The sequence below is a fragment of the Hylobates moloch genome, unplaced genomic scaffold (genome assembly GCF_009828535.3).
Source record: "Hylobates moloch isolate HMO894 unplaced genomic scaffold, HMol_V3 SCAFFOLD_17, whole genome shotgun sequence".
Taxonomy (NCBI): Eukaryota; Metazoa; Chordata; class Mammalia; order Primates; family Hylobatidae; genus Hylobates; species Hylobates moloch.
Window position 1 is genome coordinate 3,445,767 of NW_026652292.1, and position 144,179 is coordinate 3,589,945.

The following is a 144,179-nucleotide window of genomic DNA, read 5'->3' on the forward strand; positions in this document are numbered from 1 at the left end:
GATGATGTCATGGTAAGGAGACCTGGCTCCATGAAGAGTGGTGTCGTCCCACTGGCCCCTCTTCAGGAGACTCTCTGTGGCCTGGTGTTAGAGGTGACGCGCCTTGCAGCCCAAGTCTACAGAAGTCTCCATCCCTCCACCACGAAGGGCTATCATGGAAACACCTGCATCCTATTTGGAGCACTGTGATGCCTCCCACTCTTCAGGATAGAGTCTCTCTCCGTGTTTTAGCAATTGTCCTCTCGACACACATCCCAAGTCCATCCTCCCTGACTGTGTTCTGATCTGCCCACATCTAATTTCAATGGTGATGTCTTGAATGAATATGAATCCAAATCCACCTTACCTAAAGCCCCAAGAACAAAGGGAAAATGCTATGTGACATGTCTGTGTCCAAATGCGGCCATCAGAGGTGTCGCTGGGTTTTGCTGGTTTGTTTGTCTGTTTGCACAAACACCTCTTGGCTCTCTCACGCTGAGCACAGTCCCCGCCCCCACCTTTCTCCTTGCTCCCTCCAACTCAGTGTTCACATCCTAAAGTCTTTTATCTTTGCAGCATTGTCCACGGACTGCTTGGATTTCTTGTTGGCAATACATGAGTATTGTAATGAAACAATTTTTGTTCAACAGTTTAATGTCTCTATCCCACCTATGATCTGACCTGCAAGATTGCTGGGGCCTTGCGGTCTTGCTCACGATCCCATTTCCAGGGGCAAACACATGCTCTGCACATGACTGGTAAATGGCAAATATTCAGTGAAATAAAAATATAGGAACAGTGTAGCTCGCTCCACTTGTAAATTTTCATTTAGTGCTGTTCATTCGTCTCCACTGTGTTTCCAGATTGGCCTTTAGAGCCCAAATTACATTTGATCTGTAAATCCCCAAACTCCAGGCACAAGCTAGAGGAACAGAGTTTCCCATATTCCCCTAAGTCATTGATGCAAGTTTGCAAATCTCCCCAGGGTGACATCACTTGACACTTGACACCTTAGATAGAGTTATCCCTCCAGGGAAGGGTGGTGGCCAGCCTATTCTGGGACCCGCAGGCTGTTTTTAAATAAAGTCCTCAGGATGCTGTTGTTCTTGCGTGTTTTGACCAGAGATACAAGGTCATGGTGAGAGACGGAAAGATTATTAGAGAATACTAATGACCAACATAGTTGTATGAATTCACAAATCACGATGAAACCCCCGATGTCTCTAGAATTATGGTTAAGAACAGTAGAACTTACTGAATTTTGGAGATTTTAATCAACACGCAGAAATTGCATATTAGATGTAGACCCAAACACTCCCCTCTTTACACACTCATGGAAAACTTTTAATTCTTTTTTTTTCACTCTACGAACAAAATGGCCATTTGCTTCAAATGCTTTCCCACATCCCCTCTGGCCATGAACTTGCACTGCAGCACACACCTGAGAACCTGGATATTTTCCCCATCCTTGTCAATCTTGATGGACTAATGTATATCGGCCTATTGGAAATCCCAGGGTAGCTGGGTTCTGTGTTAGGGGTTTGTGATAATTAAATGTTTAAATTTTGTGTCAACCTGGTGGGGCTATAGTAAAGAGTTATTTAATCAAACACTAGCATATATGTAGTCAGAAGGTATTTTGAAGACTGGTTAACATCTACAATCAATGGACTTTAAGGAAAGGAGGTTACTCTTATTATGTGGGTGGGCCTTACCCAATCAGTTGAAGGCCTTAAAGGAGAATTGATTTTCCCTGGAGAGGAAGGAATTTTTCTTCAAGGCTGTAATATAGAAACCCTACCTGAGTTTCCACCTTGCTGACCTGCCCTACAGATTTTAGACTTGCCAGGTCCTACAAATTGTATGAGCCAATTTTTTTTAAGTCTCTCTCTCTGTCTCTCTGCCTTAAGAAAGAGAAAAAAGATCTATATTTATATCCATACCTATGTATACATATAAGCATTTCCTAGAGGTTTTATTTCTCTGGAGAACGCTGATTGGTACAAGGCCTATGACTTAGAACTGCTAAAGATCTATCTCAAATATTTCTCACCTTTTCCATAGAGATTATCATCAGAAACCTCTTACCTTCTTTGTCTCTGGACTTAGAGTGGATATCTCTGTCACGTTGCTCTGATTTCATTCACACTGCTTACCTCTACCAGGCACTATAGTACTTTAGATCAGATGAGCTATAATGATGTATTAATGTGACATTTTATATATACTATAGTACAGTATACCTCATCACATTAAGTTACACGCACACACACATGTATTTGTTTGAAGACCTTCTCTGCCCACAATGAGACCACAAGTTGCAAGAAGGTGGGAAATGTCATCTGTTCTCTCTTCTGCCATGTCTTCATCACCTAAATCTGTTCTTGGCACATTATGGTAGCTCGATAAATAACTGTCGAAAGAATACAGAATGACATTAATAAAATCATTCATACAATTCCTTCAATGTGCATATCACATTAAACTGAAAACACTTGAAGAAAAATTGCACAGGGCCTTTTGTCATCTTGTAGGCAGCTCTCTAGGCAGTAAAGCGCATCGGTGTGTTGGAGAACCGAAAGACAAACCTCAGAATGAGGCAAGGATGAAGGTGGCTGTGGCTGCATCAGAGTCTGCAGGGGACCAGTGAGGTGAGCAAGTGGCTTCCCTCCCCAGAGCCACCAGTCCTTTGCAGAGCAGGGCAGGAGGGCAGGCCCTGGTCCCAAGGCCTGGGGTGACCCCAGCTCTGCCAAGTACTGGCTGGCTGCAGGGATTTTTCTCTTCACCCCTCAGATTCCTCATCCTAAAAGAGAGTCATGGCTTGTTAACATCAGAGGAACACAAGAGGGCTTAAGGAGCTAGTGTCTGGCTGATGCTCAGAGCACTCCTGGGACTGGGGCCTCTCTGTGATGTTGGCTTTTTCTACAGAATGGGGACTGTAAAGGAAGATGCCTCAACTTTGCCCTCCTTGCAGTTCAGGCACCTCCCATCACTTTCACACACACTCCTCCCTCTCCATCTCCTGAACTCCACATACACCTTCCATGGGGTCTGAAGTCTGGCCTGGAAAAAAGGTGTGATTATCTAGTAGCTGTTAAACCTGATAATAATTCTTTGATTTTTGAGTAATTACTATTCATGTTAGTCAGATATCATAGTAGACTAAGGTATTAGTCAATGTTATTCAAATTTTCCCCCTCAGTGGGTAAATGAAATCTATGCTTGAATTTGATGACGTTCCTGACTTCAACCTTCTCATCTGCAATCCCAGGCTACATCATGGTCTTCAAAGAGAATTTGTTTTTTATGTTCAGCACGTAGCGAGGTGCAATAGGTGGTTTTGCATCACTCAGTTGAAAAATACATGATAAATAATGTAGATGATAGATAAATAGATGATAGGCAGAAATGATGGATAGATAGATAGTAGATAAGGGATGAATGGATATAGAGGTAGATAGGTAGATGACAGATAGATTGATAGACAGATAGATAATAGAGACAGAGATGGATGCATGGATATACAGGTAGGTCAATAGATGATACATAGGTAGGTAGGTAAGTAGAGAGAGAGAGAGAGAGATGGATGGATAAGAGAGACAGAGATGAATGCATGGATATATACAGGTAGGTAGATAGATGACAGATGATAGATAGATAGATAGATAGATAGATAGATAGATAGATGATAGATAGATAAGAGACAGAGAGATGGATGCATGGATATACAGGTAGGTAGAAGATGATGATGATAGATAGATAGATAGATAGATAGATAGATAGATAGATAGATAGAGATAATAGAGACAGAGAGATTGATGCATGGTATATAGGTAGGTAGATAGATGATACATAGGTAGACAGACAGATAGATAGATAGATAGATAGATAGATAGATAGATAGATAGAGACAGAGTTATACAAACAAGACTGCAGAGCCAGCATTACTGCTGACTGTACTTTTTGAATCGTATGTTTCTATGGAGCGCTTTACTCTAATATGTATGTATCCAATATGATTGTATCAACATAGAATTGTTTTGACTTTAATTTTTAACGACCACATAAATTTCTTTGGAAAAATAATTAGTTATTATACATTTAAGTCCATTGCGAAGTCATCACGGGCCCTTGTTTCAAAATCGTCTGAAGTCTGAACCACCCCATGCTATATTTTCCCTCCCCCAGCTCTAGGCAGTCTAAGAAGAATCAGTCTTAGCCTGTACATTTCTTAAAACTTTGAAAAAAGGATATATAAATGCATAATACTATAATATTCAAATACTCTCTCAGCACAAGTTTGCTAATCTGTCTTCAGTGTGATCTGATATCTGACTTCTTGAAGGAAATGTATAAATAACAAATTGACTAGGCATAGGTATTTATCTTTTGTCTTGACAATATGCAAAGCAATATGTGTTTTTTTTAAGTAATGAAAGGCCAGACTCAAAGTTGAGCCACAAAGAAAAGAAGTGACATTTGAGGAAAGATGCCAAAATACCAGGAGGCCAGAAAACAATGAGCTATGCTTCTCAAACTCTGGAGGGTTGGCTCGGGTGACTGCAGATGCTCCCTGTATGTGGCTGTGGGATGCCCCATGGTTGTCTTCGCTTGGTGAAGTTGGACCTTGTAACCACGGTCCCCTGTGTAGCTGATTGCAGTCCCTGTTGGTCCCTGAACGCTCTCACATTTCCCATCAACCTTGTGGCAAGCCATGGCTTTCCCTGTCTGCACAGAGGTATACGGCACCCTAGTGTCTCCCAGATTTGGAGGGCATCCTTCTGTTTTGTCCACAGGAAATCTGTGCCAGAAAAAAGAAAGGAATCTTCTCCAGATAACTCAGAACCAGAGTGTGAAGGTGAGATGTCAGTGCAGCACCTTGGGGGAGAGTAGCGTTCCCTTCACCCTGCGCTCTGCCTCCAGGCTGGCCTTGAACCCCACAGCACAGGGCTGTGAGAGGTCCCTAGAAGCAGGAACCCTAAACCATTCGAGGCTACACCCTGTGGCCGGGGAGAGCCAGGGCATCAGGTCTTGTGTCAGCCCTGCCCAGGTGACAGTGGGTCCCCTTGATCTCCATAATGCGATTTTTTTTTTTTTTTTTTTTTTGAGGCAGCGTCTCGCTCTGTCACCAGGCTGGAGTGCAGTGGGGTGATCTCGGCTCATTGCAACCTCTGCCTCCTTGGTTCAAGTGATTCTCCTGCCTCAGTCTCCTGGGTAGCTGAGATTACAGGTGCATGCCACCGTGCCTGGGAATTTTTTTTTTTTTGTATTTAGTAGAAACAGGGTTTTACCATGTTGGCCAGGCTGGTCTCAAACTCCTAACCTCAAGTGATCTGCCCGCCTTGGCCTCCCAAAGTGCTGGGATTACAGGCATGAGCCACTGCGCCCCGCCCATAATGGACTTTTGAGGGAAAGTGGAATTCAGCATGAACGGGGACGCAGGGAGGAGGTGAACTGAGGCTTCCGGACTCTTGGCGCAGCCACTCAGGCGCCCTCCCTGTTCCTCACCGGCAGAGGCTGGAGTTAACTCCTGGGCCCGAGGCCCATCTAAGGGAAGCCTGCCCTGGAATGCAGAGTGGGTGGCTTTCAGATCCAGCCCTGCGTTTGGGGGCAGGGAGCGGGGGGATCCAGGGGTTGTTTTGGCAAACCCGATTCATTTTAGTTTTATAAGGACTTGTATCGTCAAAGATCATTTACATCCCTTCCTATTAACTTGACTGGGTGTCAACACTGCTGTGGGTTTTACCATCTCAATTTCAGGAGCTTGGGAGCCGAAGTCAGCAGAGCAGGGCTGTTGCCCGCGGGCCGGCCTGGCATCGGAGGCCCCTCCATCGCCTCAGGAGCTGCCACCTGCACTGCTACATCCCGCAGCCCCTTAACATATGGAGCAGGGCCTTTCAGCCACCAGTCCACCTCTCCTTGACAGCTTGACAGAGCTTCACATTTATTTTAAATATTTTGGTAAAGATGAGATACAAAACAATTGTTTCAATCTTTTCAATAGCTCTGCTGGCAATCAGCCTCCCAGGATCCTTTTGGTTTTTTCCTACTTTTCCAGCAACCCTCATTTAATGTAGAGATTAAGTGCACGGCAGAAGTATCTGTAAAATATTTGTAAATATTTTAAGAATAGATAATATTTCTAATGTTTTATTGGAAAGAAAATTGCCACTTCAGTAGGCCCACTTACAAGATTTTGGAGGTTTTACTTCTCCCAAGGCTGCGCTTCCTGGGTGGAGTGAAATGAAGATTTGCTGTGGAGAAGCTGCACATGGCTCTGTCTCCTCACCATGGATACCTGGGTCAATCATGGAGGGAGCAGGTTCTTCTGTCCCCTCGGTGCCTTCTATGGAGACTGAAAGCCACATGGTTCTCCTTGGATCGCTCTTTGCTCTGTTCAGGAGGGTCAGAGGCTGCAGGGTGCTGAGACCTCCTGTCCCAGGCCCAGGTGTCACACGCCAGCTGGCCACCCCCCCAGGAGAACTGGGATGTGCCGGAGCATGGTTGACAGCTGGCTGAGCCTGGCTTCTAGCTGGTGGAGAGGTCAGTCCCTTGGAAAACAGAACAGGTGTGTTCAGACACCGTGGGTCAGGCCCAGGCGCACGTGAGAGCCAGGCGGTGAGCAGAGTCAGCTGGTTCAGGTATGGTGAGGAGGATCAGGACTCCAGGCGTCCTGGAGACAGAAGGCTCCCCTCTGCTGAGTCGAAGCACAATTGCCTTGACCTGCAGAGGGTTCTGGGGGAGGAATACTCTGTAAGCTTCTGGCTCAATTTTACGCAGCCCTAGAGAGTTTTGTTAAGGGGGTTTTCAGCAGTTAGCAAATAGATGGCAATTCCTTAGGAGGAGTAAGTCCACCTGGTTGGGCGTAAAGGTCCCCGTGGAACTCAGCGGAAACCTCCTCTGGATTGTTCCGTATTGCGGCGTCACCAAGGCAATTTCAAGATGATGCATCAAGGAAATCCAATGGGTGAGGTTAAATTAAATTCAACGTCCAAGCAGCCATTTCGTTACCATTTTATATCATCATGTGCCCACCAAATACCAGGCAATGGGCCACAGGGAGCAACCCACTGAGCCCCACTCTCCAGAAGTGATTCGCAGAAGAGAAATATGTCATAAAATTTAGGAAAATTTCCATGAAAACTCCTAGAACTTAAAAGAAAAAAAAGTTAATATACTACACAATATTGATAAACTTCCACTAATCTGAAATAATCTGTTTCCAAATTATGCCCAGGAAAGGGCATGTTTCTGTGTGACTCTCATAGAGATTTCCAGTTTCACATTTTCCTAGAAAGGTCTTCTTGCTTTTCTTCAGTTTCTTGCTTTTATTCTGGAACGGTAAAAAGGCAAGGAAGGAAGGATATTTTTTCAATGAATCCAAACATGTTTTCCCTACTGATTCATTTTCCAAATTGAATGCTACCAATTTAAACCAGAGCAGCAGAAGGAAAGGAAAAACAGCCTGATGCTCTGCAGTGAGCACACATGTTTGGTGGCATTTTCGGTGGCGGGCAGTGGACGCAGACAGAGCCCGGGATCCCGCTCATCTCCTCGTCCTCTCTCCCACCCGATGGTCACTACTGTGTGACAAAGACAAAGATAGCAGCCCCCTCCCTCCCTCGAGGTCCCCATCCTTGCTCAGCCAGGGCAGCGCTCCCACTCCCGCGGTCCCTGGGGCCTGTCCTATCACTTCCCTGCCACCAGCGGGGTCACCTCTCTGCCACGCTCTCTCCTGAGCCCTGATGTTCAGGGTGAAGAAGAAATTCAAAGCTGTTGAATGATGATAGGGGTAGTGAATAAAAAAAAAAATATTAAGTGCCGGCAACAACAACAAAATAAAAGATGGGGCGGGTGTGGGAGAGAAGGGTTCCTGAAGAATGTGAGAAAGATAAATCGGGCCGGCACTTTGTTTCATTGTCAGGAGCACTCTGGGGTTATTTGAAGCTCTTATTTATGCTCTGTAAGCAGAACAATACTGGAGAAGAAATGATTAAATACCAGCTCTGTGAGCAGCAGACATCTCATTGTGGCGGTGGGCTCACCACTGGGTGGTTTTGATAAAGGCAATATGAGTTGATAACTGATAGAGTTGGCAGGGAGTCATCTGGGGCTGCTGACAGCTCCAGCACTTTAATAAAATCATTAGAATGTAAATGTTTTTATTGCGGAATAAAGAGCCTCCAGCGAAGTTGACACTGCTCTCCCTCCACTGAATGGGAGTGCCGATTAGCATTCAAATGATATCATGATAGGCTGGTTATCTTTATTAAAATTTTTCAAATCGAGTCTTCATTTTGCATGATTGAGTTTTAAACAAATGCAATATCCAGTCGGCTGGCGAGCTGGCCTGAACACTCCTGAAATAATTAAAGTGTTCCTTTTATTTTTTTAAACATGTGTTTCATAAGAAATGAATTGGATTTGCTATTTTAATATGACAATATCTAGTTAGCTTTGCATAAAAACAGGGATGTTATAGCATAATTATTGAAAGTGTACAGCTTTTAAACATATGTTTCATAAAGCTGAATTCAATTTTCTGAAATATGACAATACCAGTCACTTGGTGAAGTGTAAAATCAAGAGATAGCTTGATTATTTAGATCAATTCTGCATAAGTCTTCATAATTGACGGCAGCCCATGGCGCTCATACGTGGTATTTCCAGAGGAAGGAAGTCTGTTTTCTGAATGTTTTACACTCCCCTGACTCTGATGGTACACAAGGACTCAAAACCTTCTTTCAACTCAGGCACTAAGCCATGGTGGCATTAATTAACCAGAACAAACTAAACCCGCATTAAATGTTAAGAGAGACTTGGGTAGATCTGGACAAAACTGCACTTTCTCGGAGTAGAATCAGTTTATCAATAGACGACTGATAGGGTCCATTTGACTTTAAATCTCTGTTCATGTTTCCTTGGTCTGGCATCGTTTCTGCATACTAACCATTCTTAAAAGTCCTATTGTGTTACAGACTCAGCAAACCATTGTTAGCAAGACTTCCACGGATGGTTCTTAGTTATGAGGAGTTGAGACAATCGATAAAATAAATGTGCCTTAAAAATATGTCCCTGGAATAACTGGGGTATTGATTCTAAAAGGGAGGCAGCTGCAGAGCTGGTTTTCTTTAAGGGGTAACATTTGAAGAACTGGCACAGCATTGTGAATTTGCTTCCCAAAGAGGGGAAGCACTCCCGGAGAGCTGCTTTCTCTGTCTGTTTATTTTGCAGAGGTAAGATTTCAAGAAAGATGACGTCTGTGTTGCCGACCTATATTACCATAGCAGCAGAATCTGGATTTTATATATCTTTCTAACCAGGATATAAACTAACAATCAGATGAGTTTAATTGATAAGTAAATTTATATTAATTTTTCTGATGAATAGAGGTAAGGCCAATCTGTGTATAACAAGTTAGGAGCTTAGAAAATGTGATACTAGATTCTGATTTGGCATATATATATATATATATATATATATATATATATATATATATATCTCAGAGATATATATACATAATACCTGATACATATAAAATACCTGATATATATATATACACACACATATATACATATATACACACACACACGCACACACACACACACACACACATATGTATATGTATGTATAACCTATGTTCCTAAGTCATAATTTTGGTTTCCATCTCTAGGATCACATTTTAATCACTTCTATACTTCAAGCAGAATGTTGAATACTCAGGATAAATCAAACCATGTATTTTTCTACAAATCGATATAATAGAGACGCAGGGTTGGTGGTCAACACAGAAATAGAATTCTTCCATAAGGTACTCGAAATGACGGTACGCATTTTGAAGTTGGAGTTGTTAGGGAAGTCTTTTGTATCATTGCCAGCAGCACCTCCCTGTGCTCACAAAAACAATCCCAGACCCTGCCTGAAGAACAACTGACCTGACCGGGTACGCTTGGCATTTCCAACGTGGACAGATCAAACTAGGGCCACAGGGAGACATACATTCATGGGGGAGCGCGAATTTAGAAGCGCTTTGTGGCAGTCGTCTCTGAGAGGGTACTCTGACCTATTAGCAACTCAAATTTATATTGAGAAACAAAAATCTGACGTGATGAAGTGAAAAATAGCCCTACTGCTGAAAGTTTGACTGTGAAGGGAGAGCTGGAAATCGAAGCAGAAACTGCAACCTTTCAAAATAGCACTGTTAGTTTCAGAATAGATCCATAAAACCAATTGCAGACAATCTGAGCTCAAGCTCCTTAACACCTGTATATCCTGACCCGGTGTTCTGTGACAAGACCACAGACAGGCTCACCTACAAATAACTCTGTATAGATTTAAGCTTTCTTTTTTTTTTTTTTTTTTTTTTGAGACGGAGTCTCGCTCTGTCCCCCAGGCTGGAGTGCAGTGGCGCAATCTCGGCTCACTGCAAGCTCCGCCTCCCGGGTTCACGCCATTCTCCTGCCTCAGCCTCTCCGAGTAGCTGGGACTACAGGCGCCCGCCACCACGCCTGGCTAATTTTTTGTATTTTTAGTAGAGACGGATTTTCACCGTGTTAGCCAGGATGGTCTCGATCTCCTGACCTCGTGATCCGCCCGTCTCGGCCTCCCAAAGTGCTGGGATTACAGGCGTGAGCCACCGCGCCCGGCCAACTTAAGCTTTCTTAAAACAAGACCAGTGATGGCTCCAGCAGCAGCCTGCTTCCAGATTCTGCCCATTTTTCTGCCAAGATGTCATTTGAGTAACTCTAGCTCTCAAGCCTTATGTGTAGTTTTCCCTAACTCCCTCCCTGGAACACTCCCCAAGTTTCCTGCCGTTTGTGGTTTCTGTTGCTGCAATAAGTGATGTACATAATGAGATTGATGGTAGGTGGTCTCTGATGACGATTGGTGCAAATCCTATTTTAAGAATCTTAATTCTGGCTGGGTGCAGTGGCTCCAATCCCAACACTTTGGGAGGCTGAGGCAGGCGGATCACTTGAAGTCAAGAGTTTGAGAGCAGCCTGACCAACATGGTGAAACCCCACTTCTACTAAAAATACAAAATTAGCTGGGTGTAGTGGCATAGGCCTGTAATCCCAGCTACTCAGGAGGCTGAGGCAGGAGAATTGCATGAACCCAGGAGGCAGAGGTAGCAGTGAGCAGAGATCACACCCTTGCACTACAACCTGGGCAACAAGAGTGAAACTCCATCTCAAAAGAAAAGAAAAATCTTAATTCCTCCCATTTCCTGGGTGTTTTGAGAGAAGAAAGATTAACAAATAAACTGGAATTTTAAAAGTCTCTATAGTCACATGAGCCAAGAGAATTACCCTTATCCCTTACCTTGCACCACCGTGGCCAAGTAGTCCCCTGGCTATGAGAGCCACTCAACCCTAGTGCCGGCCAGGTGGGCAGAGGCGTTGGCTGTCCCCCTAACTGTGGGTAAGAGTCATTTCTCCATAAGTGCCCTCAGCCCCAGCAGAACACTGTAGGTTCTTGACTGAGCCTGCCCTGGGAGTTGAATACTGATATGGTTTGACTGTGTCCCCACCCAAATCTCATCTTGAATTGTAGCTCCCATCATTCCCACACGTCATAGGAGGAACATGGGGGGAAGGAATTGAATTATGGGCATGGATTCTTTCCCATGCTGTTCTCTTGACAGTGAATAAGTCTCACGAGATCTTACGGCTTTATGAAGGGCAGTTCCCTTGCACATGCTCTCTTGCCTGCTGCCGTGTAAGATGTGGCTGCTCCTCCTTCACTTCCAACGTGATTGTGAGGCCTCCCCACCCCTGTGAAACTATGAGTCAATTAAACCCCTTTCCTTTATAAATTACCCAGTCTTGGGTATATCTTTATTAGCATCCTGAGAGCAGACTAATACAAATACTGAACCTGATGTGGTGGAAGATGCTGAAGATATGTGTGAAGAGGCCCCTGCCATCCAGGAACACCAGGGAAACAAATAGAGACCCTCCCTAAGTATGGCCACTGAGCATAGGTACAGCAGAGTGCAGAGAGGAGCAGAGCAAGGGAGCCTGCATTTTCACCTAGAGGCCATAAAATCAACCAAACCAGGCAATCAGTGAGTACAAAGGAAGAAATAAAGAATGGCTTATGGTGTGAAATGGAATGATTTAAAGATTGGTAATTTCCTAAATAGTCTATAGAACCAAGTATAGCATTTGAAGGGTTCTGCCTGATTGGTAAGATAGTAACCACACCACCTGATTTGCAAAATTATGCTTTCAAATATTTACTTTCAGTTCCTAGTTCTGCTAGTAGTTTCTTCTTTTCTTGATTTGTACTTGTTTTAATCAATTGACTTCTATCTAGCCGTATGGCAGGAGCTGGGTTTTATGACCCATTTGATTGACTTAATACCTCTTGCATTAATAATAGTTCATATTTAAATTAGGGGCGTTTAATTACAAATGTTATGGTTTGATTTACTTTAGAACCATGGTTATTTTATTCTTTTTCAATCTTTACATAAGAAAATTTATTTTTTAGATACAGCAAAGAAGTGAACAAAAGCATCAAGAAAGATGTTTCTTACCTGCATCAGTTCTGTGTTTTCTGCATTTGGAATTTCCCAAACTGTTATTGTTTGTTAATTGGACAGTCTTTACTTATTCAATTTTTATCAATTTTTTTAATTGTACTCCCTTAAATTGTTTGCTTTCAGATTAGAGCTAAACCTAGATGAAAATGTGTTGGCACCAAACAGTGAAATAAAATAAAACACAAAAAGCTCTTTATGGCCCACCGCTGGCCATGCTTAAAATCTGGGGTGTGTGATTGCATCAACTCCATTCATGCAAAATAAGCAGAAAAAAGGGGGAAGACAAAGAGGGAAAAAAACCTCCCAGACCCAAGAAACTCTCCTGTTACAGAAACAGTGGCTCCATTCCCTTCCAACGATTGCATTTATGTAGAGGCCCAGTTATCTTAAAAGTATTCTCTGTGTTTGACAGGATGACCTGAGTTGGATTACCCACTGGTTGTGACCGTTTCTCGTATATCAGCATGGTTACAGGACACCGTCACAAGAGAGGCAGCCCCTACTCTGGGGAGGAGCTCAGAGCATGACCTACCCACTCATCCAGGAGGTGCTGGAAAAATTGGTGGGCACATCAGTGGGTGGGCCAGAAAAAACACTAAGCTTCCCTCCATCACCTCTTAGAGTTCGTTATGATTTTAAACGCAAACTCCAAATGCCGTTCATTGCATGTTGTGTTTTAGCGAATGCTGGTGATCGTGTGCACCTATTTTAGCCTAAGAACAGAAGAGGTCAGAGGCCATATGGACGTGCACTTGGGCCCTGGCACGTGGAATTGGAAGGCAGGAGAACTTCATGTTCTTCCCTATTTTAAAGAAAGACTATTTGTAGCTCATTGTAATGTCTCATTGTACTTATTTGTTTTGCTAACACATCTCATTACCATACATTTGAATCTAAAGTCAGAGAGGATACCCATATGCCCATTGCCAGGTCTCCTCTGATTTCTAGGTCCTGCCAGTCACACCCTACTAGGAAAAGCCCATTTCTCCTATTTGAGTCCTGTGTCTACTCTAAACAAATATTCAATTTTCCATAATAGTATTAACAAACATTGGCCCTCTCAGTGGTGACGACACCAAACAAATTGTCAGGAGAAGGAGGAAGGTTTTTGTTTCTTCTCCAGCAGCTGGACTTAGAAAAGAAGACAGGCATGAAATTTGTGGGTAGATCTGTTTCAACAATGGCAAGAACTACCAGTTATGTAATCCAATTTCAGCAGGGGATTTCTCTTTATCTTAATAACTAGTGAAATGGGTGGACCTCAAATTTCATTTCAGTTTGGAAACAGGCCCAACATTTTGGAGATGTTTATTCCAAACTCAGCCAACTTTATAAACCTCTTTAGGCTCTAAAATCTTTCTGGGAATTGCACCAAAGCAGATTTTTTGGTGAGATCTAATCCTTCCGGCTTCTGGAACAGCCTCCCTCTGAATCCTTCAATAATTCAACCTTTAATCCAGACCAGAAGATAGATCATAGGCAATTCTGGAAAGAAAAAATTAAAAAATAACCTGTAAGACCTTAGGCCTAAATTTTAGATAAAGTTTCCAGGAAGTTCTGACTGTAGCCCAATTGCACATCCGTTTCTAACAACTTGAGTCAGTCCTTTCCGTGAGTTTGTGCGATTTGATCTGGAGGCGTAAGGAGAAGGACATGCCCCAACATGCCCTGATGCTTCCAAACAAGGAATGTTAGGAATCGGTACGCATTTTAACATTCAGGTTACTGTTTTTGCAAAGCATCTCCTCAACTTTCGCAGTCTTTACTAACTTTGGAGATAAGCAAAGTCTTTTTATGCCCCAAGGTTCACTTTGTCACGTGGAAAGGACATTAAGAATGTACCCTGCATGCCAGTCACCCCCACGACAGCTTCAGTTCAGGCTTGCTTGCCATATTTATGCTTAATTTTGGGGTGCCTTCAAGTTTTTCTTGACTTAATTATGCCCAAAGGTGTAGGAAAGTTGAAAGTGCAGAGCTGTACGGGTGCAAATAAAGATCTAGTTTAGTAACTGGAAGTAGAGAAACCAACACATTGCACAAAAGCAGTGATCAATCACTCGGTAATGAAACAAATCTGAAAGGCGAGACTGGATCTTGCCTGTAGCACTTGGACAACGTGAGGCTGTGTCATCCATTGGGATCAGCAGGAAAGGAAAAGCAATGAGTCCATGGAACAAAGGATGGGCAACCACTGAAGATGTCAGTAGCTGCATGTCAGTGCAGGGGTCCCTGGACTCCTGGGGGACTCAGGTTGTTCCAAACATGGTGCCTCTGGGGGATCAAGGCCCAGCCCTTTCTGCCCAGCAACAAAGTGGGCAGGATGGAGAGGAGATTAGGAGGCTCATTCTCGGAGGTGCCCCAGAAAACGAACAGGCTCTCCTGGTTTCTGAAGCAGCTCCACTCTGGAAAAGGGCATCCAAGAGCCTGCCCATGTACAGCAGGAGAAGACAAGGCTTTGCTTCAGTACGCCCTGAGCCCACTGGCTCTGTATTTGATCATAAATCCACCCAGGAAGTAGCTTGGAAACGTCCTTGTCACTTGGGACTTGCAAGAACAAAACAAAACAAAGTGAAAACAAAAGCACAGACTGGAAAAGCCTGTGATTCATCGGTTTCTAAGAAGGGGTTTTTGTCCATTGTGAGAGGCCAGAATTTGAGTTTAGATAATAGAATAGAATTATCCATTGACTGATTAACTAGTCAGTCTATGGGCTTTTCTGAGAGCCCTTTCTGTGTACAGGCAGCAAGCTAAGGACATAAAGGGACATCAGGATGAACAAAGCAACACTGCTGTTCTTGAGGGGCAAAGAGGAGACCCACAGACAGGTCATAGCCACGGGACGGAGTGAGAGGGAACTGGGTAGCCCTGAGAGCATTCTCAGTGGGACCCAGGCCAGGGAGGAGCTGGCATTTGGCTGAGATAACCACCGGCTTTGTAGGGAAGGATCTGAATCTTTTTCTGAGTTCTCATCACGTGTGAATTCTGTTTCTTCCCTTCCAATGTGGGATAAATTATGGAAACTAATATAACATTTGTGACCCCCCCATGTATCGTAGATGGTAATATTTGATTAGATCGTTCTATTTTTGATTGCGGTAAAATACATATAACATTTACCATCTTAGAGATATTTAAATGTAAACTTCTGTGGTGTCAAGTTCCATTCATCTTGTGTGCAGCCACCCCCACCATCTATCTCCAGAACGCTTTTCATTTTGCAAAACTGAAATTCTGCACCCATCTCCCCTCAGTGCCTGCAATCACTTTCTCTGAACTTGACTCTTCTAAGTACCTCATGAGTAACATCCTATGGTGTCTGCCCTTTTGTGACAGGCTTGTTTCACTCGAGGCAATGTCCTCAAGCTTCGGCCGTGATGTATCATGCATCAGAATTCCTTCCTTTTCTAAGGCCGAATAGTATCTCACCATAAGTGTCTTCCACATTTTCTATGTCCGTTCATCTATCCGTAAGTCACTGGATTGCTTCCACCTTTTGGTTATTGTGAATAATGCTGCTGTGGACATGGACGTATTTTTGTTTTTTAGACATCAAAGTTTAAACCCACGTTTTGCCTGGCAGGGTGTTGTCAGCCTATAGTCCAAGCTACTTGAGAGACTGAGGTGGGGCCGGGCGCGGTGGCTCACGCTTGTAATCCCAGCACTTTGGGAGGCCGAGGCGGGCGGATCACGAGGTCAGGAGATCGAGATCATCCTGGCTAACACGGTGAAACCCCGTCTCTACTAAAAATACAAAAAATTAGCTGGGCGTGGTGGCGGGCGCCTGTAGTCCCAGCTACTCGGAGAGGCTGAGGCAGGAGAATGGCGTGAACCCGGGAGGCGGAGCTTGCAGTGAGCCGAGATTGCGCCACTGCACTCCAGCCTGGGCCACAGAGCCAGACTCCGTCTCAAAAAAAACAAACAACAAAAAAAGAGAGACTGAGGTGAGAGGATCCCTTGAGTCCCGGAGTTCAAGGTCAGCCTTAGCAACAGAGTGAGTTCTTGTCTCTGAAAAGAAAAAGAAGTTTAAACCCCCAGTTCACGTTCGCACTTGGCTCCCCATGCAAGCCCCCTACCTTCCTCTAAGGACACACCATCCTGACGTTGGTGGTTCTCCTCAGATATGTTATTCAAATTGTCAGCTTCTCTGTATGCTTCTAAGCTATACACAATGTTTTGTGTCTTTTTAAATGGATACAAAGTTGATATTGTTTAGTTTTGCAATAGATGAAATAAGCATATTTTCTATTTTGAAAAATGGGAGACAGGGATAAAAGAAAATCAAACTTTTAGCAAAATTTAGTTGAGAGTAGAAGTATAAATTCTGCTAATTTGGCCAATAATTTTTATAGCTTTTATTTTCCTTTGGTTACCTTACTTAGTACCAGAGACACAATTAACTTAAAATGAAGTGTCAAAAGAAGTCTTCAAAATACCATTTTTTTTTCATAAATGAGAGCTCCCTGGGGACATATCTATGGGAAGGAAGCACACCAGGCTACCCTGTGTTCATTACTGTAACACTAGCTGCCATGACAGATCTGAGGCTCAGCTCTGTGAAGCTTCATTTCTCACACACATAAACCCCATCTGGGGCTAGGCGTGGAGGCAGTTGTCCCTGCGGTCTCCGGAGACCAAGTTAGCAGCCTCGTCACCTCCACCATGTGGCTTCCTGGGTGTCCTGGGTATGGACATCCAGCAGGTGGACAGGAGAGAAACGAGCTGAGAAGTTGGTGCAGGAAAAATTGGGGGCCAGGTTCAGAGGGACCTGTGCTGCCCTTGTCCGCCTGCAGACAGCCAAGACGCAGCCACCAGCACAGCTAATCCCAGGGCCTGGGCAGGGTGGGGTGGGTGACGTGGCCGTGCAGGAGTACAGCTGTGCACCCGGGGAAAAGGAAGGGGTTTTGTGGGCAGCAGGGGGCCGTTCTCCATATTAATTTCATTGCTAATCGTTGGTGCCGCACCTCACCCGTGGGGAAGCACCTCTCTCACATAGCAAGAAAGCCTCCACTCATCAGTCATTTAGGGGAGGTGTGACACTGGCAAGCCTCTGGTCCTTTGGGGTTCCTGGTTTTTTCCATAGCATCTGAGCAGCAAGCATCAATTTCTCTGAATAGGCACCACCCCCCACAGGGCAACCAACACCCTTCTGACTTCCTCCTCCCTGCTGGACTCCCTGATTTCCATCTTCCCTATTTTCTTTCTGCTCTTCTATTTGTTTTCCCTTCTTTAAGGCTCCCCCTGGTTTTGTAAGGTCTAGAAGTAACCTATGGACAAGGTAGGAAGGCTGGTGAGGGGCCGGGGTCATCGCTGAGGCCCCGTCTTTGCCACTGTCAGGCTGAATTCCACAAGAAATGTCCTCAGAGTCACTGTCACTGCTCCCAGGATTGCTCGCCCCACGGAAGACACTGGTGGCCAAGAGCCACGCTGGCTTCTGGTCCAGAGTTCGCCAGACAGAGCAAGCCCAGATGGTCCCAGTTACATAAGCGTGGTGCAGGCTCCCTGGGGCCCTGCAAGCTGGGATCACTCTTCCTGGCCCTCACGTGAAGGACCCTTGTGGGTCCAAGATATCCCCATTCCCAGAAGGCGGCTGGGCCACTCACCCCACCTGGCTGCCCACGTAAGCCACAGCAACACATGAGCGAGAAGAAAAAAGTCTTCTGTTTCATGTTAAAAAGTACAAATATGGTATTATTGATTCAGAAAGGAAATGTGCTGAGCGAGGACTCAAAGTACAGCTGAATCGAACCCCAGGGACAGCTTATGGGATGGAATATGAGTACAGCTTTAGAATGAAAACAGATGTTGCTCTTCACGAAACTAAAAAAAAAATTTAAAAGTTTACATTTTTGGTCAAAGCGGCAGCAAGCTAACACCTGGACAATGGATTTCACAAAGAAAATGTCCAGTTGTCTTGAGAATGGTGCAGAGAGAGGAAAAAGGTAGCTCAGATCTTGCAGAGAAACAGGATGCATGTGGAGGCTTCTGCTACTCCGAGAGGAAGAAAGGGCTCCGCGCCACTCTCACGTCATACGATGACTGGAAGACAAATGGAAGTGGAAGGCCCATCAGAGGGGCAGCTGGAACACGCATCTCATTTCTATGCATGGAGTTTCTGCAGGCTCGGAAGCACATCCTGGCCCTTTTTTCTTGCAAAGTTAAACTCTCCCATGCTTATGTCAAGTCAACCAGGCAATTTTTTTTTTTTTTTTTTTTTTTTTTTTTTAGGTCTGAAAGATTCTTTGCCTTCACTCATCTGTCATTGCTGTCATCAGTACTTACAGTATTTCACCTGCAACTTGCAATGTGCTTACTAAGGTCTTTTATCCTATCCACGTCAAAATAGTTTGATACTCAGTGTAATATCACAAAGAAAAGATTCTCAGGGGAAAGCTTTAGGAGCTGCCTCTGTTTTTAACCCTGTTTCCAGAAATAATTAGACACAAACATTTCCACTTAGTTATTTTGCCTTCCAAGTGAGAGAATGACTTCTGATACTTGGACATGATTTCGTGAAGCACTTTGGACACAAATTTGAGAATCAGCACTTGGCTATCAGAGACTTGGACTGTATTGACCACGTGGTGACCAGATTTTAGCAATCTTAGAGCCTCTTGGTCAATGGCTGTGTTTCCTGTGTGTATTTACTGCCCATTAACAAATAGAATTTATACTGGGCCAGTGACTGCCACTTGGGAGCCATCGGCGACTTTTCCCAGGGTCCCGTTGAGCCTGTGGAGGGAGATTTTGTCTCCAAAGTCAGGCCCTGGGGTTGCAGTTGCTGCTTTTGTCTTGCTGGTGTGGGCATGACTTGCTGTCTATAAAATATGTGAAGAGGAGCAAAATAGGGAGAAACCAGGCTTCTTTCTTGGTCTTCCCTGTCTTCCTGAAGAGAGGAAACCTGAAGAGATCATCCCTCAGATAATAATCCCCCAGATAATAATAAGAAAAAATATTATTCTTTTCCATCTCCTCTCTGACCCTTGTCTTTTTTCAGCCACTCCTGTGTTATGTACTGTCACTGTGCAAAGGAAGAACACGGTAACCTCCTATATCACTTAGGCCGTCCTCCCACAACACCAACAGCTCATGCGGGTCTGCCCACCCCAATCTCCCCCTGCAACCGGGACTTGCATCAGAGACCCAGGAAGGGAGTTCAGGAGCGAAACAAGGATCCCAGGAGCTTCCTAAAGGGCCATCAGCTTGACAACATCCTCCACTATAATTTATACAAAAAACAATCCTGGCAAATAGATAATTGTTTTAAAATATTGATGGGGATTGTGAGAGGAAATCGAACACTAAGTCAAGTTTGGACTCTTCCAAATTATTCTGGAATTATCAGTCATCATGCTTACAGGTGCTCGTGGGTAAATCATATGAAGTATCCCAATAATCTGAGTGATAGGAAAGTCCAGTGTGCAATGGGGTGAAAGAGACCCCAGAATAAAAGGATGACTCCACAGGAATAACAAGGACAACTGCACATGCAAGCTGAGCCCTTACTGTAGGGCAGGCCTGCATCCTGGGCTTCCCAGGCACCACCCCCTGAGCCACCGATGACCGGTGGCTGCGGATGCTGTCGTCCAAGATTCAAGCCCAGGCCCGTCAGGCCCCACAGGAGAGCCATCCTCCAGGCTTTCCTAGCATCTCCAGACATCTACCTCATTGGTGGACAAAAGTCCAGAATGAATTTAGTTACATTTGTTGCTGTAAACCATTGCATTTGGTCTAAATATCAGGTCTCAGAAGTGCACCAGGATCACCTGCAGGAAGGAAACCCGGGTGTGAACTGTTCCTGCAGTGCCGCGTGGCCTTGGCAGGAAACGTGCTAAGAGAAGCCCCAGGCCTGGAGAGCCTGGCCTGGCCTTCGGGGTCTCAGGGGCCAGTGCCGTGTCTGCAGGCTGCCGAGGTGCCCTTCAGCCCCCTTTTTTCCTTCTATGCCCCAGGAGGCTGAGACCCCCTGGTATCCCCAAAAGCCATAGGATCAAGCCCCAATATTACAGCTATCAGACCAAGAGTGGGAAAAATGCATTTTGGAACAAATACAATAAAATGATGTAAGATACTTAGACTCAAAGTTTTCATTTCTTTAGCTCTTGCAAATCCTAAGTTGTAATACAGTCATGGGTTTCTTAATGAAAGGGCTATATTCTTAGAACTTTGTTTATAGAGGACCTCATTTTCGTGTAAACATCACAGAGAGTATTTACACAAACCTAGATGGAGTAGCCTACTGCCCACCGTGGCTATGTGGTGTGACCTCTTGCTCCCAGGTTACAAACCCGTACAGCATGCGGCTCTACAGAATACTGTGAGCAATTGTAACTCAGTGGCGAGTATTTGTACATCTAAACATAGAAAAGGTACAGTAAAATATGGTATAAAAGATAAAAAAAAAAAAAAAAATGGCACACCTGAATAGGGTACTTACCAGGAATGAAGCTTTCAGGACTGGAAGAGGCTCTGGGTGAGTCAGTGAGTGGTGACTGAATGTGAAGGCCCAGGACACGATTACACTACAGTGGACTTGAGAAACACTGGACACTTAGGCTACATTCTATTTATTTAATTGTTTTCTTCAATAATAAATTAACCTTAGCTGACTGTATTCTTTTTTCTACTTTATAACCTTGTTAGTTTTTTTTTTTTTGACTTTTCAACTCTTGGTAGTAACCCTTAGCTTAAAGCACCAACACACTGTAGAGCTGTACAAAAATATCTTCTTTCTCTGTATTATTATTATATGAGCTATTTTCTATTTTTATTTTTTAATTAATTAATTAATTGTTTTGTTGTTAAAATTGAGATACTTACACAAACCTTGACCTAGGCCTGCACTGGTCAGGATCATGAATGTCACTTCCTTACACCTCCACATCTTGTCCCACTGGAAGACCGTCAGGGGAAGTCACAGCTCCATCGTAATCAGGGGACCAGGATCATCCATGGGGGTCCATTGTTGACTGAAACATGGCTATGTGGTACGCGACTGTCTAGGCATGGCTTTCAAATAGGAGTCTGTTTGACGCCATGCCTTTCTGTTTGATGGCTTTGCTAACACAGTAGTCTGTTATTTATCCTTCTCAGTTCCCTTTCCCTCTGCCCCCTAAAAGAAAAATCCTCAGTAGTGCCAGGCTGCTGTGGTGGGGTACTTTTTGCTTCACCAGGAAGAAACAGTGACAGTGAACATTCAAGGAGGCCACTACAGAAGTTTCCCGAAGATGAACACATCTCAGCTCGCTTGCTACTCCCAGTGCACATCATGGGGTCCCTGGATTCCAGTGTGAGTTTGTGGGTCACAGGCAGTGGGAACGGCCATAGTTGGCCACATGGGGCCTGTGGGGGAAGTGTTCAGTTGACCCAACTTCAGAGGTGACCACAATAACCTAACACAAAGAGGAATGTAAATTGGCAGAAAAACACAGTGTAATAGACCTGCCCAAACAGTGCTCAAGGGGACCCCAGGGACCCGCCAATCCATGCAAGAAGAATTGTACCCTCTGGAAGGGGCGCAGCAAGATGAATCACCACCGCCATGCAGATTTAGCGCATTCGGGGGAAAGATAAATGTGTAAAACGCTGTGTCAAACTCATGGTGTGGCCCACATGGCAATTCAGGGTCAGAAATTGAACTCCACTCTAATTATCCTGGGGAGATAATATTAACTTACAGTCGGGAGTGAGAGGGAGAGTCCATAACTCATCACTCCATGCGCTGCTCCTCGCTTTGTGTTATTGAAATATGAGGGCTCCATTTTTATCCTGTCATAATGACAACTGATGTGCTTATTTTCTTTCTGCGCGCCTCTAGGGGATGATGAAATAGTAAGCAAACATTCTTTCTGGTGAAAGAGCAGCACTTTATCACTCTGGCTTCGGCTCTGAAACAGCACTTGCAAACTCAGAAACAATTCCGGGAGCAGAGCTGTCCCCTGGCCCTTCAGCCGTGGGCCGTGGACCTGCCACCCTTGCGTTGCTCCGTGATGATTCTAGCCCCATCTTGACTCAAAAACACGATTCTGTGACTCACTTCTCGGGAGTTGTAAGCATCCAGGCCTCTTTAATTTGCTCCCATCTCAGGGTGGAGTGTTCGGGAAGGAATAGAGATTTATTAAAAACTTAACTCTCATTTGATTGCTGTGTTTACTGATCCGACTTCAGAACACCACATTTCTCACTTCTTGTAACGGACTGTCAGAGCAGCTGTGCCTGTGGGTTTGGAGTCCTAGGCAGCAGGATTATTTTCCACTTTTTTGACTTTGTTCCACGTAGTCACATTTTATTGTTTTTATTTATTATTTTTTTGTCAAAAATCTGTCCTTGCATCCTGTGAAGCATTCTTAATAAACTATGCACCAATGCAGGAATAAAAGCCACTGCCCCAAAACTTTAAGATTAAGTCCAATACAATTCAAAATAAACACTTTCTCAGATTATTTGAAATAAGGTTGAAGCCTGTCTTCCAGTGAGGGGGAAGGAAAGGGGGCATTCTAGTATCTGGAAGAAGGAGCAAGAAGGGGCGTGGAGGAGCTGGAAGTCCCTTTCAAGACAGCGGGACCCTGAGCCTTAACCCCAAGAGAAGAAATGTGAAAACAAACTCATCTTCAATTAAGAGAATAAGCAATTGGGTCACAAGTGTCTGATTGTAAAGGCTGCTGAGAGCCTGAGAACCAGGATGGAAGAAGAATAGATGGCAGCCCCCCACCCCCTCGCTGGAGCCTCTCAGGACCAGCAAATTAATGGAGATTTTAGTTCTCAGGGAGATGGTGAAGCACTCCACCCTCCCTCTGGGGAAGTTTATACAAAATTCGACAGTTTGCTATTTTAATTGAGAACAGAAAGCTAGTGCAGAATCCAAGATCTCAGGGAAACAAGGAAGTTTGTCTAAAATAATCGTCATTTGGTACTTGACCTCTTGGTGCTGAAGCATGCCAGGAGGGCAGAAGTGTTTGCTCTGTTGGTGGCTAAGCAGGAGTCAGATTCCTTCCTCCAGGGCGGCCTCTCGCAGGTACATATCAGCTTTCATTGGTTGGTCTTAACAGGCTCCCAAGACAGGATTAAGCCTGAGAGGATAATACAGTTTCACACCAATGGCAGGACCCAGGAACGAGGTACCACATCATCCTTTTTCTGCTCTTACAGCCTCAGCCAGCGCAGTCGATGAAATAAAGAGTGAGGTTGCATTTTTAAGACAACTTGAGGGACAGGTGTAGCCTGACAGCATATGTGTGTATTTGGAGTGACTGAGAAGGTAGTGTGCACACACCCACATAAACCTATTAAAATCTGCTCGCACCCCTGACGTCACTGATCACATCTCAGGGTCACCGTGGCAAGGTAGTGTCTGTGCCCTCAATTATTCTGATTCCTGGACTAGATAATCAGAAGGACATTGCTCGTTCACAATCAACAGGGTCAGGTTTTCCAGTGGGGGGAGTAAAGCATATTCCTATCTAAATATTTGGGTTTTATGATCGGTCGTCACCTTGATACAGGAATAAATACACAAAGCAAAGCACCTGGGGGCTGAAATAATAGCTTAGTCAGAGACCTAAGCTACAGTGCAGTGAATGAATTAAAATTCTAGTAGTCATAGAGACAACTGATTCCAATCAGCAAGGTTCATGTCGATGCCAAGGATGTTGGCCCTTCTGCACAGCAGCCAGTGGACTGGGAGTGAAGGCATTTGTTACACCATGTTCCCCATACCCCTGGCTGCAGTGCTATCCTGGACATCTGAGTGTCAACATGAATGGGCCAGTGGGATGACCTTGAATAAATTTACTCATGCTAATGGCTATTTCCCTATAGATAGCCGAGCATCATTCTCACAAGTCTGTTGACTCAAAGTTGCTTTCAGTTTCCTAAATACAATTTTAAAACATTGACTTTCTTTAGAGATGTCCCAGTCAGCTGGGAAGAAAAAATAGCACTTTAAAAAGACATTAAGTTCATATTTACGTGAGCCATCATAACAGCCTGGCAAAGCATGACTGTCTGTGAAGTACTATATATTTTTAACAGTGCTCATAATTTACGTTTTAAAATTTTCTTTCCACACATTTACAGTATATAATGGAAGGTTCCAACATTTATAACAGAACAGCCATGACCTGCTAGCTAAATGATATGCAACTTTCTGTAAATTACAGTCGGAAATTTGTCCTGATGTTCAAGTATTTCTGTGACAGATTTTCCTCCAAGAAAAATTGGAAGGAAATGGGAAAACGTATAATCTGTTATAACTGTGTTAAGGGCATGACTAGAACATTACTCTCAAGGTACTTCAGGTGGCAAATGGGAGGATATTTATTTGGTGGTTTATTCTACTAAGCTTAGACTTTTCTTATTTTTATAGACCCAAGTCAACAACTACAGGCATCTCAGCAGACATATCAGGTAGTGCTCTGAAAATGTTGTTCAAGATAACATAAGCTCACTCCACAACATCCCTGCCTAACACCACATGTTTGCCTCTTCTGGTTCTAGTCTCTCTGGGGTCAGACTTACCTGGGGTAAGGAAATTTCTGAGCTTCCTTAAAGCTAGATGTGATGGTGTAAATAAGTTTTGGTGACGACTGTAATTGCAAATGCTCTGTGCTATCTCTTGGTAAATGTCCTTTTAAAGAGGTGGCCCCTGCACCTTCTTGCCACTTGCTTCCATCTTTTCTTTTGAGATGTGATTCTGGGCTGGGTCTGGTGGCTCACGCCTGTAATCATAGCACTTTGGGAGGCTGAGGCGGGAGGATCATCTGAGTTTGGGAGTTTGAGACCAGCCTGGGCAACATGTTGAAACCCCATCTCTACTAAAAATACAAAAATTAGCTGGGCATGGTGGTGGGTGCCTGTAATCCCAGATACTTGGGAGGCTGAGGCAGGAGAATCACTTAAACCCAGGAGGCAGAGGTTGCAGTGAGCTGAGACAGTGCCACTGCACTCCAGCCTGGGTGGCAGAGTGAAAATCCATCTCAGAAAAAAGAAAGGAAAGAAAGGAAAGGAAAGGAGAGAAAGAAAGAGAAAGAGAAAGAGAAAAAGAAAAAGAAAACAACTGTGATTCTGGTGAGGAAAAGACCTCTGGGAACATGCGGAGGGCCCACCCCTGGGGCATGAAAGAGCAGAATAGCCTGAGTCCATGATACCTGCTGTGGGTTGCTACCATCCAAACTTTGGTGTAAGGCAGAGATCGGCAAAGTATTTCTGTAAAGGGCCAGAGAGCAGATATTTTGGCTTGCAGACTGAGACGTCTCCTTCACAATTACTGGATGCAACTGCAATAGTGAAAACGCATCCACGGATAATATGTAAATAAGTGGGTGAAGCTGGAATCCAGTAAAACTTTATTTTCAAAAACAAGCTGGAGGCTGAATTTGAGTGGGCATAGTTTGCTCTCTCCGCCTGTAAGGAATCTTAAAATATTGGTCTTGTTTGAGTTTTTATGGGTCTCTGTTACTCACAGTCCAAGCTAATCCTAACTGCTGAGAGTCCTCATTATTTATAGCGTAGACCTTTTCCTTTTCTTTCTCTCCTTACCCTTCTGGAGTCTCCCTGCCTCTCTCTTTCTAACACACCTACTTTCTCTTTCTCTCATCTCTATTCATTTTTATTGCCTTTAGCATATTTATTTCTTCCTTATAACCCCTGTGCTTTATCAGCAGTAGCCCTGGTCATGCCTTGATTGCAGGAGTCTAAGGAGATTGCGGAATGAAAAATGCATTAAGTGTGGCAAGTCTCCCTGAACTTAGACCTCTCACACATACGTAACCTTTTGCCTTAAGTATTTTATTTCCAAAAGGCTACGTATTGCCATTCAGAAGGTAAGAACTCAAAAGAAAAGCAAACTCTTTCATAGAGAAAATGAGCATGGAACTATCTAAGCACAGTGTGTCACCCTTGGTCTGGATGTGGCTTTTTGAGATATAGTGCAGTCCTTAGCTCCTGACTGTACTAAATAAAACATTCAAAATACAAAAAATAAGGCACCCAGAAATCTCATCCATCTCCAATCAAAATAATACTCTCCTTTTCTAAGATAATTTTGTCCCCGATAAACTGAATTTTTTCCCCATTCTGTATTGTTTGTACAGAAAGAACATTTCGTTGGAAAAAGGCAATCAGGTTTTTATTTGCTGGCTCAGAACTGAGACGATTTTTCATTCTAAGTGTACCTTTCTTCTGAATAATGGAAGGCATGGGGTTTTTAAGGACTAGATGCAGAGTGGGAGAGGAATGTTAGCATGTGTAAGGTGGGATTCTAGACCACAGGCTCAACTTATAAACATTTGTCTTTATACATCACATACACAAAATGGTAGAGATTTTCCTTCAGGGTAGGGAATTTTAGCATTATAATAATATGTTAATGATGTGAAGGCAAGTAGGGGTCTCCTTTTCCCATGTTTGCCAGTTTTTTGGGGTCTTAACATCCTGCAGCATATGGTCAGGGTTTAACAAGCTCTGGTACCATCTCAGGTCATCTGGTTCCTCTAAGCAGTCATGTCTATAAATAAAAAGTTTAAAGAAAAAGACAGTAAAAACGAAGAACCCTCCCCAGTTTTGCCATCAGGGCTGCCCTGATACCATTTCATTCATATATCTAGTGCACTCTCAAGCTGGCTTCTCTTCCTCTCTTGTTTCTCTTATCAGATGGGAACATAGATGCAGACCTCGCCATGGCAAACTGACGATTGCTCTGCTTCTGACTTATTAACAAATGTTATTTGAACAAGAGATAGGGGGATACGGAGACTTGAACATTTGCTTTTGTTGATAATTATGCAATTTTCTTATATTTTCTTTTCAATTCGTCCATCATCGAAATTGGACTAAAGTATTTTTCTATAAAAATCCAAGGTAAAATCCTATGTTTTGGGCAGACTTAGGAGTGGAGGACCACAATTGTAGGCTCTGTGAGGACAAGAGCTGGGTCTCCTCCATCCACTATTGTGTGTACATCATCAGACCCCTGGGAGCGTGGAGTTAATTCCTGATAGATCTGTGCCCAATGAATAAACCAACTGATGAAATAATTCAATTTGCAGGCCTCGTCATTACTTTTTCATGCCCAATATTAGGAGAAAATAACTATTCTAAAAATATTATAATAATTATTTCAAAACCACAATGAAAGCAGCATATGACATGACAGGTCAGTGAAGAAAATATATCGAGAGATTTGGCATTTAACAATGACAAATAATTTTTTAGTAAGATTAATCTTATTAAAACATAATGTCTTATATGTTAATTATATGCTCCATTAAAATTTTCTCAAAGTTAAAGAATCTCAAGTCTTATGACTATCTCAAAACGATCTAGAAAAATAAAATACAAGGAAAAAAACAAATGGAGAATTGATGACACATCTTTCAAATATGTTCACAGATCTTAAGTATGGACCAACCTCTCGGTATAAAGATGTTATGCAAAAGAGCTGTAGGTGTGTTATTTGCTTTAGTTTCGTGTATTATTGAATAGAGATGATGACACATGATGATTTTTTTTAAATGGTAAATTACATCAACTTTTAATGAAGAATTAATACTTTTTTTTTTTTAAGTTCTGGGTACATTTTCAAGACGTGCAGGTTTGTATGCCACAGTGGTTTGCTGCACCTATCAACCCTTTACCAAGGTACTGAGACTAGCATGCATTAGCTATTTTTTTCTAATACTCTCCTTCCCCCCACCCCATCCCCTGACAGGTACCAGTGCGTGTTGTTCCTCTCCCTGCATCCATGTGATCTCATTGTTCAATTCCCCCTTGAAAGTGAGAACACGCAGTGTTTGATTTCCTGTTCCTGCTTTAGTTTGCTGAGTATAATGGCTTCCAGCTTCATCCATATCCTTGCAAGGGACATCCTTTTTATGGCTGCATAGTATTCCATGATATATATGTACCACATTTTCTTTATCCAGTCTATCATTGATGGGTATTTGGATTGATTCCATGTCCTTGCTATTGTGAATAGTGCTTCAATGAACATATGTGTGCATGTATCTTTGTAATAGAATGATTTATATTCCTTTGGGTATATACCCAGTAATGGGATTGCTGGGTCGGATGGTATTTGTGGTTCTAGATTTTTGAGGACTCGCCACACCATCTTCCATAATGATTGAACTGATTTACATTCCGACCAACAGTGTAAAAGCATTCCTATTTCTGCACAACCTTGCCAGCATCTGATGTTTCTTGACTTTTTAATAAGGGCCATTCTGACTGATGTGATGTATCTCATTGTGGTTTTAATTTGCATTTCTCTAATGATCAATGATGTTGAGCTTTTCTTTTATATGTTTGGTGGTTGCATAAATGTCTTATTTTGAGAAGTGACTGTTCATATTTTTTGACCACTTTTTAATGGTTTTTCTCTTGTAAACTTGTTTGAGTTCCTTGTAGATTCTGGATATTAGACCTTTGTCAGATGGATAGATGGCAAAACAAATGAAAAGGAGGGACTCTTCCCTAATTCATTTTATGAGTCCAGCATCATCCTGATACCAAAACCTGGAGAGATACAACAAAAAAAGAAAACTTCAGGCCAATATCTCTTATGAACATCAATAAAGATGAATTTTAAAGAGAAATGCTAATGTCAACAGAGAGTTACAGACAGAGTGTCAGGATGATTTTGATGAGCACAAGTTAAGTTTGTCAGGATTCTCACATGTAAGTTTTTGAGTTATAATGAAAATTTAATGAATAAGTTAGCATTTGACTTAAATCGTTAAAGCATGTGAATGATTTAGACAGGAGAAGTGTGGATGAGGAGAAGACTAAACAAAGCCACAAGAATCCTTCACTGTCATCTGAGGTTGGCTCCTCCCAAGGCTGAGCGAGAGACAATGGCTTGGGTGGTGCTTCCAGGATGCACTGGGAGGAGGTGTGAGGAGAAGAAGGAGCCAACTCCACCGGGGCTTCTGGGAGACTGGGAAGTACAGGTTCCAGAAGAATCTGGGGGTTTATCCCCCAACTCTCTTTCATTTTTGGAGAGGGCTGCTCCTAGAAATGTTAATTCCATGGCAATTTCAGCCTGCCCTGGGACCTGCAGAGAAAACCCTCAGGCAGGGAATGTCCAAGGTTAGAACAAGCTTCATTTATAAGACCTCTCAGTGCAGGGGTTTGATGAGTAGAAAGTCGATAGTGTTTGCTGTTATTGTAAGCAGTCTTCCAAAAGCATTGGAAGATTGCTATCATTGCAGTTTTCCAATGTTTTTGGAATATTTAAATTTTGTTTGTTTTTGTTTTTTGAGATGGAATCTTGCTCTGTCGCCCAGGCTGTAGTGCAGTGGCACAACCTTGGCTCACTGCAACCTCCACCTCCCAGGTTCAAGTGATTCTACTGCCTTAGCCTCCCAAGTAGCTGAGACCACCACGCCCAGCTAATTTTTTGTATTTTTAGTAGAGATGGGGTTTTACCGTGTTAGCCAGGATGGTCTCAGTTTCCTGACCTTTTGACCTGCCCGCCTCAGCCTCCCAAAATGCTGGGATTGCAGGTGTGAGCCACCGTGTCCAGCGAAAAGATTTAATTTTTAAAGGAATATAGTAATTTTCTTATATTCCTATATCCTTACTTTTAAAAAGCAAAAGGCATTGATTGTTGTTGTTGTTAACTGAAGAAAGACATACATTCTAGAGATGTTCACTCTTAATTCTTTATGGATTACCTAAAGCTCAGGTTCCACATGATCAAGGTTATTTCCCAGAAACGTAACTGTATGAAAAAAATTCAACAAAATTCATAAGAAGTTTACAGAATCCAAACTCTTTACATCATAGAATATAAAATATATTTAAAAACACTAAGCATGCAAAAGCTTAGGGAAATTGACCAATAATAAGAAGAAAAAAATTCAATAGCACGCACACAGAAGATATGGATGTGGGATTTAGCAAGCATAGATACTAAAAGAGCCATTGTTATGTTGAGGCATTCATGGAAAAGCTGCACAGAATGGGTGAGCAGAGGGGGAATCCCAGCAGTGGCATGTTAACTATCCTGTCAAGGAAGAGAACGCTTTATGGGGACCTAAAAGTCAACACTGACCAACCTAGAATTAATCATTCTTTCACCCAACACACATTTTCCCAGGGTCTATTCTGTGCTAGCCACTCTTCTAGGCCATGGGGACCCAGGACCTCTGAATAGTTCACATTCAGGCAATATGTAATTAAATAGAAAATATAATGTCAGTTAATAATTTCATATTCTGTAGGAAAAATAAATAAATAAATCACAAAGATAGAGATTTGCGAGGGATGCTATTTCAGATAGCAATTTCTTGGAGGCAGAAAAAGCTCTTTCACCATCAAGGACCAGCAGACAGGTATGGAAGACCAGTGAGTGAATGGTGGGAGATTAAGCCAAGCAAGAGTTGGGGACAGAAGGTCATTTTTGTTCACTCATACCTCTGAGAAGGATGCTTCTGCACTGCCAAGGTGATGTCTTCACTTACACCTAGGACTGACTGAAGGTGCACAGAATGGGTGAGGAGTTGTGATTCCTCCATTCACTCTTGTGTCTACAGCAGCAGATCTCTGGGAAGGGGTCTACTGTCTCAACTTCTTTGGGACAGGTGTATATATTGTAAGTTACAGCTGGATACTTGGACCAAATACAAACACAAGGAGGATGCAGGGGTTGGGGTTTGGGGGAGGAAAGCTCCTGTCCCCACTTCTCCATCCAAGCCAGGAAACCTTAGGGATCAAGCAAGCAGTGAGTGGGGCATATTTCTCTTCATACAGTTAAAGTAAAAATAGACAATGATAAACCTAAAAAAATGTCTTACTGGGACCCAGGACAAGGAGAATCGATTTTTTTTTAAATCAAAGTACAGGTTTATTAGCTTACACAAAAAATATGGTCAAAGTCATTAACTTTTGAGTTATTTTTGAAAATTTTCATAAAAAACAGATGTAGTTCTTTGGAGGAAAATTCATGCTTCTGGTAAAAATGAAGCATGTTTAATTTCAAACATTCTGGGGTAAAGTTGTCTAAGTTAAGAATGACTACATCTTTTGTATTTTCAGGAGACCTTGATTTTTATCTCACTTTCCTCCTGCTAACTCCCCTCTACTGGGTGCCCACCCACCAACACACAATCCCATGCTGCCTCCAGGCACTAAAGCCACCCAAGTTCAACCAACACAAGCAGCTGAAAGTTTGCAAGAGATAAGTGGAGGAGGAAGCGAAATGAGCATCCCCTCCAAGAAAAGCACACTCTGAAGGTGAAAGAGAAAAGAGAATGGAACTCACTGCTTTCCGTTAATTCCCCTCTCCTTTCCTCATCCATTTCCCCCACCAGCTACACCGATTTTGAGAACAAATATCTGAATCTGACAGCAAGGTATAGTCAATGTTTTCTCAGAGCCAAAAATAATTGGTTCAGGGAAAGGAAGGTGGGACATTATTCAGAACAAGTAAAGGGCGTGGTTTCCACTTAATCCCAACCTCGGCACCATCTTGCACAGATTCTCTGGGAGAAACATTAAGGTTAGACTTTCCAGACATCATCCTCAGAGAACAAAGCAGGAGACACGCCTGTGGCACAGAAAATAAAAAGTGTCTGTCACAAAGATTATGCAAGAGTTATTTCATAAAGTGAAATATACAGAAATACATACTTGTAGTTATCTCACAAATCTGTATTTTGTCTCTCGGTGATCCTACTGAAGCAAGGTTATGATTTGTTCATGTTTATTTTACGCTTTCTTCAGGCCAGAGTCTGTATCACATTATGGAGAGCTCTGCAAATGGTACTAAAAATTCTCAAAAAGCTGGCCATTTAGTTTGTAGAAAGAGGAGAGTCTCCCAACAGAAGTCCATTCTCTGGAGAAGGTTGGTCGTCTTGGTTCTGATGAGGCCACTGTGCTCAAAGAAGCATTTCAGTTACACTGGATAGATTATAACATTTTTAATTTGCTCTTGGGGAAGTTTATTCTCAAAGTTCAGCCTCAGAGGCATCCTATCCTTGCAAAAGTTCCATGTGTTCTAAATCCTCAACTGTTCCTTGGCACTATAAGAACTTTTTAGATGCCCTCTTCTAGAGGCAAGCTGCCATGGCAATTTGTAGATTATATGTGAATATTAGGCAAGTTAAAAGTGAAAAAAGATAAAGCAAATAGAAATCTCAACTGATTATTGGAAAATTTAATTAGTTATCTCCTCTGCCTCTCTCTCCAGCTGGGTGACAGGACAATTCCTTTAACCTCTCCCAGTCTATTGCTACTTGATGAAAGCAAGTGGTCTGTGAGTCTAAATCCCCCAGAGTATTTTCGGCCATAAAATTGGAACTTAGAACTCCATGGGCACAGGGTTCTTGCTAACACCAACCTCCGATGGCTTTCTATTTTCTCAAACTGTAGAGAAATTTCTCACAACTCTCAACTGTCTTACAGCTATTTAACACAAGACAAGCCCTCTGGTCATTTTTCCTTTGTCATCACTCAAGGCTACCCAGTGAAAGAGAGCCTCACCTCTGGATGCCCAAGGAGATAGTTGCAACCCTGAACAAGGACATATGCATTCTGGTGTTTACCAGAGATCCTGTGTGTAGATTCTGCCTCTCTGATCCTTGAATTGTTGCAAAATATAACCTAGGATCTGTCTTTTCTGTTTTGTCCCAATCTTGTATCTATGAAAGTAAAGCCTGTGACCTTTACAGAACCCTAGAGAAATGGAAAAGTGAAATGGCATCTCTTCCATGGTCCAGATCATACTTTTGTCCCTCTTTATAGGGATAAACTTATATTTTACATATTTCTAAAATTACAAAATTCTCTGGATTTTTATTCTATGCAGAGATTTTATAGCTTTCAAACATTGCCTTTTCTACTCTACATATTCTTTTTTTGTATAAATTCTAATTTCTCAGGGCTTGCTTGAATCTATTCTGATGAATTTCTCGAACCATCAAGAGCTTATGGTCAAACATGGCAAAATGAAAACAGATTATTATAGGTTTTCGAAGTGACGAGTTATTTTTAGAGACATGATTCATTTCATACATCTAAATGAATATGACAAAGAAAGCAACATGGACCAGGAAATAAAAACAGAAAACCTAATCCATAGCAGGTAATGCTAATGGAAGTTTGGCAAGCATGTGGACAGATAGTTGAACAGAGTAGATGCAATCGAATTGATCATGTCTTTACCACCTAATTATTTCAGCCTATTTATGATATGAAATATAGTACTCATGATTTAAAGTAAAATGACATATTATGCATGTTAAATTTTGTGTATAGTACTGACATAGTCAGTGTGTCAGTAATTATTGGCCCTACAGACCCTTGTGGGAATAAAATGTAGGTGCACTTCCTACATCTTCGCTGTTTGTGACTTTTCAAGTCATTACACATTCATAACAGAAATTGCCCAAGTTCAGTAAATTGAGTATCATTTCCCTTCTCTCCTCACATGAGCTGAACCAGTTTTATCTCTTTGGGGGAAAGCAGTTCCATTTACATTTGCCGTCTCAAATGTATAAAAGCTTCATGTCAAGATATCCATTTGCTCTTTAATAAAAGTTATCATAACATCTGGAACGCTTGATTTATGGAGAGGCTGCCGTCACCTCGATGGCTTGACGCTTTTCTCTTGCTGCTGGAAACCCAAGACAGGTCATGACATTTACACTAGGTCAGAATAATAATGTCACTCCAATCACCTTCCTTGACAACAGCCCATTTGTCTCATTTAAATAATGAGCATGATTGGTGGAAATTGCAGGCTGTAACCCTAACACACTGAGGAAATGACAAACACAACTGCAGTGAGGAGTAAGCCAACCACTGACGGGGATCACGGCCTGCTTGCTGCAAATGCTGGCCTTATAGTTACTTATTTAACCTTCACAAAGCAGATTTGATCACAGTCCAGATGGTTATGAGACAGAAAAACGAAAATGTTTTGCTAAACATGTTCTGATAAGGGGCCCTGCTTCTCCATGGTGGTGCCCTTCTGATTGGGTGCTGCCCAATCAGACACAGCCCACCAAATGTCACCCCCACGAGGCACACAGAGGAACAACAGATTACCCTGAGATCACCTTCATTTTGCAACTGGTAAAACTACAGAAGAGGCCGGGCGCGGTGGCTCACGCTTGTAATCCCAGCACTTTGGGAGGCCGAGGCGGGCGGATCACGAGGTCAGGAGATCGAGACCACAGTGAAACCCCGTCTCTACTAAAAATACAAAAAAAAATTAGCCGGGCGTGGTGGCGGGCGCCTGTAGTCCCAGCTACTCGGAGAGGCTGAGGCAGGAGAATGGCGTGAACCCGGGAGGCGGAGCTTGCAGTGAGCCGAGATTGCGCCACCGCACCTGGGCGACAGAGCGAGACTCCGTCTCAAAAAAAAAAAAAAAAAAAAAACTGCAGAAGAAGCCAAACCACACTGCTGTGAGCAGAGGGCATCCCATCACCCTGACAAATGCTTTCTGTAAAGGGTGCCACGGAGGTTGTCCCTGGGCCAGACACTGGGCAGGGCCTAGCTCCAGCAAGAAGCTGTTGAAGAGGCTCCCTGTGTGCCTCGGGATGGAGGGTGTGGGCAGAGGATGGCGCTGGTGAGAGGGAGAGAGGAGAATTAATGTAGGAGGAATGAAACAGGAACTCCTTTTTGGGGTAAAGATATTGAGACACAAAACAGAAAACTTACCTTCAGTGGGTTTGGAAACAAAATAAAAGTTCTTCTCCTGCAACTTTTTTCTGGAGGGTGCAGTCAAAATGAGCATTGTTTTTGCAAAGGACCTGGGGGCATTGAGACTTAATAAGAGAGACTGAGTAAGATGAATTCACTAAGTTCATTGAGTTGATTTTTGTTTTTATGATTTTAGAATGGGCTCCCCTATTGTCTACGAGCCAAGTGGCTCATCCTAACCATCAGAACCTCAGGTCTGCAGAGCTCATGCAGCGATATGTGAGTCCAACTCAAGACTTCGCAGTCCTGGGATTAAGTAGGTGCTTGGCCCCCTCTGAGCCCCAACCTCCCTTTTGTGAAATGGACCCATTCAGGTTGGCAGGACAGAGCATCTGAGACAATCAAATCATCTTATGCGAGACTCCAAACAGAAGGGCTCGCAATTTTGGTTTTCTCTTCCCTCTTCTCTCTCTCTCTCTTTTTTTTTTTTTTTTGCCTTGCTCTCTGTTTGCACTGACAATTGGCATCTGCTCTGGAAATCTCTTCAAGGTCACTTTGTGCAACTAGGCACAGCTTGGCTGACTTGGCAACTTTCTTAACATCTTGATAACATTGACATCAACCATCTCTCTCTTCCTTTGAAACTGCGAAACTATCATGGCTGTGACAGTGTAAGTCACATCTTAGGTGACTCTCTGAACATCTCGGGGCCTTTTTTAATAATTTTAAAAACTCTAGAAACATTGACTTATTGTGAATTGTTTTAAGGATTAAATCAAAGAATGGGCATTGGAGCAGACTGGGAGCAGATACAGAGGCTGCTCAGTGGGTGGGTTACATTCCTTCTCCTTCCTGGACTGCTCCCTTCTCTTCTGTTCTCTTCTCAGACAACCCAGTTTCTAGAGGTTTTGCTGATTCATGTTCACTCATCACAGGTATGTCCTTCATCTCTTTCTCCTCTGCGTACTGATTCTTCTTATAGACTTCATCCTCTTTCCAGATATCCGTTAGGAACTTGAGAAGTTCATCTGCAACTTGGAATATGTTTTCCTTGGTTTGACCATTCATTTCCTCCTGGCGGCTGCGTGGATTTCCTTGGATATTCTACTTATAGATGAAGTTCAAAATATGTTAGACCATCTATATGCCACTATTTACAGACAGAAATTCCATCTCTGGAGTTTCCAATTTTGCTGATAGAACAAGCATCCTCTCAGCCATCTGGTCACCACCCACAGTAAAGTTTGGTTTTGCTCAAGTTCTCCTTCCCGGGGTCAGTTGTTCACTATGCCCACTCTATTAGCAGCCACAATGGGCATGTGCTGGGGTCTGGCTCAACCTCAGAACACTTGAATCACAGCCTAAGGGCCTTTCTGGGGCCTGGTTCTTACCTCAGGCCCACTGCCTCCGGAGTTAATGTCTTTTCTTGAATATGAGTACTATTTGGCCCAACACATTTCATAGATAGCCCCTCTCTTGGTGCTTTAGCTCAGAACCTTCACCTGCTTTTAAACATTCTGGAAGTGAACTCTGGTTGTACCGTTGCCTCATCTGCCACCCCTAGGTGAAATGCTTTAAACCTAAAGCGTTGGCCTCATTCAATTTTCTACAGTAATTTTTTTCATATAGTCTTTTGCCCCCATACTGGGGTCTTGGACATTGCTTTGAATCCCTTTTTGTGCTTAATAGGAGCCTAATATGTACCAATAGAAGGGAAGGCAAGAAGAGAGGAAGGGCAGAGGGAGGAAGAATAAAATGAACCAAGTAATACCATCTGCAGGAGTATTGCCTGTGACGCAATGTAGGGTCAGCACTGGTTCACATCCTCAGCCCCTCAGCAGACCAATGGCAAAAACTGGACTCATTTGCGATGTCATCATTTGTCTACATGGGCATGGCAATGAGAAAATTATTTGTGTATTTTAAAACTGAAATGGGCTAGATGCGGTGGCTCATGCCTGTAATCCCAGCACTTTGGGAGGCGGAGGCGGGCGGATCACAAGGTCAGGAGATGGAGACATCCTGGCTAACACGGTGAAACACCGTCTCTACTACAAAATACAAAAAATTAGCCAGGCATGGTGGCAGGCGCCTGTAGTCTCAGCTACTCGGGAGGCTGAGGCAGGAGAATGGCGTGAACCCAGGAGGCGGAGCTTGCAGTGAGTTGAGGTTGCACCACTGCACTCCAGCCTGGGCAACAGCCAGACTCTGTCTCAAAAAAAAAGAAAGAAAGAAATGAAGTCTGCTGAGAATCTAGAAGTGTACAGGGGCTGATAGAACCCCTTTGCCCATTAGAGACTAGAAAGAATTTGAAGCTGCTTGTACCTACCAAGGAAAACTAAGCTTAAGTGACGGAAGAGAAAGAGAAAGATTAAAACAGAAAATAAAAAGGCATTTGTATCTTAAATAAAAGTGTTGCCATGCCCTCCTGGCATGAAAAGAAGAATCATTGCCACTAGAAATCTGATAAAATTTTGGCATGGAGATTTCCAAGTCTCTATATGAGTGCCCTGGTCCACAGCAGCCAGTGCCATGGCAGGCAGTTCACACAACAGGAAAGCTATGTCATCATAAGGCCAGCCATTGGGTGCGGGTGTTTTCTTCTCGTAACTGGTTATTTGCAAGCCCTTGATTTAGTGTTTATATCCCGACTACTTCTTCTAAGTAGTGACCTTTGATAGGAGTGTAAAATAATCCTACCTGCTTAGTGATTTCTGACTGATTCACTGTTAAATCATCCAGCCTTACTGAATGATTATAATATCCATGGGACTAAAGAGGATCCATTACATTCTTTATATTCCTTATTTTATGAATATTGTGGAATTTGTAAACTGAGGTCACTCTGCCCCCTAACAGTAGACTCTAAAACAGAAAAATAACTGTGTTATAAAACATAATTAATTAGTATGTGGTTATCCAAATAAAGTCTGCATCTACTTGCAAAATCACAGCAAGCTGACCCAGCTTCCATGATGCACGACGATGCTGGTAATGTGGCACAGATTTAAACGTGGGCCATGGGGGTGTTGCCTTGCTTAGGTGAGCAGCTTAGTTTGTCAAAATCTCAATTGACTCAACTAGATAGTGACATGTTTTAAGGATTAAGAGTAGTGTAATAATATAACACACACAAAGCCTCCAGACATTACCTAAGATACACAGCGATGACCACTCAATGGTAGCTATTATTATTAGGCATTGAGTGCTACTCTTGTCCCTGACACACATAAGGAACAGTGGTGAAATCCAAAGGCATTAAATAATGCAAAGCAATTAAGTTGGCCAGCCAATGAAATGTGCTGACATCGGTAAAAATTGCATCCCACAGCTTCACTGGGCACACATGCAGGATTCTTGAGGACATGGCTGACACTGTCTCCACAGTGCTGACGAGACTTGCTCCACAGCTCCAAACGGCTGTGAGACTTGCATGCCAGCAGAAGGGGTGGAGCAAGATGGCAGAAAAGAAGACCCTACCAATCATTCCCCCACTCCAGGAATACCAAATGCAACAACTATACACACACAAAAAAAGCACCTTTATAAGAACCAAAAATCAGGTGAGCACTCACAATACCTGCTGTTAACTTCATATTGCTGATAGAGGCACTGATGATGGTAGAAGAGACAGTGTTTAATTACCTATGCCACCCCTTCCCTGTCCCTCAGCAGTAGTCATGTGGCACAGACAGAGAGAGACTGTGTGTTTGGAAAAGGGAGAGCACAGGGAATGTGAGACTTTTCATTGAACTCAGTGCTGTGTTGTCACAGTGTGAATCAAAACTGTGTTGAATTCAGCTGACACCCACCCATGGAGAGAACATTCTCGCCAGCCCTACCCAGAGGGAAATCACTCATCCCAGTGGTGGGAACTTGAGTCCAGCAAGCCTCACCAGTGTGGACTGAAGGGTTCTGGGGCCCTAAGTAACCTTCAAAGGCAGTCTAAACCACAAGCAATGTAAGACCTAGTGCTGAACTGGGCTCAGAGCCAGTGAACTTGTGGGCATACAACTTACTGAGACACCAGCTGGGTCAGCTAAGAGAGTGCTTTTGCCACCATTCCTTCAACTTCAGGCAACATAGCTCATGGTTCCGAAAGACTCCTTCCTTCCACTTGAGGAGAGGAAATGGAAGAGTAAAGAGGACTTTGTCTTGCCTCTTGGGTACCAGCTCAGCCACAATAGTATAAGGCACCAATCGGAGTTGTGAGGCCCCCATTCCAGGCCCTAGCTCCTGGGTGACATTTCTAAACATACCCTGGGCCAGAAGGGAACCTGCTCCTTTGAAGAGAAGGAACTTGTCCTGGCAGAATTTATTACTTTGCTAACCAAAGAGACATTGGGCCCTGAATAACCAGCAGTGGTAACCAGGTACTACATGCTCTGGTTCTTGCATGAAACTCTGAGACTTCCTGGTTCCAGGTGAGACCCAGAACATTCTCAACTGTGGTGGTTACAGTGAAAGACTTTTTCTGCTTGATAAAAGTGGAACGAAAAGTAAAAGGAATTTTGTCTCACACCTTAGAGGCCAGCTTAGCCACAGTGGGGTAGAGCACAAAGCAGTCTCTTGGGGTCCACAAATCCAGGCTTTGGCTTTTGGATGGCATTACTAGACCTACCCTGGGCCAGAGAGGGGCCCATTGCCCTGAAGAATGAGTTCTAGGCCTGGTGGCATTCACCACAAGCTGACTAAAAAGTCCTTGGGCCTTAAGTAAATGTTGGCAGGGGCCTGGTAGTATTTTCATGGGCTTGTGGTAGTGGTTGCCATGAGGTAAGGCTCCTCTACCTATGGAAAGGAAAGGAAAGAATAAGAATGACTACATCTTGTGATTTCAAGGTCAGCTCAGCCACAGTAGATTAGAACACTAGACAGAGTTCTAGGGTGTTTGACTCCAGCCTCTGTCTCCCAGACAACATCTCTGCACCTGTCAAGGGCCTGGGGAAACTAGCTGTCCTGAAGGGAAGAACTCAAGCCTGACTGGCCTCACCACCTGCTTATTACAGAGCTCTAGGGCCTTCAGTGAACATAGGCATTAGCCAGGCAGTGGTTACAGCAGGTGTTGGGTGAGATCCAGTACTGTTCTGGCTTCAGGTCTGAACCAGCACAGTCCCAGTGGTGGTGGCCATAGGGTTACTTGTGTTACCACACCCACAGCCCCAGGCAGCTCAGCACAGACAGAGAGACTCCATTTTTTTTTAGACAATAAAGGAAGGGAACAAGAGTCTCTGCCTGGTGATCCAGATAATTCTTCCAGATCTTATCCAAGACTGCTAAGGCAATAGCCCTACAAGTCTGCAAGAACCACAGCATTGCAGGAATTGGGTGCCTCCTAATGCAGATATGGCTTAGATCAAAACACTTAAGTCCTTAAAATTACCCGAAAAGCTCTCTTAAGAAGGACAGGCACAAAACAGCCCAGACTGTGAAGACTACAAAAAAATACCTAACTCTTCATTGTCCAGAAACCAATGAACATCAACGAAGTTCAAGATCATCCAAGAAAATATGCCCTCACCAAGCTAGTTAAATAAAGCAAAGCACCAGGGAACAATTCTGGAAAATCAGAGCTATGTGGCCTTTCAGACAGAGAATTTAAAATAGCTTTTTGAAGAAACTCAAAGAAATTCAAAATATCACAGAGAAGGAATTCAGAACTCTATCAGATAAGCTTAATAAAATGATTAAAATAATTTAAAATAATCAAACAAATTCTGGAGATGAAAAATGCAATTGACACACTGAAGAATGCATCAGTCTCTAAATAGCAGAACTTATCAAGCAAAAGAAAGAACTAGTGAGCTTGAAAACAGACTATTTGAAAATACACAGTCAGAAGAGACAAAATAAAAGGATAGAAAAGAATGAAGCATGCTTACAAGATCTAGAAAATAGCTTCAAAAGGGCAAATCTAAGAGGTATTAGCCCTAAAGAGGAGGTACAGAAAGAGATAGGGGTAGACATTTTATGCAAAGGGAGAATAACAGAACTTCCCAAACCTAGAGAAAGATATCAATAACCAAATAAAAAAGGTTATAGAATGTCAAGCGGATTTAACCAAGAGATGACTACTTCAAGGCATTCAAAAATCAAACTCCCAAAGGTCAAGGATAAAGATAGTGATATGGTTCCCATCTGTGACCCCACCTAAATCTCATGTTGAAACGTAATACCCAGTACTGGAAGGGTGGCCTGGTGGGAGGTGATTGGATCATGGGGTTAGAGTTCTGATGAATGATCTAGTACTATTCCCTTGGTACTATGTCACAACAGTGAGTAAGTTCTTGTGAGATCTGGTTGTTTAACAATGTGTAGCATCTTCCCCATCTCTCTCTTCCTTCTGCTCCAGCCATGTGAAGTTCCCTATTCCCCAATTTGCCTTCTGCCATAACTGGAAGCTTCCTGAGACCTCCCCAGAAGCAGAAGCTGCTATGCCGCCTGCGTCGCCTGCAGAACCATGAGCCAATTCATCATCTTTTCTTTATAAATTGTCCAGTCTCAGGTATTCCTTTATAATAGTGCAACAACAGACTAATATGGAAAAGATCCTAAAAGCAGCGAGAAAAAAATAAACAATATCCAATGGAGCTGCAATATGTCTGGCAACAGAATTTTCAGTGGAAATCTTACAGGTGGGGAGAGAGTGGCATGACATTAATTTAAAGTGCTGAAGAAAAAAAAAAACTTTTACCCTAGAATAGTATATCCTGTGAAAATATCCTTCAAACATGAAGTAGAAATGAAGACTTTCCTAGACAAACTAAACCTGGGAGATTTCATCAACACTGGAACTGTCCTACAAGAAATGCTAAAGAGAGTACTTCAATCAGAAAGAAAAGGATGTTGAAGAGCAATGGGACATCATCTCAAGGTACAAGCATCACTGGCAGTAGAAAGTACACACACACACACACACAATATTATAACACTGTAACGGTGCTCTGTAAAATACCCTTGTCTAAAGTAGAAAAAAAACTAAAAGATAAACCAATAAAAAAAAACTACAGCAAATTTTCAAGACATAGACAGTACAATAAGATATAAATAGAAACAACAAAAAGTTAAGTTATGGGGAGACAACAGTATGGTTTTTATTAGTTTTCTTCTTGCTTTTTAGTTTGTTTGTGCAAGTAGTGTTAACTTGTTATCAGCTTAAAATAGTGGTTTATAAGACAGTAATTGCAAGCCTCATGTTAACTTCAAATTAAAAAAAATAAAATGGATACATGAAAAATAAAAAGCAGGAAATTAAATCATACCACCAGAGAAAATCACTTTCACTAAAAAGAAGACAAAGGAAGGAAAGAAGGAAGACAAGCCCACAAAACAACCAGAAAACAAGCAACAAAATGACAGGAGTAAATCCTCACTTACCAATAATAATGTTGAATGTAAATAAACTAAACTCTGCAATAAGAAGACATAGAGAGGCTAAATTGACAAAAAAAAAAGATCTGATTATCTGTTGCCTACAGAAAACACACCTCACCTATAAAGACACACATAGAAAGGAAATAAAGGATGGAAAAAGATATCCCATATCAATGGAAACTGAAAAAGAGCCAAAGCAGCTATACTTACATCAGACAAAATAAATTTCAAGACAAAAACCTATAAAAGATTTTTTAAAAGCCATTATATAATAATAAAGGGGTCAATTTAATAAGAGGATATAAGAAATGCAAACATATATGCACCCAACACTGGAGCACCCAGATGTATAAAGAAAATATTATTAAAGAGAGAGATTGACCCCAATACAATAACAGCTGAAGACTTCAACACCCCACTTTTAGCACTGGACAGATCTTTCAGACAGAAAATCAACAACACAAAAGGGTGACTATAGTAAAAATATAATTTAATTGTACTTTTAAAAATAACTAAAAGAGTATAATTGAATTGTCTTTAACACAAAGGATAAACGTTTTGAGTGGTGGACACCACATTTATCGTGATGTGATTATTACTCATTGTATGCATGTATCAAATTATCTCATATAACCCATAAATATAGACATCTACTGTCTACCCACAAAAAAATAAAAACAAAACATTAATTTAACAAGAAAGAATTGCATGGTGGGTTCTGGTCAGAAATATAGTTATAATTAAGCTTTAAACAAGCTACACTTTCACCCTCTTTCTTGTTTCTAAAAGTCACAAAGCACTAGATACCTACCATCTGGGTCCCCTATAGAAAGGATCTCTGACATTAGAATCATAAGGCTTTTGTTTAAGGATTATCTAAGATGTGTTTCTGACCTGAAATTCCAGCAACGAGTTTGCAGAGCCCCTACCAAAGAACAGGATCAGAATGAGAAGGCAACTAAATTCTCTCCTTGTCCCATGACTTCGTCCTGCACTCTTCAACCAGTCAACATCTCTACACTTTGTCCCACTTCAAAACCCCTAAGCCCCCTAACTCCACATTCCTTGGGGAGATGAATTTGGAGTTTCCTCTCATTTCCTCCTTTGGTGGCCCTATGATTAAACCTCTTTCTCTGCTGCAACCTGATGTCTCAGCATACTGACTTGCTGTGTGTATGCGGCAAGCAATCTAATACAGTTACAGTGCCTTGATTTATTTTTAGTTAAGTCCGTACTTACTAAAGGTTAAACAAATGAGTGGATAGTGTTGCTCCATAGGTTCTGAATCTGTAACTTGGAGATAGACCATCAAAACATTTTACAACTGGAATTTTCTCTCTCGCCATAACACTTTCTTGACTGCACTGTTTTAGAGTTTAGAAGATTATTTCTATTGTTTTGGAGAATTATCCCCAGTTTCTTGAAATTTTTGTGTAGAATAGCATGATAGGAGTGAACAATTGAAGATACTGATGTCACACTATGTTGGTTACAGAGCACATTAGACTCCTTCTGAAATCAGAAAATGACTCAAAAAAATAAAATTAATCTAAGCATTTTTTTTTTTGCCAGTCCATTCTAAATTTGAAAAGTGTCTGGCAGTATCCTTGAAAAATTTGCATAAATCCTGAATGCTTGTCTGCCCATATACTAGTAACTGAACGTGATCGTGAATGGCCACGATATTAAACGTCAAATATCAGGGTTAATTATGAGAAATCTGACAAAACCCTAAACTGTGTGTGGAGAGGGGAGGGAAGGCACTGTCTTTTCTGACATTATAATGGTTCCAAAGCCTTTACACTGTCAATCAAAGGAGCTCCGAATGGCCTGGAATTCATTTGCCATTAGCTGCTGTGCTGTGGGAAGCAGCTACAGGACACAGTGTTTTCAAATGTAAATATTGCTGGCATTTCAAAGATGTCATAGTTTTGTTTTTTCCTCCCATTTTAATGTATTGAAAACTACCAATATCTGCTGCTACAATGGGTTCTATCATCTAGTTTTGTTAAATACTGTGATCATGGTAAAATAATGAAGGGTGTGCTAAGGTATGGATTTCAGCTGTGACCTATAAACCCAGGCCATTAGCATATGCCGAGTGTGTCATGTGCCATACTCGCTGTCAAGGCTCCTGGGCTCAGGCCTCCCTTAATGCAAGCCATGATGATACATATGGAGTTAGTCACTCTTCCACTATTTTTTGCTTCCGAAAATAGCCTCAGCATTGTACATCCTAGCCTACAAACATTCTCAGGATTGTTTTGCAAAGAAAATGGCTATTTTTTGTATAGAAGTGCCAATCAAGGAGACAGCCATCAACCTTATGTAACTAATCAATGCACTCCAGAAATCAGACTTCCCTGGGATGGTTTCAGTAAACACAGGAAAGCTAGAAATTTTGTCTACTTTTTAAAGCAGTTTAAAACAAGTATGAGATGTCAAATAATGCTCCTGGGATATGCAGCCTTATGTTCAACATACATTCTTATGGCAATTAATTTGTGTAATTTCAAGAGTGGATTATCCCTCTCTGATGATCCTACAACTTCAGTAAAAAGCTTCAAAATGGCCACTTTTAAAGAAGGATGGAGCAGTCATTTTCTGGGCATCCTAGTGGTCTTTTGTGACAGCTGCAGGGTTGGCTTATTCTGCCACCCCAGGGAAAAAGGTGAATCCAGAGAGAATCAAGAGGGGGTTTTAAAGCATTGCATGTGAATGTAATCATAACGCGGTCACCTTCAAACGTGTGGAGAGTCCCTAAAATAAGAAAATCACAGTGCAACCAGACTACCATCTTAACACATCTCAACAACCTCATGGATCCTCCGGGTTTAGTTGGTGACCAAAAATTCACGAACTTCTCAATCCTGAGAAGTCTCACAGCTAGGATGTATGATGCTGAGGCTATTTTTGGAAGCAAAAAATAGTGGAAGAGTGACTAACTCCATATGTATCTCACACTTCTAAAGAGATGCCAGACAGGAGACTGGAAGGAAAGCAGCCCTGCATTCCAGCGTGGCTGACATCCCATCAGCGACTGTGACAAGCTGTACCTTGTTCCTGTTCCTACATCCAGGTTTCAGCAGGTGCAGGGCTCTGCAGAGAGGCAACCGCAGCTTCCTGCCCTCTCTTCAAGTTCTAGAGAAGCAGAGGCCTTGTCCCTAGCCTCACCATTTGGCCTTCCCATGTCTGTCCCTTCTTTCTCTGCTCTTCTGTTTCCTTGCAACGTTTCATTGCAAATGCATCTCTTAGTGGAAGGAAATAAAGATTAACAGTGAGTGCATCTTCAACCCTGCCATTTAATTTATTTGCATTCTCTATATAATTGATCCTGACTGGCCCAATTCCATAAGGAGGGATAAATACAGCTTACAAGATGAAGAGAATGCCTTGAGACACCAGGCTGAAGTAATACCGTGAATAGGACTTTATTGACAATGCTTATCGGAGGTAGTGTCAAAGACACTCAACATTAGTGTCCCAATTGTTCATTTGAAGACCAATCACAGAAAACTCTAGAATCTTTTAGAGAGGGAATTTAATTAGCAGCACTTGAGATATTATTCAGGCCTTTAACACCTGAAAGTTTTTTACCATTTTAATACAAGAACTACCCTCTTTCAACAAGGCTATTCCCTTGTGACCCAAGAAATGCATTTCTTCTACTGTAAGATTAGGTGAGTCTTTAGAGAAATAATGGTCTAACCACGGCAGTAAATCCCCAGGCCTGCCTGGCTTCTTGAGGTCTTGTCATTCATGTCTGTCAAATGAGGTTGCCTTAGGCCAGGCCTCTGTCGATACGGAAGTCCAAAGTGTCCACTCAAAAACAAATGCCATAATACAAAATAAAAGCAGTTACTTCATTTTGTATGAAGCTTTTAAACTTGAAGACTGGGGAATGTGTTTTATTAGCTTATTACCCACCTGCCACTTCAGACTGTATAACACCCTTTGCTGGAGACAGCAATTAAACTGAAAATTCTCAAAGGATCACTTTAAGAAATGAATGTTCCAATGCAGGGAAGTGAGGGAGATAGAAATAGATGCTGCATAGATATATGGCCACGTGTAGGTTTGCCTGTGTATCCCTGTTTCTTAATGCATAGATATGTGCAGATTTGTACACACACACATTTTTAAATGAAATGACGTGAAGTTGATCTCGAGATCAATAGGTACATTTCGTTCTGTGAACTACTGAGCCAAATGCAGTAATGCAATATTAGCTCTTATACGTTAAGGTTGATTTATTAGTCTCTTTATAAACAACCATGCTAATCTTGCACTTTATTCCAGTGCTCCATTTAATGTTAGTGAGTTTCAAAGGATAGAAGTGAACTGGCCTTTCTTTGGGAGGAGTTTGTTGTTGGCCAGGATACACGCCCCCACCAGTTAGTCAGGGTGAAGACTAAAACATGACACCCTCTTTGCCCACTTAAAATCTTTCACTGGGCCCGGCACAGTGGCTCACGCCTGTAATCCCAGCACTTTGGGAGGCCGAGGTAGGCAGATCGCCTGAGGTCAGGAGTTTGAGACCAGCCTGGCCAACATGGTGAAACCCTATCTCTACTAAAAATACAAAAAATTAGTCCGGTGTGGTGGCGCATGCCTGTAATTCCAACTACCTGGGAGGCTGAGGCAGAAGAACTGCTTGAATCCAGGAGGTGGAGGTTGTGGTGAGCCGAGATTGCGCCATTGCACTCCAACCTCAGTGACAGAGCGGAATTCTGTCTCAAAAAGAAGAAAAAAAAAGAAAAAGAAAAAAAACTCTCACTAACTAGAAAAGACTTTAGATGTCATGAATTTCTCTGCAATTTCACCATACTTTAAGTAGAAGTTTTGGAGAAAAGAAAGGAAAATAGATTTACTCTGTGCCATAGTTGAGTCTGGCTTTCCACCTATTACTTTGTGTGAGTAATGAGTGGCCCTTTTCTGCCTTCTGTGGAATTAAGGAGACAATGAAGACCATGGGAAGCACCAGCTCCTCCCTCTACCTGAGCCAAAGTTCACCTTTCTCTTTCAGCCAATTATTACTGAAAGGAGTGTTTATTAAACAGCTGTAATCTCAATCCAATCCCCTTACTCCAAGGGACATTTCTAACAATAATTGCATATCTGAGAAGAACATTCTCCTCTCAGAAGTTGCATGCAATTTTTACCACAAAAAGTTTCTAATCAGAAAAATGCTAAAATATAAGTGATTTTGTGCTTTTAATGTAATTTTCTTTCTCAGTTCATCTTAATAAATCAATAGCCATCTTTCAAAACCCTGCCCGTTAAAATTGGAATTTCATTTATTTTCCAAGTGTTTCAGAATCATTTTGTTTCGCAGGATCTGTAAACTAAAAATAAAATCCTAAGCCCCACAATCCCCCCTCCAACTGAGGAGACCCCCACTAGGCCAGGGCAACTCCAGAAAAACCTTACAACTTAGTTTCTGCCATGACAGGACGGGAGGTCAGACACACATTGTTATACTCCCTCCCTTGTATGGTTTTGACACAACAACTGACCATCATTAATGTTAAAACTGAGATCCTCAGACTGACAGAGCAGACTCTTCGCAGCAATAAGATACCAAGTTATCAGCAGGACTTAAGGCCATGCCAGGCAAGGGTTAAGTCTCACAGCCCTACCCTTAAACAATAAATGTTGCTCTAATGGCCACAGGTTTTTCTTTTTCTCTAGCAGCTAAACAAGCACTAGCCTTGGGATTAGCAAGATTAAAACAATTTGCAGCTCCACCCGACACTGACTGACTGGCCCCTCGCCCCTGCTCCACCAGCCATTAACTGCAGCCTTCACTGGACAAGAGACTGATTTCAATAACTTCCTCCTGATAAGACCACTGGCCAGGGACTGGTTCTGGCCCATTTACAGAGATTGTGCACTTGCGTGCCTTCCTGTCCTGAAAAGACCTTTTGATGTGTAGGCCTAACTGTAATACATTTAAATGTTACTTCTCCACCCTGAAGTGAACATGACTCGTAACATCACATGCATGTTTGTTCAACACATATGTGTCAGGACTCCCTTCATGAATATTCATAGCTCCTCCTGTCAACTGTTAGATATGTATGTTTAGCCAACCTACTTCCACCCCAACCTCTACTCCTTCCACATGCCTATGTCTGGTCGTGGCTGGAGGCTGTGCTTCCCAGACCATGGGAGGGCCACCTTGCCAACTGTAACCCTTCACTCAAATAAAGTCTCCTCTACTTTTCTTCTTAATGTATACATTTGTTTTAAGTTAACAAATCAACACATATTGTAAACAATCTCTTCCAACTAGAGTTTCTGAATTTTTTCATATACATTGTTTTGTTATTTTATTTCCTTAGCTAATAATAATTTTGGGGAAATTTCTCTTTGTAGTAACCATTTTAGCTATGGAAAAAATGAATAATTAAAAAATAGGTGGTGCCGCTTTTCTGACAAATCCTATGTATAATATGTACATATATTTTTGAGTTAAGTGAAACTGGCTAAAGACACAGAAATTTGAGTACCTTCTTTAGTTCTTTCATTTGTATTTAATAAGGGGTAGTTTTTTATCCATTGCTTTTGGCATGTGAGGGAGAAAAGGAAGAGGAGGATGATGAGTAGGAGGAGGAGGTATGTGGAGAGAAGAGGGAGGTAAATGAGTGAGAAGCAATAGAACAGTTGTCAGTGGAAGAGCTTTGCTTTGCTTTTTGGTCACTCAGAAAGGAGTAAAAACTAATCATGACCATTTCATTCCCATCAGAATCACTCAAGTTGCTTAGAGAATCAAAGGTTCCTAGAACGAAGGCAACTTTGCACAAATTTCTTTAGAGTAAATTTCTTTGGCTCTGGCTACAAGCTATGCAGACCTACAAATGCATTAGGTTTAGTGGGAGAGACAGCTCCAATGAATATGAGTAAGGTGACCTGTGGGAATTTGGCACCCTTTCCATGGTGCCAGAGACTGGAATATGTTAATAAGAGAAGCAGTGTATTAGCCTGTACTTGCTATGTCAGGTCTCCATGCAAACACTGTGTGTACTCTTGGCCTCTTGGAATGGGAAATGCCTTCCGCAAGGACACTGTAGATACTGAAGTATGAAACTACTACAGTTGAATGTCACTGCAAAGGTTAAGAAACTTCTCAGACAGAAAGGTTCATGAAATACATTCATAATTTCCCCTTCTCCTTCTCCTCTTCCTCCTCCATGTTCTTATAAACCTAAATTGAAAAACAAAAGATAAAATTGGGTGGGACAATGAACAATGTCAGTCAAAATACCTTTATTTCTCTCTGAGGAAGGGCAAGTTTGGTTTGGTTTCTGCTTTTCTTTTATTTCCATAGGTTATTTTGTTTTATTTCCATGGGTTGTTGGGGAACAGGTGGTGTTTAGATACATGAGTAAGTTATTTCATGACAATTTGTGAGATTTTGGTGTACCCATCACCCGAGCAGTATTCACTGCAACCAGTTTGTAGTCTTTTATCTCTCATCCCCTTCCCACCCTTTCCCCTTGAGTCCCCAAAGTCCATTTTGTCATTCTTATGCCTTTGCATCCTCATAGCTTAGCTCCCACTTATGAGTGAGAACATACAATGTTTGGTTTTCCATTCTAGTGTTACTTCACTTAGAATAATAGTCTCCAATCTCATCCAGGTTGCTGCAAATGACATTAATTCATTCCTTTTTATGGCTCAGGAATATTCAATATATATTCAATATATTGAATATATATATATTTGAATATATATATTCAAAATATATTCAAATATATATATATATATATATTTGTGTGTGTGTGTGTGTGTATCACAGTTTTTTTATCCACTCATTGATTGATGGGCATTTGGGTTGGTTTCACATTTTTGCCACTGCAAATTGTGCTGCTATAAACAAGCATGTGCTAGTATTTTTTGCATAATGATTTTTTTTTACTTCTGGGTAGATATCCAGTATTGGGATCAAGTGGTAGTTCTACTTTTGGTTCTTTAAGGAATCTCCACACTGTTTTCTATAGTAGTTGTACTGGTTTACATTCTTACCAGCAGTGTAGAAGTGTTCCTTGTTCACCTTATCCATGCCAACATCTATTATTTTTTGACATTTTGATTATGGCCATTCTTACAGGAATAAGGTGGTATCACACTGTGGTTTTGATTTGCATTTCCCTGATCACTAGTGATGGTAAGCATTTTTAATATGTCTGTTGGCCATTTGTATATCTTCTTTTGAGAATTGTCTATTCATGTCCTTAGCCCCCTTTTTGTTCAGATTGTTTTTTTTCTTGTTAAATAATTTGACTTTGTTGTATATTCTGGATATTAGTCCTCTGTCAGATGTATAGATTGTGAATATTTTCCCTCACTGTGTGGGTTGTCTGTTTACTCTGCTGATTGCTCCTTTTGCCATGCAAAAGTTCTTTAGTTTAATTAAGTCCTATTTATCTTTATTTTTAATTGCATTTGCTTTTCAGTTCTTAGTCACAAAATTCTTTCCTAAACCAAAGTCTAAAAGGGTTTTCCCAATGTTGTTTCCTAGAATTAGAATTTTTATAGTTTCAGGTCTTAGATTTAAGTCTTTGATCCATCTTGAGTTGATTTTTGTATATGGTGAGAGATGAAGATCCAGTTTCATTCTTCTACATGTGACTTACCAATTAGCCCAGAGCCATTTGTTGAATAGGATGTCCTTTCCCCACTTTATGTTTTTGTTGGCTTTGTTGAAGTTCAGTTGGCTATACGTATTTGGGTTTATTTCTGGGTTCTCTATTCTGTTCCATTGGTCTATGTGCCTATTTTTATACTAGTACCATGCTGTTTTGGTGACTATTGCCTTACAGCATAGTTTGAAATCAGGTAATGTGATGCCTCCAGCTTTGTTATTTTTCTTAGTCTTGCTTTGGCTATGTGGGCTCTTTTTTGGTTCCGTAAGAATTTTAGGATTGCCTTTTCTAGTTTTTTGAAGAATGATAGTGGTATTTTGATGGGAATTGCATTGAATTTGTAGATTGCTTTTGGCAGTATGGTCATTTTCACAATATTGATTCTACCTATCCATGAGCATGGGATATGTTTATGTTTTCATTTGTTTGTGTCATCTATGATTTATTTCAGCCGTGTTTTGTAGTTTTTCTTGCAGAGGTCTTTTACCTCCTTGGTTACCAAACCCAAATCTAGAAGAAGGAAATAACCAAGGTCAGAGTAGAATTACATAAAATTGAGGAAAAAAAAAAAAACAAAAGATAAATGAAACAAAAAGCTGTTTCTTTGAAAAGATAAATAAAATTGATAGGCCATTAGCAAGATTAACCAAGAAAAGAAGAGAGAAAATCCCAATAAGTTCAATTGGAAATGAAACAGGAGATATCACAACTGACACCACAGAAATACAAAAGATCATTCAAGGCTACTATGAACATCTTTACATGCATAAACTAGAAAACCTAGAGGAGATGGATAAATACCTGGAAAGATACAACCCTCCTATCTGAAATCAGGAAGAATTAGATACACTAAACAGACTGACAATAAGCAGCAAGATAGAAATGGTAATTAAAAAGTTACCAACAAAAAAAAAGTCCAGGACCAGACAGACGGACAGCTGAATTCTACCAGATATTCAAAGAATTGGTACCAATCCTATTGACACTATTCTACAAGACAAAGAGGAAATCCTTTATAAATCATTCTATGAAGCCAGTATCACTCTAATAGCAAAGCCAAGAAAGGACATAATCAAAAAAGAAAACTACAGACCAATATCCCTGATTAACATAGATGCAAAAATCCTTAACAAAATACTAGCTAACTGAATCCAACAACATATCAAAAAGATAATCCACCACGATTAAGTGGGTTCCATAACAGGAATGCAGGGATGTTTTAACATATGCAAGTCAATAAATGTGATACACCACATAAACAGAATTAAAAATAAAAATCACATTATCATCTCAACAGATGCAGAAAAAGCATTCAACAAAATCCAGCATCCCTTCATGATTAAAACTCTCAGCAAAATCGGCAGACAAGAGACATACCTCAATGTAATAAAAGCCATCTATGACAAACCCACAGCCAACATAGTACTGAATGGGAAAAGGTTGAAAGCATTCCCTCTGAGAACTGAAACAAGACAAAGATGCCCACTCTCACCGCTGTTTTTCACATAGTACTGGAGGTCTAAGGTAGAGCAATCAGACAAGACAAAGAAATAAAGGGCATCCAAATTGGTAAAGAGGAAGTCAAATTGTCGTACTTTGCTGATGATATGATTGTTTACCTAGAAAACCCCAAAGTCTCCTCCAGAAAGCTTCTTGAACTGATGAAAGAATTCAACAAAGTTTCCAGATACAAAATTAATGTACACAAATCAGTAGCTCTTCTGTAAACCAACAGCGACCAAGCTGGGAATCAAATCAAGAACTGAGCCCTCTTTACAATAGCTGGTTTCTGCTTTCTTATAACTTCTCTAGCTACATGTACTTCTTCTTAAAGATCTGATGAGTCCATCCTGCTGGTGTTTCCCAAGTTGAAGTCATACCTCCGGCGTGATGAGCACCTACACCTCATGTGGTAGATAGGTGATGGACAGACACAAGGAGTCATTTTACAACATCTTGTCTAGGAATACGCTAGAGTTTAGAAAAACAAGCAAACAAAACTTTCAATTATGAGCAAATATCTAAGTTATTAAATTTAGATATTAAGATATCTGAACTATTACTATAAGTTGTCATCTATTACAATGATGAAAATTAAGTGCTGAACTATAGTTAATATTTAGTTATGAATTTGTAAGTAAAACAACTTAGATCAATTGGAATGTCACAAATTTTATTTAGTAATAGTTATGCTCCTAAAACATAACTTGAAGGGAATTTATAGCTATTGCATTTCCATTATGTTTTCCTAATGACTTTGGTTTGTGAGGACAGTAAGGGCATCAATGTTTTTCCACTTAATAGATAATAAGTGTTTCCTAGACTATAGAATATATTCTAAACTCTATCCTTTTATTAAAAAAGGAAAACAAAAGCATCCACAGATAACTTTTAATACACAAGTAGACATGAGTGGGCCTGGCTGGTCCCATCCAGCAGAAAAATCCAGTAGAATGCTGATGATATAGAACATGCCTCTCTGCATGACCTAACCAAGGGAAGAGAGATGTTGAACAGGAAATAAAAAGATCTGCGTACTTTTTCCCAGATATGGTTTGCTAGCTGTAGGAGTCTTGTTGAATTTTACTTAGTTTATTCACTTAGGAAAAGTTTTTCCCACAAGGTTCACTTAAAAATTAACAAGATAAATTTTATTATTATTATTTTTATAGATGGGGTCTCATTATGTTGCGCAGGCTGGTCTGGAACTCCTGACCTCAAAAGACCCTCCTGCCTCGGCCTCCCAAAGTGCTGAGATTACAGGTGTGAGGTATACCGTGCCCGGCCATATCTTTTTCTTTTTAATTTGTGTATAAGCATGGCCAGGTTTCAGAACAAGAATAAACTGTGGACTCAGAACAGAGGCAAGGCTGTGTGGCGCTCAGAGTGCAGGCTTCTGCAGACCTCTCTTAGGAACCCAGTGAAAGTGGTTCCAGGAAGGTTGGGATTCCCCTCTAACCACCCCTGCCGGGCAGGAGAGAGGCACAGACCAGAAATACACAGATACCCAGGGATACAGGAAAGTGGAGCTTCCAGGCCTGGAGGAACCAGGAGGGAACCCACCCATGATGGCTCCAGACACAATAAACAGTATCCAAGTGTGGGGCTCTTGGCAGTCAGGCACTGCTGGCCTGCTGATCACCGGCTGGCTTTAGTAAAGTATGGGCAGTGACGCTATGGGTTGTGATTCACCCTCCAAGAACTGTGCTTGCAGTTCCCAACTGATCCAGCACGGAGGACAGTGCCTGTTAACAACCTGAGCAAGATAAGGATAATAGCACCCTGCAACTTCTCACCAAGTTTATTTCCCATCTCCACCTTACTGCCTTTCCTTTAATGCTCAGGGATTTTAGTTATGGATTGTTATATTTAAAATATTATTATTTTGATACTAGGTAGATTTTTTTTTCCCAAGAATTATAACTCTTAGTTTATTTTGTGCAACTGTGATTACCACAATCCTGGGACTTCATTCAATGTTTACCTGGATTCAGGACTCAATATCAATTTTTGTTTCTATCATATATTTAATTTGTTCACAATGCCTGGCACAGAGTAAGTCCCCAGCCGAAAGCTCTCTGTGCTAACTGATCTTGCAGAATACTCAGTTTTCTGACATGTATGTTACAAATGCATTTCCGAGTTATTTGTTGGTCATCCAATTTTGTTTTTGTGATTGTTTTCTACAGAGGATTTTCCATGTTGACATGATTAAGTTGGCTTTTAGTCTTTATGCTTCACCCAGAAGAGCCTATTCCACTCTAAAATTGTAAAATAAATAAATTCCAAACATGTTTTCTTTTAAAACCTGTATAATTTTATTAATTTTTTAACATTTTAATCATGGTCTCCTGGACTCCTGTTTTCTTTTCTTTTTTCCTCCTCCTCCTCTTCTTCCTCCTGCTTTTACTTCTTCTTCTCTATCATTTGTTCTCATTGTTGTTGCTGCTGCTGTTCTACAGAGAGAGGGCACCTCTGAACAAGACTGCTGAAGCTGAGAATTGGAAGGAGCTGAGTGTCTTCTAGTCTCTCCCAGGTGGGAAGAGTTGTGCTGATTGACAAGAGGACAGGTTGGTCACTGTGGACTTAGCTGACTCCAGGTACCATGTTCAGTGATCTTCGTCTTGGATATTAGCTGCCTTGCTCCCTTGGAGATGTGGCTTCTCTCTCCCTATAGATTGTATGGATTTTATACTTCTTCCCATTTTTGTTTATGTGGACATCGTCATGCAAGTCCTTACCTGTGCTCTAGATGTTAGAAAAATGAGAAGGCATGTGCATCTTGGAAAAGCGAAGCCTAAATCCTAGACGATCTGGGGGCTGGCAGCCCATCTCCACTGCAGAGCCTGAGAATGTGTGCTGGGGAGTTACGTGGGATGTCACTCCTCCCCCACAGGTCTGTCCTTCCTAAGCTCCCAATCCAATGCTTCTAAGAGTAAGCCCGACTCCACCTTGCCTGTGAACAGGAAGTCAGTTGTTTGGTTTCAGGTGGATTTCTGCATTTCCCTTTTGAAGAGAGGTTCCCAGTCCTCTGAGAAAGGACAGGCAGCTGAGGAATAGTGCTTGTCCCAGCCCTGCCCCAGGACACAGTCTCAATAAGACAAATGTAACTTCTGAAGCCTAAACAGATCCTACTTTTAGGGACTGCAATAAGCTAACCAGGTCTGTTTCAGAACAGCAAACACCAGGAGGAATGTCACACTCCTGGTGTGGTCTCCCCCTCTTTCATGCATCTTTCCAAAGGTGCTCACATTTACCTTATCTCAGCAGGTGCAGGAGGGTGTGTGTGTGTGTGTGTGTCTGTGTGTGTGTGTGTCTGTGTGTGTGCAGGCCAAGGGAGGAGAGGCAGAGAGGAGAGACTCTGTTCTGCCCCATGCATAGAAATTTAGAGAAATGGAAAGATGATGAATGAAGGATGAATACATGGATTATTGCAAAATTTTGGTTTGTTCTTTACCTGTTTGCCAAAAGATTAAGATGATGTATGGATTAGCATTCACAACTTAATAAAGCAAAAGAGGTATCACTTGCTATAAGTAAAAGTAAATGTAAAAGCAAATACACCAAGAAGTTTGGCCATGGCTTCAATCCCCTTTTTACTGCTAGTGGGGCTTGTACTCGAGATGTTAAGCAAAAGAATGAGATTTTTCTTATCCCTAGAGTTACTCAGGTTTTAGCATTGGGTAAAGGGCTTTCTCTTACTATTTCAGAGCTGGGATTTAAAAAAAAGACATTGGGATATGTCGTTGTCTTATTCTAACAAAAGACAGCAATGCCAAATGTTTCCTCAAAACGTTATTTTCTCCCGGAAGCAAACTCAAGAAAGAATTTGTCACATGGTCTTGGTTTGATGTGACAAGATGATCAAGTAATATTCTACAAAAGATATGAAGCTATTGCTCGACCTTGAGATTTTGAGATTTTTATAACAAACATGCAAAAATAAGGGGCATAGGTGATGGGATTTTGTTTTCCGATAACTTTATACAGTAATTAGAATAAAAAAAGAAGATAAATAGCTAACATGCCCATTAAGTCTTCTGTCTAAAACATCCGTTTTCTCTACTTAACGACAGTCCCTAGATCCTAATCAACTCCTGTTCAAACTTTTATAATTAGTCAATGTTATGGACTGAGTGTTTATGTTCCCCCAGATTTAATATGTTGAAGCCCTAACCCCCAGTACCGCTATATAGAGAGAGATAAGGCCTCCAAGGAAGTAGTTAAGGTTGAATGAGGTCATGAGTAATTAAGGTTAAATGTTCTGATCTTATAAGAGCACCAGTTCTATCAGATTAGGTGAGGTCCTGATAAGAAGGGAGCCCAGAGAGCTCCCTCTCTCTGCACGTACACACCGAGGTGATGACAGATGGAGAAGATGGCTATCTACAAGCCAAAAGGAGGGACCTCGTCAGCACCCAAACTCTGGTGATACATTGATCTTGGACTTTTAGCCTCCAGAAATGTGAGAAAATATATTTCTGTGGTTTCAGCCACCCAATTGATGGTATTTTGTTATGGCAGCTTGAGTAGCCTAATGCACGAAATGAATAGATCATTGTTTATAGATCTTGTTTCTCCTCCATCTTCCCCACTAGAATGTAAGATTATTGTGGACAGAGATTTCTATCTTCTTCACTAATTGATGTATCCTCCATGTTAAGAATGCAGCTTGCACCTGATTATACTACACGAGTGTCTGTTAAATGAACAAATGCTCCAGGACTGCAACAGAATCCTCTTCGAATTGTTCTCATTTTGCTCCTCTCTTTCTCTAACACCGTCCCTTCTAGTTTGCACCCCAGACTGCCTCTATTGCTAATGGAAGGTGTTTCTTAAGTTTCCACAATGCATTGATGTTCAGCATAGTTTTCGGTGCTATTTATATTAGATTACTGTTGTTAAATATGTCCTGGTCAGTACTGGATTTCAGCTAGAAGTGGGAATCCATTCTTAGACACATATTTGTTATATTTTATACATTCCTTGAAAAGCCAGCAATGATGAGGTTTGTTTTGGAATTTGGCTCTGCCAGTTAGTACATGCCCCACAAGTTAGGTTACTTAATGTCAGCACCATTTCTCATCTAAAAGTGAAGATGGGACCTCCTTGGCCACAGCATGGCTGAAAGAGTTAAACAATATGTCAAATGTGCAGCCTGCAGTTATGCACAAGGAGAGAGGCCACTGGAATCAAAAAAGGCCACTTTCTTGTGAGTCTCACCTTCCTTTCCCATCATTTCTTTATCTTGCCTTAAGATGCTGCCTGTTCCCAATGTCTAAATTGAACTTTAGTAAGTTGAGTACTTTGGGTTTAACTTGGTTGGCAATTTGTACACCAAAAACATCGCATTCCCTTGCATATGTTGCTGGAACTTCCAAAGTGAATATTACCACCAGAAAATAATTTATGCATGAAAAAAATTAACTAATTATATTGGATGAAATAATAATACTTCTGTTTTACACACAGTGAACACTTTATTTGTGATTGGCACTATGCTTGGTTTAGGGGTGTAAAATTAAGGCAAAACCAAAACCACAGCCCCCACTGCAAGCACTAAGCAAGTGATTGAGTGTGGTTATCTATTCCCACCAAATCTCAAGTGGAATTTTCATCCCCACTGTTGAAGGTGGAGCCTGAGTGGAAGTATATGGATCATGGGGGCTGATCCTTCATGAATGGTTTGGGCCATCCCTTTGGTGATAATTGAGTTCTCATTTTGAGTTCACAAAAGATCTGGACTTTTAAAAGTGTGTGGCACCTCCGCCTCACTCTGTTTCTTGCTCCTGACTTCGACATGTGACCTGCCTGCTCCTACTTTGCCTCCTGTCATGACTTGAAGATTCCTGAGGCTCTGCAGAAACAGATACTAGCACTGTGCTTCCTGTACAACCTGCACAACCACAAGCCAATTAAACTCTTTTCTTATCCGTTGCCCATCCTCAGGCATTTCTTTATAGCAGTGCAAGAATGCCCTAAACAAGCATGGGAGTGGGTGGGAGGGTTGGAGAATGTTTTTTTACTCTATTTTGCCCTTTCTTCATCATTCATGCTGCTTCCAGGATCATTTTGCTCCTCAGAACACAAATTCAAAAACAAACAAACAAGCAAAGGAATAGTTTGTATTTACTATTTGGTTTTTTTTGGTTTGTTTACTTTCAAAACAACAGTTTATGCCTTCAGTGTGAGGGAAGCCATGGATGGAATTTTCCCGTAGTGATCCACAGAGAGAAATGACCAGGAGAAACTGTCCACCAGGTCCTGCCTCGCTGAAGGACCCTTGGCCAACCCCAGAGGGCCACATGGAGAGGAAGGGCGGTCCACCACAGACCACTGTGAATGGCCATGCCAAAAGCACTTGGGCAGTGAAGTCATCTGCCAACCACTCCAGCAAGAACACTCTGGGGACAGATGCCAGCCATACAAGGAACTGCTCTTCCTGACACACAAAAGAAAGCAAGAGTGGCATAGAGGAGATGCTTCAGCACCTATAGTCCAGCACTCAGTAGGACTGTGCAAAAGAGAGCTCAACCATTAAGAGGTGCACCTGCAGGCAGAGGCCTGTCACATGTCACAGTCAACAAAAGCACCAAAGTGATGGCAAACCCTTGGGGGGTAGCCAGCCACATGCTACAGCGTGCACACCCCTGAGCAGCGGAGCCGATGGGGTTGGCCCTGGAGGTGGAGACACTGGGAGAGTTTTTACCCCATCATGAGACCGACTCTCAGACAGCAACTGGAACTTTACAAAGCTGTGTCTAGACCTACGCTATAGACCGAAGTCTCTATCGCAGTTCCCATGAGCAATGAATTGATGGCACCTCAACAGACAGCTTTGCTTTCCCACTCTAATCACAATCTGTATGATGGTGATAATGGTCATTTCTTTAGAGAGCCCATGTGGTTTTTTTCTTGAGGGCTCGTCAGTGTTCTTTACTTGAATTGATACCATATGGTCATCCAAGTGCTGTGATCTACCAGAATGATCTTTCTGTTGCCACAGTTCTGCAGCTATTGATTTTCCAGCTAGGTTGATGAGAGAGGTTCAGTGTGCAAAATACATTTTAGTGCCTTCCATAAGTATGTATTATTGTTTTCTATTTGGCAATGACTTAGAAGTTCAGGGCAGGTACACAAGGTTACTCTCCTTGTAAATTTGGAGAAGAATCTAGAATTTGTGCCTAAATCCCATGGTAGTAGCTCAGTGTGGTATTCATAGAGTTGGGCTTCAGTGTGTCAGTGGCTGAGGTGGCAGGCATGGCTTAAAGATATCACAAGGTGTGCCAGAGTGCTTAGGACACAGTGGAGCTCAAAAGAGGTAACTTTTATGATTGATGACCATTTGGGGATGAGACCTACCTAGTGAAGCTTCGTTGGACATGCAGCATAACTTCTCTTTCATGAATGTGTCTGCACTCATGGCTGTGGCTTCAAAGCTGGACTTCCTGTAGATATACCCATCTGAAGCTATGATGATTTTGGAGTGTGTTTTCTAAAGTCTTACTAACCACACACATAGAAATAATAATGGTAACAAGACAGCTGTTGACCCCTCTTCTTTGTCATGTTGACATTTACTATCTCATGGAAACTCCGTGGGAAAAGTATTCTTATTGTCCCGTTTGTTCAGATAATAAAATGAAGGGTCATCCAGGTAATTGATGGCAGATACAATACTAGCCTTGTGCACTTCTCTTCAGCATAATGAGAGCAAAGAGGGCTGTGAAGTCAGAGGATGGGGCCAGGCATTTTCTTGGTACCTCTGAAGAAAAGTCTGCATATGGCCATGCTGAAACCAAAGCAGTGAAGAGAGAGGCTGGAATATGACTACGACATTTCTGCGTCTGGCTCTTCCAAGCTATGTTCTTGAATTTGCCCCGCTGAGGCCTTGGCAGCCCATGATGCATGAACTACTGCCTAATTGAAAATGGAGCAGTATCTAAATACAGAGAGAGTAAATCAAATGGGGGTAATTTCTGCTCCAGCCAGGAGGTAGGACAGGGCTCCTTGACTGTGAGTTTGGTTCTTTATGATATTCTGACCTATGTTAAGAGGCATAAAATAAAGTTCAAAGAGCATTCTTGATACATTCCTCCCGTCTCCTTCATTACAGTTCTAAGAATTTCAACAACTTGATATGTAGACTTCGTTTGTCACTTGATGTTAAAAATACCATGAGTGAGGGTGACATCGCCCACCTCTGGTAAGAATGTATGCCTGGAAGTGAAATGCAAGGGCGCAGGATACCCATGAACCAAACCGAGCTCTGTTAGATCCAAACCGTGGAGACTGAAGAGTAGTGAGGAGCAAGGAGTCTGAGACGACAAAAAGGGGATGAAAGGTGCTGGAGAAATCAGGTCGCGTCTTCAGCAGATTTGCACTGTGTTTAAGAAAATAAGTCAAGCTTACTGTAAATAGGAAGAGGAGGACTGCTCAGTGGAGCAGAAGTCCAGCGCTTTGCCCTGAGCTCTGCACAGGCAAGAAAACTGCTGTCAGAGAGACACTGAGCACAGAGCCGAAGAATGCACCCCTGGTGGCCCCCACAGGCTCCTCAGATGGTTACGGGCTTGCTTCTAGACAGCGTGGCTCTCCTGGTAGAGATTTGGAATCACTCAGGGGCACAGGGGAATGTTTCCATGCAAACTGTGAGTGGGTCGAGTGTGCACAACCCTTTACAGCGAGGCCCATGCCTCGCATTTGACACACTAGCGCAGTTACTGATGAGAAAAAATGGTTTTGACAAGTTCAAGATCCTTCCAAACCAGTCTCCTCCCCAGGCCTGAGGCATGTGGTATGAGAAGGGGGACGCAGACAGTGACAGGGCCAAGATAACATAAAGCAGTTCCCTTCCTGGACCATCAATCTCCACGAGAAGCTGGGAGAGTGGACACGTTCACTGCTTTTCGTCATGGTACTGTTTCTTTCTTTCTTTCTTTTTAATCCCCTGTTAGTTATATGATTAAGGTACTTTCGCCTGACCTTGGGACCTCTCAACAACCAGTATGTTGCCTTAAAATGAATTCAGCTTCAAAACATTTGACCTATGAATATCCTCATCATTTAACCTGTTATACAAAGACCATCCTAATTCAATCACGCATTACCCTGGGCTGCCTTCTAGGAAACACTCGTGGCACATATAGGAGGAGAAAGTCAAAAGTCTGATGACACCAGATATAATCCCTCTTAAATATTTATTATTGACCTTCATTTCTTAGTAAAGAATAAATTGCTCTTAATTATGTAAGTGGAAAGGAGAAACTAGTCTACATCTATACATAAATAAGGGCTGAGTGCACTAAAAATCTGCTTTGTTGATGTATGTTTCATAATTCACTCTGCCTTCTACAAGACAATGTTTAAAAACACTAAGTGTGCCAACTGGCATACAGCAGGCACTTAGCAAACCTATTGTTGATTTTGGCACATAACAACCTGGGCTGATTTTGAATAATTAATGATGCTTAATAGTGAATTTCTTTTGCATTACTTTCTTAGCAAACAAAAATGTATTTTAATTATGGTATCTTGCTGCTAAAAATAAGATATAAATTTCCATCAATAGGCAACCATTTCTTTGATCTCCTGTAGAGAAAACATCTTATTAATTGCTGCATTCAAGCTCAATATCATTTACCAGCAGCCAGATATACCCAGTCATTTCAACACTAAGGAAACAAATAAGTCACCTTTGACAATTTATAAACCCTCACTCCCAGATTTTCTAAACTCTTTTCTTGTTTTCTATCTGTTAAAGTTTTCTTCAGCAGGAATGTTTTCCTCTATAAATCATCTTGTTAGACGATGACTGGCCCCTCCACACAGCGAGAACCAGCAGGGAAGCCAGGTGGCCAAGGGACCCTGATGGATGACAAGAGCTCTTATCCTTCTCAGCGGCCCCAGGAGAAAAATGGATGACTTGGCTTGCTAGAGGCTTGAAGGATAAGGAAACCTGTGAGCTCTATGGGAACATAGGATTTCGAGGGATCAACCCCAACTAGGGAGGTGGCTTAAGCCAACCAGCAATAATAAACAACAAACTGTGAAAAATAAAATAATATCAGAAAGTCATTGGAAAACAAGGAAGAAATTTTTTCCCTTTATGGTTTAAGTATTAGAAAGCTGAGAGATCTATTAGAGAAGATCGCAAAGAGTCAGTCTAAGCCACCATATTTTCTCGAGTTATGTTATGTAATCACCGTGAATATTGATGATCTACATTTCCATTTGATTTTCAGCATTTGCTTTTTTACGATCTTTTTCTCTGATCATCTGAGCTAGCAAAATGAAAATATGCAGCAATAGGCTTAAGTTATATTTTCCTCACACATATCACATGGAGATCCCTGTGATAACGTGAAGCAGAGATTGAAAATTGATTGAAAAAATATTAAGAAAAATACCACATCTGCACAAAACCCTTTAAAAAGCCAAACATTTCCCCAAGACCCTATAATTGAAAAATAAGGTAAAGAAAGTCATCTGTCATTATGTTTTTAAAGATGAAATACTTGCGACCTCATTCCTGCCTTGGTCGGCAGAAGCGTGTTGCTCCAACAGAAGCCAGGGGAGAACAACAAAGAACCACCTTAGCTTCTTAAAGTGTAGCTTCTAGTTTATGAAAGCTCATTTTGCCTTCATCAACTTCAACATGCGTGTCTTTTAAAAAGATCAAAACACATATACTGTCCGTAGCTGGGATTCTTGGCCAGCTTAAAAATTTAAACTGAAGGGGCAATGGTGTCTGGGTTTTATTAAAGTCCAGGATACACACATTCCTCCTGTCCCGGGAATTGGTCAAAAAGGCAAGTGACAGGCAAACAGAGAGCTCTCACCTCATTTATAATGGAGAAATACTTGATTGTAGAGCCATGTTTCAAAATGTACAAGTTCGAACTTGCACCTGACGAAGACCGGGCATACGGTGGGGTGAAGTGCATCAGCATGCCAGCGTCAGCACTGACCCAAGCCAGGGTCGTGTGTTCAACATTGTGGCAAATTGGATACACAGGGTATGTGTTCATTTTTATATGGCCACGAAGTTTTGGTTTATAGGCATGTCAGGGAGCAATAACCTAATGACCCCTCAGTGTTCTGGAGCCTTGAACCAGGGTCTTAATTCTGATGAGATTTTGGATGTCAGCACAGGGGAGACAGAGCTAAAGTGAATAAATTCCACTGTGTAAAAGTGGTAAGTATTTTCTAAAAATCATCTCTGAAGGCAAAACACTCATCTCCAATGACTGGATTTGTCATGAGAGTGTAGACGCCGCTAGAGAGAACACTAGCAGGGCAATTTAGATGAAAAATTGGCCTCATTGATTGCTTTTGCAGTTACCTAATCAAAATTACTAGATTCAATTTTCTTAAAACACACTGTGTGAAGCTGATCACCTCTCTTCTATTTTGAAAATGTTCATGAACTCAAGCACTGGGTAAAAGCAAATTTAATCTGACAGGACCTAAGTTTGGCTGAGAAACAACGCTGCAACTATTTCTCCTTCCCCAGCTGCTCGGTGAAACCTTGATAACAAACGGTAATGCTTGTAGAGTAATGGATCATCTCCAGGGGCCCCGGGCCCTGCCAGCATAACGCCCGCGTTCACTCTGTTTGCAACACTTCCTCTCTCCCTTCTCTACCTGTTATTTATTCCACCTGATATATCTTCCTAGATTAGCTTCATGAACACCTGGTCAATTCAGCGGCTGCTTGTGGAGGAGAGAAGGATCCCAAAGACGTTCAGCTGGCGGTTTTGGCAACACACAGTTTGGGTTCTAAAATGCAGAGGCTGACGTGTTCTTCGTTCCCTCATGTTCTTCCATAAGACTGGCCATTGTGCAGCTTTTATTCTACTTCATAGCTGCACCCTGTACGGTTCTGGCACTCTGGTTGTTACTTGCAGAAGCGAAAATGAATATGGCCAAACCCAAACACAGCCCCATTCCCAGAAGACACACATCGTCCGTGTGGTGGGGCTCAGCTGCAGCACCGTTGCAAACGAAGCGCAGTGCATGCAGACTCCACGACCCGGACGTGATGCGTATTGAAACATACAAGCATGTGAGCACCTAGCTTCTCTATTTATCTGAGCAATCATACTCTATGTTTGTTCATTTTCAGTTAATAAAAATTTACATTGTTAAAGTGTATTCATAAATAAGTCTCATTTGATGCATCTCTCAGGAGAACCCAGTTAAGGTTTTAAACACATATTTTCCAATTTTTCTTTAAAAATTAATGCTTATTTAAGCATATGTGTAATACTACATGAATGCAAAAATGCACCATTTTTCCCTTTTCTTGTCTCCCATTTTCCTTCCTCCTGACTTCCATATATGGCAATCAATATCACCTAATATCAAACTAATGTATCTTTATTAGTTGCCTATAAATGTAACAAGTCATCACAAACTTCACGCTCTCACTGTTTCCGCAGGTCTGGGGATGGCTTTGCCGGGTTGTCTGCTAAGGTCTCACAACACTGACATCCAAGTGCTGGCTGGACTGTGTCCCTATCTGGAGACTTAATGGGGGTAGGACCCACTTTCAAGCCCCACAGGTTACTGGCAGGATTCATTTTCTTTTTATTGCAGAATTCATGGCAGCTTGACTCTTCAAAGCCAGCAAAGGAGAGGGTCTCTGCTGCTTTAAATTTCTTTTTTCTAAACCTGCTTTTAAAGGACTAACCAGGAGAGACCAGGTCCACCTAGGTGAATACAGTTTGATGAACTTAAAGTCAATTGATTGGGGATCTGTTTTAATCTCTTTGGGCTGCTGTAAAAGAATACCTTAGACTAGGTAATTTCCGAAGAAGACACGTTTGCTTCTCACAGTTTTGGAGGCTGGGAGGTCCAAAACCAAGGTGCTGGCAGGTTGAGCGTCTGGTGAAGGCCTCCTCGCTGATGCTGCCTGCACAGGGCACAAAAGATATAAGGCCCAGGCAGCTCCTTCAAGCCTCCTTTCTTAGACCTTTCGTTCGTTAATCCCATTCACCTGGCAGAGCCCTGGTGACTCAATCACATCCCTAAAGATGCCACCACTAGAATTCTACCATGGTAGGGATTGAGTTTCCACACGGATTTTGCAGGGTTTCAAATGTTCAAACCATAGTAGGACCTTGATTGTATCTACTAAATCCTTCACTTCTGCCATATAATGTGACGAAATCACAGCAGTGATAGCCGGGCATCTTTGCCATGTTGGATTTGTTAGAAGCACGTTGCAGAACCCATGCTCGTGCAGAGGAAGAAATTGCAAAATATCCTGGATGCTGCTTGCCAAACATCCTTCTATATTTTACATGCATTGATGAAATCAAAATTTATATGTCTTAACATATAGGTCCTTACACTGACAGTGCCCTAACAGTTGTCATTGCTGTCCACAGAACACAAAGCTTTATCCTGAAACCCACAACAAGCCTTTGCCTAAAGACTGTGGAGCCCTGTGCAGTAGGCCTGAAGGAGGGCAACTGACAGGAATCAGGGGGTGGGCATCCAAGCTCCACTGATACTTGGTTGTGACCACTGCGAGGTTCATTCCTCTGTCTTACAATACCTGGCAGGACTGAGTCCTAGTTTTTAGAGCTAACATCCTTAACAATACACCTTGTCTCAGCTGTTCTCTTCCCTGTCTCATTTCCACAATCCTCTCCTGGGCCTTCCTGAGGTCACTTCCCAAATCAAGCACCTGCCCTTGCGTTCCTGAGCTCTGCATCTGGGGAGCCCACATAACACAGGTGTTGTTACCTTTACAAGCAGGGTCTTGGGAAGTGCAGCCTCGGCATGGGTGTAGGAACTAGAGCTACTCTAACAATGTACCACGGACAGGGCAGCTTAACAGAAATTTATCATCTCACAGATCTGGAGGCTGGAAGTTGGAGGTCAAGGTGTCTGCAGCCTTGGTTCCCTCTGAGGCTGTGAGGTAGATTCTGTTCCACGTCTTTCCCCCAGCTTCTGGTGTTTTGCTGACAATCTCTGGTGATTTTTTAGCTTGTAGAAGCATCGCTGCAATCTCTGCCTTCATTCTTACATCGCATTCTGTGTGTGTGTGTGTGTGTGTGTGTGTGTGTGTGTGTGTGTGTACGTGTGTAAGTGCATGTTCAAATTTCCTCCTTTTAAAAGGACAAAGAAGCATCTTTAATAAAGCTTGTGCATAGAACAAATTATTTATTAAAGAAGCTTCTTTGTCCTTATAAAAAGTCATAGTGTTCAATAGCACAATAAGGCAACTATAGTTAAATAATTTATTATATATTTTCAAAAAGCTAGAAGAGAGGATTTTGAATGTTCCCATCACAATGAAATGATGAATGTTTAAGGCAATGGATAACCTAATTGCCCTGATTTGATCTTTACACATTGTGTGCTTATATCAAAAATCTCATGTGCACCCAAAATTACTGTAACTTTACTGTATTTGTTTATTAGTTATAACAATGTTGGATGAAATCTTTAGGGTTTTCTACATATAAAATTATGTCATCAGCAAAAAGTGACAATTTCGTTTAAAATTTTTTTTCTTTGGATGACTTTTATTTCTTTTTATTTCTTTCTTTTGCCTAATTGCTCTGGCAAAGACTTAGAGTATTATGTTAAATAGAGGTGGTAGATTTTGTTTTAGATCTTAGAGAAAAGAGTTGCAATGTTTTACATTGAGTATAATGTTCTCTGTGAGTTTATCATATATAGCCTTTATCGTGTTGAGATACATTCTTTCTATACTTAATTCATTGAGTGTTTTTATAATGAAATGATGTTGAATTTTATCTAATTCTTTTTCTGTACCTAATGAGATGATCATAATTTTTGTCTTAAATCCTCTTAATGATTTTGCATAATTTGAACCATCCTTGCATCTCAGGAATAAATTCCACTGGATCATGGCTAATGATCCTTTTGCTGTGTTGTTGAACTTGGCTTGCTGGTATTTTGTCAAAGACTTTTGCATCTGTGTTAATCAAGGGTATTAATCTACAGCTTTTCTTTCCTTGTAATGTCTCTTTCTGTTTTGGTGTCAGCGTAATGTGGGCCTCATAAAAAATGTTTGGACGTATCTCCTCCTTTTTGACTTTTTGGAAGCTTCTGATGGATTGGCATAAGTTCTTTAAATGTTTGATATAATTCAACATGAGGCCATCCAAAGCCTGGGCTTTTTTCTTTTTTTCTTTCTTTTTGAGATGGAATCTCCCTCTGTTGCCCAAGCTGGAGTGCAATGGTGCGATCTCACTCACTGCAACCTCCCCCTCCCGAGTTCAACTGATTATCCTGCCTCAGCCTCCCGAGTAGCTGGGACCACAGGTGCATGCCACCACTCCCAGTTAACTTTTTGTGTTTTTAGTAGACACGGTGTTTCACCGTGTTAGCCAGAATGGTCTGGATCTCCTGACCTTGTGATCCGCCCGCCTCAGCCTCCCAAAGTGATGGGATTACAGGCCTAAGCCACCTCAAAAGCCTGGGCTTTTTTTAGATGGAATACTTATTACCGATTTAATCTCCTTAGTAGCTATTGGTGTCTTCAGATTTTTTATTTTTAATTATTCACTCTTAATAGGTTATATGTTTCTAGAAATTTATTCATTTATTCTAGGTTATCCAATTTTTTGACATACACATAACTGGTCCTAACAGTCTCATGATTTTTTATAGTTCACCGGTATCAGTCATAATATCTCTTCTTTCATTCTTTTAATTTTATTTGAGTCTTCTCTCCTTTTTACTTAGTCTAGCTAAAGGTTTGTCAATGTTGCTTATCTTTTAAAAAACAATTTTTGGTCTTATTGATCTTTTCAATCATTTTTTTCTGGCCTTTATTTCACTTATTTCTACTTGGATCTTTGTTATTTCTTTCATTCTGCTGACACTGGGCTTAGTTTGTTCTTCATTTTTCATTTCTTTGAAGTCTAGTGTTTATTTGAGGTCTTTCTTTTTTATATAGTTGTTTATTGCTATAAATGTTCCTCTTAAAACTGTTTTGCTGCATCTCATAAGTGTGTGTTTTCATGGTGTGCGTGTTTTCATTTTCATTTGTCTCGTGATATTTTTACATTTTCTTTTTAATTTCTTTTGACTTATTGATTGTTCAGGAACAGGTTGTTTAATTTCTATGTACTTGTTAATTTTCTGTATTTTTTTCTGTTATTGATTTTTTGTTTCATACCATTGTTGTCAGAAAAGATCATGGATATGATTTCAATCTTCTTAAATTTGCTAAGACTGGTTTTGTGGCTTAACACGTGATCTATCCTAGAAACTGTTCTACACACTCCGGGGACTGTTGTGGGGTCGGGGGAGGGGGGAGGGACAGCATTAGGAAATACACCTAATGCTAAATGACGAGTTAATGGGTGCAGGAAATCAACATGGCACATGGATACATATGTAACAAACTGCACATTGTGCACATGTACCCTAAAACATAAAGTATAATAATAAAAATAAAAATAAAATAAAAAAAAGAAACTGTTCTAGTTGTGTGCTTAGTAAGTTATCATAGTCTGTTACTGTTGGATAGAATATTCTATGTGTGTCTTTTAGGTCAATTTGGTCTAAAGTATTGTTCAAGTTCAGTGTTCCCTTATTAGTTTTCTGTCTGAATGATCTATCCATTATAGAGAGCGTGCTATTGAAGTCACCTACTATTATTGTATTGCTCACTACCTTCAGACCCTTTCATATTTGTTTTATATATCCCATGTAGGGTGCATATTGATTTATAATTATAAGAGCCTCTTGATAAATTGACACCATTATCTTTATATAATTTCCTTCTTTACCTCTTTTTATGGTTTTTGACTTTAAGTCTCTTTTGTCCAATATAAACATAGCCACACTTACACTCTTTGGATTTCTATTTCTGTGAAATCATTTTTCATCTCCTCACTTTTAGCCTCTGTGTATCCTGAAAAGCAAGGTGAGTATATCAGTATATAGCTGGGTCTTTTTCATCCATTCTGTTACTATATGTCTTTTTATTGGATAATTGAATCCATTTGCATTTAAGATAATTATTAATAGGTCAGAAATTTCTACTGTCATTTTTTGTACATATTTTGTCTTTCTCCCTCTCTTTCTGTTTTTCATTGTGGTTTGATGATTTTCTATGGAGGTATGTTTCCATTCTTTCTATTATATTGTATGTGTGTCTGTCTGTCCATGTGTGTGTGCACGCATGCACGTGTGCACACATCTACTATACCTTTTTGCTTTGTGGTTATCATAAGGTTACATAGAACATATTACAACAGTCAATTTCAAGCTGATAATTATGATTGCATACAATTCTATACTTTTATTTCACCCTTATTTTACTTTTTTTTTTCTTGAATCAGAGTCTCACTCTGTCTCCCAGTGCAGTGGACAGATTTCGGCTCACTGCAACCTCCACCTCCCAGGTTCAAGCAATTCTCCTGCCTCAGCCTCTTGAGTAACTGGGATTACAGGCATACACCACCATGCCCAGCTAACTTTTTGCATTTTTAGTAGAGATAGGGTTTCACCATGCTGTACAGGCTGGTCTCAAACTCCTGACCTCAGGTGATCTGCCTTCCTCAGCCTCCCAAAGTGCTGGGATTCCAGGCATGAGCCACTGCACCTGGCCCTTATTTAACTTTTTGATACCAGAATTTACATCACTTTCTACTATGCATTTCCTGACTATTACAGCTATAGATGTAGTTAGTAGTTCTGTAATTTAACCCTTGTACTAGAGCTAAAATTGCTTCATACACCACTGTTGCAGTCCTAGAGTTTTCTGAATATGGCTCTATATTACTTATATCATGAAGTTTTGTGCTTTGGTAGCTTTTAGGATATTAATTAGTAGCTTTGTGTTTCAGCTTAAGAAAACTCCCTTTCAGCAGTGTCTGTAGGGCAAATCTAATGGTTATAAACTTCCTTACCTTTTGTTTGTCTGCCAAAGTTTATATTTCTCTCTCATTTTGGAAATACAGCTTTGCAGGATGAAGTATTCTTGGTTGGTCATTTTTTGGTTTTCTTTTTCTTTTTTTTTTTTTTTTTTTTCACCACTTTGAATATATCATCCCTCTCCCTCCTGGCCTGAAGGGTTTCTGTTGAGAAATCACTTGATAGTCACGTGGGGACTCCTTTATATGTGATATGTTTCTTATCTCTCATGACTCTCAGAATTCTTTTCTTTGTCTTTGATTTTGGATAGTTTCTGGCGAACTCTTCTTTGAGTTAAATTTTACTGGAGATCTCTCCACTTCCTGTGGATGTTGGCATCTTTCCTCAGATTAGGAAGATTTTCAACCATTATCATTTTATGTGTACTTTCTGACTCTTTTTCACTAACTTCTTCTTAAATTTCTATCATGTGCACGTTAGTTCTGTTGATGGTATCCCGTAATTCTCATAGGCTTTCTTCATGCTTTTTATTTATTTACTTTTTGTTCTGATTGGATAATGTTAAAGGTCCTGTCCTCTAGCCAACTGAATTCTTCTTTAGCTTTATGAAGCTGGCTGTTGAGGCTTTCTTTTGCAATTTTCAGTTCAGTCATTGTATTCATCATTGCTACAATTTTTATTTTTTATTGTTTCTGTTCATTCATTAAACTTTTTTTATTTATGCATTGTTTTCCAAATTTCCTTTAGTTTTATTATTTTGTGTTCATTGTTGGAGCTTAGTTAGTTTCTTCTGGAAGTATCATGATTCTGAGTCTGTATAATCCTTTTATCTTTGTGCTGGTATCTGCCCATTTGAGAAGACAGCCACATTTTCCAGCTTTTACAGCTGTTCTTCATCAGGGATAGACGTTCATTACTTGGTTTAGCTGGTAATAACCCTGGACAGAGGCCAAGGCAGGAGGATTGCTTGAGCTCAGGAGTTCAAGACCAGCCTGGGCAAGATGGTGAAACCCTGTCTCTACAAAAAATTAGCTGGGGGTGGTGGTGCATGCCTGCAGTCCCAGATACTCAGGAGGCTGAAGTGGGATGATGGCTTGGGCCCAGGTGGTGGAGATTGCAGTGAGCCAAGATGACACCACTGCACTCCAGTCCGGGTGACAGAGCCAGTCCCTGTCTCAAAAATAAAGAAAGAAAGAAATGTAAATACAAATAAAATAACCCTGGACAACGAGCTTGCTTTCAGGTTCTCTAAATGGCTGGGCTGCTGCCTGGCTCTGAGTTTGGGTGGGACAGCTGGCTTGGCTCTGCTACCTGGCAAGACCATTGGCTGAGCTCTGGAATCAGGCTGTGCTGCTGGATGGTCACTGCAATTGCCCCAGATTGAGTTGGGTCACAGGGTATATTCTCTGGCCAGGAGGTAACACTACTTAAGTTTGGCAGTTGAACAAAGTTGGAAGCAGGGCCTGCGGTTGGGTTGAGTTACTGATTAGAATGGATGGAATTAGCTGCTATCCTCAGTAGAAAAGCACCATTGGGCTTTTCCTTCCTGCCTGGGTGAAACATTGGGTGGGCTTTGAAGTTGTATGGTGTGCTGCTCAATTCCCAGTTATAGAGCATCTTGTCCTACTTCTTTGCTAAAGTTTGCTGTGGCAGTTGTCTCCCTCCCTGGGTAGGGCCCACGGGTAAGGAATAAAACTGGTCCTGGAAACTAGCCATCTAGGGATTCAAGCCAGGTAGCACCTGCCTCCATTTCTGGGAGTGACCAGCTCCCCTTTGCGGTGAGTTGTGCTGTTAGCTTGTACCTCTGACTGGGCACCACCACTGGCAGGTATAGAGAGCTACCAGCAAGATTTGCATGCTGGTCACTGTGGACTCTGCCTCCTTGCTTTCTTTCCTCCTGACCCCAGGTGATCCATCTGCCATTTTCTCCTATGTTCCCCTTGAGGAGAGACAAGGTGAGCTTACTGAGTGCCTTAGAATGCTAGGGAAGCTGGAGGTCCTTCTCCAGGTCTGTTTTCTGGGGAATCTTCTGCATGCAGCACTGTGCTGACTTGGGGGAGGGAGAGAAGTGACTCAGTGAAAGTGAGACTCTATTTCTCTTACCTTTTCCATGCGGACTTTTTTCCATTCTATAGACCATAAACTTGTTCCCAAGTTTAAGTATTTTAACTAAGGTGTTTTTGTCCGTGGATAGTTGCTAGTTAAACTTTCTCTGGGGGGACGTGAGGCCTGGCATGTCTTCTTCTGCCATCCTCCCGATGTCCTTCTTCAAAACAAACTTGTTTAAACCATATGATTTATCTGTTCAATGTTTACTTTTTAATATAAGCGGATGAATTCATGGACATATGTGTAACTGTCTATTAATCAACATGCATCTATCAACCCTCTATCTAGCTGTCAGTCTCTCCATGTATCTATTATCTATCAATCACCTATTCATAAAACAACTGTTGTTAGACATTGGACACCAAGCAGCAGAGGACCATAACTCCTGAGATATGGGAAAAAACAAGATGGGTCTTTATTTTAGGGGGCATTTTCAGGTAGTGATGTAAAATGAAAACATAAGCAGGACACAGTAGTCTCCCTGAGCTGAGGTGAGAAAAATTAGAATCCAAGAAGACCGAGGTATTTGAAATTTGCAGATCAAATCACTAAAAAAAGGAAGCAACATAGAGACAGAGGCTCAGAAATCCATATGGGGTCCCCTTGAATATTCAACTGAATATCAGCCTACAACCTGTGTGTCAGGTCAGATAGTGGCTGGACAATCAACAGCTACTTGGTAATTTTAAGGTTAACCACGCAAAACTATGAACAGGGCTCTAAGACTTTGAGCTCCAAATAGTCAAACTGGAAAGGCCTGGCCCAAGGCTGCTGGGTGAGATGTTTGTGTAATTTTTCTGGATGATATCAAATTTTCTTTTACAGGAGCTATATAATGGGGCCTTTCAACTAGCAATAAGGGAAAAAGTACCTATTTCCAGAGAGCCTCAGCAACAGAATTTGTTGTCAAACTTTTGGGCGTTTGCCAATCTGATAGTGAGAAGAGATATCCCCTGTAGTTTTGATTTATGTTTCTCTAATTATGAGGGAAATTAATGTCTTTTCATATGATTAAGCACTACCTGCATTTTTTTTTTTACTATGATCTGTCTATTCGTATGTCTAGCTTATCTTGCCACTGGAATTTTTTCTATACTGTTAGAAGTTCTTTAGATATTAGAGGTATTAACTTTCTGTCATGACATGAGTTGCAAATTATTTTCTAGTTTATTTTTTTCTAGCATATATATATATACACATATATAATGTTTCTGCAAATCTTTTATTATATACCAGTCATATCGTTTTATTTTTATTGTAAATATCTAAATGTTGAATTTAGAATGTATTCTGATATAGAATGAGGTAAATGGATTCAACTTTACCTTTTCATCTGATTGCCTATCTCATTATTCTAACATCAGTTATTAAAAAGTCCATTTGTTCCCATTGACTTACAATGCCATCTTTATCATATATTAAGTATCTGCTTTCAATTGTGTCTATTTCTGGATATTCTGTTTCATTGGTGTGTTTATCTGGCTATAAGCAATAATCACTCTGTTTTCATTAATGTGCTAAACTACACAGTCATGCATTACTTAACGACAGGGATACATTCTAAGAAATGTGTTATTAGGCAATTTTTTTGCTGTGAAAACATCATAGAGTGTATTACACAAACCTAGATGGTCTAGCCTACCACAAACCTAGGCTATACGGTCTAACCTATTGCTCCTGGGCTACAAAGCTGTGCAGCTATGACTGTATTGAATGCTATAGGCAGTTTCGACATGACAGTCAATATTTGTGTATCTAGACATATTAAACATAAAAAATGCAGTAAAAACACAGTACTATAATCTTATGGGACCTCTGTTGTATATGCAGTTCATTGTTGACCAAAACATCGTTATGCAGTGCATGACTGTATTTTAATACTATTGCCCTTCTACTATTAAACTTGAAATTACATTGAACTTGCAAATTAACTTGTGGAGAACTGACATTTGTGACATTGAGAAATCCTGTTCAGGAATGTGGTGTGATTTTAGATTGACTCGTGTTTCCTTTTTCTGTTTTTTAGTACAATGTTTTACTGTCAACTTTTAACACAGAAGACAAAATGATCACTTTAAATATAAATCAAATCATGTCTTTTCTTTACTCAAAACCTTAAAATAATGCTTCATCTTATTCAGAACTCTAGACACTCCCAGGGGGCTACAAGTGCCTGTAGAATCCAGTAGGTCTCTCTGCGACCTCTCTGCCTCTTTCCCTGATCCCCTTCTCCCTCTGTTCCTTGATGGCTTCCCCATTCTCACCTCAGAGCCCGGTGCTTTTGCTTCCATCTGCTCAGCATCATCCTCCCCCCAGATACTTATTCATTCCCATAAGCCTTTGCTAAATGCTGTCTTTATGGTGAGGATTTCCTTGGTGATCTGCCTAAATGAAAGGCCTCTCTACCCCAGCAGCTCTATGCTCCTCCCATGCCTGCTATTTTCTGTCACTCTCATCACCTGATAATTACATATTATAATTTTCCTATTTGTCTACATCCAGTCCCTCCCAACCAGAGTGAAAACTTAATGAGCGAATGATTTATGTTGAATTGAATTTGTTCTCACTGATGATCTCCCAAACCTCAGAACATTTTTTGACACACAGAAGAGGCTCAACAAATGCTTCTCAAACAATGAAATGAACGATTAGCCCTAAAACAACCACTCTTTATGCCATAAATCTCTCTCTGAAAATCTGTTAAAAACCCAAAGTAAGCTAGTGAAGCGACCTGACCAAACAGGCATGATTCACTGACTTGCAGGAGACGGGGTTGCCCTTGTAAGTGACTTTTGTTTTCTCTTATCCTCATTCACCCTTTCCTCTTCCTGTCCTGGGTACAGATATTTATTTCAGGTTTAGAGATTAGCATTTCCAAGTCGTTACATTGAGAATTCCCTGCCCTTTTGTCCTGGGCCAGTTTGTCACTGCAAAGTGTCACAGTTTAATCTGATAAAGGCAATGCATTCTGCAAATAAATCCAGATCCAGCCATAATAATCAAACCTTAAAGGTGAATTAAAATTGTTTAACCACAAAGAAAGGCAGCTTCAGTCTGAGTGAAGTTTTATTTCCTTTGTACCATTAGAAGCATATCTGCACCTCTTCTCCAAACACATGCACACATATGCACATATGCACATAGCCACACATGTGCACACACATGCACACACACACAGGCACAAACATGCACTCATATACACACATGCACATACACACCATCCTACACATGAACACACAGGCACACAAGCACACAGGCACATATTCACACCTTCACAAGGCACACACAAGCACACAAATGTGCACACCCACACACCATTCCACACATTCAGACACACACACGTATGAACATATGTGCACACATGCAGACATGCACACATGCACAAGGCACACACACGTGAACATGTGCACATACATACGCACACAGTCCCACACACGCAGACACATGTATGCACACCTGCACACCTGTACAAGGCACACACCACACATGCATGTTCATGTGCACACACAGACACACATGCACACAGACACATGCACACAGACACATGCACAGAAGTACACACACATGCACAAATGTACACATACAGATGCGCACATACAAGCACCCACACAGTTGCACATGGACACCTGCACAAGGCACACATAAGCACACACATGCACACAAACATGTATGCACACGCACACAGGCACACCTGTGCACACACAGGCACACTCAGAGAGAACATGATGAACTGACTGATTTGGTTCTCAAATCAGAGAAATTGCATTGTAGTTCTGAGAAGGTGTAGAGAGAAATCTCATAACTGCTGAGCGTTGAGGACCTTCCACGTGTAGTATGAGTTGTACAAGCCCAGGCAGCTGCTAGGAACGTGGATGAGGAGGGGAGGCAGGAGAGGAGGAAAGGAGCATGATGACCTCAGAACGTCAGCTCTGTTGCCTGTTTGGGGACTAGGAGTTGGGGGATGTGTGGTGCTGGAGCTCAGGTGACAAGGCTCAGGGAACCTTGAAGGGCGGATCTTTGACTTGTCTTGCTTCCCTCATGGCAGGAAATATTATGCCCGATTTGAGAGTTAAGCATTCACTTGATCCCAGAGCCACATGATGCCCAGGCAACAGGCACCTAATATACACAGTCACATATTAATGAATACAGGAGAAATCTAGAATTAATTAATCAATATTAATACAATACAATGCAATGCAATACAACACAACACAGGTGAACACTGCAAATAACAAACAAGGGCGCCTCCTGGTTGCAGTGCTCCTCTGACGCACTGCAGCGCTCTCCCTCACAGGACCTAATGCCTGCCTTCCTGCTGAGAGGGTCTTGGGGGCGGTCCTGGGAAGCCCTGGACACGCACAGTTATGGGCGGTTTTCCTGGAAGTCTTTGACCCACAGCACTGTGGGATTTTCATTTATTTTATATCCCTCCTCCAGGACCCCCAAAGGCTCTGGTGACTTCTTATGGGCTAAATTAAACTTAGCAATGTGTGTTCAACATGAACTTCTTACTATGTGGAAAAAAATCAGCAATGATTTTATTTTTACCTACAGCCAAATTAAGTTGCTTTGTCAATCTAGGCAGGAAAACAAAATCCTGAAAATATAATTTGTATCTTATTTGAAGAACTTACCTCAATTTAAGCACTTATTTAGAATTGGAAACCTTTGGCATTATGTCAGTCTGTGCTGTTAAAATAATAGTTTCAGAATACCAGGAGCCTGTCAGTTTTATAGGTACCACTAGCTAGACAGAAAATAAGGAAACAAAGTATGCTTAAACAGTAAAAAAAAGTGCTGATTTATAAAATCGCTAATTTTCCTAGAGATTATTAAAAACTGATGCAAAATGAAACAGATTGGTTTATAGTTATTTGGGGGTTTTTTTGGTGTGGCAATTCAAAATAAATAAGAAATAGGTACAATGGTTGAAGTTATTTAACATAAACTTGGTGGGTTAAATGATCATGCTGATTTACGTCAAAGCCCCAGACTGTCTTCATAACAAAAAACAGAGAGAAAAATTCACATAGGAGACTGTATACTTTCCTCGTCATAAATTTTTATTATGTAGTATAAAAGACTACAAAGTACAATATGCTTGACCTCTTAATAATCTATGTTTCCCCAGCAACTAAAGTTTCCCATGAATTATCCGAGAAGAGGGATCCCTCGTTCACAGAACATCACTCCTCTGCTCTGCCTTTATCCAACAGTAGATCTGATTCCTTCAGTGCGGGAAGAAATACGGATGTGATAGACTATTTTCAGCTCTCTCTTTGATCCCCCTTGAAAGAGGATTTTATAAATTGCATTGTGTAGAGCCACATGCTGTCGTTTTGTCATTGCTATCTGTGTATTCAAGTTTAACTGCAGAAACTCTTTTGGTGACTAGCAAGACTTTGAAAGTTGTTCACATCTTAAAACTGCAGGGCTATTTTGATGGCCCCTACTCTTTATGATGTAATCTGTGTACTGTTTTCTTCCAATATACCCAATATACGCTTCTACCAAAGAAAAAATCATGCTACTGTTTCCAAACACAATCTACTCAATGATTGTCTCATGTTCGGTAGAGCAAGAGCACTGGCATTTAAAACTAAAATTTCTGCTCAACAGCCGATCCTCATGGGAACATATGTGCAGAGGAGATCAATGGTGAAGGTAGGTTTATGACAGCAGTTGGTCAACATTCAGCCCAGTACAGCTGATGTCCAAACCTCAAGCTGGTTATTGCTAGGATTCATCTGTTTAAGGTATTGTGTCTTTCTTTCTAGCTTATGAAAAAGAAATATTAGTCGCCTCGGAGCTATCCAACTGTTAGAGAGCTTAAATTATTAGATGATGTATAGTTGACTAAAAAAAGCTGTGAGTGCTTGGCTTGGCAGCGTTTTTCTTATTGATTACATTTTTTAAAAAGAATGTGCTATTGAAATTAGTAAGCTCCATGGAACGGATATCCTTTGTTTAGGGATGAGTGACTCAAGGTTTCTCTCTGTTCTTGCCCAAGAGCCCTGCTGTCTGGGAAGAGGGGCAGGCGCTCTTGTGGGGGTACCATGAGGCTCCCTGACTGCCATCCTCTTGGAAGACAGAGTTCCAATGCTGCTTGCAGGTAGGGAGACCACTCTTCAAGGGGCCACGGAACTTTCCTGGGAGAAAGGGACCCATGCAGTGGCTCCCTGATTTTTGTGGTTCAGTATTTCAGAGCCACGTGCAAAGGCTGTGATGCAGGAGTGAGGGCTGCATTGAAGAAAGGGTCCCAGCTCCCAGGAGGGCTCCCGACGGGCTCTCAGCATGAGACTCGGGCTCACAAGCACCTCAGATTGTGCAGAGGTGGGTGGATTGCAACTGGATTGCAACCACTCAGGCTGGCCGGTGCTCCATTCCTCCTCTCACACTTTCCTGGGGTTAGACACCTTGAGCACCAACAAGCGATTGTCACCTGGAGGCTGAGTGTGGCAACCTGACAGGCTTTTTCTGGGGTCCTGAACACCTGGAAGGCACAAGTCCCTCTGCAGTGGAGGTGCCATTAGGTGGGTACAGTGAGAGTCAGGGAGAAACGCCCTGCAGGCTGATGTCCCAGGCAGCACACTTTCTCTCAGTCATTCCCAGGGAGTGTGTTCCCTTAGGCTGAGAAAATCCCCGGACCTGCAACCATTCTGGAAAGGGCCGTAGCCCCTCGCCAAGGGGCCTCCCACACATCTGAATGCGGCCTTGCCTTACCCTATGAGTGATACAGAGCATATCAACCCCAGCCCATCTGCCCAAGTCGCACTGTGAGTCCTCATCTCCTCCCTGTGTGCCTGGGCCTGTCCTGTGGTTTCTGAGTTCATAATGGGAATCATGTTTTCACACAATACCCTTCAGCCATTCCCTCCTGATTTTTTTTTTTTTTTTCCGTGTCTTGCTCTGTTGCTCAGGCTGGAGTGCGGTGCAGTGGTGCAATATTGGCTCACTGCAACCTCCACCTCCCTGGTTCAAGCAATTCTCCTGCCTCAGCCTCCTGAGTAGCTAGGACTACAAGCATGCACTGCCACATCTGGCTAATTTTTTGTGTTTTAGTAGAGACAGGGTTTCACCATGTTGCCAAGGCTGGTCTCGAACTCCTGAGCTCAGGCAATCTGCCCGCATTGGCCTCCCAAAGTGCTAGGATTACAGGCATGAGCCACCGCACCCAGCTTCTCCCTCCTGATTTTGTATAAAGTGACCTCAGCACCACCCGCCTCCCATTTCCCACTTTGTGTTTTCTGACAGATGTCCTTTTTGATGGGCTGTGGGCCTTCAAGGAGAAGCACACAGATAACAAATCCCTTACCTGTGTGGAGTGGACATGAGCTTTCAAAACCCAGATAAAAGGGCAGAGCTTCTTCAACGTGGACCACTCCACGGGGCATTTTCAATGGATCCTTTGCCCGATCATAGATATCTATATTTAGATATCAAACCTGTCTTGTGAACCTAACACTGAGGTGATGTGCTTTTTTCTCATCACCCTCTAATAGGAAATGAAAACCCAGTGAATCTATATCCCACAATCCTGACAGTCCAGCTTTGATTCTGACAGGTTTTCTTGCAAACACACGATTTTCATGAAAGAATCAATAGAATGGAGATAAGTGAAGCGAGCTTGGGGGTGGCGGGCTCCTCCTGTGCTGTGAGCATGTGTTTCCTGCACTGTGAGCACATGTTTCCTGCTTAGAGGTAGGGTACTTCAGATAAAGGATATCCTACATTATAGCAAGGACACAATTTGTGTCTTAAAGTCTTATGTGTAATCAGATCATTAGGTTTTTAAAAATTATGATGGGAAAGACTTCGTAGAGTTAGGGTAGGGAGGACCCTATCATTCCCTTATGAAGAAGAGCAGTCAAGCAAGGCCGTCAACTCACTGCTGCTTCTCTAAGGATAAAGCTGGATCAAAAGGGTCAGAATTTTGTAATTTCTGATGTTCTTCTGAGAGCAGTGAGTCTTGTCCTTACTCAGGAATGTTCTCTGCTGGAACATGGTTACTCTTTGTCTAGGTGTCATGATCCAGATGGTATAAATATTTTTTTAAATCATAGTTTATCTCATGTTAAAATGGCGCAAATAAAGAAAATTTTGAGTTTTCTTAAGTGGAAGTTGAATTAGCATATTAACTAAGCCATTGGCAACATTTATTTACTAAGAGCATGTACTCAACGGGGGTGGTATTCGCTGTTTTATTGTTGATGTTTTGGTTTGCTTTGCTTTGCTTTGCTTTTATCTATGATGAATAATTCATGAATCCCAATCCATCTCGGTTGACCATTAATGTTCCTAGGCATGATCATAAACACATAAAACATGAGGTCAGGGATATAAAATAATTTGCTGAAGCCAGTTGGAAAGCGCAGAATCGGGACTGAAGCCCAGGTCCCTAGACCCTGTTCTTTCTACTTGTTGATCTCTTTGGAAAAATTATCAATCTTCCAAGCATGATTTTTAGTGTTTTCTATTTTATCAATATTTTCTACTGCTGTGGAAGACACACTCAATGTTTTAACTAAAAGAGGTATATCTTTAATAAATCGGTCACATAATTTCTTTCACAAAATCACTTTTTTGCACAAACACTTTTCACTTACCGACTCACTTCCTAATGGAAGGGATCCCCCTGATGCACGTGTGTGTGTGATCTGGAGGGGTTTAGGCAGTCAGGGCATTGTTGGCTGTCAATTTCCTTTTGGGAAAGGAGCTGCCTCCATGCCTGTTCTTCAGGAGTTGAGCTGTTGTTACCTTGCCTGTTCTTCAGGAGTTGAGCTGTTGTTACCTTGCCTATTCTTCAGGAGTTGAGCTGTTGTTACCTGCTTCTTCTCTGCTTCTCTCAAGGGCTGTGGAGCCAGATGAGAACTTCCTGTAACTTGCTCGCTGAGTAGAAATCCTCCCAGGTTCACCTTCAAAATTCAGATTTTTCTCTTTTCCCAGCTGTCCCTCAAGCCCCTCAGTGGTTCAACCCATTGGGTGTCCGGCCCTGCTATGGATTTGACAAGTGCAGGGCTTCGTCTGCTGATGCTATCTTGGGTACAGACACTGTCACCCGATGGAGCCTGCTCACCTGGCCCAGGACTAGCATCCGTGCTTTACTGGGGGATGTACCATAGGAGGGAACACTTGCTTTGAATTTTGACTTCAGCATTTACTGTATCAAGTGATATTGGACAAGTCATCAGACCACTCCATCTTTCAATCTTGTTGATCCTTAAACTTGAGATGATAATATCTGTGGTGCAGGTTCATTGCAAAGGACTAAATGAAATAATAAACGTAAACTCTTAGCGGAGTTTCTGTCATCTGAGAAGCACAGGATAAATGGCAGATGCTGCTTTGATAATCATCATAGTTGTTGTATTATATATGGGGTTATTATCTTTTTTTCATGTTTGGCATATAGGGTAGAGTCTTTAAGGACAGTGGGTAGGGGCAAACACTATTCTCACCTTGTCAGGAGCTGAGCATGCCACAGTATCAGGACCTCACTTAACTGTAAGAAATGCTGGTCTTGAAAAGCAGAGCTTAAAGGAAGAAAATAAGGCCCCCAAAATGCCAAATGAGAGATTGATGTTAAGTCAAAAATTCTAGGAAGAAAAAGCTTTCTGTCGTTTATTTCCCAAAATATAACAATATTGCTACTTGTAAGTGATAACTAAATGTCAATATTATCAATTTTCAGTATAAGAAATTGCACAACTTAAAAGTCACTAAATATTATGAAGTGCTTGTACAGGGCCTAAGTCCTGTAGGGTCCCAAGTGGTGATCCGTATCAGCACTCTACGGGGTCTCTCTTGGTCTGGAGTGTGAATCCTCATGGCTGGGTGGCTAGGTGTGTGTTCCAGGATCTCAGCCAGCATGTCTGGGAGCTGCACACCAGGGATGAGGAGGCATGCTGGACAAGCATCAGGAGACTCGTTCATTTCGTGTGTGCCTGTGCGTGTGTGTGTTTGTGTATTTGTGCACATGTGTTTGTGCATGTTTTTGTGTGTGATTGTGTTGTGTGTTTGTGTCTGGTTTTGTGTTTGTGTGTGTATGTGTGTTTGTGTGTGTGTTCGTGTGTGTGTGTGTTTCCTTCTTTGTATAAAGGAGGCTTGTCTGGCTGGAGCTTGACAAGGCAGGGGAAATATGAAGTGAGTGAAGGCTAGAGGGGTTGAATGGTTGTGCTTTAATTGATCAGGTTGTAAAGGTCTAAAAAAATCCTCTGCACTTAAAAATGTCCTCTATGCAACTTTTTCCGTCCTTTCCTGTGTATTGGCATTTCTTTTCAGGTGGCTGAGAGATGCCAGGTGTTTCCAGGGCTTCCCTGGGCGGCTGTGAGCACAGCAGATCTGCTTGCCAGTTTGTTCCACACGTGGGGACATGAGCACGAGCCACCAACAGGGAATGGAGCTCTTCTCGGCTGTTTCAAGACTGTTTCAAGTTGTCCACCATCTTTGGAATTCCCTTTATTCTTCCGAAGTGCCAGTTTCCTATTAGAACCAAAATAGAATCATCATTTTCTTATTTTCAATGGATTCAGAAAATAAAACTGTTTTCTGGCATCAATTTCTGGGAAAATGTACATGCTAATGTTTTGAAGGGATTTGCATATGGGAACAACTTGCTCTCATGATAAAGTTTTTCTGCATGGGCTCTGGCCTCAGGAGTCTGGCCGCAAATCTCAATTCTGAAAATAGGTATGATAATGATATAACAATAATCATAATAATTATCCCATATAGTTGTTTCCAGGGCTAAATAAAATAGTCTATGTGACTTGCTTGGTGCAACACCTGATTCATACAAGCACTCTAAAGATAAGGAGGGGAAGGGATGGAACGCAGGTTAAAAGACATGATGCATTACCTTTTTAATAGACTTTGGAAATGTGGTTCAAGCTCCATTGGCCATGGTAGTCCTGAGTGCAGTTGGACTTCTTCTTGTGAGTGGTCTCCACTTCCATAGGGTGATGTGAGGGTTCTGAGGCTCATGGCACTTTTCAGAAAGAGGTCCCTCACGCAGTCTGTTTCTCCTCTTTATAGGCACACTGTGCCTCTGATGGGCTCCAAGTCCTGTCAGGAATTGGCACCCTGCTGCCTGGAAGACAGCAAGGTTTCCTTCAGTGAGACTCCGCTGGGACTCCATGTCCTAGGTAAGGACTGGATAATGAGTAATGCTGGGCAGGTGAGAGATCACATTGACACATTTGTCGGTAGTGTTTCTAGATAGACACTGAGGAAAATTATTTAATGTCCTTCTTTAATTAGAGAGATGAGAAAATTAAGGGCTACTGAGGGCTGAGCTCCCAGCCCAGGGACCCTCCTCCACCCAAGGAGATCAAAACAGAGATTCACTTCTCTGTCACCAGATTCAGGGTGGCATTCCTGCTCCATGGGCCACCTTCGTGTTTGATAAACCTCCTCTCTTTGAGTCAATGTGAACTATCCATCTATATATGGCAGGGGGGAAAAAGCGGGGTCCTTCAGTTGGTAAGAGCTCAGGCTACACATATCAGAGAGGCAAAGGTGAGGTCAGGGACAAGTGAGGTGTTTGAGGTTGAATCCAAAGGAAGTATCATAGAACCAAATATTTCTGTTCCACAAGAAAGACATTCCCCAATAATACTGAATCTGGAAACATTTACTTCCTCTCCAGCATCCAGGGGGCTGTAAAGCCTCACTCAGAAGGAAAAGCTTAGTGAAAACCCATCAGGGCAAAAAGCATGTTAGCAGAAAAGGAGGCATCTCTAGCCTGGAGTAACAGACACATGCCCTGCAAGGCTTCCCTGCAAGAAGGAAGACACTCTTGTCTTTGTTGGGACTTGCTGAGAAGCTCTGCAACCAACACTCGCAGAAGCAAATCACCCTTAGCTATAGAGAGAGCTATGTTTTCAAAAAGCTGCACATACAAAGTTAATGTTGGCTGAGCTGGGACCCTGAGAGACTGGTGACTCTGGACCATAGGAATCTCACCATTAACAGGAGGAAGAGCCACTGATGTGGATGACAAATGGCTGAGAAACAGAAGGTATTCAGGTTACACAGAACAGGGGTGTGAAAGAGGATGTGGACAGAAGTAGAACAGAACTACTGTTTTCCACTGAGTAACACTTGGCTAAGGGTTTTACCAGTGTCTCTCTCTCTCTTTCTTTCTTCTTTCTTCTTTCTTTCTTTCCTTTCTTTCTTTCTTTCTCTCTTTCTTCTTTCTTCTTTTTCTTTCTTCTTTCTTTCTTTTTGAGAGAGGGTCTCCCTCTGTCACCAGGGCTGGGGTGCAGTGTCACGATCATGGCTCACTACAGCCTCAACCTCCCAGCTCAGCCTCTGGAATAGCTGGGATTACAGGTGTGTGCCACCAAGCCCGGCTTTTTTTTTTTTTCCATTTTTTTTTATAGAAATGGGGTTTTACTTTGTGGCCCAGGCTAGTCTCAAACTCCTGGCCTCAAGTGATCCTCCAGGCTTGGCCTCCCAAAATGTTGATATTACAGGGCATGAGCTACAGCACTTGGCCAGTTCTAGCAGTTTCTTAGAGAAAAGACTTGCAAAATATATGACTGCTTCACTGTGTCAGGAAAGATACTGCATGTTAGTATGTGTTTTGCTGACAGTAAACATCACGCTTCTAGCACAGAGTTGGTTTGAGTCAGTGCCATAAGTTATATTGTAATTATTTTTGCAGACGGGTTAAGACATTCTCAAGTATACTTTTTGTTATTGTTGTTGTTGTTGTTGACAAAAGGCCTTTCGTTTTAAAAGCCTGCATGAGTTTCCCAAGCAGCTGTCTGTATGAAGTGGGAACAGTCGGCCTGAGTCCAGTGCTGGGACAGGGGAGCAGCTGCCCCTCCTCCCTGGGAGGGCCTTGGCTGCAAACACTGGGCTCCGCAGTGGCCTGGGCCTCATCTCACTCCAGGTGGTGGAAGTTCATTGTCAATTTGCTCCAAATTTGGTTATTCAAACACCTCTGTTTTCCTGTCATTCAATTAAGAAACTTCTTCAAATACTTCCATTTTCAAAAAAAAGCTCACTAGGTAGATTGGTAGGGTTTATGTTTCAGAATTAATATGTAAAGTGTATTTAAAATATGAGTTCATGTCCTTTGCAGGGACTTGGATGAAGCTGGAAGCCACCATTCTCAGCAAACCAATACAAGAACAGAAAACTAAACACCGCATATTCTCACTCATAAGTGGGAGTTGAACAATGAGAGCACATGGACACAGGGAGGGGAACATCACACACTGGGGCCTGTTGGGGAGTGGGGGGCTAGGGGAAGGAAAGCATTAGGAGAAATACCTAATGTAGGTGACAGGTTGATGGGTGCAGCAAACCATCATGGCACGTGTATACCTATGTAACAAAACTGCACGTTCTGTGCATGTATCCCAGAACTTAAAGTATAATAAAGAAAAGTTAATAAACACCAGAATTAAAAGTCAGGGTGCAAAGTTAACAAAACCATAGATGTTGGCATGAACATGGTGAAAAGGGAACACTTTTACACGCCGGTGGGAATGTAAACTTGTTCAACCACTATGAAAAAGCGTTTGGAGATTCCTTAAGGAACTGAAAGTAGAACTACTGTTCTATCCAGCAATCCCACTACTGAGTACCTCAGCAATCCCAGTACTGAGTACCTCAGCAATCCCAGTACTGAGTACTGAGTACTGATTCAAAGGAAAAGAAGTCATTCTATGAAAAAGACACTTGCACGTGCATGTGGATAGCAACACAATTCGTAATCGCCAAGATGGAACCAACCTAAGTGCCCATGAACCAATGAGTGGACAAAGAAAATATGGTGTATACGCACCACGGAATACTACTCAGCCATAAAACAGAACAAAATAATGTCTTTTTCAGCAAGTTGGATGGAGCTGGAGGCCATTATTCTTAGTGAAGTAACTCAGGAATGAAAAACCAAATATCGTATATTCTCACTTGTAAGTGGGAGCTAAGCTGTCAGGATGCAAAGGCGTAAGAATGATGCAATGAACTCTGGGGCCTCGGGGGCAAGTGTGGGAGGGGGTGAGGGATAAATGACTACATATTGGGTACAGTGTAACTGCTTAGGTGACGAGTGGACCACAGTCTCAGAAATCACCACTAAAGAAGGTATCCATGTAACCAAAAACCACCTGTACCCCCAAAACTATTGAAATAGAAATAGAAATTTTAAAAAGCCAAGATGCCAAAAGAAGAATGCCGTGGAATATATTTTGGGTATGGAGAGCTGGTTTGGGCATATATCAGATGTGCACTATGAAATGTGTGGACATCTGGTGTACTGGACATTGCAGAAGTGAAGAAGTGGGGCATGTGAGAAGTGCAAGAACCTGGGATAGAACAACCAGGGTCGCTGTGGTAAAGGCAGGGGCAAAAGTGTGGAGACAACAGAAGGTCCTTCCACGCTTGTCCTTGAACTCATCAGTCAGCTGTCCAGGGGTTGTTCCTCTCCACTTGAGGGCACATAGGCACCTCGGACTCAGTGCTGCCAACATCAATGCACAGCCCGTACCCCTCTGTCTGTTTTATAGGCCCCCAATTAAAGGCTCCTGATCCAGTTGCCAAGGGCTGCCCACATGTGTCTCCTTGTCTCCACTGCCTTCACTGCCCGAGTTCAGGGTCCTCCCAGCCTTTTCACACGGCTTATGGTTCCAGCCTCCCGACTGGGCTCACTGACTCCAGCCTTGCACACCTGGCCTTTCCCCACAGGATCAACAGTGACATTTCTCAATTGCAGTAGCACCCCTACATTGATAATAGCCTCCAGTGGACCCCTCACCTTCAGAGGAAGGGCTAGATGACCTAGATGGGGCTAGAGGATAGGACTCTTGAGTATCTAAACTGAGCATGTGTTTCTAACCTCAATTCTCACCTCTCTCTGACTTGCTGAACCCCTTCCCAGAGGACTACTTGTTGCCTGGTCTCCAGATGACCACCTGCTGGTCCTCCTTAAAGTTCTGCTGCAATCCTTCCTCCAGGTGTCGCAGTCTCCCACGCACCTTAGCACTTAACATCTCACCATGCCATGGCTCCATGCTATTCTAACCCCATCAGACAGCAAGTCCTTGAAGACAAGCACTATCTGTTCTTGACAGCCTGATTTCTGGGGTCTTCCACAGAGAGTAGTCCAATGACATTTGTGGAATAGATGGAAGACAAGACCGTCAAGAAAAGTATTCCAAAAACTAAGTGCTGTGCAGTTCTTGTTACAAAGAAGCACCTGAATCAAGTAGACCTCATTGACATCGTCACGATTATGGGTGGAAACTCCTGCCAATTCAATATGTAAACAGTGTTTTCCTCCTAATGCACCATGCACGTGTGTGAACACAGACACACAACACCACACAGGCACTCTCACACACACTCGCACATATATACACTTGCATACACTAAGACACACACTCACAAACACCATGCATATTCACACACATACATACTGACATATACAAACACACATTCACACACAATATTTTCATAAATAATACAATTATATTATTACTGGAAACAAAGGCTTATGCAGTGGACTTAATGCATTCTAAAGGAATACATCTCCAGAGTTTCACACTCCTCAAATGAGAGAACTCCTTGATATAGTTACTTATTATTGTCTAGGGGTCTCTGTGTGTACTTTGAGCTCAGTTGAGAACCATTACTACATGTTCTCATTTGATACCACAGCAACCTTACACCTTGCTTACCATCATCTGCTTTTTAAGTTACATGCCACAGATTGGGGAGCACAGGCATCAGTTCTGCAAATGCCAATGGTCTATTTAAATGTAGATTCTAGAGGTGGTAGATGTTAGAGAAATCCGACGGTGAGTGTATCAACCATCTGGTGTTTCTGTGATGTAACAAACGCAAGGTATCAGCTTGCATAGAAAAGCATGTGGAATCATGAACGCACAATGTCCAGCTCTTACGACTGACACTCAGGCTTTTCCTAAAGCCCTGGGCTCAATTTCGTGCATGGAACACGAGGAATGATTAATGAGCCAGTGCAAGAATCGCAGAAGGTCATAGAAACTGCCTGTATTTAGTTTAACGATGAGATGGTTGACAACTAGCCTGCAAGAGACGTTCAGGAGTAAGAACGAGCGTCACTCTGAGGACGTGACCAGCTGCTTTCTGTCGTCAGTGGGCAGAAATGAGACATGAAGGAAATGGACTTAAACTGCATCATACGGTAATAATTTAAGATACAAAGAACTTCCTGAGGCTGGAATGGGTTACCATAGAAAAAGATGGAATCTCCCTTCCTCAAGGTCTTTAAAAATCAGTTCTGTCCAACGTTGCTAAGGCTAGGATGTTCCTCCGAACTCAAAATTAGGAGATCGAGGCCAGAAGTTCATGTCATTCCCGGAAGTCTATTTGAATTCGTCATCAGTGTTTTCTCCCATCCTCCCTCACCACCCCCCTAATCCACCCCTTCCTTTGTTTTTCCCTTTTTTTGTTTACAGACACTAACATTTATTCTTCTGGTGTATAGTTCTGTGAGTTTTCAAAAATACATACAATTATGTAACCACCACCACAATCAATAGGTGAAATTTTGCCTCTGACTTTACATTACTTTTTATCCACCAATACTATTTTTCTTTCTCTCTGTACACACATGGTAAGACTTACAATTGGTAAGAGATCAGCACCAAATTGCCCTCTCCAACCTCATTTCTTCTGTAGGGAGAATAGAGGCGTGGGGGAGGGAGAGTGGGGGTGGAGGGAGATTTCATGCCCTCGTTTCCTGTAGTTAGACTCGGAGTAGTGAGGTGACCACAGCTGAGAGTGATGTGGGCGCATCTGCTCATTGTGTGCTCTGTGATAGAAAACAGTAAACTGAACTGATGGTTGGGAAAGAATGTGGACAGAACACGGAGAAGGAAACTGGGAGAGCCAGTCCCCAAATCCAGTAAGTTTACTGGAGAATTTCTTGGGCTGGCAGGGCAGAGACCCCCATGAAGAGTAGGCGAGCCTGTCATCTAGAGGCCGTAAGCAGTTCCTCCTCCACAGCCTCCTCACCTCCGGAGCATGGCGGGCCCCACCTGGCATGGAGTGGATGTTCCGGATGCTGGAATCAGTCGCTCACTGATGGAATTTCTAGAAGCCTGGTGTTCACACAATGAGGCACAGAGTGGGAAGGGATACAGTGTGGTGTCCCAAGAGGAGACAGCAGCCTGTCTGGTCAAAGACTGGGGCCCAGAGAGAGAGGAGAGCTGAGAAGTACCCATGGCTTGTTGCCGGCGGCCTCCCTGTCCTGAGTAGGCCTGTTCAGCGGGTCCATTGCAGAGAGGGTGCTGGCGAGCCGTAGCGGTAGAGGTGGAGAGAGCACTGGCTGAGGCCTGCTGGGAGACTCAGAGCCCCTGCACCTGGCACAGCAGGTGGGCCACTCACGAAGTCCCCATGTCTCCTGGAAGGATTGACGAGAATGGCCATTCACACTGAGTGAACTCTATCAACAGACATGCAAGACCCTGCAGGGACCCTGTTGTCTGTGCACATGTGGTCGAGGCAGAGGCTACCCCCCAAACCAGGAGGGAGGGCTGCACCACAGCAAAGGCCAGAGGCCACAGAGGGGCCACCTGGCTGGAGAGCCTCACCCATGCCGGAGGATCCACACACCACCAGGAGCATGGTCTTCCTGCAGGGGGTCAGAGGCAGAGGAGGAAACAGCCTGTTGATGTGGGGAGGGGGCACTCTAGAGCTGGGGTTAGTTCTGATCTACTGGGTTTCATACCCAACTTTCAGAAGATGGAATTCACACTCGGTAGATATGGTTTTATATATATATATATATATATACACACACACGTATATGTATATATATATATGTCCTATGTATATGTATGTGTGTGTGTATATATGTATACACATATATACATATATATACACATATGTATATACACACACACATATATATATACACACACACACACATATGTGCCTGTCACTAGTTTCTGAGATCTGTTTCCTGGCTTGATTTTTTATGATACACCCTCAGAAACACATTGATATATTCACTGCCACTGTAATTTAAGGGAACTTTCCCTTTCTTTTTCTCTTTCTTTCTTTCTTTCTCTTTTTTTCTTCTTTCTGTTTCTTTCTTTCTCTTTCTTTCTTTTGCTCTTTTTCTTTGTTCATTTGTTCATTCATTCATTCTTCCTTTCTTTTCTTTCTCTCCCTCCCTCCTTCCCTCCCTCCCTCCCTCCTTCCCTCCCTCCCTCCCTCCTTCCCTCCCTCCCTCTGTCTCGTCCTTTCTCTCCTTCAGCAATCTGTCTTCTCTGTCTGAATGACTACTTCTTGATTCTGTTATTTCCACATTTTATCTTCCCATCTTTTTTTTACATTTCTAATCATGGCACATTTTCCAAGTTAAGGAAAAAATATATATTTATGCATACATATATACACACACGCACATATGTGAAACATACGCATGTATGCAATGCTACATGTTGTATGTGTTATTTAATGAACTTCATTTTTAGTAGCAGAAAAGCAGATGAGTTGGACTTTTGAAGTCTTTTCTTGGAAAAGATTTTCGTAGGGCTTTCTGTTGTTCACAATTACACACTGCATTCAACCACCAAGTTTGTGACCTCTGGTCTGGATAAATCCCATAATTTGAAGTGGTTAAGAGCATGTGCCTGGCACCCTTCCGCTTCCTGGAATGCACACCCGCACCTCCGTGGCTGTGTCTGTGGCACACACCCATCGTGATGGAGCGCTCAGGAGCTCCACCGTGGAGCGCCTCCGGCCTGCCCCGCCATGTGGCCTGAGTCCCGCACTCATACCAGGATTTCCCTGGGTCCAGTGTGGTGGTTTATGTGGGCTCAGCCTTGTCATTGTGGAATTCTGCTTTCTGAATTTCACAGAGGTGGATTTCTGCACGGTAGATGCTAAGACACCCGCCGCCCTCAGCCGGAATGGAATGTGTATCTTTGCAGCTGCTGGAAAAAGGACTCTGGTTTCAGTAGGTGAGCTGTGGAGGTGGGAGTTCCCAGATCAGGTTTTAGATTCCTTCAGGGCTTGGATGCAGAGAGAAAAGACGCCCTTCTGTCGGGGGCCAGCCGGTATTTCCTAGGATGCCCGACTCATCCAGATGAATAGGGAACACGAGAAGGGAGAGAAGGATTAGTTTTGTGTGGAGTAAATGTTGATCTTTCCTCACCTGCTTTTCACAAGGCTTCGTCTCGCTGAAATATTTTTTTATTAAATTTTAATCAAAAGCACAAAAACAGATTGTTTATTATAGGAAAGACTGACCCGATTGTAAGCTTTCCTTGCTCTGCCAGGCTTACAGATGTCAGCAGCTCAACAATTGACAAGCGTGCTTCCCCCAAGAGCCTGTGGCCGCAGGGGAGCCTGAGCCTGGAAAGGGGATTCATTGGAGAGGGTAAGTGAATTTTGTCATTTGGACAAGGTGTTCTCTTCAGCAGCAGGTTCACTCTAGGAACCCCTGTTTGTTTGATGAATGTGGATAACTACTTTATTTATTTATTTATTTATTTATTTATTTAGAGATGGAATCTCACTCTGTCACCCAGGCTGGAGTGCAGTGGTGCGATCTCAGCTCACTGCAACCTCTGCCTCCTGGGTTCAAGAGATTCTCCTGCCTCAGCCTCCCCAGTAGCTGGATCTACAGGTGCGTGCCACCAGGCCCAGCTAATTTTTGTATTTTTAGTAGAGACAGGTTTTACCATATTGTCCAGGCTGGTCTTGAACTCCTGACCTCAAGTGATCCTCCTGCCTGGACCTCCCAAAGTGCTGGGATTGCAGGTGTGAGCCACTGCACTTGGCCCTCATTTTTAAATTTCATATTCATGTTTGGCCTTTTCTGGATGGTCTTATGTAGTTGACCTACATTTTTTAGGGTAGATCTAATTAAAGAACAGGATGCACTCTGGCCTCCAGGGATGTCACAGGATAAATGACTTGTTCATTTTTTTGGGTAAAGCAAACATAACTCCCAATATGTGTGCATAAAGTTTGCCTTCTAAGTGGATATTTAAAGAAACATCCCAAGCTGTGTGCTGGGGCTCTTATTCCATGTGAATAGTTTCTTCTCTACCACACATTTTCCAGGCATCATTCTTATCCTGAGAGACACACCGGAATAGATGAGTGATTAAAGTCAAGCAACATCCTCGCTTAAGAGTGGTTAGTGGGAGGCCGAGGCGGGCGGATCACAAGGTCAGGAGATCGAGACCATGGTGAAACCCCGTCTCTACTAAAAATACAAAAAAATTAGCCGGGCGTGGTGGCGGGTTCCTGTAGTCTCAGCTACTCAGAGAGGTTGAGGCAGGAGAATGGCGTGAACCGGGGAGGCGGAGCTTGCAGCGAGCCGAGATCGCGCCACTGCACTCCAGCCTGGGCGACAGAGCGAGACTCCGTCTCAAAAAAAAAAATAAAGAGTGGTTAGAAAATAATCATATAGATAAATACTTTCATTATCCTCTTATGAGGGACAAATGCCATTTTATCATCAAATTATTACCAAATGTTTTTATTGAATTTACTTTGACAGGGGAATAATGTCCAACTCTACTCAGATTCCTTCAACCTTGAAAATGTCACTCTCCCAGGAGTTGTGAAAAGATCTCTAACCCCAGCTTTCTGCCTGGTCCTTCATGGAACCCATGTGTGATGCTCCTTTCCAAAAGAGCATCACAAATTCAGTAAAAATGAAAGATTCAGTGGGCAAGGGCCTAGAAGAAGGTGAGAAAGAAAATGATGAATGCTCTCAAATGTCATTAATCTTTGTTACCTGGTGCCTGCTGATTTCCCAGCTCTGGGTTTGGGCGCAGTGATAGTAAAGACCATTGTCATTGTGGCCTCTGCTTCCTGGGCTCTGGATTTCCAGAGCATATTCTTTCTGCTTTTTAATAACTTTATGTTCATTATCAGGTGAGATATTTCCGAGGTTTATTAGATTGCTCTTTGTAATGCTGAGTGGTTGTTTTCATTTTAGAATGAAATAAATTTGTTTTTTGCTTATGTTGAGAAGCACATCAAGAGAGTCAGGAGGCTCTCTAGATACGCAAGAGAAGGAGGCCTTTCTCAGCAACACCCTCTGGGGCTCAAGTTCGGGTCTCTGCCAGTCACCTGGACCACTGATGGGGCCTTCCTTCTCTACAGTGTTGCTGTGTTTTGAATCTGTGCTTCTCTAACTGTGGCACCCAGACCAGTAGCATCAGTATCACCTGGAATTTGACATGCACGTTTATTCAGCCCCAAGCAAATCTGTTGAATCAGAAACTCTGAGGACAGGTGGGGTCCAGCAAGCAAGCCAGGGACCCAAATGCATACATGCCAACATGTGAGAGCCAGCGTTGCAGATCAGTAATTCTTCCGGCCTGAATTTCGCCTCCTCCTACTCTCATGTGTTGACACTCCTCATCCCTGGTAACTCACACTCCTGTGTTGACACTCCTCATCCCTGGTAACTCACACTCCTGTGTTGACATTCCTCATCCCCAGTAACCCAGAATGTGACTGTATTTAGAAATAGGGTCTTTCAATACGTGATTAAGTTCAAATGAGATCATATGGGCAAGCCCTAATTTTCTATGATGGGTGCCCTTATAAGAAGAAGAGATTAGGACACAGACATATTGGAGAAGGCCCTGTGAAGTCACAGGGAGAAGATGGCTGTCTAGGAGCCAAGGAGAGGGGCCTCCAGAGCTCACATGCAACCAATCCTACTGGTAGGACTTCCTGCCTCCAGCACTGTGAGGACAGCGAAACCTGCCCTTTAAGCCACCACCTGTGGCACCTTGCTATGGAAGCCCCAGCAAACTAATATAGAAACAGAGATAATGAGAGTGACAATGTCACTAAAACAAGTGAATGCTGGCTAGTGGACTTTGAGATAGATCAAGACAAAGTGCCTTGGTCGGGCGTGGTGGCTCTTTCCCATAATCCCAGCACTTTGGGAAGCGAGGCGGGTGGATCACTTGAGGTCAGGAGTTCGAGACCAGCCTGACCAACATGGCGAAACCCTGTCTCTACTAAAAATACAAAAATTAGCCGGGTGTGGTGGCACATGCCTGTAATCCCAGCTACTCAGGAGGCTGAGGCAGGAGAATTGCTTGAATCTGGAAGGTGGAGGTTGCAGTGAGTCAAGATCTCGCCACTGCACTCCAGCCTAGGGTGACAGTGAGACTCCATCTCAAAAAAATGAAAAACAAACAAACAAAAAAGACAAAGGGCCTTAAGCACCTGCAAGAGTTTCTCTCTTATCTGTTGTTATCTTAGTCACCAAAGCCATTCCACATAGATTGCACATGTGCCTTTCTATATATACAAGTAATATCGAACACTGATTAGAGTAGCAGAAAGGGGTGAAAATTTTCACAGGTGTCCGTGTGTTTTGTGACTTTGAGCGACCATGCAGACCACCACGGGGCCCCAATGCCACCTCAGCAGCTCTCTGAGGATGCAGCGAGCAACAGGCAGGGAGCAGCTGCCGCGGAGCCGCACACACCCGCATCCTCAACTGCAAAGCTGAGTTTTGGGTCATTTCAGACAAAGGAGAGTCTATGCTTCCCTTAGACCCCGTGCCCAGGCAGGCTCAGATGTAATGTCATCCTCTGTGTTCAAAATCTTTATATACATTATCTATAATATGAACCTTACAGTTTTGCAAGACAGATACTAATATCCGTATTACACAGAAAAATTCTGTCTCGGTGAAATTAAGTAGCTTTCCCAAGACCACATAGCAGGGAATTGTTAATTCTGGACTCCTATCTACACGTGTCTAACTCCCCACCAACACCCTGCCTCTAGGGTCCCTGCACAGCCTCAGTGCTTCTCCACAGTCTCATTCAAAACCCTCAACCTTTCCAACTGAGCCAGTGAAGTTTCCCCAGAGTCACACAACTTCCGAATTCTGATTCAGAATGTTTCAAGAACAAATTCACCATTTAAAACACAAATACATAGAAGGATACAGATTTTAATTTTTTAAAGAGTTCATTTGGAAAACGCAGAGGGCAAGATATGACACTGTTAACTTAAAAGCTCATTTTTTGTCCCCAAAATGTATAGCTGTGAAATGAGTGAAATTCTATAACATTGTGCTTAGGAACCTTTTAAGGGAAAGCAAAACAAATTTATAATGCTTTTAATTATGATCTTACTTTTCTGATTTCTGCAGAAGACTTTACTGCTAAACTTATCCGAAGGCAATTGGGATAATAAGACTTGAGATTCATTGTTCACATGTTTGTAACTTTAATAGCCTAAAATAGTTGCTAAATTGCCCAAAAATGGGAAATGCTTTTAACCTAAATGGCAGGAGAATGAAGTCAGGTCATTTACTTTCATGTTATCTTTTTCCTTCCGGACTCACTTCAAGATGTGTGGGCGGGGTAAATGCCAGGATATTTTACCTTTCAAATTCAGAGATCGGTAGATAAAAGCCGCGCATATTTGGACTGGGTTTAGAGTGGAATTCTCAGCCTAACCCTCTGCCTGCTTTTTCAATCTGTGATAGGGAAGGTTCATTTCATTTTCTTTGTTCATGGCCACCAGCCTAGACTTCCCCATATTTCTAAGATATTATTTTACTTCCTCTGTAAACCTTTATAAAGTAAAGCAAACAAAAGCAAGCAAACAAACAAAACATACCACATGTATTTGGGATTATTTATGTTCACTGAAAATCGCATCCAGAAGTGGCCACTCCACACAATCGAGGTGATTCAGGTCTGAAAACGCCAGCAAATTCACGTGTAAAGGAATCTCCCGGTCTCAGTCCACTGTCTGTCAGCACCTTTTCCGGCCACTCCATGAAGCTGGCAGGATGTGGGATCAATATCTGTTTGCTGCTGAATTCGTACTACGAAAGGGTCGGTCGACAGGGGCGTTTCAAGTGGGCGCCAAGGCCCATCAGTCTTTCTCCCCTGTCAGTGATAAGAAGCCAACAGGAGAGCCAGGGGACGAGGGGAAACACTTCCGGGGCTCACAGGAGTAGCCAACGGTCACCAAATTAACATCTGTTACACTGTAGCTCTCTGGAGTATATTTGCAAGCATTCTGAAAGTAAATTAAAACTAGCTTGTTTTCTATTTCTTGATGGTGAATAGAAAGGAAAAAAACGAAGTAACTACATCTTAAAGCAGAATAAGCAAAAAGTTTTATTTGAGTTAAATTGGAAAAAACAGTCGTGGGCTCTTCAGCTGACTCTACTATCTGCCGCCAGGGCTGCTCCGAATCACTCCACAAGCCAAAACGCGCTTTCACTCTATCTCAGCATATCAGCTTCCCTACAACACAGGCGGTGGAAATTCCAGATCAGAAAGATACAGGACCGTATTTCACTCCCATGCGGATTGCTGTACACAAAGCCCTTTGCATTTGAGATTTGCATTACGCAGCCATCAAAATGCACTCTGCCACCCTGGCCATCTGACTCATGGACAGCCGCCTCTTGCCTCAATGGGCTCCTGCAGTCCTAGAAATTATTTCGGCAAGTGCTGCCCCTGAGGCCTCCCAGGTGGCCTGAGAGAGAATCCACAGTCCTTGAGACAAGTGGCAACGGCTAAAATGAAGATGCAGGCAGGCACACTTGCACCAGGCCATCCAGAAGATCCTTTGACCACTGACTCTCATTTCAAAATGAAGCACGATCTGGTGACCCACTCAATTCCACCTGTCACTGTAAAATTGACTTATGTGGGAAAATGGGTTGTGATATGTAAGGTTTTACTTTAAAATCAACCAGGTCATGATATGTGCATTGCATCAAGGGATATGTATACGTTAAAATCTTCAAAGAATATTCTCTTCCCTGATAACCTAGCCTAATGAGTCATAACTCAATGTCAGAGAGGCATTCCCCATATCTAACCTAAATTCTGCATGCTGTCATTTAAACCCGTTTCCTTTCGTTCTGCTTTAGTAAAATGTAAGAACACTAGCTGACCACAATCCCGTGCAGAAAGGTTCACATTTTAATTTTTTTTTTTTTTTTTTTTTTGACCAAGTCTCGCTCTGTCACCCAGGCTGGAGTGCAGTGGCGCGTTCTTGGCTCACTGCAACCTCCACCTTCCGGGTTCAATCCATTCTCTTGCCTCTCAACCTCCCAGGTAGCTGGGACTACAGGCACACGTCACCACGCCCGGCTAATTTTTGTATTTTTAGTAGAGACGGGGTTTCACCATGTTAGCCAGGATGGTCTCGATCCCCGACCTCATGATCTGCCTGCCTTGGCCTCCCAAAGTGCTGGGATTATAGGCATGGGTCACCGCATCCCGCTCACATTTTAAATGTAGTTACTGAATCACTTTCCATTGTTTTTCTTCGTCATAAATAGCTCTAACCACTTTCATTCTTGCTCCAGGACTGAGTCCTCATCATCTGAAATTATCTTCTGGGGGCCTCAGGGGCGTGTCTCTTATGTCAGAACAGCTGCGTCAAAGGCAACCAACCTAGAGTATTTCTAACCAGCAGTCAGCAAACATGTCTTAATCATTTGCCTGGATAAGTCATTGAGTTGGAAACTTTAGAGAGAGTAAAAATAAAAAGAATTCACACTCCAACCAGAGTTCTTAACAGTTTTCAGGGAAGAGAGTGTGTGGAAACAAGAGCCTGGGCCATTGAACCCTCTCATCTGCACAGAGGACTCCACCTGACTCCTCACCTGCCTGCCCTGGCCCAGGTGACAAGACAGCTGCTTTCTGCAATTGGCCGGGCACCCTAGCAGTGAGCACCACCTTCCACAGTGCAGGCTGGACGTGCCCTGTGTCTCCACTGTGCACCTGCTGTCAGCAAGATGCCCACAAAGGCAAGCTAGCTGGACCTAAGGCAGGAAAGTAGGCTCCTCCCCAGGGGAGAACTCCTGAGAGCATGAACAGAAACGCACTCCACCGCCTGGGAGAGTCGACTGCAACGCAGGGTGTGCTGGGGACAGCCACTGTCCATGAGAAGACAGGGAGGGCAGACGGTCTGTTTTTAACAACGACAGAGATCTTGTATATATATAGACACACATACATACATACTGAGCCATGCGATGTTTAAATTATACTGCTATTTTGTGCTTAATATTCATTTGTCACTTTCCATCCATTCATTCATCAGGTCGAGTATCTAATAAATAAGCATTTATTGTAGAATACGTGTCACAACAGAAAAAACAACTGAGCAAAGTTCCTGAACTTTTGGGTTTAGAATGAGGTAAGGAGGGTTGGAAATCCAAGATCAGAGAGAGGAAGATTGGAGCCAACCCTGAGGGAGAGGCCCAAAAAGACCCTCCGAGGTCCAGGGCTGCCCTGCAGCTCGCCAAGTGGCACAGAGAACCAAGACGGACCCAGGCTGCAGCTGTGGAGGGGTCACCATTCACAACACCTGTGGGTAAGAATCCTAATTACTGCAGGGACAATCCAAGTAAAAATTCAATTTTCCCGAAGACAACCTGAAAACAAAAAATAATCCATTTACAAGTCAGAATGTGATCGGATGTGTTGGGAACATACCAGCGTTCCCTTGCTTTCAGTGGTTTCTGCTGTCTCTGGCTATTTTGTACTTTCAAAGACAAGCTGGCGATTTCCAACAGTAAGAAAACAACCTGATCTGTATGTTTCTAGACTGCTCGACAAGTGAGAGAAGTTAATAGCCTCAAGGGCAGGGCTCCATAGAGTGGTTCTGAGAAATGTTGCAGATAAAGTAACTCCTATTTGAGTGCACGTCCTTTCTAAAAATTGGGAGGGCGTGCACTGAACCAGACATAACCCCGTGTTTGTCAGCGGCAGACAGCAGTGGGATCTCGACTTATTACAGACGCAAGACACTGGAGCATCTCCAAGACACACTGAATAGGTAGGATTCCAGAACGAGGAGCTGACGGCTCCCAACTCCCTCGCATTATTCTTGTCTGATTGTAACTGATTCGTGCCCTGAAATCTTAAAGTGAGGGCGATTCTTAAATAGTCTCTTTGGCCCTCTTGCTATACAACTCTTCAAGTACTCATTAAGGTGCACGTGAAGACACATGAAACATATCATTATTACAAATTATTGTTGACAATCTACTTGTCATATGTTGAGCACCACCCCTTCCAAAAAAATACAGACACCTGAGATAAAGATCTGTCTGCAAATGACTGGTAAGCCAATGTTCCCAGGGGAAACCAGGCCTCATAAAGGAGTGAGGGAAACAGGGTTCGAAAGAAGAAACCAAGGAAGATGCGGCCTCAGTGCCTACCCAGGCGCTTGGTCCCACAGGGAGATTGGGATATTGACCGTGTTCAAGGCTGAGGACTGGGTTTTTGTGCCCGGGCAGGGTGGGATAAGGGGCTGTACAGCCAGGCACTTCCGCTGTCTTTAGAAAAGGGACTCTCATTGCCCAAGGGCACCCCTGAATCTTCGCCACACCACCATGGAAAAGATGCAGGTGTTGCTTTAGAAGCAAAAGCATCCCAAGTTTGGGAAAAGGGTCTCCCAGGAAGAGTCCAGAGAAGCTAATGGGGTCTTTGCAGAAGGCTGACGTGTCCTTTATTTCATATGTCATCATAATTTGGGAAGAGAATCCAAGGAAATTTGTGAATGTTCCGGAATTGATAACAAATGTGTTAGTTGTATCTGCTTCCATGACTGCTATACCTATAACCACAACCTGAGTGGTTCTTAAGATGACAGAAATGGATTGTCTCCTCATTCAGGAGGCTGAAAGCCCCAAATCCAGGTGTTGTCAAAGCTGTGCCCCTCCAAAGGCTCTAGGGAAGGATCTATTCCTTGTCCCCTCCAGTTCTTGGTGGCTGTTATCATTCTTGGCTTGTGATCGCATCAGTACAGTCTTCAAGACTAATATCTCCAAAGCTCTCTGCCCTGTCTCCATGTGGCCCTCTCTGTGAGTCTGGGCCAGGTCTCCTCTGTCGTCTCTCAGGACACATGTGACAGATTTAGGGCCACCCAGATCATGCAGTCTCATCTTCCCGTCTCAGAATTCTAACTTAATTACATCCACAAAATGCCCCTTTTTTGCCATATAAAATAACATTCACAGATTCCAGGGTTTAGAAAAATGAGTATGTTTGGGGGGCCGTTTTTCAGCCTATCAAGCTGGTCTCCCCACACTGTCAAGTAGAAATGGAGCAAGGCTGCCTGCCTCAAGAAGAAGGTAAAAAATATGTGTCCCTCACCCAGCATGTGGCCCCTGGTCAGGACCAGGAAGTTAGTCTCAACCACAAAGTTCAGCAGCTGGTTTTTCCTGTGAGCTGGTTCCTGCAGGGATGCCATCTGCCCAGCCTTTTCTTCCTCAATGTGACCTTCCCTTGGCTCAGGTAGACAGGAGCCTCCCAGACACAGGCAGGAATGTCACAGAGGCAACGTGTGGCTGGGAGGCACATCCTCCCAGGCAGGAGCAGTGGGGCAAGGGTCCCAGCGTAAGGAAGAGCTGGAGTGGAGGGGACCATCCTTTGTTAGGCAAGGGTCCCAGCGTAAGAAAGAGCTGGAGTGGAGGGAACCATCCTTTGTTAGGTGTAAGGGCCCCAGCATAAGGAAGAGCTGGAGTGGAAGGAACCATCCTTTGTTAGGTAGAAGCTGAAAGAGGACAACACCGTATTTCAGGCCAGTTGAAATCCTGTTGGAAGTTAAAATTAAGGCTGACAGTTAAGAATAATAATCAGATATCCAAAAAAGAAATTTTTCCAGAATCAAGATCAAAGTGGTGTGGGGGCCTGTCCCAGGCAGAACACACATTGGAAGGTGTGAGCAGGTCACCATTTGCAGGAGGATAAATAAAGGATAGATCCAGCGTGTGTGCCAATATAAAAGATGAAGATAAGACTCATTCTTTTATTGTACCATTTGACATAATCTTCCTGAACTACTTAGCACAGTAAAGGCATATAATGTGAGCGCAACAAACATTGTATATCATCCTCCAAGGCTCAATGGACAAGCCTCTGGAAAGCATGTTCTAGGAGAAGGACAAAACTGTGTATGAAATTATTTTACATTTTCTGAAAGAGCCAGATAGAGAGAAGAGAGAACAGGAGAGGGGAAAGGGAGGAATATCAGGGTACTAGGAGAGATGAAAGAAAGAAGAACTGCTGAAAACAAAAATAAAAAATCAATGATGATAGTGGATAAAGAATAGAGTGAGTATTTAGCAGAGAATAAAGTCACAGATGTTGAAGGCAAAATCAAACCAGTAGAGAGAAATAATAGAATTGGAAATTACGACAGAGAAGACAATGGTGACAGAGGATCAAGATCGAAACTGCTGATTGTCAGCACTGCTAGGAAGAAACAAGCATAGAAAAACATACTTAGAAGCCTACAAGAATTAGAACTAACTCATAAAATAATTGGAAAAAAAACATTTTTAGAGAGCTCAGATCAAATGATGGGCCACACAAAAATTAATTTAAAGTTATATCCTGAGGCCAGACACTGTGGCTCATGCCTGTAATCCCAGAACTTTGGGAGGCTGAGGCGGGTATATCACCTGAGGTCAGGAGTTTGAGACCAGCCTGACCAACATGGTGAAACCCGGTCTCTATTAAAAATACAAAAAATTAGCCGGGCATGGTGGCAGGCACCTGTAATCCCAGCTACTTGGGAGGCCGAGGCAGGAGAATCGCTTGAATCTGGGATTCAGAGGTTTCAGTGAGCCAAGATCATGCCGTTGCACTTCAGCCTGGGTGACAGAGCTAGACTCCATCTCAAATAAGTAAGTAAGTAAATAAATAAATATATAAACAAATAAATAAAGTTATATCCTGAATCTTTTCTTTAATTTCAATAAGTATTTAGGAAAAAGTTACAAAAATTGTTGGAAAGAATACAAATTTTACCACGAATGAAGGTGACCTAGAAAATAATTCAATTAAGAATGTAAGAATCTGGAAGATAATCTGTGAAAGTAGGATATGCATTTATTTCATTAAACAAACTCTCAAATGTGACGAGGTGTCATAAATGTAGTTTAGAATGTTATCACACATTTCTTGAGGCAGTTTACATATTCAGCAAACATGATATTATGATATTTGCATTCTAGTATCCTAGATAATACTTAAAAAGAGAGAAGAGTGAACAGCAATGGATTAGAAAATGATTTTTGAAATGGTAAATTTACATAGAAGTCCAAATATTACTTTACTTTTAACTTATTATGTAATTTGTTAATTAATGAGATGAATCAAAATAATTTTAAAAGAAAACTAAGTGACCACTAGTAAAATGTATCTTTTAAATTACTAGAGTTCTTCGCAGTAAAACTTAGTTTATCCAGTAAAGGGTAGAAAATTAAGGAAAACAGTTGAAAAACATGAAAAAGAGAAAATGCTTGATAAAATGAAATGATACAGTATCTGTGGGTATACATATATTTATTTTCACTTTCTCTGAAAAAAAAAAAAACTTACTATAGGTTAAAAAAACACTCTGAACAACATTCTACAAAGAGACCCACTGTTGATCCAACTACCCCACATCTCAGTAGCTTAAAACAAGAACCGTGTCTTTAGCACTCACAGGTTGGTACCTGGCCAGTGGTCAGTTATTCCAGGCTGGTCTTGCCTGGAGCAGCTCTGGTCCTCACTGCAGGTCAGAGGGTCGGGGGAACAGGCCTGAGGGGACAGGTAGAGACATCTGAAGCCTTTTGGGGCCTGTGCTTGCAATTAGCACACTCTCAAGTCCAATTATTTTTCTGTTGGCCAAAATAAATGATATGGCCAAGCACCCAACTAAGATGCAGCAAAGGACACTTCATCCATGAAGAGGCCATTTCAAGAGAGCAGGTGCTTGGGGAGATGATGAACTGGGGCTAAAAATAAAATGTATCACACTCACCTAAAAATTTCAGGCAGTTACTGAAAACAGGAGACATATAAAGATGTATCAGGAAAAAAAGAAAACATAGGTAACAATTTTAACTTAAGATGAAATATAATTTAACATGCAAAATTATTAGATTAGACATGGCTCTTTTATTTATAAAAGGTGTAATTCCTTGTGAAGAATAGCCCTGATCTTTTGTTTGACAAATCATATAGGATCAAGACATAGAAAGCAGAAAGAACATGGACATAAAAACAGCTACTGCACGGACTCCAGGTGGGCCACAGCATCTCTGCGTGATGGAGGCTACCCAGGTAGCCCTCACTCATCAGTGGGTGCTGGGTTAACTGGGTGCTCTGTAGAGATGAGGCACTTTCATCCTCTCAGCAGTCTTAGGAGGAGGCTCCTGGTATGGGATGAAATCCAAAATTCATGTGTTGAAATTCTAACCCCAAATACATGAAGATGTGACCTTACCTGGAAATAAGGGCCTTGAAGATGTAATTAGTGACGATGGGACCACAGTGGAGTAGAGGAGGCCTGAATCCAACAAGAATGTGTCCTCATAAAAGGGGATTTATTTGAGCAAAGACATGCTCCCAGGGAAAAGGCCATGTGAGCACAAGGGAAGGGATAGGGAACAATGAGCCACTGCCATAGACCCTGAATGGTGGTGTTGAGGAACGATGGTTGGTTGTGTGCTCCTCCAAGCAGGAGACATCAAGCCTATCAGTCTGGCTGGGCTCCCCTGCCCCAGCACTGAGAGGGGCTCACCAGGTCAATGCCAAGGGCCATCATGATGTGGTGGGAAGAGCTTGTGCTCTGCAGTTGAGCACCACCTTTATTAGCTGAGACACACTGGACAAATCAAACAATAAAACCAAGCCTCAGTTTATTGGTGAAAATGGGGTAATGATGAGAGCTGTACTAGTTTGTCAGGACTGCTGTAATATAGTATCATAAACTGGGTATCTTAAGCAACAGAAATGCATCGTGTCACATTTCTGGAAGCCAGAAGTCTGTGGTCAAGGTGTCAGCAGGGTTGATGCTTCTGAGCACTGTGGCTGGCTTTGTGTGCCTTGTTGACACCAGGATCCTGGAGTTCCTGGGCTTGTCAGCTCATTCTCCTTCTCTCTTTTCTCCTGCTCACATGACCTTTTCCCTGTGAGCATGTCTTTGCTCAAATTGACACCCTTTTAATGGGGATATATTCATGTTGGATTCAGGCCACCTGTATTCCAGTGTGGTCCCATCTTCACTAATGACATCTGCAAGGCCCTTATTTCCAGGTAAGGTCACATCCTGAAGTACTGGGGCTTAGGACTTCAACCCATGAATTTCAGATTTCAACCCGTACCAGGAACCTCCTCATAGGACTGCTGAGAGGATGGAAGTGGCTTATCTCTGCAGAGAACTTAGCTCAGCACCTAGTGATGAGGGCCACCTGGAGTCGGCCATTAGGCTGAGATGCTGTGGTCCACGGGGAGTCCGTGCTGACCTTGTCCTGCACATTCTAACTCATTTCCCTCAGACTCTTACAGAGATTAATCAATAACTGAGGATGCCAAGTTATTTATTAATTATAGAATTACTTGAATAAAGAAGTTGAATTATAGATGCAACTAGCAATTTTGTTTCTGAAAAATATAAAATATGTCTTTTCTTTAACACACCCATGAAACATCTACAGAAAGCCCTCATGGGTGAGGATGTGAACAGCACATGATCAATTTCAAAAAGCAGAAACTTCCCAGACTTTTGCTTTTGCTTCAATGCATGAAACTGGGATTCATTGTAAACAAATTTGTCACTCATTGGGGGATTTAAAACCATGCTTCCAAATGTCTATTAGGTCAATTGAAAATGTTCAAAGGCCTTAAAGAGCAGGCCTGGTATATAAACAGGGGAAAAAGTTTTAAAGATAAAGGAATTATGTCTACAAAAGGAAGACTGGGCAGTTGGAATGGTGTCTTGGTGTCTTGGTCTTGTAGTATAAAGCAAAGTCATTGAGGTTTGACCCTGTAATGTGAACCTTGGTCCCAGGTTATAAGACTAAGTCACAACATGGAAACTGGAGAAATTGTCAAACCTTCCTGGCAAGTCGATGTTATTGCAAAATAAAGAGATGCAACTGGATTTCTGTATTTTTATCCAGTGTTCCCAGTCTCTCAAGCCTTGATTCAGAACCTGCCTCAGTCAAAGTAGGTTAAATATACTGAAATTCAGCCCTACTGGTAGAATTGTCCCTGCAAGTAAATGGGGACTATTTATTAACTACCCATTGTTTTAAGAGCTGTTCATATTCAAGGAAAGATTTGGTCCCATGAAAAGAACATAATGATCACATGTAGCTTAATGTCTGGCTATAATAAAAATAAATCAATGTTGAAGGGTTTAGGGCACAGGAAGAGAGAAAAGTTCTGGAAGGAGTTTGCTTTTAAAGTTGAATCAAGGAGCTATTCCTTAAAAAGGGTGAGTCAGTATATTGAAAGCACATATGAGTTTGAAATTTAGGCTACATTACAGAATGAAAATAATGAATATGATACCTGTGTCTGATAAATTAAGCATTTCTATCAAAATATCTACTAAAGTTTAAAACACCATGAAATATGTTCCCTGTTGACATATTCAAAGAAAAAATAATATTCCTTTCCTTTAGTTTTTATTAAATTTTTAAGTGATTAAATTGCAGCTACATATCACTTTACAGCTTATCAAAGGTCCCCTGAAATAGCAAGAGAACTACATGCATTGCACTGCCTGCAACTCTGAAGTTGAAAAGGTGAGATCAAGTTGAAAAATACACTCTTGTGATATGATTGAATGTCCAATCCAAAACAAGCCAATGGGATGATTGCACCTTTGGAAGCATGTCATATTAACTGGCAGGATCCTGGAAAAATCTGAGAAGGAAGTATCCTTTCCAAATAGAAAGGGAAAATCTGGCTCAGGATTCCTTTCTGGCCCTGCAGGATTAGATGTGGGAGGGGAGAGAAGAATGCTATAAAGGAAGGTGGAGGGAATGATAAAAAGATAAACTGGTACTCACAAGTTGAAATACAGCATTGGTCTAGTTTGTATTTACAATGTGTTAAGTATTAACACTTGAGAAAAATATTAAAGCAAGGTATTTATTAGAAGAAATATAAATAAAAAAGCAACAGGTTGGGCACTCAAAATTAACTACCAGCAATTTAGCACCACTGCACTGTACAAAAAAAACATGAAAGAAATAAAATCATTGTGTTAAACAAATGTTCCTAGTATAAAGGAAGGCTAAAAGTTCACGAAGGGGGAAAACTATCCCTCTGATGTTGCTGAAAAAACGCGTAGATGGTTCTGCCCAGAGCTGTGATACGATCGGCACAATGTGTTCACCATGTCCGTCCCACGTGCTGCAGATAATACTGCATATTTTCGGACTTAGGTTTATAAGACATAAAACAGAAACAAGAAACTGGGAGTCGGCTGTTAGTGTAATTCTTAGGGTGGCAAAACCAAAGATGACCTTAGTTGAAATCACTTGTCAGCAATTGTGTGGACTCTGTTGATTGCTTTTTAAATTATATTTCTCAGTGTAATTAAGAGGTAAAAAAAATAGTTGATATTTAGGGAAGAAAATGTATTGGGATAAGACATTTTAGGTATCTTAATTTTTAAAGAGTTTTTTAAAAATGAATATTTTAGGTTTAAATATGGAATTGTGTTTTAATCAATTTATTTTATTTTATTTATTTATTTTTAGATGGAATCTCACTCTATCACCCAGGTTGGAGTGCAGTGGCGAGACGTTGGCTCACTGCAACCTCCGCCTCTCAAGTTTAAGCGATTCTCCTGCCTCAGCCTCCCAAGTAGCTGAGACTCCAAGCCCAAGCCACCCCCTGCCTAGCTAACTTTCTGTATTTTTCGTGGAGATGGGGTTTTGCCATGCTGATCAAGCCGGTCTCGAACTCCTGACCTCAAGTGATCCGTGCACCTCGGCCTCCCAAAGTGCTGAGATTACAGGCGTGAGCCACTGCACCCAGCCTAAATATAGAATTTTAATACTAAGCATATATACTGCCTTTTTAGAGCTATATTATTTCTATTAGTCAGCTTGGGCTGCCATAAGAAAGTCACACAGGCTGGGTGGTTTAAACAACATGGATTTCTTTTCCATAGTTCTCGAGGCCAAGATCAGGGTGCCAGCAGGGTTGGGTTCTGGTGAGGGCCCACTTCCTGGCTTGCAGATGGCCCACTGCCGTCTTGCTGTGTTCCCCATGACTTAATGACCTCCCAGAGGCCCCATCTCCAAACACCACCACATTTAGTGTTATAGCTACCACACGTGAATTTGGTGGGACACAGTTTAGTCCAAAAAGCTATTGTTACTGAAGTTGGAAAAACAGGAATGAAATATTTTTATATTACTGAGTTTGGTCCATAGATTGCGCTGGCCTCCACAAAGTGTCAGGGAATGGTCTGACTACATCCTGTTATCCAAATCCAGCCTGTCACCTGATTTTGTAAATACATTTTTTTTTTTTTTTTTTTTTGAGACGGAGTCTTGCTCTGTCTCCCAGGCTGGAGTGCAGTGGTGCGATCTCGGCTCACTGCAAGCTCTGCCTCCCGGGTTCACGCCATTCTCCTGCCTCAGCCTCCTGAGTAGCTGGGACTACAGGCGCCCACCACCACGCCTGGCTAATTTTTTGTATTTTTTTTTAGTAGAGACGGGGTTTCACCGTGTTAGCCAGGATAGTCTCGATCTCCTGACCTCGTGATCCGCCCGCCTCAGCCTCCCGTAAATAAATCTTTGTTGGAACACAGCCATGTCTATTCATTGACACATTGCATTTGGCTGCTTTCACTATACAAAGGAGGTCAGTAGTTATATCACAGATTAGAGATCATATAGCCAATGGAGCCTGAAGAACTTACTATCTGGGTTTTACAGAAAAATTTGCTGACCCTTGGAGATCTGTGCTGAGCAATGCAGTAGCCATTAGCCACACACTGCACTTGAGCCCTTGAAAGGTGGCGGGTCCAACTGAGGTGCGCTATGCATGTGAAATACACCATGGACTTCAAGGCTTAGTAGAAAGAAGGGCTCTATCTTGATTACATGTGAATGGTGATATGTTAGATTGAGTTATAATGCATTAGCCAATAATGCATTTTTAAACTTACTTTCACCCTTTTACTTTTTTATCTTTTTGTGTGGCTCCAAGAAAAATTTAAATGGCATAAGTAGCACCCATGTGCAGCTCTTACAACACTTCCAGGGGGCAAGCCTGGTCTAGAGGAGTTCTGAATTTTTTTTTTTAATCTCTCTTTTAAGCACTGGTTTTAGAATGAGCTCCAAAGTGACAAAAAATGACAAAAAATGAGAAACGTGTTTATATACCATTCTTTAACAAAACTGTTTAATCTTTTTTTTTTTTTTTTTTTTTTCGAGATAGAGTCTCGCTCTGTCACCCAGGCTGGAGTGCAGTGGCACAATCTCGGCTCACTGCCAGCTCCGCCTCCCGGGCTCATGCCATTCTCCTGCCTCAGCCTCCCGAGTAGCTGGGATTGCAGGTGCCTGCCACCATGCCCGGCTAATTTTTTGTATTTTTAGTAGAGACGGGCTTTCACCGTCTTAGCCAGGATGGTCTCAAACTCCTGACCTCGTGATCCACCCGCCTCAGCCTCCCAAAGTGCTGGGATTACACGCGTGAGCCACCGTGCCCGACCAAAACTGTTTAATCTTAATAAACCTGAATGCAGATACTTCAGGGTACTTGAAATATCAATTTAGTAATGTTAAGTTGGAGATTTCTTTCCCTTGGCTCTTGAAGAATTAAGAAATTATTTTGACAATAATTGAGAAGTTGAGAAAGAGATGGAGGGAGCTGATATTGCTCCTGCTAAGAGGAGAAAACAGCAGTGCTGGGTCAAGGCAGAGGGAACCAGAGACGTGAACGTCAGGAGCACAACTCTCAGGGGCAGGTGATTTTCAGGGTCCGGGTACCTGAGATCAAAGAGGCGCTGTCCCAAAGAGGATGCAAGGGCAGGGATCCAAAGTTGACTCGGTGCCTGGGGCTCTGAGATAAAAAATGGAGCAATAAAGAACAGGAAGCTGACAGATGGGACCAATGGGTAGCTTAACAAGCCACAGACAACTGTTTTTAAGACCTAAAAAAGCGCCTTATAGGCACCTGTAATCCCAGCTGCTTGGGAGGCTAAGGCTGGAGAATCACTTGAGCCCCAGAGATGGAGGTTGCAGTGAGCCGAGATCACGCCACTGCACTGCAGCCTGGGCAACAACAGTGAAACTCCGTCTCAAAAAAAAAAAAAAAAAAAAAAAAAAAAAAAAAAAAAAAAAAAAAAAACGCACTATTAAACATTTTCATTTTGCTTTGGATTTGCTTTTGTTTTTGCTTTTGTATTTTCTCTTTTATAAATGCAAATCAGGTTAAGCAAGCAATGAGGAATGTTTTGGGTACTTATATTCATTTGAGGACCTCTATTATTGATACATAGAGTTGGGCCTAAGATCACCCATACTCCTTAAGATGAAAACACGCCGAGTCAGCGTGATGAGCCCCAACTTAAAAACCTGCAGTAATTAAAATCTGAGTGTGACCTCAGCTGGTGTCTCACTCCTGAGTAGTAAGCCACTCGTTCCCTGTGAAGGGCGTGCCACAGGATAACTCCACTGTGTGACTCTGTGACCACATTTTCCTTCCTGGTTCAATAAGAATTTTTCAGTACATGTGCAGTTCAACTTTTCTGGAGTTCAAGATCCTTTAATTTCTACTTTATTTATTTTCTGAAGTGCTTTTTTATATTCTATCCATTTTTTAAAAATTACTGATACTCAGGTTTCCATTATAAGACACGGTGTATTTTAGCAGAGACAGAGATCATTTTGTCATTTGTAACAATTAGTCCTGTAGCTTAATTATGGCTGGCAAAAAATAATTGCTCCCCTAAAACAAATTATAGTTGTGAGGTCAAATCCAAGAGCATTTTCACGAGACCATAACCTGCAGGCCCAAGCCACAAGTTTAGTAAGGCTGTAGTTTACAGCTCTCGCAGACATGATGTCACCAGCCTTGTGTGAGTGCATGGTGGCACAGACAGAGGTCACACACACACTGTCACACACTGATACACATGTACAAGATGACAAGATCGCAGTGTCTCACTTACATATGCAGGCACACACATGCACAGGCTTACACACCATACACACTGTCACACACTGATACACATGTACAGGATGACAAACACAGCGTCTCACACATGCAGACACACACAAGAATAGGCTTACACACCATATACACTGCCACACTTCTTTTTTTTTTTTTTTTTTTTTTTGTTGCCCAGGCTGGAGTGCAGTGGCTCAATCTCGGCTCACTGCAAGCTCCGCCTCCCGGGTTCATGCCATTCTCCTGCCTCAGCCTCCCCAGTAGCTGGGACTACAGGCGCCTGCCACCGCGCCCGGCTAATTTTTTGTATTTTTAGTAGAGACGGGGTTTCACCGTGGTCTCGATCTCCTGACCTCGTGATCCGCCCGCCTCGGCCTCCCAAAGTGCTGGGATTACAAGCGTGAGCCACCGCGCCCGGCTACACTGCCACACTTCTGTGTGCACAGACACGCACTGCCACACTCACACACCATGAAACACTCAAGCATACTCTAGTGAACCAGTCACCTGGGGAGATGGGGCACCCTCTGCTTCAGGTAGATTTAAATGCTGTTAGTGAAAGTAAGTGGAAACCTTGAAGTTTGATGAACTGAGCAAGTGTGGCTCTTGGAGGCTGCATCCTTAGATACAGACGCTCCTGGACTTATGATGTGTGTGCCAGTGTGTGACCTCTGATGGGGATGCCTCCCAACAAGCCCATCTAAGTTGAAAGTATCAAAGTTGAAAATGCGCTTAATACATCTAACCTACAGAACATCCTAGCTTAGCCCGGCCTACCTTAACCGTGCTCAGAACATTTACAGTGCCTATGCTTGGGCAAAATCATCTAGCACAAGCCTATTCTATAACAAAATTCTTATAAAGAATTTTGGGCTGGGCACAGTGGCTCATGTTTGTAATCTCAGCACTTTGGGAGATCAATGCAGGAGAATCACTTGAAGACAGGAGTTCAAGACCAGCCTGGGCAGCAAAGCAAGAGCTCCTCTCTCCAGAAGAAATATTTTTCGAAAGAATTTTGAATTAAAATTAGGAGTTTCAAATACAGTTTCCACTAAATAATATCACTTTTGCAGGATTGTAAAGTCAAAAAGCGAAAGTCAAACCATCTCAAGTCCGGGCCCATCTCTATCAGCTTCAATTCCAGCTCTCCGTGGCAGTTTTAGCAGAATGAGCCTGAGGCTTCCAGTGCTCAGAGGCACAAAAGCCACTTCCCAGACCCTGCAAACGTGGGTCATGTGGAGACTGCACATTTTCAACTTGTCACCAAGGCTGTGGCTTTAGCCACACAATGACTAACATCCCTGAATTTCTACAATAAATCCAGAACCCTAAAATTATGTCTGGGTTTCACATTTCCTAGAATCCTGATGCTAAATTTTATTTTGATTTTCTTTGGAGTAAAGTTAGCTTTGATGATAAAAATAAGATAACGTATGAGAAAAGACCATTAAACTTTAAAATGGCAGGCACATTGAAATGACTGCAACTTAGATTACTGTCCTCGAAGACAAGCCCATTCATCTCTCATCCCTCACAACAACAAGCAAGGTCCCTCCACAGAGCAAATGTGGAATGAATTTTGCTGTCATGACAGCAGTTGTACCACCGACCTAATACACTGCACATGAGTGTCAGTAACACGAGTGAACAGTGTCCTGTTATGTGTTCAGTGGAAACCAAGAAGGGAAATTAGCTATTATCCCTGGTGATCCTTTGCTGAATCTAATGTTGTTAAAATTGAGCTTGGAAAACGTTTCATGTAACTACTAAAATTTATGTCTCTTATCAAGTAAAACATATAATGTCCCTAACCTGTGTGCATTACCCCAAAATTGTACCCTTGAAATTCACTTCCAAATTTCCTAACGTGTAGACAACGTAGTGAAAGTGCCAGGCGCAGTGGCTCACGCTTGTAATCCCAGCACTTTGGGAGGCCGAGGCGGGCGGATCACGAGGTCAGGAGATCGAGACCACGATGAAATCCCGTCTCTACTAAAAATACAAAAAAATTAGCCAGGCGTGGTGGCGGGCGCCTGGAGTCCCAGCTACTCGGAGAGGCTGAGGCAGAGAATGGCGTGAACCCAGGAGGCGGAGCTTGCAGTGAGCCGAGATTGCGCCACTGCACTCCAGCCTGGGCGACAGAGCGAGACTCCGTCTCAAAAAAAAAAAAAAAAAAAAAAAAATGTAGTGAAAGTGAGGAATTCCTGAAGGTTACTATTGTACTTTCTTAGACTGGGTGGCAGTGCTTGGGTCTCCTGAGGGTTCCTTGAACCTGGGTCTACAAACCCATTCCTGATGCCAGAGAAACGTAAGGTGCTGCATTCAGAGCAGGTGGGCATTTAGGGGCACATGGCTGTGCAGGGGCTTCTTCAGACGGGAAGCCTTGCTCTCCTATCTGCTTCGAAGCTTTTACTTCCTGTCGGCTCTTCAGGGGTGCAGATCTTGACATATGAAGCATTTTCCTAGCTACCCTGGTATTACCATGAAAAGCAACACGTGGAAATTAAGGAAACCATCCTCTAAGATAAAAGATACACCTTACACGGTGAGAACAAATCCACAACAAATGTGACTAAGATACCCAAATAAAGGACTGGTAAATCAGAGAAAAAAAATAGAAACATAGAAAAACAAGCAAGAAATAAAATCAGCAAAGTGCAGAAAAAGACACATACATTGGTGATAATTATTGAAAAAGATGTACAACCTCACTAGCGATGAGCTAAGATAGGCAACTTGAACACGGTAGTGAGATAAATGCCCATGCCCTCATCTGAACAGGAGTTCACACAGCCATAGCCATAGGCGATGAGGATGTGGGCGTGTGCGCACTGCTGCGTACTGCTGAGGAAACCTCATGGAAATGCACTAGTGCAGAATTGGGCAGTAACTATCAAAGGGTAGTGTGAGCATGGCCTGTGACTCATATGTCCCAGCCCTCGGAATCTCTGTTATATGAGCTCTGACACACATACAAAGCTATCATTACAAGGACGCTCATTGTTGCATTATTCATAATAGCCCCGAAAGAAAAAAGAAGAAGAAAACAGTAACTGTAGATCAAAATAGAATTAAATAAGTTAGAATGCGTTTTCACTCTAGATGACCACTACATGCCCATTAGAAGAAAGAAACATGTACCTGGCAAGGAGAGGTGTCTCGTAATTCAATTACATCTCGACAAAGGCAAGAGGAAGGAAAACAGAATGGAATAAAATTGTGTGTTTTATGTATTTGACCTATTCCGTGGATGGGTGCTAGCACAGGGCAAGGGACTCATTTTTGGTGGTAGGAATTATGCCTTATTACCTGTAAAAGGAAAACAACAACAGTACAACAAAGCTGTCCTTTTGAGGACTCTGCCCTTTAGCAATTCTGAAAATGTCTTCCTGACATTTTCCCTGTAACTATCAAATGCTTAAAAATAAGTAAGTATGTGTAAAAACCTTTTGGGACAAGAACACACATTCCCACTTATTATAACATCGCTGTTATTTTTACCTACCGACCCCGCTGCTACATTCCAAGAGTAATTTTATTAACCCTTTCGGTCTCCAAATTATCCACATGTTACATTTAATATTGTGTAATGGTGATTATCAACAGTAATAAACACTGCAATTATGCATGAAATTCAATTTTTGGAACCTTCTGCCACATGTTAATTACAAATCCTCTAATGAAACTCCTTTGAGGCCTGGCCCCATGTTTCACTGAAATCGCCTCGCAGACACATCTTTGTGATGACTCTCCAATGCTCCTTGGTGGGCAATGATGCTGCTCAACAAAGGCTTTCCACAGGAGGACAGACAACCACAACACCGTCTATTCAAGCAGACCCTTTCAAAAGAAACAAGGGCACTTACTCAGCATCTCTGCGTGTCCCGCCACTTTGCAAGTGCCGTCTTCAAGATGCTGTTTTTCTGTGACAGTCACAAATGTAAAGCAAGACAAAATCCAGAAGACCTTGCATGTTAATCAAGGAGAATTTCTGAGTTAGAACACATTTAATCATTGGTTCAGTCTACTGTGACCAAGCTGCATATTTTTTTCTCTTTTATTTATCTGACTCTCGGGTGAGTTGGGTTTCTTCTATTGAAGTCTGGTTTTGCCAAATGTGGGTGCATTCGCCCTTCTCCCTCCTGTCCTTGGGTTATGGAAGACACTCCCTTTTAGTTTCTTTGTGGAACCGTGTTCTTCTCTTTGGCCAGTGCGATGGGAGCTCATTGTGCTGGTGAGATCAGTAGGGCCATCCTCAAAAGAGACTGTCAACTCTACCACAAGAAAAATAGATTTCTGGTCAGGGTAAGCATTTTAACTTTAGGAATTATCCTTCGTTTCTGATTTCTATCTTCCCAATCACAATGCATTTTTAATAATTGTCCTTCATAAATTGGTGAAAAATAAAACATTGTTGGGTAATTGGTCTCATCTGCAGGAAAGAAACAGGGGAAAGTAGATAGAACTCCCTCTTGGGAGCCAGGCTGACCTTGGGTTTAAAGACCAGAGTGACCACTTTGCAGCTGTGTGAAATCCAACAGCTATTTAACCTCTCTCTGCCCTTGTTTTTCATCTTTAAATGTGTCACAATGTCCCTCCCACAGGGACTTCTGTGGAGAGTGAAGTATATTGAAAAATGCCTGAAAAAGCTGGGCACATAGTAGGTACTCAAACTCTAATATCACTGTAGTATTCCATTTCAGATAGAAAAAACAATATATTATTTCTACCTTAAGACCAAGCATGAACAAGCAATTCTCCTCCTTCTGCCTGCTGCCATTGTGAATTGATTTTTGTACAATGGAGAGCTCAGCGGGGGTATATGAGTTTTGGAGAGACAGATAAAACTAGTATGAAGTGTGTCTTGCTCTATATTTGCTGGGACAAGATATGGAAATTCTCCAAGCTTCTTTTCTCGCCTAAAGGTGAGTCTATTGACACTGCACTGCCTGGGATTTCTGACAAGTCAAAGCCATAATGCCCTGAGTGCCCATGATGTGCCAGCTCCTTGCCAGCTGTTTCATGTGCACTGTCTCTAGGTGACCCTGTGGCTTATACATTTGTATCCTTTATCATTCTCTTGTGAACGAGAGACGGAAAACAGTCTTGGATGTGTGATGACCTTTGCCTCCAGACCTAAGGAGCAGACGGTAGGAGGTGCTGTGGAAGAAGTCCTGCCAGAGCACATGGGAGCCAGGCAGGAAGACAGGAGAAGGGGAGCAGGCATACACACTGGACTTGCACGTCGGTTCTTATAAGCTCCGGGTGGCGCACCACTGTCCCCGGTTCCAAGCATCCGCCTTACAGTGTCATCCACAAATGGGAGGTGGAACAGGGCTTTACCCTCAAATTCAAATGTCTAGGAGAACAGCAGCACCAGCTCAGTCCAAAGCCCCCCACGCAACAATACCCCCACCCCCAGGAGCAGAGACAACACTGGTGTTGCACCTGGATAGGGTCCAGCCTTGCAAAGGGGCTGTTTTCCCTTTCCAACCTCGCTGAGCAACAACATGGTGTCTGAAACCGTGAGATGAAGTTAACTTAGCCAGCTTGCTCACTTGCTTGCCTTCTTTTTTTCTCTCTTTCTTTCTTTCTTTTCTTTCTTTTTCTTTCTTCTTTCCCTCCCTTCCTTTCTTTCTTTTCTTTCTTTCTTCTTTCTTTCTCTTTCTTTTTTCCTTCCTCCCTCCCTTTCTTCCTTTCTTCCTTCCTTCCTTTTCTTTTTTCATTCATTTTTCTCTTTTTCCTTTTTTTGTTTTTTGAGACAGGCTCTTGCTCTGTTGCCCAGGCTGGAGTGCAGTGGTGCCATCACACAGCAGCTTCAAACACCTGGGCTCAAGATATCATCCCATCCCAACTTCCTGAAAAGCAGGGACTACAGGTGTAAGCCATCACACATGGCTATCTTTTTTAAATTTTGTAGATATGGGGCCCCACTATGTTGCCAAGGCTGGTCTCAAACTCCTGGGCTCAAGCCATCATCCTGCCTTGGCCTCCCAAAGTGCTGGGATTACAGGCATGAGCCACTTCACTTGGCTTAAAAAGTGCTTCTTAAAAATTAGTGACAACTTTCCAAAAAAAATTTTTTTAAATGAGTAAAGGACATGATCAAACAGTTTTCAAAAGAAGATATACATGTGGCCAACAGGTGTATGAAAAAAGCTCAACATTGCTGGTCATTAAAGAAATGAAAATCAAAACCACAATGAGATATCATCTCATACCAATCAGAATGACTATTATTAAAAAGTCAAAAGATAATAGGTGCTGGTGAGGTTGCAGAGAAAAAGGAATGCTTATAAACTGTTGGTGGGAGTGGAAATCAGTTCAACCATTGTGGAAAACAGTATGGTGATTCCTCAAACACCTGAAAACAGAACTACTATTTGAACCAGCAACATCATTACTAGGTATATACCCAAAGAAATATAAATTTTTCTATCATAAAGATGCATGCATGCACATGATCACTGTAGCACTATTCACAATAGCAAAGACATGGAATCAACCTAAATGCACATCAGTTGTAGACTGGATACAGAAGATGTGGTACATGTATACCATGGAATACTATGCAGCCATAAAAAAGGAGGTCATGTTCTTTGCAGGAGCATGGATGCAGCTGGAGGCCATTATCCTCAGCAAACTAACAAAGGAACAGAAAAGCAAATACCACATGTTCTCACTTTTAAGTGGGAGCTAAATGATGAGAACTCATGGACACCTAGAGGGGAAAAACAGACATTGAGGTCTGCCAGAGAGTGGATGGTGGGGAGGGAGAGGGTCAGGAAAAATAACGAATGAGTACTAGGCTTAACACCTGGGTGATGAAAACATCATCTCGAGTCACTGTCCTGAGTCCTTTGAAGTTGGCTTTATCTACCCAGTTGACAGAAGGGGACTTTGGCTGAGAATGACAAAGTCACACAGCCAGTGACCAGTGGAGACAGAGCCCCTGGAAGAGAGGAAAGGAGGTGTGCAAATGTCCTCCCTGTGAGGTTGGAGGTGGCCTCTCATCTTCTACCTTACAAGCACCAACTTCTATCTGTTATTGCTGGGTGAAAGAACGTGTTTCCTAACAATTCTTTAAAACAAACAAACAAACAAACAAACAAACGGAGTTTCACTCTTGTTGCTCAGGTTGGAGTTTAATAGCATGATCTTGGCTCACCGCAACCTCCGGCTCAGGGGTGCAAGATTCTCCTGTCTCAGCCTCCTGAGTAGCTGGGATTATAGGCATGTGTAACCACGCCAGGCTAATTTTGTATTTTAAGTAAAGACGGGGATTCTCCATATTGGTCAGACTGGTCTCAAACTCCCAACCTCATGTGATCCACCTGCCTCGGCCTCCGGAAGTGCTGGGATTACAGGTGTGAGCCACTGCCCCTGGCCAACAATTCTTTAAAAATGGAAATTCAGAAAATCATGTCTGCTATTCCTTGATTTTATTAAAAATGCAGGAAAAAATATCTTCAGCCATGATTCTATATAGAGACAGGCACCCCAAAATCAAATTTTTATAATCACCAGAAGCAGTTCCACTTCAATATTTGCTATTGTTTTGCTTAGTAGTTTTATGAAACCTTATTTTCCAAAGTATATTTTACACAGTATTGAAAACCAACAAAACTCAAATATCACAAGTGAAAGATGTGTCACCTGTGATCGCTTCAGTATGATTATGCTTAATTAGTCATCGTCTCTTTTTGTTTACTTTACAGTAAGCTAGTTAAAACCCCTTTTTATTTCCCTGGTCTAATTACACATTTGTGGCAAGACTTTTTAAGACAAGTTCATTTTGATGGCGGTGGTGTTGGTGGTGCAGACTTTCTATAAAAATCACACCCTTGGATTCCAATTGTGTTAGATCCCATGTGTCTAATTTGTACAGCTGAACATCCAATAAATAAAACATTCCAAAATATTGTGTAGAAAATGTGCCCTTCACCATATTGATTTCTATCAAAGCGATCTAAAACTTTCCAGGTTTGACCTTTTCTTCTGTAAAGACAAAATATTCTCCTAAAGTGACAACATTAAAATGTTATAATGCAGAAAACCCTTTTGGTAAGGTGTGTGTCATCAGGAAATAATGGATGAGGGTATCTGCCTTGGAGAGCAGAATGTGGTCTGCTGTCCTTGGCAATGAATGAGGGCCTGGGGGATGTGCCCAGACAGAGTCCTGCCACCCACTTCTCACCTTGATCACTATCTCCACTTTCCATTCCTGGGGATCCCTGAGTCCATTGATGTGGTATACACCTCCACATTTCCATAATTTTTACTGAAGTATTTCATAACTCTGCTTTGACATCAGGATCATTGGTTTTCAGCCTTCACCACCAGAATGACAACCTTAAAAATGTTAAGCAGGAATACCTGGGTAAAGGTGGGGAATATTGGAAAGATGAAGATTTGTAGCTGTCAGTTACTTAGAGAGAGGATAAACGCCACACTCTACTTTCCATATGTATTGTGGACTATTTGAACGTTAAACATATCTAGAATATTTACTGGGCCAGGACTAAGAAGATGCAGAAGAAATGCAAAATTGAAGGGGCATTAAAAAAAATCAATAATCAAGATAAACACTATTTTAATGCAATTTTTAGAAATTAAAATAGTCGTAAGTATCCATGACTAATAAAATATAAAATTGTAAATAAAAAAAGAGACAGGATCACTACTGCTGATGTCTCCTTTTGCATCAGTCTCTAGCATAGCTTGAGGCAACGTAGCACCAGAGTTCTATCCTTGGAGTAGGTTTTCTAGACTGAAGTCTCAACAATTGCCATTGTCTGGCTTAGAGTTACTGTCAACCTCCAGAGCAGGAGGAAGTCAAGGTGGAGAAGATGCTCAGATGCCTTAAAGTGTTTTGAAGACACAGTCTTACTATATTTCCAAATATATATACACACACACACACACATACACACACACGATATACACATACATATGTATACATATACATATATATTACCATTTAAGTTGTGTATGTTCTTTTAGTTTTCAAAACACTTACATTAGGCAGGGGTTTATTTGTTTAGACTTATATGCAATTTCTTTCAAATATCTAATTTTCTTCATAGCTCATACAAAGTTTCTGCAAACATGGCCTCATGACAGCCAAGCCATGACCCTATACAAGGCAGTCCTCAGTCTCAGGACTGAGCAGGAGGCACAGAGACACCCACGCTCTGCACAGAGCTGCAAGCAACTCAGCCCCTGTGATCCTCAAGCCCAGGTGACTTTCTAGACAGAAGTGCCTAGGAATGTGATGTTCAGAAGTTCAGAGAACTGACATGGATGTTTGAATCCTATGACAGGTATGGAAGCCCCTCCTAGAGACTTGAACTTTCTGAATGAGAAGCAATATCACACCTTGCATAGGACACACAAGGAAGGGGCTGGAACTCCGGTGGAAGCCCGTCAGGCTGAGGGACCAGCACCTGTGGGCCCCATTGCAGGACATAGAATTTGAGCCACCAGCAAAGGGGCTCAAGGCTTTCACATATGGAGGTAACTCTGATTTATTAACTATCACAAGACCTAGATTAATTATTTGTGGGAATGCTCTAATGTACTTGCTAAGTAAAAAGAACAGAGCTCTAGAAATGGGGCAGCATAAGCTCTGTATGTCAAATAAGGTATATAATTGCCTGGAAATTCCCTAAAACCTGTGGGGAAGCTGCGTCCTGGAGGACTTGTCTGAAGATAAAAGGGGCGAGAGAAAGACCACATTGTGGTGGAGGAATATAACAGACCATGCTCGCAAGACTGAAGAAATGAGCTATGCACATTTGTGGCACAGATCACGAGCACGACAGAGAGAAAAGACACAGTTCTGATGGGAGATTCTCATCTCAAGGCATCTGCTGGAAGCCTCATTCAGCTACGATACTGTATCTGATATATTTCAAACTTGCTCTGCTGACAATTTTATCTCCCAGAATATGGAGAGAGAATCAAAGGCAACTGTTACTCTGGAATTAATGCTGAGTAACAGGAACTGGCTGTGGGCTGGAGTAGTAGAGACAGAAATCCTGGGGAAAGCTGCTGTGTCACCATGGAGTTTACAGTGACCCCAGAGGGGGTCACCAGCAGGACGAGATGAGCCACTCACATCACACTGCACACAATTCTGAAAGTCTCAGAAGAGGATGAACAGGTATCAGGGCTTTCAGAAGCATAATTCTGATATATGATATGGTAATTTCTAAAAAGGGGAAGAGAGAAAAATCACAATCAGTGTGTACAGTGGACTCTGATAAATGCATATTTCATAACGTGCAAAAGATGAAAAAGAGGGTTTGTGGGTAAAGAATGATAAGAAAATTTAGATCAAAAACTTTAAGAATTTTGTCAGGGAACTCACACATAAAATGACTTGCAGCTTTTGAAACCAATAAAACAACAACCACACAAAATACGTAGCCCATGTTTTAAATAATAAAAAGATGAACAGAGGAAGACATGCTGCTAGGGAAAGATGTTCTGAAAACAAAATTCTCCAAAACCTCTTTCTGAGTAGTAACCTGCTGAGACCATTATGCTTCAAATATGTATTTGAGAAAACTAACCTCCTGCAACTCATAATAAATAGACAATCTAATAAAATTGGGCAGAAGATGATAAAGGATACTTTGCATAAGAAGATATAAAAATGGTCCTTAAGCACATGGAAAAGTGCTCAGCCACCTTAGCCGTCAGTGACATGCAAACTAACACCAGAACACCACCCCACACTCGCTAAATGGCTCAAATTAAAAACATGAAAACATCAAATGCTGCTGAGGATGTGGAGCAATTGTACATCTTAGATATTTTGGGGGAGGGGAATTTACAAGGTCACAACCACTGTGTAAACTGTTGGCAGTTTCTCATTAAATTACACATACGCTGATCCCATAGTTCAGCAATTCTAATTGTAGGCATTTACTCAGGAGAGATGAAAACATGTCTACAAATATTCATAGATATTTGTTCTATGTTCATGGCAGCTTTATTTATAAAAGCAAAACACAATAAACAGGCAGTGCCCATCAACAGGAAAATGAATCAATGGTGGGTTAGTCAAGCAATGGAATATTACTCAGCTATGAAAAGCAATGAGCTCCTAATACAGGCAACAGATCATCGGTACCTCAGGCTTAGGGAAACATCAGGCTGAGTGAAATAACTTTACACAAAAAAAAGTACTAAATGTAAGATTCCATGTATATAAAGTTCAAAATCAAGCAAATCTAACTGATGGTTTAAAAAAATAACCTCCCCCAAAACCCAAAGCAGAATAGAGATTATCATGGGGAATGTGGGATGGGGTTACCTGGTGAACTTTCTATGGTTCTAAGGTTGTATAATGTTCTGTATCTTTAGTTTAGATTATACGGGTATGCATTTGCCAAAACTCAGTGAGCTAACACTTAGGATTTTTGTATTTCATTGAATATCAATTTTATATCTGAATAAAAACAAGTATCAACCTCCAAACACGGAATTTTACAATCTAGTGTGAAATGTATGAGAGTAAAAGAATGAAGGATGAATGGATGGATGGGTAGCTATGTGTAACACAAACATAGGAAAATGTTATTGGTAGAATATAGGTGATGGGTATATTGTTGTTAAATTTCTTGAACTTTGTGGTTTGTTGGAAATCGTTTGTGATAAAATGTTGCTAACATATTTATATGAAGTAATTGAAGCTTGATATGTAATAGAAATTGATAAAAGTAGCCTGGGATGTCTTACACTAGTACATAGTTTTCTAGGTTGCATGTATAATATTACAGTGACCTGAGAACCTGTGGATGAAATCACTGGTCAAAATCAAAGAACAGTGAAGATCCAAACATACTTAAGATTGTCAAATGGAATAAGAAAGTTTTAGCAAAGCTGGACACTGTTTAACATGACATTTATCCTAATTAAAGATTGTGTATGACTCCATATTGTCTTCATTAGTAATCATTTGCTGATTTGGGGAATCCTGTCATTTTTAATTTAGACTATTTTTTGCCTGACATAGCCCTTTGTTTTCTGTAATAGGATTTAGTTTTCACTCTTTCATTCACTTATTGATTCAGTAATTATTTATTAAGGGCCCACTCTGTGTCAGGCAGAGTGGAAAGCACTGAGCAGGGAGTGGAGAGCAAGACAGACAAGTTCCCAGCTTCCAGGACGTTCTAGTCAAATGGAATGAGGCAGGAAAAAGGAGTAGCCACTGCCGTCCTGGTGACTCTGGGTTGCAGCAGGCCTTGGACACAGCCTCTCATGGTGCACTGTGGTGGACAGGCAATGCAGGCTGTGGCATGCATGGTTAGTTTGATCCCACAGTGAGACAATCCCACCCCTCAAGGGCCTCTTACTGTCCAGGCTTAGTTAAAAGGGCAGCCCAGGTCAGCACAGACTTTCACAAGAAAACAGACTCCAGGCCCATCGAGTTTAGAACGAGATGAAAAGCAGGAGTGAGATCCAAGGTGCTGGCAACATAAGGAGGAGCTCAGAAGGCATCTGCAGGGAGGAGGTGGAGCCGATGCCACCAAGGAGGAAGCACTTTGCAGATGTCCATGTTCCTAGCTTGCGTGCCTGGACCCTGGACAGGTGCTGAGGGTGGACCTGTCTCCCAGCCATATCCAGGCTGTGATTTCACTCTGATTTTACGTAACTGAGAGTAGGATCCTAAAAACTGAAAAACAGTAAGAGAAATGTTATATTTGGCCAATATGGCATCTAAGATCAGAAACAGGTGTCAGGTTTTGTTTTTTTCTGTCTTAGACTCACTCTCTCTCTGTCTCCCAGGCTGGAGTGTACTGGTGTGATCTCAGCTCACTGCAACCTCTGCCTCCTGGGTTCAAGTGATTCTCCTACCTCAGCCTCCCGAGTATCTGGAACTACAGGCGTGTGCCACCACGCCTGGCTAATTTCTTGTATTTTTAGTAGAGACGGGGTTTTACCGTGTTAGCCAGGATGGTTTCGATCTCCTGACCTCGTGATCCGCCTGCCTCGGCCTCCCAAAGTGCTGGGATTACAGGCATGAGCCACTGTGCCCAGGCTGTCAGTTTTTAGAAATTATATGATGAGATCCTTTCTGTTATTATAGTTTTCACAACTGATGGCTCTACCACCACAATGAAGGACCCCCTTTGTTGGGAGTTAGTAAGCATTTAAAGAATTCAAAATGTAAAGGGTGCTAAATCTGCAGGTCATAATGATTTATATATAAAAATGTATTTCTATAACTTTTACAATTAAATCATCATAAATAGTAAAGAACAGCTTGATTCGAAAATCAAAAAATGACCTTTTTATATATTTTGGGGGTCCTTATCCGTCAGCAACTACAAAGGACCGAGCAATGTAAGGTAGGAGAGGGGAAGTCTGATCTTGTCCTGGATGTGAATTCTGTTAACTTCTCTAAGTCTCTGTTTATTTGTTTTGAAAAACATAGGCAAAGGCATTGCCAGACTATTGGGCTGTAAGATGATGTCTGTGAATGCTTAAAGAAGTGCACATAATGTAGCAGCTAACACTGTTGGCCATTGTGATTACTGCTCTGCATTTGAGTTTGTTTAAAACTAAAAGGAAAGCATGTCTTCAAGAGTAACGAGCGGTCACCCCATCCAGTGGCAATAACTCAGATTGTAGGCATTTGCCCAGTTCCCACCCAACCCTTCCTGGTAGGGCTCTAGTCTTCTCTTAGTAATAGGAACCCAGCCAGAACGGGGAGCCAGTCAGGTGTGTCTGCTAAGTTCCACTTTAAAATACCTTGGAAATATTAATAAAACAATGAAGATGTTAGCTTGGTAGCTTAATGTTAAAATACACAGAAATAAACATGTCTGTTAAAAAGCAACTAAATCATAGATTAATGAAAACGATAAGAAGAGAATTGGTGATTAAGATGAAATAAAGAGGCTTATCTCAATGACTCTAATCCATCTTATATGAAGGCAGATTTCAGCAAGAAAATGAACCCTTGAGGCTGACAGTGGCTGCTTGGTTTACAGCTCTGACCCCTCACACATCCCCAGGGCTGGAAAGAATTACCAACAATACAGGAACAACCACATGGTGGGTGCGGACCGTGTTCCCCACGGAGAAATCTTTTGGTTTAACTCAACATTAGCAGGGCCCACAATACAGACCGTGATGCATCAACCACGTGAGCACAAACACAGAGCGTGGCGCTTCTCTTTCACTGCTTTGAAATATCTTATTCCAAAAGGAATACTTGAATTTGTTCTCTGCACAACAGAAATAATTTTCAAGTTGTTAACCCAAGAAATAAGTTTTTTTATTATTTCAAAGGATCAAATTGAATTTATTTAAATTCATTGAATCTAATTGTGGCTGTATCTACTTGGAAGGAAAAATTGCCTGCCAAATGTTGCAATTTTTCCAATTGTTTTGTTAAACAAGGTCTTTATAACTTCCAGTTTATAGACTTGGCCTCATGGTTAAAAGTGGCCCTGTTTGACTCTGGGAATATCCTTAGGTGACTGCCATGAGGCATCGGGGCCATGAGCCGGTACCCCTGCTCCCAGCCAGAGGAGTGCAAAGCAGCGGTTCTCAGCGTGGTGACCCCCACCCTAGCACTAGGGGACATTTGGCGGCATCTGGGGATGTTTTGTTGCCACGTTGGGGAGGGATACAGAGGAGACCCCTGAGCCCCTGCTGCCCATGGAATAGCTCTCTGCTGATCAGCATTTCTTGGCCTCCAACGTCAAGAGCGCCAGGGCTGAGCAATGCTGCTTGAAGGAACGCCAACCCAGGACCAGGTAAGAAGGTGTAAGAGATTTCAGACTGGGTCTCCAGCATTTGTGGACTGCATTCCCGGTCTCCAGAGAGGGTCCCACACATGGGATGCAGGTGCACTATCTCCTGTGCCTTCCTTTCCTTCTAGCTCTTGGCAAGTTATTTTTCTCTTGACAATGCACTTTCACTAATTTAGTAGATTTCCATTTCGTTGGCATTGTAGTAGATGTGTCGTTATTTTTAGTGATTAAAATAACTATGCAGCTTTAACAACAGGGAAAATGCTATGTCCCCGTGGTCTGCGTCTGATTTTGAAAGAGATGTTTGCTTCTGTGCATCCACAGCTGTCCACAGATGTTCCCCTACCCTTTGCTATTGGTTCTGATTTCGGCTCTTTCTTTATTTTTTTCTTTTTTCGAGAATGGGACTCACTCTGTCCACCAGGCTGGAGTGCAGTGGCATGATCTCAACTCACTGCAACTTCTACCTCCCAGGCTCAAGTGATCTTCCCCCGTCAGCCTCTCCAGTAGCTGGGACTACAGGTGCACACCACTATGTCCAGCTAATTTTTGTATTTAAAAAATACATTGTAGAGATGGGGTTCCTCCATGTTCCCCAGGTAGGTCTCAAACTCTTGGGCTCAAGCGATTGACCCACCTCAGCCTCCTACAGTGCTGGGATCACAGGCATGAGACCCCAGCCCGGCTTTCAGCTCTTTCTTTTCACTCCCTCTAAGTTGTCTTTCTTTTGTACCAACTCAAATAATAATAACTATTATTTTTAACTCTGGGGTTTTGGCAAAAGATATTTGCTTCATTGAATTCTGTGTATTTTGTCCCATATGTTTTATTATTTTAATGATCCTTTGTGTATATTTCTCAGGACCTACTCCTGTTAATGCTGCCTTTTGGTCAATATGAGAAAGCAGGCCCTTTTAAACAGCAGCCTTCACAGGTGTATCAAATTGCAGGGATACACTTTATACATTCACACACACATAAACATACACACAAAAGTGCACACCCATATCCTGAAGACCCTACCTTAAACATTTAAAACTACGTTTTTCTTCCTGTTTTAAAGATGCATCCCTAAAAGAGAAAACTCAATGGTCTAGCTGGGGTTCAAGGTATTTCAGAAAATGCTTTTAGGGATCTCAAATCAGTGGCAAGAATTTCTGGTGAGACACTCTAGAGCCCCCGGGGTGAGCTATCAGGAGAGAGATGAACAAATAATTTCTGTCAGGGTAAAAACCAGAATTTATGTTTTATCAAGAAAGCAAAGAGGAAGGTGATGGAGCCCATCCTCCGTGAGTGCATCTGTCTCCTCTGGTTCCCATTGCTGCTTTGGGGAAATTTGTTGGGAGGCTCCCATCCCCTCGAGGCAAATGTCCCCTCGCCTGTGATGGGAGCCAGGGAGGCTGGCTGAGTCCCCTCAAGCTGGCCTGCTCTTTAAAAGATTCCTTAGAAACATCACATTGAAGAGCTGGGGAGTCCCAGACACCAGACCCCTGGTTTCATGATGAGAAACCAGACATGCAGAGAAATAAAATGACCTGCCCAAGGACCCACAGGCTGGTGAGTGACAGAACTAAGTCTTAAACCCAGAATTGCTGGACTTCAGTCTCTTGTTCTTTCACAGGCTTCCTCTCACCCCCTCCAGGGAAAAGAAAGACATTCCTCTCCAGTGACTTAAGGTTTGAGGTGTTATTGCCTCTCCTCTCACTTTCCCATCTTTGAAAACCAGCATAAGGGGCATCACTTACATGAAGAATTGTCTGACTCTCTGGAAGATGTGAATGTCTCTCTTCTCTGAATTCCCATAACATCATTTAATTGGTGAGTTGATCATACACATCTGTTTTATGTATTGCCTCCCCCAAATTATCCTTTCGAAAATACATGATTGCTTCTTAAGCTTTTATTACGATTTCTAGATAAATCAACAAGAAAAATTCATAAATATAGCAATCACAATAGTGCATAAATATATGCACACATAAATGACTTTCACCTAAAATCTCAGTTAATGGAGTTTGACATTTTTGGTTATTCACTGATTTAAAGATAAAATTCACTATCTAAATTTGTGACCATAATTTAATTGATTTTTAGTGAAAAATTCTGGTGATGGTTAATAAACTTATGTAGCTCTCTCTAGTTCACTGTATCACTGTTTTAACTTCTAAAAAAGCCTTCCTCAAAACATCCTTTCTCTCTTTAGAAGACCCCATTTTCATGATAAATTTTATTTTTCGATAGCTTGGTGTGTCATTTTGTACATGTAATGAGTTTTCCTTTGTAAAATGGAGGTATTATTATAGAAATTTAACAAAACATTAGACTTCTGCTACATTCAGAATGTATTAAAAAAACAAGTTTTCTATGAGGTTGAGTGTGTATTTTGAGAAAATACTTCCTAGGTAAAAGTCTATTCTTACTAAATCTACCACTAAAATGAATCCATGTACTCATAAGTGACTATTGGAACATTGGTCTGAATTGCATATCATTACAATGCTTTTACTCAATTGTAAAGCCTTTTATAGAATTGCAAAGCCTTATATAGAAATGCTTTTACTCAATTGTAAAGCCTTATATAGAATTTGGAAAAAAAATAGTCAAATAAGGTTTTTAGAATTAAGCACAAAGACTATCATATATCATGGTTGCATATACTAATAAACAAGCAAATTGTTTTAGAGGAAACTAGCAAATCAGTCAGCAATGTAATAAACTATCATAAGCATAATGCATTCCAGTCAACACTCTTGGCAAAGACACTAAAAGAGGAGACGGATTGATGCTGTCCTAGCTCCTCAGAAAAATCTTTACAAGACTGGAGACCTATTATAACAAAATCATTCAAATAAAAGTAGTATTTGATGATTTAGTTCATACTACTATGCTCTGTGGAATCTAAAACAGCATTAATTCAACCTGTTCACTTAATTCCGGTGTTTTAGGATAAATATAAAAATCCACAACTCAGAAACATTACAACGTATACAGCAAACCAACGTGCCACAGATTGGCAATGCTACCTACTCAGGGTGGCAGGAAGTCATGAACAAGAATATCTCACTGAATGCTCCTTACAGACCTGTGGGATGTCATTCAAAGTCCACGGACCACCCAGGGCATATCTCTGAGTGGGCAGAACAGGCACTGGGGAGGGGACACTTGAACAGAGACAAAACTACCACTTGACAGCAATAGCAAAGCCTGCTGGATAAAAAGGATCTCACTTAATACCCCCAAGCCCTTTGAGGACATGAGACACGGAGAAGTGTCCTAAATGGCCTGGTTAGTAAGGGTAAAGTGAGATTGAACGCGGGCTCTTGGACTCCAGAGAGCCAGGCTATGATTCCGTACCCGGAAGGAGCTATGCCCTGAGAACTTAGGAAGTTATTTTAGTTCCCTTTTTTCCTTGACCTATTATGACCAAAGACACAATCTGCTTGACACACACATATTGCGACTCTACTTGTCATGGTGACTGTGAAGGTGTTGGCATTGACATTCCTTGTCCCATGACTGCTCTTATTCAATACGCAAGCCTCTTTAGTTCCATCCCGGTGATGCCACAGGGGTTAGCGTAGTTGTTGGAACTGTAGTTTCTGAGCTAGAAATCGTGTTCACGTAGACCCCATGGTTTCCAAGGAGTTAATCTCTGTGGCAGCGGCAGGAGACACCCCAGAGTGGAGTGGGCATATTGGGGTTCACGGCTTGACTGCTGCTGTGCAGTGGAGGCTCTGCCCTGGGGCCCTGACGTGTGCACTTGCCCTTTGCATAGTTGAGAAGGAGAGCCGTCCACAGGTCTCGTGCAATGTTCGGACACAACTTTAAGCAAAAGAGGAAACTTGCTATTATCTTCTGCCTTGGAGATAGATATGTGTTAAAATGTTTGCAGATATTATTTCATTAGTTGAAAAATTGAGGGCAGAACACATACAAAATCTTGAAGTTTGGCTCAATCCCTTTGGCGTATTTATACTGATTAAACAAACCAGATAACTTGAAAATTCCTTCGCCTGTCATATTTGTATATACAATCTAATTTCTTGAGAGGCATAAAAGTCTATGTATTGTTACAATGATTTTGTGGGTGAAAAAGGTGTATCTGATGATAAGAAATGTTTGCAATAGCTTAGTTAATCATCTGTTGAAAGCTATAAGATTTATGGTATTTTCTTTTGTAAAGAATTGGCTTGAATTTAAAAATGCAACTTTGTCAAATGAACAATTAATATAATCATTTAACAAAGTTAGAGGGAAGTCTTTAGCATTTTGTGTGGTCCTGTCCTCCGTGCAAGAGAGGAAAAGAAGAGCTTTGGCATAAAAGCCAATTAAAGGGGGAAAAAAATTAGAGGGGAAAAAAATCATTCAGGACCAAAAATGTTTAGTCTGGATATTAATGTGCAGGCTCTCTAGTACCCAAGAACACGTGGCTTCTCCAAGACAATACATCTTAATAACAGCCCTCACACCATCTATGGGACACATCATGTGAAAATATATATATATTTTATTTATGGGAAGGGATAATCATCGTTTCAGATTTTCACACAATGGCATGACGGGGTGACAGGAGATAAACGATGAAGAGGAAAATCCACATTGGTGTGGGCATGTGTGGATCCAGCAGAAATAAAGGTCCTCCATGGGCCTCCACCCACAGGGATTCTGCAGGATGTCCTGCCAAGCGACTCAGTGCAACAGTCACGTGCTCCCTCAGTGTCCTTCTGCCATGTGTGCACTGGGTTCAAGGGAAGAGAAAACCGTTCTCAGAGAGTAGCGTATGGCGGAGGCCATCAACTCCTTTCCAGATGGTCACTGGTGTGTTAGGTAAGGCACATGCTTTAACAGGCTTCATAAATAACTTGGGTAACATACTGACCCCGAGCTTGTGCTTTTCTTAAACATCTTTTTTATACATGGAGGTCATACTGCAACTTGGGTTTTCAAGTAAGAATTTGCTCTAATCTTTAATTCCTATTGTCTTTTCCTCTACAGTGAGAAGAGGTATTTAAATGGTGGAATGCCATTGCTTTTGGCATCTTTGTCATGAAATATTTGCCCGTCCATATGTCTTGAAATTGACAAATGGGATCTAATTAAACTAAAGAGCTTCTGCACAGTAGAAGAAACTATCAACAGATAATAAGCAAATGACCCACAAAATAAGAGAAAATTTTTGCAATCTATGCATCTGACAAAGGTCTAATATCCAGCATCTTTAAGAAACTTAAGCATATTTACAAGAAAAAAACAAACATCTCCATTAATATGTGGCTAAAGGACATGAACAGACACTTCTCAAAAGAAGACATACATGTGGGCAATGAACATATGAATAAAAAGTTCAACATCACTGATCATTAAAGAATTGCAAAACAAAACCACAATGAGATACAATCTCACACCAGTCAGAATAGCTATTAAAAAGTCAAGACATAATAAGTGCTGGTGAGGTTGCAGAGAAAAAGGAACACTTATACACTGTGGTTGGAGTGTAAATTAGTTCAACCATTGTGGAAAACAGTGTGGTGATTCTTCAAACACCTAAAAACAGAGTCATTTGACACAGCAATTCCATTATTGTGTATATACCTAAAGGAATACAAATCATTCCATTACAAAGACACATGCACACACATATTAATTGCAGCACTATTCACAATAGTAGAGACATAGAATCAACCTAAATGCCCATCAATGATAGACTAGATAAAGAAAATGCAATACATATGCACCATGGAATACTATGTAGCCATAAAAGGAACAAGATCATATCCTTTGCAGAAACATGGATGAAGCTGAAGGCCATTATCCTTAGCAAACTAACACAGGAACAGAAGCCCCAACACCACATGTTCTTACTTATAAGTGGGAGCTGAACATTGAGAACACATGGACACATGGCAGGGAACATCACACACTAGGACCCGTCAGAGGGTGGGAAATGGAAGGAGGGGGAGAATCGGGGGAATAGCTAGTGGATGCTGGGATTAATACCTGGGTTATGGGATGAACCATGCAGCAAACCACCACATCACACATTTACCTATGTAACAAACCTGTACATCCTCCACATGTATCCCTAAACACAAAAGCTGGGGGAAAAAAAGACATAATAATAAATAAATGGTAGAATGCACACCAAAATGCAGATGTACCTGAGAGGTGAAGGAAATGGTGACCCATGACCGAGTGAATGATGTCACAGATGCTGAACAAATGCCAGTTGTGAACCAGGTATGGAGCTGCTGCCCCATAAACCAGCTCATCTCTCCAGATGACCCCTGCAGGAGATTGAAACCCAACGCCACAGTGAGGAAAGCCCGATGTTGCCCACATGCCCCACGGAGAAACCCGCCAGGGGCACGTTGGGACGTTGGGAATGTGAGCCCTGGAGACAGTGATGTGGCGGGGATCCAGGTTCTCCCAGCTGTCAGCCACAGGGCTCTCCCCAGGTAGCTTAATGCCTCTTCCCCTCAATGTCCTCATCTGTATAATGGGACTGGCAATAGAGTGTCTGTGGGGCCTCCCTGGGAGGAAAGCACACGTGCACAGGGCTAACCCAGCGTAGCTCTGGCTCATGAAAATCAGTCAGGTATGAACACCCCAATCTGGGAGGGAGAAAGGGAAGGGATGCTTCCAGAAACACTTGAAGCCCGAGCTGGCTGGTCTTAAGAGATGAGCAGGCCTGAATCTGTGCAGCGTGGGGGTTGGCCGGAGGGGCCTTGGAAAGCCGTGCTCTGGTCACCTGTGGCTCAGGGGATGTGCAGCCCTCCTCCTCGGCTGGGCCCAGGTTGAGGGTAGGTGTGGTGGGTGAGGCTGAGATGCAGGCAGGAACGCCAAAGCCACCTTCCCTGCCCCATATCCAACCACAGCCAGTATGGCCAGATGTTTACACATGAGACAAAACCCCCTTTGCACCAGCAATAACTTCACGAAGTCTAAGGTGGTAGTTTTATTTCTGGTGCCTATTACTTGAGGATAACAGGTAATAGTAAGTGACCCCCACTAATCCAGTAAGACTTTAAGATAAATTGGTGATGAGCTAACTACCAAGGTATCTATATATGCCTTGGCACAGTGTGTGCGTTTGTGTGTGTGTTGGGGTGGGGTGATGAGAGCCAGAATGTCCGTGTGTGTGTGTGCGCGCGTGTGTGTGTGTATGTGCCTTATGTGAATGCGGCTTATTTTATTTTTATTTTATGTATTTATTTTTTGCGACAGGATCTCACTCTTTTGCCAAGGCTGGAGTGCAGCGGCACTATCTTGGCTCATTGCAACCTCAACCTCCCAGGTTCAAGTGACCCTTCCACTTCAGCCTCCTGAGCAGCTGCGATTACAGATGTGGACCACCATGCCCAGCTATTCTTTTGTATTTTTAGTACAGACGGGGTTTTGCCATGATGCCCTGGGCTCAAGTGATCCTCCGGCCTCGGCCTCCCAAAGTGCTGAGATCACAGGTATGTGCCACTGCTCCCGGCCTGCTTATTTTATGAAGGGCAAAATAAACATACATTTGCACCTGGGACCTGGGTGTCTCTTGAAATATCATGAATCTCCCCTAAGGAGCTTTGCTTTGGAGGTAGGCAAGTGAAGAGGGATTTTAATCAGATGTGCGTGACACGCTGGGATCCATATTTTAGATGGATTACTTTGGCTGCTGCGTGGACAAGCCTGAAGATGGAGAGCTTCAGTGAGCAGGTCACCTGGGTGGCTGCAGCAGGAATCCAGCCAGAGTCAGGAATGTCTGCAGGGTGCCATGGGGGGAGCCTGCCCCAGCTGGTTCCTGCAGGAGCTCTGGACAGCGAGCTGCCAGGGTACCTGGGCTTTGTTCCTCCCCCTACAGCCAGTCCTTGGATGCAGGCTCCTGGATGGGTGGCACCTGGAAATGCCCAAACTGCTGCCACTTGTGGTTTTGGGGGCAGGGAAGAGCTCAAGGGCCCAAGGATGGCCCCTGAAGAAGCTGACCAGTACTACCCTTGAGCAGCAAAGCACAGGCCACAGCATGAACCTCATGAAGCTGGTAATGGGCATCCAGGGGGATCTGGACCAGGCACCGACCCATACACTGCAGCCTGAGATCCTGCCCTAGTCTTCTTCTGAGCCCTAGAGAGCCCTGCTGTTTGCTTCTAGGACCAGTACTGCATGCCTTGGCTTTAGATGTGTCTCATTAAGACAGGTGCATCTGTCTCCTTCACTAGAGAGTAAATCTTCCAGGCAGGGTCCACACCTGATCTACCTGATGTTCCTGGCACGGTACTATCCCTGTGGTGCGGCAGACGGGTGGCATTTATTGAACTGAACAAAGGACATGGATTGATGATTGATAAAGGCGTTCACCTTGCCTGTCTAATGCAATCCCAGAGTGGCTCACAGTCTCATGCATGACCCTATTTCACCCAAATTCTTTGGAGCTATGCAGTTAGAGTTCCATACAAATACCTCATGATTTTTCCAGAAACATAGACAAGACTTCACTTACATTAATAATGGGAACTGCAGACAATAAAAAGGCTGATAAAAATAGCTCAGTGTATTTCATGCAAATAGAATTATTTAGAATGTGCTTCTAGAATGTAATTTTAATTATTATAACTTACCAGAGGGGTGTCAACTTTTCAGCTTAATGAAGATGAAATATGTAAATACATAGAACAGTGTGAAATTCATGAAAGTGGTGCAGAGCCCGACTCCTGTGAAAAGGCAGAGGGTTTCTTTGGATTGTTTTTCGTCTGTTGTTTTTGGTCACATGGACTCCATGAGCAGACATGAAAAATATACCAAGGGATTCTGAATCTGTGCTCTGTCTCATGGTCAGTTCCCTTATAAAGAAAAAATTTTTGAGATTATAGCCAATGATCATACTTACCACGAAAGTGATAAAGAATTCTTTACATTCAAATTGATGTTTCTGAATTAGTAAAAAACAAACAAACCAAAACATTCCAGTCAAGACATTGTAAGAAGCTAAGAGCACAACACATTTTAATGAGGCGTTGTGCACTTCTAGAAGAGCTGACGAATCTGTGAAACGTGCATGCACACACATACATCCACATATATGAAAAATACACATTAATTGATGCTTTCTTACTTTTTACTAATAAATTCTAATGTATCCTATTTCTAGATTGCTCAAATTTATATCTATTTTTTCTGCAACCTGTACTGCCTTATTTTTCTTCCCCAGAGCCAAAAATGTCTGTCTTACAAAATCACCTTCAATGTGATACATGACCAATATATAAAACACCTCAAAGGTTTCTTCATAAATTAAATGTTATCCTGTATGTCAAGAGAAGAGAATAGCATAGCGTCCCAAGCATATTAGGCACTGGGTAATTTTTTTGTTAAAAGTACTAAAAGATGCAAATAATTCACATAAGGTAAAGGGTAAAAAGTAAAAAAAAAAAAAAAATTCATTGCTAAACTCAACAAAATTAACCAAATTTTAACAGCACCAAATAAACATAGGAAATCCATTTAAATGGCATTAGTTACTAATTAAAATAGTAATTCTATATTTGCACATATACAATACTGGTGAATGTGTAGATGCTGATGCAACTGTTTCGACGGTGTTGGTGTAAATTGCGACACTTTCTTGGTGGACACTAACTACTCAAATGAGCCCCCTTTCTTAGTGGCACCCAAACTTCCTTTGGTGGGGTCACCTCCCTCCAGTTTTAGTTAGTGTTGGGAGAAGGATCGTCGTAAGTGAGAATTCTCTCGCTCTCCTCAGTGCAGGGACAAGACCCTCCCTCACTTGTCCCCCCCCAGAGGCTGTGGTAAGGTGTGGTTTCCTCCTGTGCTCTGAGGCTCTGTCAAACACTGCGCAGGCAGAGCAGATGGACACGGGCGATCCACGTAGAAGCAGAGACTCACCATGTGTCTACTTCTCAGCAATCTGGAACATTCTTCCCCTCTCTTCACCCCCGAAGCCTGTTCTCCAGCCTCTCAGAAATTCTCTAAGCCTCTAATATCTGTCCCACAAATTTCCTTCTGCTTAAGTTACTCTGGATCAGCTTCTGTTGCTTCCAATGTCAGATGGAGATGGAGCGCTGAAAAAAAGTTTGTCACTTTAAAATAACACACTCCAGGGAATTTAATGTACAGAAGTTGTCTCTTTGACTTGAAACCTGTTTTTTCTCTCTCTTCCTTTTCCTCCTCTCCTCCCTCCCCCTCCTCTCTTCCGCTCTTACCCCCTTCTCTCTCTGTCTCACCCCTCCTCTCTCTCAATCTCTCTCTTTCCTCCTCCCTCTCTCCTTTCTTTCTCCTCTCTCCCTCTTCTTTCTCTTCCCTCTCCTGTATCTCTCTCTATCTCTGTCTCTCTTCCTCCCTCTTCCCTACCCGCTTCTCTTTCTCTCTCTCTTTTTCGGTCTCTCTCTCCTCCTCTCTTCCCCCTCCTCCTCCCTCTCTCCTCCCACCGCCCCTCTCTCCTCCCACCTCCCCTCTCTCTCTTTCTCTTTCTCTGTCTCTCTCCTCCCCTCCCACCACCTTTCCAAGACCTTTTTCATGTCACCAAGTTCTAGAAACTTGATGGCCACGCAGGTCCCTGGAGCTTCGTGATGAGTATTTATATCTCATTAGAATGAATAAGCACCTTCAGAGGCTTTATTGTCCCGAACAAGGGGCTGGGTCTGTGCAGGCAGCTGTCCTTTGAAGACTTCTGGTCCACGCATCATTCTCTTCCTCCCAGATTATTCTGTGTGATCAACATTGCAGTGCAGTCATTCTCCCAGATTATTCTGTGTGACCATCATTGCAGTGCAGTCATTTTCCCGAATTATTCTGTGTGATCATCATTGCAGTGCAGTCACTCTCCCAGATTATTCTGTGTGACCATCATTGCAGTGCATTCTCCCGAATTATTCTGTGTGATCATCATTGCAGCACAGTCATTTCTGCTCTCCGGCCAGGGCTTTTTCAGCTGGGTCGACTAACCCACGTTCTCTGTCCTCCCGCCTCAGGATTCTATGTTACCAGTCACAGAAACGTGGCATGAGTTATCTTAGAGGAAAAACGGTCGTGGGAGGGGCGTGGGGGCTGCCTCTGAAGTCTCAATCAACTTGGGTCACAGCATCATGTTGGGGTCTCTGCAATACACCTGGACTTGCCCCTTTTCCTGACCCACCCTCAGCTCCACCCTAATGCTCAGGCAGCAGCCAGCATGCGGCTTCACCATGAGACTCTGGAGATTCAAGTTTTGGTGGACGGCATTGGTGTCCATCGCAGATGGGGACTGTGATGAGAAAGAGGGGAAAATAGAATAATGAAGACTGTGAACTTAAGTCCTGTAATAATAAATTTAGCAAAAATTGGGACACAGGATCTTCCCAAGGCTATGAGTACAGATGTGAGAAATAACACATAAGTGGGCAGTTAATGCTTTGTGCAATGCTGTAGAAGGAATTTATGCTTTTTATTTGTAAAGTTTATTTAAATGTTATACAATCATTTTCATCCTTTAAGAAATATTTATACTAGACTATTCACACCAGTGAATAATGACTACAATTCTTTCTGTTATTTATTGATGCCTTTGGTCTAATTTTATGAAAATATTCTAGACCGTTCGACCAGAATAATACTAGAAATAGGGAACTGGGTGTGGGTTGCATTTGTTTTTACCTTTTGTTTGTTTGTTTCGTGTGTGTGCGAATAAAGAATCCCGGATCATACTATAGCCAAGCATTTTAATTCTTAGGATTTTAAGAGACTCATGAAAATTTACCTTTTAATTAAATAACCCTTCCCCTACAGAAAGAAAACCAAAAACAAAAACAAAGTGGCATCCTGCTTTTGTCTGTGTAGTTACTCCTTCTGTTCCCACAGGGACACAGACGTTTCTCAGCAGGGAATCGCCGCCCTGTGATACTTCAAGGCCCTGCAACCCCTGTGTCCCTCTACATGATGCCACAGCCCCTCTGTCCCTCTAAATGATGCTGCACGTCCAGATGGACGGGACTGCAGTGGCTCCGGGCATAAGGTGGCTGAAGAATCCCAATGGGGTCGTGCGACGGTGCGGTGGAAAGCTCTCCAGTGCTGCCTCGCCTTGGGCGGGGATTCGGAACACCACTCAGGAGCCAGGTGCCAGGCAAATTCACAGCACGATGCTGCAAAGTGTGACCTGCTTGGCCTTAAATTTTGCCCACTGGGGTAGCCTATTTTTGCCATCCACCCCTTTGACAGAAACTGCAGTTTTGTTGTGCCTGTTATGGAACTGGAAAAATAAAAAAAAGAAAGGAAGAGAACCTAAGATATCACTTTTTAAGGTATTACTTAATTGGAAGTAGTGTATTTTACACATTTCTGATGGTTTAGGCTAAACCATTTGTGTAAAGCACCAAGACAGGCTCCATAGTTGGGTGCCATGTGTTTGCAGCCAGTCTCAGGGATAAGGTTCAAGGTGACAGGCTTATTGATCAGTCTGTTTATGTTCTGTAAGGCAAAACTATGCCTGATGCAACAGGTTTAACCTGATAAATACTATCACAGCTCTACGAGTTCTTAGTAAGCTGAGAGAATACAATCTACAAAATTATTTTAGAATAGCGCAGACCATTTTCCTACCTAAATTAAGAACTGCAGCCGCAGCAAAACCAATGCACCACCATAAGCAAAATAATTTCTCTCCTACTGCTGATTGGACCACCTCCTGCATCTGGGATGTCCTTGCCCACCGGGAAAAAGTTACAGAAGATGCTGAAGGTGTGAGGATTCCACACGCAGAGACCCAAGTTCCTGGGATATTTGCCGCAGGGTACCACGTCACCGCCCCCTATGTGTTGCGTTTTTAAGACTCTCTTAGAGAGTGTTGACTTCTCACATCACAGATTTCTTCTCCAACTCCAAAGACTTTTACACTGTAATTCAATTTCTCAACTCTATCCAATTTCCAGGGTAAAGAGGAACAGAAAAAAAATGTCGGGGGAATTATTTACTCATTATATCCAACATTTGCTGTCTAGTTGATATTCAGTGTTCTTTGGGAATTCCTTCCAGGTCACTACAGGCAAAAGAAAATGTTCACCCTTTTTTCTCCTGTGGCAACAATTTGCAAGTATCTTTATCATAATATGCAATACTCTGCAGTGTCACCCATGCTGATTTCTGCCTCCCTAAGAAGATTCTCAGCTGCCAGACAGCAGAGAATCTGTTTTATCCGCTGTGTATTCTATTTAGCTTTACAAAAGTCCTAAAATATGATGAGGTCAGTCTATGTTTGTAGAATATTGGCCATTAATCTTCTCATTCCATCAAATTAAGCAACTGCCTAGTAATCACATAATGTTTAAATATTTCTCTGAACAGTTACACACTGATTTCTTTTTCATATTACTCATGTCCAAATGTGTTGGGCAGAAATGTCTTCTCAAGCCCACTTTGAATAAAAAAACAAAGTCTCAGACACTTATCCCCTTGGCACCAGGTCAAGTTTGCGGTCTGAGCACTCCATGGCTTCTTTTGATAGGCAACAAAAGGTTTTGAATTTCAGCCGTTTAAACATTTTCAACTGTTTTCTTGGTATTAATAAGTGAAAGTTTCCTCCCGTGGTTAATATAAAAAGAGTGTGAGTTTCTGAATTCCCTGAGCCAAAGCTTGCACTGCACATCAGCCCTGCCTCGGGAAGGCTGTCCTGCTGACACTCAGACACTAAACGTGAAACCAGGGCAGCATCTTTACTCCTGACACCCGGGCCATGCGACATGAATATCTTCATTTCGTTTTGCTTTTTGAGACAGAGTCTTGCTCTGTTGCCCAGGCTGCAGTTCAATGGTGTGATCACAGCTCACTGCAACCTCTGCCTCCCAGGTTCAAGCAATTCTCCTGCCTCAGCTTCCTAAGTAGCTGGAATTACAGGTGCCTGCCACCACGCCTGGCTAATTTTTTGTATTTTTAGTAGAGATTGGTTTTTGCCATGTTAGTCAGGCTGGTCTCCAACTCCTGACCTCAGGTGATCCACCCGCCTCAGCCGCTCAAAGTGCTGGGATTACAGGCATGAGCCACAGCGTCCAGCCACCTTCACTTCTTCTTAATTCAGTTATGTACATTGACAACAGCTGTTTTTCTAAGCCTCCCTCCTCTTCTCCTTCCCCTCCTCATTTCTCCCCTTACCTTTTGTTCCCTTCTTTATTTTGTTAAGGTCATATTATTTTATTTTCTTTGTCAGCTTTATTAAGGTTTAATTGACATAAAAATTATATGTATTTATGATGTATAACATGATGTTTTGAAATATGTATACCTTAGGAAATGATCAAATCAAGCTAATTAACATATTCATGACTTTATACTTAATCTTTTTTTGTGATGAAAACACTTAAGGTATCATCTCTTCGCAATATTCAAATATATGTTATTATTCACATGATCAGCTGGTTATGTGATGGATCTTCAGAACGGATTCCACCCAACTCTCTGAAGCTCAGTGCCCTTTGACCTGCATCTTCTCAATGCCACCTCACCCTCCTGCCCTGATGATCACTGCCTACTTCCCACTTCTTTGAGTCTGACTTTTTTAGACTCCACCCACGAGTGAGAACATGCAGTATTTGTCTTTCGGGCCTGGCTTATTTACATAACCTGATGTCCCCAGGTTCATTCATGTTGTCACAAAGGGCAGGATTTCCTTCTTAAGGCTGAATAATGTTTCATTGTACAGGTCATCCTTTATATACTGTCTTGTAAACAGAGTTTCAAAATGGATGGATGCTTTGTTTCAGATTTCTAACAACTACCACCAAAACGCAACTAAATTGATTTAATGGTTACTTCAAATTACTGCACCTGATGACTACGGTTACTCTTTTATTCAATACTTAGGATTATCCTATAAAGTCAGTGCTATTATTATACCACTTCTGACCATACAATTGTCAGAAGACTGAGCATGGAGAGGTTAAATAACATGAGCAAGAACACACAGGAAGAAAGTGGCAAAGCTCTGCATAGTACATTCCTCCTGGGTGATCTCAGAAGTGATTATAATAAACTGATAAGAACAGGTCCTACACCTGATCTTAGCCAAAAGACCAACAAGGATGCCCTCTCTAACCATTCCTAGTCAATATAGTTTTGAAAGTTCTGGCCAGGGCAATCAGACAAGAGAAAGAAATAAAGGTATTCAAACAGGAAGAGAGGAAGTCAAATTGTCTGTTTTCAGATGACATAATCTTGCTTCTAGAAAACCCCATCATCTCAGCCCAAAAGCTTCTTAAGCTGGTAAGCAACTTCAGCAAAGTCTCAGAATACAAAATCAACATCCAAAAATCACAAGTATTCCTGTACATCAACAATAGACAAGCAAAGAACCAAATCATGAATGAACTCCCATTCACAATTGCTACAAAGAGAATCAAATACCTAGGAATACAGCTAACAAGGGAAGTGAACGACTTCTTCAAGGAGAACTACAAACTACTGCTCAAGGAAATCAGAGAGGATGCAAACAAATGGAACAACATTCCATGCTCATGGATAAGAAGAATCAATGTTGTTAAAATGGCCATACTGCCCAAAGTAATTTATAGAATCAATTCTATTCCCATTAAACTAGCATTTGCCTCCTTCACAGAATTAGAAAAATCTGTTTTAAAATTCATCTGGAACAACAACAACAAAAAAGCCTGAATAACCAAGACAGTCCTAAGCCAAAAGAACAAAGCAGAAGGCATCATGCTACCAGACTTCAAACTATATACTACAAGTCTACAGTAACCAAAACAGGATGGTGCTAGTACAAGAACAGACACATAGACAAATGGAACAGAATAGAGAACTCAGAAAGAAGAATGCACATCTGCAACCATCTAATTTTTGAAAAACCTGGCAAAAATAAGCAAGGGAAAAAGGATTTACTATTTAATAAATGGTGCTGGGAGAACTGGCTAGCTAAATGCTGAAAATTGAAACTGGACCCATTTTGCTAATTAAGACACACCTGAAACTGGGTAATTTATAATGGAAAAAGGTTTAATTGATTCACGGTTCCGCATGGCTGGGGGGGGTCTCAGGAAACTTACAATCATGGTAGAAGGCACCTCTTCATAGGGTGGCAAGAGAGAATGAGTGCCCAGTGAGTGAGGAGGCCCCTTATAAAACCATCAGCTCTTTTGAGAACTAACTCACCACCACTAGAACAGCATGGGGAAAACCACATCCATGATTCAATTATCTCCACCTGGTCCCTCCCACGACATATGGGGATTATGGAAACTGCAATTCAAGATGAAATTTGGGTGGGGACACAGCCAAACTATATCAAAAAATAACTTACACCTTATGCAAAATTAAAGACAGATTAAAGAGTTACATGCAAAATCCAAAACTATAAAAACAGTAGGTGGCACATATACACCATGGAATACTATGCAGCCATAAAAAATGATGAGTTCGTGTCCTTTGTAGGGACATGGATGAAACTGGAAAACATCATTCTCAGTAAACTATCGCAAGGACAAAAAACCAAACACCGCATGTTCTCACTCATAGGTGGGAATTGAACAATGAGAACTCATGGACACAGGAAGGGGAACATCACATTCCGGGTACTGTTGTGGGGTGGGGGGTGGGGGGGGGCGGGGACAGCATTAGGAGATATACCTAATGCTAAATGACGAGCTAATGGGTGCAGGAAATCAACATGGCACATGGATACATATGTAACAAACCTGCACATTGTGCACATGTACCCTAAAACCTAAAGTATAATTTAAAAAAAAAAAAAAAAAAACAGTAGAAGAAAATGTAGGCAATACCATTCAGGACATAGGCACAGGCAAAGATTTCATGATGAAGACATCAAAAGCAATTGCAACAAAAGCAAAAATTGACAAATGAGATCTGATTAAACTAAAGAGCTTCTGCACAGCAAAAGGAAGTATCATCAGAGTGAACAGACAACCTACAGTATGGGAGAAGATTTTGGCAATATATTCATTTGACAAAGGTCTAATACCCAGAGTCTACAAGGAATTCAAACAAATTTACGAGAAAAAAACAAGCAACCCCATTAAAAAGTGGGCAAAGGTCACGAATAGACACTTCTCAAAAGAAGACATTTATGCAGCCAACAAACATATAAAAAAAGGTTAACATCACCGATCATTAGAGAAATGCAAATCAAAACCACAAAACCACATCTCATGCCCATCAGAATGGCGATTATTAAAAAGTCATGAAACAACAGATGCTGGCGAGGCTTCAGGGTAATAGGAACACTTTTACACTGTTGGTGGGGAAGTAAATTATTTCAACCATTGTGGAAGACAGTGTGGTGATTCCTCAAAAACCTAGAACCAAAAATACCATTTGACCCAGCAATCCCAATACTGGATATATACCCAAAGGAATATAAATAATTATATTATAAAGTTACATGCACATGTGTATTCATTGAAGCACTATTCACAATAGCAAAGACATGGAATCAACTCAAATGCCCATCAATGGCAGACTGGATAAAGAAAATGTGGTATATATACACCATGAAATACTATGCAGCCATAAAAAAGAAGGAGATTATGACCTTTGCAGGCACATGGATGGAGCTAGAAGCCATTATCCTCAGCAAGCAAATGCAGGAACAGAAAACCAAACACTGCCATGTTTTCACTTATAAGTAGAAGCTGAACAGTGAGAACATATGGGCACCAGGAGGAGAACAACACACACTGAGGCCTGTTGGGGGTGGGGTGGGGCGAGAGAGAGCATCAGGAAAAGTAGCTAATGCATGCTGGGCTTAATACCTAGGTGAAGGGTTGATAGGTGAAGCAGACCACCATGGCACACGTTTACCTTTGTAACAAACCTGTACATCCTGCACATGCACCCCAGAACTTAAAATAAAATTTTATACAAAGAAAAGAGAACTTAAAATTTTATACAAAGAAAAGAATCCCTAACAAAAGGGACTCTTCTTCCTGTGTTATCCCTTAATATGCTGCAGACTTGTGCCTCGGGTTGTGTGGTGAGCCTCAGGTGACTATGTGTGTGGGTGACTGGAGGTAAGAGGGTGCCAAATTCAGTAAAAAATTAAGAACTGTTTTTTCTAAATTTTTGGACACTTAATACTAGAACAGAGAGGTAATTGCTATCTAATATCCCACTAATCTCTGCCGTATTAATCATGCCCATTGCCGCTCTTTTCATCATAGAATTCTGCACATCATCAAGGTCATTTCCCAAACACATGATTTTTGGAACTGAGAAAAGTTCTCAGAAATATGAAAATAGGTGACAATCTAAGTAGGTATGTGTAGCAAGCCAACCAGCAGCAACATGAGGAAAGAGAGTTTGCATTACAACGAGATGTAGAAATTCCTTATTTCAAGCCTCTTAACCTAAGGATTTATGTTTCCTAAACTTTGGATTTGAGACCTGGTGAATTTTTTTTTTTTTTCAGGGGTGGTTATGGGAGACTAGTGCTTAGATTCTTTTAACAGACTGGGATTTGGAGAAACCGTCCTTTTCTACTTCTTCCTGTGCCAAATGGTTCTACCTTTGCAGGTTGCTTGCAGTGTTAAATCACCTCCAGATGCATTATTTAACTTTAGTTTCTTTTTTTACTCCGAGAATATATTTAAAGTACAGAAAAGTTCAAAGAATGATATAAAAACCACCACTCAGAATTAATGACATTGTATCAAATATTTTCCCAAGTGTCTTAAGAAAAAAAAGATGCATTAAATGTTGAAAAACAACAAACAACAAAAACCAGGAAAGGGAGAGCTAAGTAAAAGAAGAAAGAAACCTGATCTGTTGATAACCTACATGTATT